The sequence below is a fragment of the Rhipicephalus microplus genome, chromosome 1 (assembly GCF_043290135.1).
Source record: "Rhipicephalus microplus isolate Deutch F79 chromosome 1, USDA_Rmic, whole genome shotgun sequence".
In the NCBI taxonomy this organism is placed as follows: Eukaryota; Metazoa; Arthropoda; class Arachnida; order Ixodida; family Ixodidae; genus Rhipicephalus; species Rhipicephalus microplus.
Genome location: NC_134700.1, coordinates 160190034 through 160299234, shown reverse-complemented (window position 1 = coordinate 160299234; position 109201 = coordinate 160190034). Strand labels below are relative to the sequence as shown.

The 109201-nt window shown below is 44.6% G+C and overlaps 2 protein-coding genes across 4 annotated transcripts; one reads left to right on the top strand and one right to left on the bottom strand.

The window, feature by feature from the left end:
• Nucleotides 1-17114: 17114 nt before the first annotated feature.
• LOC142801806 (nuclear pore glycoprotein p62-like) lies at nucleotides 17115-40439 on the top strand. Of its 3 annotated transcripts, none has more exons than XM_075887562.1 (9): nucleotides 17115-17165; nucleotides 17835-17900; nucleotides 26365-26493; nucleotides 29193-29244; nucleotides 32714-32804; nucleotides 34264-34490; nucleotides 35533-35644; nucleotides 38823-38889; nucleotides 40304-40439. In XM_075887562.1, exons 2-9 carry the CDS (start codon nucleotides 17840-17842, stop codon nucleotides 40378-40380), a joined length of 816 nt encoding a protein of 271 aa, XP_075743677.1. In that variant the 5' UTR covers nucleotides 17115-17165; nucleotides 17835-17839; the 3' UTR covers nucleotides 40381-40439. The 3 variants fall into 3 exon arrangements, with proteins under 3 accessions (XP_075743677.1, XP_075743675.1, XP_075743676.1); XM_075887560.1 differs by lacking the exon at nucleotides 17115-17165 and adding an exon at nucleotides 17172-17312; XM_075887561.1 differs by lacking the exon at nucleotides 17115-17165 and adding an exon at nucleotides 17172-17349.
• Nucleotides 40440-47329: 6890 nt separating this feature from the next.
• Nucleotides 47330-99590, bottom strand: LOC142801790 (DNA-directed RNA polymerase II subunit RPB1-like). Its single transcript, XM_075887559.1, has 24 exons — nucleotides 99383-99590; nucleotides 93861-94130; nucleotides 92854-93024; nucleotides 91801-92082; nucleotides 87780-87941; nucleotides 83200-83420; nucleotides 82429-82561; nucleotides 77629-77753; nucleotides 76673-76883; nucleotides 75869-76078; nucleotides 74751-75089; nucleotides 73927-74055; nucleotides 71989-72211; nucleotides 71041-71251; nucleotides 68686-68830; nucleotides 67734-67839; nucleotides 64079-64284; nucleotides 63063-63287; nucleotides 62115-62462; nucleotides 58997-59101; nucleotides 56338-56520; nucleotides 51959-52162; nucleotides 50788-50971; nucleotides 47330-48881 (listed from the first exon to the last, which is right to left on the bottom strand). Exons 1-24 carry the CDS (start codon nucleotides 99467-99469, stop codon nucleotides 47536-47538), a joined length of 5826 nt encoding a protein of 1941 aa, XP_075743674.1. The 5' UTR covers nucleotides 99470-99590; the 3' UTR covers nucleotides 47330-47535.
• Nucleotides 99591-109201: the final 9611 nt, after the last annotated feature.

Sequence of the window (109201 nt, the reverse complement as noted above, 5' to 3'; positions counted from 1 at the left end):
ATTTAGGTCTGCATGTGCTTGTCGATAATACAAGCTGAAGCTCAGTAAAAATGTGGAAAATTGGCTAACAAGGGATAATGCATGAAGCATAAAGCATTGGCAACGATCAGAGAGAGATATAGAGATAAACAACACTGCATCTGTTCTGCAAGCAGCGAGCACCAAACATTTTTTCCACTTGCTCTCGTTGGACAACGAGGCCGCAATTAAAGGTCGCTTACAGAAATGACGAGCACACCTTTCCTTTGCTAGCTATTTTCCATTTCTTTATTTTTACAAATACATCTGTAGTGGTTTTCAGGGCTAAAAGCTGCAGTCAGCTGATTGGCAACTCTTTGAAACACGTACGTGACTTGCATATCTAACGGTTAAAAATAAAAGTTAGCAAAAAGTGGACTTTTGCTCCTGAATAACCCCTTCGGGCGGCATGGCCTGGAGGATTGGCGTGCATTATCAAGGTGTTAACGCCACCTGTAAACATTAATTCTGGAGACCCCGACCTCTGATGCATTCCTTCGTACCGCAAGCCACATCCATGAATAATGTGAAGGATGCAGCTGCTTATACGCTCGCAAGCCGCTTGCTTTCGAACTAAATTCTCTAGTGCAAATCATTTCTGCGCTATACTTCGTGTTCGTGGAAGAACATGCTTATGAAGAGAAACTGACATCCCAACTTTTCGTCAAGTAAACAGCTTTTTTTTAATTCTCTTGTGGCTCTACAAACAGGTTGTTGCCGATTTCTTTTTCCCTCTAGTGAGACTTGCTTTATTCTGGTATTTGCCCACCGCGGCTGCATTTTGTTCTGAGCTTTCTCAGTGTTTAGTCTGCAGTGATTTTTCAACTCTGCAAAACGGTTTTACAGCCTTCAGTACGAACAGTAAGTATAGATATATTATTTAGATGTGCGATGGTGTGTTGTTGCGTTCCGTATTGCAAGTCCTGTTCGGGGAAAACACCCGGTGTTTGCTTCACCAATTCCTAAGCAATGCTGAATTGTGCGCTGAATGGCAAAAGAATATTGCGAGAGAGCACCTCATCACCAATGAGAAGTCTGCATTGACTGTCGTATGCAGCAGACACTTGATTCCACGATGTACACTATGTGCCTGCGTGCCGAATCAGAAAACTTCTTCCCAACTCCGCGCCCACCCTCTTGGAGGACTATCCTTTCTACATGAAACCAAGTGCAAAAAAGCCCCGCAAAGATCGTGCTTCACGAGCTTCGCCCCCATGCCAGACATCAAGGAAGCGAAAAGCGGAGACCAATGAACCAGACCTGAATGTTGCGAATTCACAAGATGCTTTCACTGAACAAGAAGCAGTCAAGAAGCAGTAAGTAATTGTACGCAAACAATTAACAACAATGCTCATCGCGTGGGTCGATACCTGGCTATGATAGGAAGATTACGCTCCCAAGTGTCGTACCATCGTTCGAAATGTGAGAAGGTGCAGCAGTTGTTGAAAGAAGAGGAAAAGGCGTCCGCATATTATTGCGAAAGCAAGCACCACGTGTGTTAAGAAAATCGCAACAGATGCACAGAAAGGAGGGGAAAAGGCCATGTTTCTTTTGCATCAAATAGAATGTTACGGAGATAAGCATTGAGCGTACCCAGAAGAAGTTGTTAGGGAGTGTGTGATATGGCGCTTCCTGTCTCCAAAAATGCTACAATTACGCTCACACTTCGGGGATTCTGATACTGCCAGCAAAGTGCACTCTTGAGAGGTATATAGGTCCAAGCCCAACATCCTCGGGCATGAGAAATGCTATGAAGGACCAGGACCATCTGGTTCACGAGGCCTCGCTACTGAGCAGCAAACAACATATGGTCTCATTAATAATAGATGAAGCTAGCATCAAACAAAAGTGCATCTATGATAGGAAGGCTGATGCAGTCTTTGGCCTCAAGGATCCAGAGAGTAGCATGACGAATACAGCGAAAGAAGCCTTTGCGAACAGAGTCCTCTGCTTTGTGCTGCATGGTACCACTTGTCGGTACAAAATTCCATGCTCGTACTACTTCACGAAGCAACTGAGCGGCAGAGACCTCTTTGCATGGACAAAGGAGGTCACTGCTGCTGCGGAATCATGTGGCTTTCTCACCACTCGCATTGTCACGGACAATTATACAGCAAACGTGACGATGTTTAGGCACATGGGTAGCGGAAACCTCAACACAGTTGTACATCATCCACACTCTGCCAACCGCGTTATCTTTTTGAGTTTTGACCCGTGCCGCGTACTCAAAAACGTTAAAAACCAGTTCCTCGAACGTGAACTTACAGATGGCACACAAGTGATTAGTGGTGCATTTGTGCAGAAATTATACGAGCATCAAAAACACAAGACTGTGAAGCTGGCCTGAAATTTGACGAGAAAACTGGCCTACCCTTCCAATTTGTAAAAATTGAATATGCTGCGAGCAGTTCAAGTTTTCGCCCCTCAAGTCTCTGCAGCCATAGAGCACCTTCATCAAAATTCCACGGGTGCTGCCAGAGATTTCAAGGGTGCAAGTTCAACCGTTTTCTTCATGACGTCCGCGAATAAATGGTTCTACATCCATGACACTTCATCCAAAACAAAACTTCCCATTTTTAGGAGCGATGAAAATCGCCTACTGTGGCTGAAGGATGAGTTTATCTCATATGAGAAAAAAATACACAAGAGTTCCATCGGATCAGTGAGTGCTGGCTTCACCAACGAGACCTACGAATCCCTTGCGTTTTACAACAAGGTCGGCGGTGGAAACAGCAAAATTCCTCCTGGAGCAAGGCGTCAGTTATGTCCTGACAAAGAAATTGAACAGTGACCCAATCGAAGCAATCTACGGAAGGGTGCGGTCAATGTGCGGCGGGAATGACATGCTGGATGCTAGAGCCATCACCGCTGCTCTGGACCACATCGTTAAGTTGCACATCCCAAGACCGAAAAAAAAACTAAGTTATCAAATGTGGAAGTTGAGGAAGAGGCGGCGATGATATCGAATATACTTGATAAGGACCTGAGGCCTTTGTTGGAGTACGAGGCTTGTCCGTCTCCATCTGTCACCTTCGCCGACTTAGCATACCTCGGCGGTTACATCGCCAAGCTTATTACAGACCTCGGATGCGACTCTTGCGCTGCGCTGCTGACGACCAACAGCAAGCAGCATCAACTGTACAACCTGCTGCGAGCACAAGAGAGGGGTGAACCACACTACCCGAAGTCTGAGTTTCTAGCTCTTCTGGACAAGATGGTGGTCTTTTTAATAAGGTCTCTGGACACCTGCCACGCAGAAATGTGATAGAAGTTTTGCAAACAGCAGTCCAGCCCTATACTTGCAACGCATTCCATTTTAAGCTGCCCTGAAAGCGTTGACGACCGCCACACCCGACGATCCGCAGATCTCATAGCCGAAAAATTCCAAAGAATTCTCCTCGTCAACCACAAACAAACTGACTGACGCAAACGACAAGCATTTCACCTACACACACTAGCCGACTAGGAAGCATTTTAGGCTGTGAGCAAGACATTTGTGAAGAACGGCAAACTTTTTCACTTGAAAGTTTTCAACTATTGCCAGTGCTTATGACCAATAAATATTTATTTTCAGACCTCAGAATGTCTACACATTTGATGGCGGAGAGCTGTACTTCGGACTCCTACATTTACACATTTTTCAATAAACCTAAGGTCGATGCACCTAGCACAACTAACAAGTCAAAACAAACCATTTCTGTGCCTTTAACAATTATGCAGCTTGTTTTTCAAAGTGTGGTGAGTGGAGAAGCACGCCCGAACTCATGTGTTCGCGCGCTGTACGGAGCGGTGGAAGATGGATGGATGGATTGGATGGATCGATATGGCTGTACCCTTTAGATCTGGCGGTGGCTCACGCCACCAAGCCATAACACTTAGTGAATCAAAGACTAGATTTTTTTTCCTTTAAATAGAGAGGTTGAAGACTCACACTTTGCAGCGAAGGGTTTAATTTTCACTCGTGCCTTGACTTTAGTAACTAATCAGATAACCTCCTTCTAGTTAATTCTACCCGCTTAAAGTCTACTTTGCCCTCCATGTCCCTAAAGCCCAGTGCTTTGAAAAACTCTGCGTCATCATCCTAAACTATAGGGTGAAGCCCTTCACGGAACATTATCAGATGTTCGGAAGTTTCATCCTCCTCTCCAGACGCACTGTATACCGTGTCTACTCATTCGTAGGTGGCCCGATATGTCTTGGTTCGCAATACTCCCGTCCTGGCCTCAAACAGTAGAGAACTACCTCGAGTATCATCATAGATCCTTTCCTTGGCAATTTCCTGCTTAAAAGTTCAATAGATATATAGTGCGGGCTTCTTAATCATGCCAATTCTTCACATATCGATCTCAGCTTCCTTCACCTTTTTCTTAACCGATAATTCTTTTTGGTTTAACCCACTGATTTTTTCTAAATATTTACCAGTCAATTTTATGGTACGCCCCCTCCATTTTGTATCGAAATTCTTCATGTACAAGTAGCTGAATACCTGCCTAGCCCAACGCTCCTACCCCATTTCTCTCAATCACTCTCAAACTTTATATTGCTGCTAGCTTCCCTGCTCTCACATGATGTCCATCCCATATCACCTTGTACTTCCTCATTTGGCGTATTCCCGTGAGCTCCTAAGGCAAGCCTACCTATTCCACGTTACTTAATTTATAATCTTGCTTGAACTTCTGATCTCATGCACAAGACCCCATTCCTGAACGTCAGACAAGAAACCATGACCCCTTTCCATTTTCCTCTCACAACCTCATAACTATTGCAATTCCACAGTGCCCCGTTTTTAAATACTGCTGCATTCCTGTTACCTTTAGTCGTCACGTATATTTTGTGTTCCCTTAGGCACTCGGCCCCATTGCCTATCCATACGCCCAGATATTTGTTTTATTTGTTATCTCTAGCGTGACCTCCTGTGTTCTAAGCTCACTACCTTCATTATCATTAAAAATCATGACTGCTGATTTTTCCTTACTGAATCTGAAATCTAACCTCTCTCCCTCATTACCGCAGATGTCCATCAATCTCTGCAAATCTTCCTTGTTGTCGGCCATCAGCATTATATCATCTGCGTACATCAATGCTGGTAGTGGCTGTTCAATGAGTTTTCCTTGTTTGACGAAAGAGAGGTTGAATCCCAGTCCACTTCCCTCTAATTTGGCCTCTAATTCTTGTAGGTACATCATTAATAACAAGGATGACAGAGGACACCCCTGCCTAAGCCCCCGTTTCACCTCTCCAGGCTTGGATACCTGTTTTTCCCTCTTTATGACTGCCTTGTTACCTTTATAGATATCCTTTAAAAGATTAGTGACTCCATCTTCCACACCTAGTGTGTACAGTATTCCCCACAAGTCCTCTTGAACCACGCTATCGTACGCTCCCTTGATATCCGAAAATGCTAGCCACAGGGGCCTGTGTTCCTTTTCTGCTATTTCGATGCACTGCGTCAGGGAGAACAGATTTTCTTCCAACCTCCCGTGTTTCCGAAACCCATTCTGCAGTTCCCCCAGCACCCCCTCATCCTCTTTCCCGGCCTGCAGTCTTTTCATTATAATCTGCATCGCCAGCCTGTAGACCACTGATGTCACTGTTATAGGACGGTGGTTGTTTATGTCAGCTTTGTCCCCCTTTCCTTTATAGATCATGCTCATCGTGCTAAGTTTCAATCCCTTGGGGACTTCACCATCGATTATTATTTTGCTCACTGCTTCTCTCAAAGCCTGCTTAGACTTCGGACCTAATGTCTTTATCAGCATAATTGGAATGTCATCTGGGCCTGTTTATGTGCTACTAGAAACCCCCTTCTCAGCCCTTTCCCACTCTCGTTGTAAAAATGGAGCCATTGCGCCACTTGATTCACCCTTGTCTATTGTGGTGCGTAAAGCACTTCTTTGTTTAAATTTTTTGTCACCCTTGTTCTTAAATATTCAATAGTTTCGTCCCCTTCTAGCCAAGCACCTTGAGTTGTAGTTATAAACCTCTGCTCTAGGCTCGTCTCATTTCTTAGGGAGTTTAGATGGTTCAAAAATTTCGCAGCTGTCTTTCTATCTTTTTATGTACTTCTGCCAGCCACTGAGCTCCCTTTCTTCTAATCTTTTCATTGATCAGAAGGGATGCATGCCTTCTACAGCTTACAAAAATTTCCCATTTTCTATCAACATCATCTGTCGGTTCACCCCGCTGCTTTGCATGTCTGTGTTCCCTAAAAGCTTCCTGGTGCTTTGCTATTGCTCTCTTAACTTCCTCATCACACCAACTCTTGAGTTTGTGTCTTCTTTTCTCGGGTGACTTGTCACGTGCCTTAGCAAGCTCTAGCTCAAACAGTCTAATGAGGCTCGCGCATGTCCACACTGTTTTATTATCCTCAGGGATTACTTTCTCAATTTGTTTAGTAGCTATTTCTATTTGCCCTTCTGAATAAAAATTTTCCTGTAGTTGCTCATCTTGTCTCCTTCCCACTTTCACTCCCTTCCAAAACTTAGCTTGATACATTTGTGATCACTACCTAGACTTCTGGAGCAACCTCCATCTATGTGCACTCCCCTGAGCTTATCATACATTATATGTGACATCAGTGCGTAATCTATCGTCCACTGCAGCCTTCCTACCTCCCATGTTATTTGTCCTTCACACTTCTTGGTAGTGTTGCAAATGATCAAATCATACCTTTCACACATATCCATGACCATTTTGAATGTTGGGTCGGTATACCCATCTATATCTTCAATGTGCACATTCATGTCTCCTAGTATATATATCTCGCACTCGCCTCCTAACTCCTGTTGTGCCACAGACATGTTCCTCGTTCGGGAGCCCGTCTCACGAGATCGAGCACTGTTCCGACGAACTGACTCCCCCCCCCCCCTCCCAGCGCCGCCTTCCGCGCAGAAGTACCGTGCAGTTCCGGGGATAACGTCGCTTCCTCCGCCGAACCACCTCGCAGTTCCGGGTATGGCTGCGTCTCCTCAGCCGAGCCACTGTGCCGTTCCGGGGAACTGGTCTCGGAGAAGAGTCCCAAAACGCTATTTAAGGCCGTGCCGGCCCCATGTTAGAGGATTTTTTTTTTGCCCCAGCCGACGTTGTCGTGCTGGCCGGCTCTGTACAAACGACAACCTGCTACAGTAAACGCTACTTTTGTTGCTGTTTTCAAAACGGATTGCCTCCCTGTTTCGCCTTCGGGCTAAGGCTTCAGCGAAGTCTGCTCGACGGCTCGCCGCTCTTCGCCACCGCTACCATCGCGACAGAGCAAAAGTCCTAACAGTGGTTGGCAGCTTCGGGATACGATATCCTACGTTTTGCACGCCGGATCAGACCCCTGGAAGCTCGAGCTCGACTGACCTGATATCAGCGTTTGGATACGCTGGTATACGCTACCCTGTTCTCATCATTCGGCAAGCTGGGACAAGCAACCCCGGATCTCAACATTGGCAAGTTGGACCGGATCCCTGAAGGCCTGACACAGTTCGACGGCAGCCACGAGTTGGACCATCGTCGGCTACTTTGGTTGGGTGAGTGCCCAACGTTCCCTGTTCATTTCGCCAGACCTCTCTAGCACAGGCAGACGTTAGGAAAGTGTTTTCTTTTGTTTTGTTTTGGTGGTGATAATTTAATATTCACGTACTTTAAATCACGAGATTAGTTTTAGAGTACGGTGAATATCGGTAGTAGAGCATCACGAGGGACGAGATCGCGATGGAGCAGTACCTGGTGCAGGACCTCCTTGAAATTTGTGGAGCCATGGGGATTTCCGCCGGGTCCGCTGAAACAAAGGAAGCTATTCTCGAGGTGATGCGGGCAGAAAATGTGACTGCCGATGAGGCTGACGAGTTTTGGGAGCTGATTTGTGAGCAAAAGCAGAAGGCCGAGGAGTGCCGAAAAAGGAGAGAGCATGCTCTCAGAATAAAAGAGCTTGATCTTCAAATTCATGCACTTAAATGGGAGCTAGCTAAACACCAGCTCCACAACTTTCAGACAGGCGAGAACATCGTGCATTTTCTTGATGATTTTGAAGTTGTCTGCTGTAATGTTGGTGTTAGCCGCGACCTTTGGGTGGAGAAGCTCGCCACGCTGTTGCCGCGCAAGATCGCGCACGTTTTGAATTGCTTACCCTTCGAGGAAGAAGGAGACTTCAGTCATGCTAGATATGCCTTGATAAGATATTTTTTTTCTTTCGAGTCCTGCTGACTGGGAAAGTCGGAGCGATAGAGACAGCGCTGAAGCGCGTCGAAGGGCGCTAAAGGTAGACGCCTGCCGAGAAGAGCGTGAGGATGAGGCGCGACGTGAAGCGATGGAGGCTGAGGCCCGCCACGTGGCGCTTGATGATGTCGCTCACTGGAAAGTATTAGATGATAAGGACAGAAGCAAAGCGCAAGACGCCGAGGCCCGTTGCTATGCGCAAGCCGCTGAAGTGCGTCAGAGAAAGCGCGCGGGCACTGGGGAAAGTCGAAAGGTATCTGACGTTGAGGCCGGTCACAAGGTGCAAAACGCCGAAGTGCGTTGGATAGAGCCAGGCGCTGAGGTGTATCGCGAGGAGTTAGGGGTCGAGGCCCATCGCGTAGCTAAGGACGCCGAGGTGCACCATAAAGCGCCAGAGATGGAGCCGCTGCGCAGCGCACGCGATCAGGATGAATCGCGTCAAAGTGAGCATGAGGCCGACTACGAAGGCCTGGGAACAAGAGCTATCTTGGAAAGGGAGAGACCCTTACAAACTGAAGAGAAACCTTCGGGCGAGATAGTTAGCTTAAAAGGCATCGGGACTCCCGTTCTGTCACAGGCAGAGACAGCTAGCAACGGGCCCGAGGAAAACCTAGCTAATCAGTCTGGAACTTTGACTCCACAAAGTGAAGGCAGTGTACTTGCGAGTATGAATACCAGTGCTCTGAGCACGGCGATCAGTTTCATTAGGCAGAATCGCCGGCGAAAACATAAGGCAAAGTCGAATAACGCCGAGCCTGCCAAAGCAGCTAAACGCCATGGCTCTCTAGAGGCCATACTCAATATCAGGGCTGGGGCCGGGACAAAGCTCAGTAAGAAACAGTTGAAATTGAGGTCGCTGCTGAGATCTAGATTAAACGCGAAGCGCGTCACGAAGAAAGGAACTTCAAGAAAAAGCCGACGCCGAAATCTTCGCTTGGTCTCATCCTTTTCACTGCCACGTAGATGCAAGCATGGGGCGAAACGTTGCAAGCGCTTGAGCTGTAATACAAGCGGTTGTTCCCCACCGTGTCGAATGGGTCACTGGTCGAACGGGCGGGCTAAACGATGCAGTGCAGATGCCCTCTTGTTCGAGTTAAGCAGTTCAGTTGTACGTCAAAAGTTGCTGCTACCGAGTTTGGCAAACAGCCTTGTTCGTTGTGCCTCTGTCAAAACCGGATCCCTCGAAAGCTATGGAGTGCGCGACTCCCCAGAGTTCGTCTGAGTTCGTCTGAGAGGGCCCTCGTCTTGCCATTACTAAGAATGAATATTGTAATCAGCTTTGAAAAATATTTTTCTAGTTTTGTCGTCAGCCGTTGAGCAAGGAATGCGTCTGAATTTTTGCAAGTTTGACTTTCCTTCTCATCGAAGAAGCTGGCATTGATATGTTTGTTTGATTAATTTTGTTTTCATATTTTTCGATAGGTAACATTTAGTGTGTTTTCTTTTGCGTAGAACGTTGCGTAAAAGCTCATGATTAAAATACCATCTGCGTTTGGCATTACGTGTTAGTGCGCACGTCAGTGTAGGTTAACTTTTAACTTTGTTCTGTCTAATGCGCGCAAGTTTGATTTTCATTGTCATTTACTTACTTTTTCAAGCGCGCTTTATCTTGTTGTAATGATCATTGGCGGCGCCTATTGAAGTGACTTGTAGGAGGGCGAACATTGTCAAGTTTGACAATCTTATGCTTGCAAGCGACGCCAATGTGCGTGATTCAGAATTGCTTGGTATTCTAAATTGTAGTTTCGGGGCCAAATTGGGTTAACCTCAGCAGCTTCGATCGTCCATAATCTGCCAAAATCACAATTGAGAATCGCTCAAAAAAAATTCTGTTTGGTTCAACAGTGTCATGCACTGACACTTGGCTAAAGGTGTGTCCACATTATGTATTGCTCCTCAGGTACATTGCTCGTGATGCTATTTTTTTTTTAGCTCAGCTTAGTTTCGAGGAAATATTTTCGTTTCTGCTGGTCTGGCGATTTGATCAGCATTTGGAGGGTGCTTGCTTTGGCCAGAGTGGTTAGGCTTTGTGTTCGACTCCGTCGTTCCAGTGAACCTCCGCAGGCCTATGGAAGTCTTAACGGGCGGAGAGAGCGGAACGGCTACCGACGGTCAACCAGCATCCCTCCTTCCGAGCCGCGCTGACGGCTCAAAACTCCGGATGCATTGTCTGGCGGCGGGGGTGCTGTTGTGCCACAGACATGTTCCTCGTTCGGGGGCCCGTCTCACGAGATCGAGCACTGTTCCGACGAACTGACTCCCCCCTCCCAGCGCTGCCTTCCGCGCAGAAGTACCGTGCAGTTCCGGGGATAACGTCGCTTCCTCCGCCGAACCACCTCGCAGTAACGGGTATGGCTGCGTCTCCTCAGCCGAGCCACTGTGCCGTTCCGGGGAACTGGTCTCGGAGAAGAGTCCCAAAACGCTATTTAAGGCCGTGCCGGCCCCATGTTAGAGGATTTTTTTTTTGCCCCAGCCGACGTTGTCGTGCTGGCCGGCTCTATACAAATGACAACCTGCTACAGTAAACGCTACTTTTGTTGCTGTTTTCAAAACGGATTGCCTCCCTGTTTCGCCTTCGGGCTAAGGCTTCAGCGAAGTCTGCTCGACGGCTCGCCGCTCTTCGCCACCGCTACCATCACGACAGAGCAAAAGTCCTAACACTCCATATACACTCTACCATTGCCTGGTTTTCCTCTCTGGCCTTTGCTCCCGTCCACAAGTACACCATACCAAGGAGTGTCATTTGCCCTGCCACTTCACCTTTTAGCCATAAATGTTCCTTGCACTCCTGCTTGACTATTTGCCATTCTGTACTTTTATGAATGAATGCCCCAATACCAACCCCCTTTCTGCTGCCATCTGTTATAATACAATATTCCCACGCGTAGTCCGGATTGTTAGGAGGTTGTTCCATGTCCTTAAGATGTGTTTCTACAAAACGGTATACCATCGGCCTCTCCTCCATTAGCTGTTTTTCTATCTCTTCCCATTTCAGCCTGTTCTGCCGCCCTGCCTGTTAATATACCGTATGTCTCAATCGGCTCGGTGCTCATGGCTACGTCTATATCTGCTACGGACTCTACCTACCTTAGATACTGGTGCCACTTTGGAATCGTATCTGTCCATACCCCCTGTCAAAGAGTCTCCCTGATTGTTTTCCCCGTTACTAGCTATCCTGCACCCCGAAGGGCCCGCGTGTCCCCCAAAAAAGCTACTGCACGTCCTGCAAGTCACCAACCCACCTCATGACCTTGCCGCCCATCGAAGTGAATTCTGTTTCGTTGGAAACCACCCTACCTATGCACCTCTCTGTTTATTTCCACCACCTCAAAGCCTTTCTCTCGACTCATCCGCCATATCTCTTGGTTTGCGTTTACAATCGCTCTTTGCAGGCCGCCATCACGCACCGGTACCTCCGGTATCGTGCATATCGCTACCTGTACCTGAGGAGAAGTGGCGTGCATGTTATGGGCCCCTTTCGCCAGTGTAGTCGCTAGTCCTGTTGTATCTTCATTTAAGACATCGTTTAAACCACCTGAAATTATCGCGAGGTTTTGTATATCAGCTGTAGTTTTGAGTTTTGCGCTCCCTCGCGCTCGCAAGCTTCCGGCTTGCGTCCTGGGAACGTCCCTACTGCAACCCACTTGTCACCTCTTACCCTCTTTTTGATTGCTTCTGCGCATCGATTTGAATTTGAGTCCCCGGCGATTATCACATGCTGTGACTTTTCAACTGAAGCGTCCTGCACCTGGGGGTTACTTGCACCTGTAACGCCGGCTCCTTTGTCCGCTCCCTGCACCACCACTACTTCGCTGAAGCCGGGCCTTGCGGCAATTGAACTGACTGAACCTATTTTTTCTAAACTTGCTTGCTCTTTCTTCTACGCCGTTCTGGTTGCTGCCGTGCCTTACTGCTCTCTCCGTCAGCCGCTCCTTTGTTCACCTTGGCTAGTGCTTCCTCGGCGGACTTCAGCATTTCTCCCATTGCCCTCGTTTTTTCTTGCTCTGTCGCCAACGCAGTCTCCAGCTCGGTTATTCTCAACAGCAGTTCACTCTGGGCAACCATCGTTTTCTCTATATTTTTTTTTCTCGACCTCACATTGCCTACACTTCGCGTCAGCTTCCTCTCCATTTGCTTCTGCACTTGGCTGCATTTTCGGACTCACCCCGCATCCTGAACACTCTACAGCCTTTTTAACCTTGTCTTTATGACACCAATTGTCCTTATGACTTGTCTCACTCGATAATTACAAAACACGATCCCTGCCCTACGAAAAAGAGAGAGTCTAAGCTCTACTACCAAAAATTTGCGTGGTCAATGTACGTGCATCTACCCCACGGGGTGACAAGAGAGAATAACATGAAGAAACAAACACACACGCACAAACTAGTAAATACCAGGTGACTGACCCCCGTAAAAGCCGTACAATGTAATAAGTGCTACAAAAAATTTTAACTACCGCCTTATTAATTATAAAGGCAAGCTCAAAGCATGCAAAACCACTTATCTGTGTAGTCGATCGGGAGCGCTAAAAAAACACGTCCATCCACCGTGCCAGTCCGAACTGAACAGGTAGTGAAAGATGGATGGATGGATGGATGGATGGATGGATGGATGGATGGATGGATGGATGGATGGATGGATGGATGGATGGATGGATGGATGGATGGATGGATGGATGGATATGGCTGTACCCTTTAGATCGGGCGGTGGCCAGCGCCACCAAGCCGTAATACTTAATGAACCAAAAACTAGATTTATTTTTTTCTTTAAAAAGTGAGTTTGAGGATTCGTACTTTGCAGTGATGGGTTTAATTTTCACTCGTGCCTTGACTTTAGCCACCAATCAGATAACCTTCTTCTAGTTAAGTCTACCCGCTAAAGGTCTATTTTTCCCTCCCGGTCCCTAAACCCCAGTGCTTTGAAAAACTCAGCGCCATCTTCCTGAACTATAGGGTGAAGCCCTTTACAGAACATTATCAAGTGTTCGGCAGTTTCTTCTTCCTCTCCACACGCACTGCATACTGTGTCTACCTCTTCGTATTTGGCCCGATATGTCTTGGTTCGCAGTAATCCCGTCCTGGCCTCAAACAGTAGAGAACTACCCCGAGTATTATCATAGATCCTTTCCTTGGCGATTTCCTGCTTAAAGGTTCTATAGGTTTCTAGTGCGGACGTCTTAATCATGCCCATTCTCCACATGTCAGTCTCAGTTTCCTTCACTTTCTTCTTAACCGATAGTTCTTTTTGGTTTGGCCACCTGCTGTTTTCTAAGTATTTACCAGTCAACTTCCTGGTTCGCTTTCTCCATTTTGTATCGACATTCTTCATGTACAAGTAGCTGAAAGATGGCAGGGTCACAGCGCCCCCCTCAAAAGAGTGGCAAGAGGCATGTACTACACCCGTTGCGAAGACTGTAAGAAGGGAGCGCCGAGGTGCAGTCTAACCTGGCCGTGAAGCGAAAAAGCCCGTTAGAGATCGCCACGGCAGGCCACTACTTGTCCACGCATGCGCGCGCGATCACACAGAAAAAGTCGCGTATTCGAAGGAAAAAAGATAAAAGTGCTCAAGGTCACAAGGCGCGGGTGACGTAGTTTTTTTGCCCCTGCCACCCCTCCCTGCTTAGCTTCCAGTGCTTTCGTCGGGACGAGAAAAGAAAGAATGCAATTGCAGCATGCGACAAACTTTTGTAACTTTCCTCGCCCTAGACGGATTCTTAATATTTTTTGCGGCATTGAATCCGTGAGGCGATAAACTCTCCCAGTGAATTCGTTCCATGGTTACTTGAAAAGGTGTTTCAGGGCCCCTTTAACGCATTTTGTTCGACTGGTGTCACGAAGAAAACGAGCCCATTCGGCGATTTGTATGTGCATTTGGGAGGCCTCAAACTACGTAGAAAAAGGCCGGGATAGTGCAGCTATCGCCGCTAAAAACACACAGGAACTTTCAAAGAGCTTTAAAAATAGACAATTATGTCCATATAGTGGAAAACATATCGTGTCTTTCCAGAGATGTCGATCAAGTAAACATCAAACGCTAGTTGGTATTTCTGAGGCATTGTGAGACTCTTTATGGCCCCGAGATGGCAAGCGCACGGCGTGTATCTTTTTTGTTGTGGTCGCATCTGTTTAGTGTTCAATGGAAAAGCACAGAGACAAAAATGAAACAGATTAGCGTCTTCATCAGTTTTCATCCAACACCACGATCACTTCTAACGTTACGTTTATCTATCATGTGGTGGCAACTTTCCGGCGTCATTTCTGCCTGCAAAGTTGTGATGAGTGCCACTAAGTAGTAATGTGGTCGGCAGCGATGTAATGAGTTTATTTTTCGATTAAAATACTAAATCATATGATGTCCGCACTTTGACCAATGCTAAAAGTACCTCCAACTATCGGTCTACGCAAACCACAAATAAAAAACGGGTGCTTCAGTAGTGTTAGAGGGCCCCTTTAAGCCGCATGTCTTGCCCAAGGAGGATACATAAAACTTGCTGGAGTGGAAGGGGCGCTGTGCGAGTGAAGCCAGCTGCCGCCATCTTGCCAGTGGCAAAAAGCGTGCTCAGTGCCATGGCGAGCTGCTGATTTCGTCCGTTATTGTTTCACATTGTCGGCATGCAAAGACAAATGGGTTACAATGGTTGCCTCTTGCGTCGTTTACGGATGTGCCAACAGGTTGAAAAAATGTTGTGGCCTCACATTCCACCTGTACGTACACGAAAACCTCTTCGACATAGCCATTCCGCGCTCGTTACTGAAGGGAGCTATAGCTGACGTGATCTAAGCGTGCAAAACATAATAGTCCGGATTTGTTTTACAGGTTTCCTAAAGATCCCGTAACGCGGAGCCTCTGGGAGTGGGGCGTTCACCGTGAGAAGTAGAATGCGAAAGACTGAGATAACTTCGCTCTGTGCAGTTCGCGCCAGAGTGCTTTAACCAGCTCTTTGACATTGAAGGGAAGCATGTGAAAGGGGGTTATGAAGTGGAATTGAAGGCACTTCAACGTGAAGAAGGGTTGTGGCTTGGAAACAAACTTACGAAAGCCCACGTCCAATGGGAAAAGCAAGAAAATGAAGGTATGATATGATGTACAACTGATAGAGTGCCTTAGTTGCCGACGCTTTGGACTTCTGCGAACAAAAGCTAAAGCTGCCGCAATTGAAGGGTGCCAGCACAATATCTACGTTTGTTAGAACTTTTGATCTCTTGTTTGACATCTTAAACTCCAGGAACCCGCTGGCAAAGTCGTACAAAGCGCCCCTTCGGCAGGGGAACGAAACATTCTGGAAGTCGTTTTTTGCGGAGACTCCAGCGTACATAAAGGGGCTGAGAGATCCGGCAGTGACCGAAGGGCTGACAAAAAAAATGGATTCATTGCTTTTTGGATACGCATGGCAAGCACGGAAAGAATGTTTGACAGACTTGTCAGCCAGGGTCAGCTGAAATACTTACTGACACACAAACTCAGTCAAGACTATGCCGAAAACTTCTTTGAATCAATACGTGGATGAGGCGGCCATAACAACAACCCAACAGCTTCGCAGTTTATGGCTGCATACAAGTGTCTATTGGTTCAGACGGAAGTCACGTCTTCAAGTTCTGGACACTGCTCCCAAGATTTTCTCTCCGTATTGAATGCAACGACTCTTGCGGCCATGGTAGATCCAAGAAGCAATCTCACTGACATGCGCAAGGCCCCAGTCCTGCAGCCCGATTACCACGACAATACGCATCGCATTGACTAGCCCGAAAGCTTTTCTGTTTTTGTCGGTTCCGTGGTGCCATACATAGCAGGCTTCATTGTTCGAAAGGTCTAACTGCAACTACCTGTGAAGAGTGCATAGCAGCCATGCACTCAGATGAGCTGACACCTTTAATTAAATGTAAGAGGCGATGTGGTCTTGTTTCACCGTCATGAGATGACATTAGCCTCTGTAAAGAAGTCGAGGACTGAGGCGGCTGCAGGCTGAATGTGATTCCATTACAACGGTGAAGTCAAGAGCTAAACACCTCATCCTGAAAGTTCTATGAGCTTCCTCCGAGAAAAACTGGTTTCATAAACTAGAGCAGAACGTCCTAGACTTTGATACGCTTGATAATCAGGTTTACAGTTTGTGCAGGCAAATCGCCGAACAATACGTAAAAGTGAGGATACAAGACATGACGAAGGAAAAAAAACCGAGAATCGGTCAAAAGTAAGGTGGGACCTCTTTTGACAAATGCAATAATTTTCAACCACCAGTAGGGCACCTATGTTTTCGATGATGTGTTTGCTTTTGGCATCGCTATTTGATGCATATACGCTTTAATTGACTTCTCTACATGCCACTTGCTGCGTACAAGTCGCAATAAACATTTACAACCAGAATTATTTGTTTTCGTTGCTTTATAAACACATGAGTCACTTCACCCGCAGCACCATGAAGCATAAATTCGCAGCAGGCTCTTTTCTGCCACTGGCAACATGGCCGCCGCACTCTCGGCGCGGCTTCACTCTCTCCCGTAGCGACGCCGCTGACGCATAGGCAGCTTTCACTCCAGCAAGTTTTATGTATTCTCTTTGGTCTTGCCTACTTTGATTTTTAAAAAAAAAACGAGTTCACAGCCCCATTTTCTGCCTTTTACGTCAAAATATATTTCTTTTTCTAACTATTTAGTTTTACATTTTTCTTTGGTTTCCAATCGCCAAAACGTTAACTGTTTCTTATCTATTTCTATTCTAGCTCACTATACTTGTTTCTGACGCAGGCGTGTTCAGATTTGTATTGCTGTTCCGCAAACCCAAGACTCCATAGAGTTTTGTAATGTTAATTTTAGTAAATTTTATGCAAGATTCCTCTAAGTTATGTATGGCTACTTACTCTAGCGGCCCTTCATTCAAAAAGTTCCCAATGAAGCAACAGCAGCTTAGCAAATAATGAGCGATCCAATCCAAGACGAGTCAATCTGGTTTGTGTTTAGTTCGCCGAGTTTGAGTTTGAAGTTTTAGGTTTTAGTAGTCGTGGTTACAGTGAATTACTATCGTGTAAACCCAAAATTTTAGAAAGCACGCGGTGACTTTGAGGCTTTAACAAGTAGCCTTCCTACGCACCGAAGGTATTTTCTACGTGTAGCAGTACTTATCCTTATTTAGGTGCGCCCTGTTTCAGCGTGTGTACATTACATGTTGACAATGGCCAATTTTCAGGACCAGTCATCTGTGGTCACGTTTTCGGATGCTGTTTCAATTGTGCTGGCTAAAATTACGTGTTATATAATCCGGTGAAGGGCGCGCGAAACTTTGCGTTAGCGTTTCTCATGCGTCGTACGCTAGCACTTTGCGGACCTCTGTTCAGTTGACGTAAATAGGTCTGCAGTTCTGCTGGTACGAAAGGTCATAATATTGTAGACAGGCCCACAGAGACACCAACCACATCCCACCCTGTCACCATTGCCGTTCGATCGATCGATCGCGCGCGTGTGTGTGAGTGCGTGCGCGCGCACATGCATGTGTAACACACTGCTCTATAGGGAGATCTCATATTTCATACGAACAGCTTGCAAACTTGTGTGTAACTGTCCCTTGCAAAGTGCCTGGTCTCACTGCCTCACCAGTTCATTGATATTTTCTTTATACAGGCAAAATGTTGGGCAGCAGCACAACGACTTCCTTCACCTTCGGCACCCCTGCCGCTGCCACGACATGTGCGTTTCCTAAGTTTGTCTCCTTAGCATGCATCGTACTTGTTTTAGGAGCAGAGGTTCAGTGAAATGCAGAGCCTGTCAAGCAGCGACGTTTCTTCTACGATTGATCGGGGCTATTTTTCGGACAGGTTGAAAAATAATGAAGTGAGAATTTGACACTAAATGATGCACCTTCGTCAGTACTGACTGCAGACTGAGCGCGAGCCCACACCTCATGCGTGGATGACCAGAGCACTCTCAGAAAGGTTGCTGACTGATGTGCAGTCTCGCGCGACTTCTTGCTCATAGCAGCGAATCCTACGTTTTCAATTTTTCGCACTTCAGTCTCTTAATGCAGTTGGGAGCACATGCAATACATATACTCAGTTCGCCTGTTTACCAGCTTTTCTGAGCAACATTGAAGTACAAAACGAAAGTAACTAAGAAATATGTTAATTAAAGCCAACAGACATGGAAGCCAAGGAAATTTATAGGTGATGTCAATTGCAGTAACTGTAAGGTAAATATAAAAAAAGGTAAAGTAAATGAAAAGATAACTTGCCACAGGCAGGGGCTGAACCTGCCACCTTCAAATAATGCGTCTGATGCTCTATTAATGGAGCTACAGTGGTGGACATCCCCCGGTCCACTTTATTGGGTATATATGTGCATTTAATGTGAGACTGTTAAATCAGGGGTGCTAGTAACCATAATGACGAGTGAACACTTTTTCTGCTTATTGGCTTCGCAAGGCACGTCATGCTTTTACGAGCTTGCAGCTGACCTATATTCCTCGTATACTGCCATAAGGCATCTAGTCTGCCAGAACGAGAACCTCTCTGTGAATGAACAAAAAAAAGAGGAACTTTGAGGGCTCATTTATCTTCGTTAGACATAACATAAATTAGAACTAGCAGATAAAGCAACCAAGAAAAGTATGGGGGATGTTGATTGTAGTGGCTAAAATGTCATGAAAGAAAAGTGGGCAAAAAGATAACTTGCCACTGGATGTAGGAAGCTCGAATGGATGAAATAGGAATGTAAGCAGCTCAAAACAGTTCTGACACGATGTTTTGATTGTGATGCACTAAGTGCTTTGTGAAATTCGTGATCTTTATAGATAGTAACAAGACACCTAATTTCTATTTATCAGCAACGAAAAATTCATTAGTGGGTATGAGGCAGTGGTTAACAAAACACCATTGGTTTCATTATTGTACATCTTTGCCCACTATAAAAAGAATGACCAAGACTCGAGTTAGCTCGACACTGTGAATGTGTGCACTGATTCTTTTATTTTTTTAATGGAACTGCACGAAATGTCCCAATTAACTTAATACTGATTTATCAAAAGTATCAAGCAAACAATAAACAAACTCTGTTACAATAATATAGTTTTTGTGTGTGTGTGTGTGTGTGTGTGTGTGTGTGTGTGTGTGTGTGTGTGTGTGTGTGCAAGAGCAGTGTAAAAGTCGCCATTTGCGTCATCCCGCAGCTTCATTCTTAATGCGACACTTGTGCTATACTCTCTTATTTAATTGGCCCAAATCCATCTCTGCACTACCACTATGCACACATAAGAATAGTTGTTCTTCAGGTAGAATGGCCTGCAACTGATATTTCATGTATCGTGATGTAGCAAATGAGTTTTATGTCAGCATGCCAACCGTGGCTGAAAGCCCTTCATATTCAACAGCTTCCGCCATGTTTGAGTTTGCAACATTGTGCACGCATTACATCCAAGTTAAAACCAAGCTGCTGAGTTCTGCTCAGCGGTTGATGAAGTTGTGGTCACTAACTGATTAGGATGGCTATTCAGGGAACACTGCCTCATTTCACTTGTCTGCAAATGCGGTTTACACTCTCTTGCGCTCCGTGGATAGTCCGTGCTACTGGATTGTGGCTGAATGGGACTGTATGAACGCAAGTTTTACGCCATCAAACAGTGCATATGCTGGCCAGCACCAGGGAACACATCTGAAATATCTGATTCTTCAAGTTGACGGGGGTCTGATTAGCGAGCATTTACTGTTTTGTTTCAGAATTCAAGAGTAGACGAGTCTCCTAATGTTACTTTTCTTAAGCAGCGCGAAAGACAAAGGTTCGGTGGTTAAGATGCTCGAATGCTGAGCTGATGGTTGTGAGATCGAATCCTGGCTGCTGTGGCTGCATATTGATGGAAGTGAAATGCTAAGAACCTTGTGTACAGGTGCATTTTAAGGAACCTCAGTTCCCCGCAGGGGCGCCTGCGCAAGTAGGCGTTTGGTGTGTAGCGACACCATGGACCCGAGCTAACGGGGGAGTTTCGGCTCCCTCCCACGCCTAGCCGTGCGTGGCTTTGCCGTGTCCGGGGAAAAGGGGATCCTGGGGGTTGAGCTGACGCTGGGTGATTGGACCTTTAAGGCCCCCCGGCAGAGGCAACACACCCCTTTGGCCCCGGCTTCACGTAGACGGCACCCCTGGGCTGACCCACCCAGGGGAAATCGGCAGTCGCCTTTTCCTATCTCTCTCTTCCTACATCTTAGTCTTTTCTCATCTTTAAATCGGTCCTGTCTTCTTCTCTCTTCCATTTACTTCCGTTTTTTCCTGGCGGCAAGGGTTAACCTTGTGTAATTACTCAACCTTGAGTAGTTATATTTGGTTATAGTGGCAATGTACGGCTGGCGTCTGCAGCCATATGTTATTAAGTGCTTCAGCGTCCCCTGGTTGGACTCCATGGTGGGTGGTCGCCATTGCTGCCGAAAAAAAGTACACTGCTATGGGAACACCTGCATTTCCCCATCTCCTTGATCGTCTTCCGCTTAAGAGGGGACGCACCGATGAATCAATAATTTTCAACCAACCCAGACAATGCTATCCGAAATTTCATGTAGTGCACAGCGAAAAGCCAACAAAACAAGCCAGAGCCATATCTCCATTTCTCGTTGCTAAATCTCTGACTGAGCTTTTTGGCCCAGGATACAAGGTTACAAAGATGGCTAGCGGAGACCTTCTCCTTGAGCTGACAGAAAAACACCACTACGAAAAACTTGGCAGTCTCAAAGCATTTGGTAATATCCCAGTATCTGTCTCACCTCATAGATCAATGAACACCTCACGCGGAGTTGTTTCAGACACAGACCTTCTTGAAATGTCTGAACAGGAACTGCTTGAAGGGTGGAAAGAGCAAAATGTCACGGATGTGAAACGAATCGTCATCAGACGCGAAAACAAAGAAATACCTACCAAACATATAATACTCACTTTTGCATCTAGCACACTGCCTTCATCTATAGACACAGGATACATCAAACTCTCTGTCCGTCCCTACATTCCCAATCCAAGACGGTGTTATAAATGTCAACGATTTGGTCATGGCTCGCAGAACTGCCGGGGTCAGGAAACTTGTGCAAGATGTGGTAGCCACGGCCACCCATCTGATAACTGTGTTACTACGCCTCACTGCGTGAATTGTGACGGAGAACACGCCGCGTATTCGGGTTCGTGTCCTAACTGGAAGAAAGAAAAAGAAATAATCACTCTTAAAGTGAAAGAAAACATCACATTCAAAGAAGCAAGACGAAGAGTGTCGCCATTTTACGGCGCAACATATGCTGATGCGGCGCGTCAGGGGGCAACGCCGCACCAGCCCTCGCCACCCCTTCGGCCTGCGCAGAGCGAGCCGTCGGCTGTGGCACCTGCCCCCAAGGCGGCTGTAGCCCAGGCTACACCGCCTACTCCCAAACAGAGACCGGAGACTCCAGAGTCTTCGGGTCTCAAGGCCTCCCCTCACCAGGCGAGGCCCAAAATCCAAACTAACAGCCCGCACGTGCGGGCACCCAGTGCCTCCGAGGAGGCAATGGATACGTCGGCACCCTTGGTGCCGAAAGAGCGGCGTGGCTCCTTGGAGCGCGCCAAGAAAACAAAAAAACAAATAACAGGGCCTGGTGACGGCCCTGTTAAGTGAACTCAAACTCCCAGTCTAAACAGCCACTCCCTTTTCGTACACACAGCATTATTTTACATTCACCATGAACACTCAAATTATACAATGGAACGTCAGGGGCCTTCTCAGAAACCTTGACGACATCCAAGAACTTCTACACGAACACTCACCAAAAGTGCTGTGTGTACAAGAAACACACCTTAATTCAAAACACACAAATTTTCTTCGCAAATACGTTATTTTTCGAAAGGACCGTGATGATGCCATGACATCATCCGGAGGTGTTGCCATCATAGTGAATCAAGGAATTGCATGCACACACTTGCAACTCCAAACATCCCTTGAGGCAGTGGCTGTTCGAGCGGTTCTTTTTGATAAACTGATCACAGTCTGCACCATTTACATTCCTCCTAGCTATCAGCTGCAAAAACGTGATTTACACTCTTTAATTGATGAACTTCCGGAACCTTATGTTCTCCTTGGAGACTTTAATGCGCATAGCAGGCTATGGGGAGACTCTCGGTATGACGCGCGAGGTCGACTGATCGAACAGTTCCTTCTCTCGTCGAGCGCGTGTCTCCTAAACCGAAAAGAACCAACCTATTATAATCTCGCCAATAACACCTACTCCTCCATAGACCTGAGCATAGTATCTCCATCTCTTGTGCCTCTACTCCAGTGGAAAGTCGTCAGTAATCCGTACGGAAGTGACCACTTCCCCGTAGTTTTGAGCACAACGACAGTAACTGAGTGTCCATCACGTGTTCCCAAGTGGCTCATAAACAGAGCCGACTGGGAACAGTTTTATACTATTGCTAGTCTAGGTTGGAATGACATCTGTACTTTGAACATTGATGTTGCTGTGAACTACTTCACAGCGTTTTTGATCGATGCTGCAACAAAATGCATCCCACAAACAAATGGACACCCTGGAAAACGACGTGTGCCATGGTGGAACTCTGAATGCCGAAACGCGCGCAAACAGCAAAACAGAGCTTGGAGGCTGCTTCGGAACTCGCCGACAGCCGAAAATCTTGAAACCTTCAAGAAAATAAAGTCTCAAGGCAGGAGAACGCGTCGGCAGGCCAGAAGAGAAAGCTGGCAGAAGTTTTTATCAGGGGTTAATTCATACACACAGGAGGCTAAAGTCTGGGACATGGTCCGTAGGATAGCAGGAAAACAAGTACACACACTTCCACTCGTAAACACTCAGGGTGATACCTTGGAAGATCAGGCAAACTTCCTCGGTGCGCACTTCGAACAGGTATCCAGCTCCTCCCACTATACTGACACTTTCCAAAAATACAGAACAAGAATAGAAAAGCAGAAACTTGAACACAAATCCACTAGATACGAGGGATATAACCAAGCTTTCAGTCTTGCTGAGCTCCGAACATCTCTGAACTCCCTCAGTACTTCTGCCCCAGGTTCTGACCGTGTGATGTATGAAATGTTAAAAAACCTACCAAACGAAACCCAAAAAACCTTACTTTGTTTGTACAATCAATGACATTTGGTCTTCTGGCACTATTCCTACCTCCTGGAAAGAGGCTATTGTTATTCCCATTTTGAAAGAGGGCAGGGACCCTTCTTTAGCTTCGAGTTATAGGCCTATTGCACTTACAAGCTGCTTGTGCAAAGTCTTCGAAAAAATGATAAACTGCCGACTTGTACACTTTCTTGAAACAAACAATTTGCTCGACCCATTTCAGTGCGGGTTTCGAGAGAGTAGATCCACGACAGACCACCTTGTTCGTATCGAGGCACAGATCAGAGACGCCTTCGTCCATAAACAATATTTTCTCTCTGTGTTCCTCGATATCGAAAAGGCTTATGATACAACATGGCGTTTTGGAATTCTAAGAGATCTATCCCACCTTGGCGTGCGCGGAACAATGTTTCACATAATCAAAAGTTACCTGTCAAACCGGACATTCCGTGTCCGAGTGGGCACGGTTCATTCCCAAACATTTGTCCAGGAAACAGGCGTTCCACAAGGTGGTGTACTTAGTTGCACACTTTTTCTCATAAAAATGAATTCTTTGCGCTTGACCATCCCTCGCAATATGTTTTATTGTACATATGTCGATGACGTCCAGCTTGGCTTCAGGTCTTGCAATCTGGCAATGTGTGAGCGGCAGGTTCAGTTAGGTTTAAACAAGCTCTCAAAATGGGCAGAGGAAAACGGATTCCGACTGAACCCACAAAAAAGCACGTGTGTCCTGTTCTCCAGAAAGAGAGGCATGCACTCAGAACCCGACATTGAACTGAACGGTCAGCGTCTGTCTGTTAATACGGAGCATAAATTCTTAGGATTAATCTTGGACAACAAGTTGACCTTCGTACCGCACATCAAGTATCTAAAAACAAAATGTTTAAAAGCCATGAATGTTTTAAAAGTGTTGTCACGTACTAGGTGGGGTAGTGACAGGCAATGTCTCATGAACCTATATAGAAGCCTCATTCGCACCCGCTTAGATTATGGGGCCGTTGTTTATCAGTCTGCAACACAAAGTGCTTTGAAGATGCTGGACCCCGTGCATCATTTGGGCATCCGCCTTTCTACGGGGGCTTTTCGCACCAGCCCCGTGGAAAGCCTTTATGTTGAGTCAAATGAGTGGTCGCTTCATCTGCAGAGAACTTACATGTCCTTTGTTTATTACCTTAAGGTGAAAGCAGACAAGAAGCACCCCTCATACTCTACTATTCATGATTTGTCGAGCTCAATTTTGTTTCAAAACAGGCCTTCGATGAGGCAGCCCTTCTCTATTCGCCTGAAGAGTCTAGCTGAGGAAACTGGAATCTCACTAGAGCACAGTTTAATGGCTCCTATAGCATATCTGCCACCGTGGCAATGGCAGACTATAGACTGCGATGTGTCTTTCCTAGAAGTTACAAAACATGCACCTGTTGCCCATATCCGAACATACTTTTTGGAACTTCAACACAAATACACATGTCCTGAGTTCTTCACAGATGCCTCCAAGACTAACTCCTCTGTGTCCTACGCTGCTGTAGGCCCATCCTTTTCGGATGCTGGTCCACTACATCCACGCACAAGTATCTTCACAGCGGAAGCGTACGCGATACTTGTGGCAGCTAAACACATCAAACAATTACAAATACAAAAAGCAGTAATTTATACAGACTCCCTAAGTGTGGTAACGGCTCTGCACAGTCTTAAAAAACAAAAAAACCCAGTCCTTGTCTCATTTTACTCCATTTTATGCACACTTTACACACTCAAACAACATGTTGTAGTGTGCTGGGTGCCGGGGCACCGTGAGATTCAAGGCAACGTGAGGGCGGATCAGCTCGCTGCATCCGTGCACAAAAGCACTGCCCCTACACCCATATCAATCCCGGCCCTCGATCTTAAACCATCCCTCAAACGAAACCTCAGAGTATACTGGCAGAGCAAGTGGGATACACACGCACAAAACAAACTACACGTTATTAAGCCACACCTTGGTCATTGGCTGCCAGTATCGAAATCGCGTTATACAGAGGTAATACTAACGAGACTCAGGATAGGACACACATACACGACACACACACACCTTTTGTCCGGTGGCGATCCACCATTGTGTGACAGATGTGGTGAAGCATTGACAGTCCTTCACATTTTAATTGAGTGCAAACAATTGGACACTGTAAGAAAACAACACTTTCCATTACTCTACCGACAACATATACCTTTACACCCTGCAATGTTCATCGGTAGGGAACCGCTTTTCAGTCACAAATCATTGTTAGCGTTTTTTAAAGAAATTCATAGTTTTCATGTTATATACCCGGGCATCCCGTAGCATGACCTCTCCAGAGAGGTTTTTGCTACGGTGGTTACACAAGAAAGCACTTGCCTCACGGCCCTTGGACGCAAGGGTATTAACGAGTGAGGCACTTATGCTAAAGTCATACATATCCACCATCGTCTTTTATTATCACCAACTTTTGTCATCTATTCACACCACACACATCTTTCACGGCATGGTCATGATTTTATTACTTGTATGTTTTTACCCGCCTTACCGCGAGGAATTTTATGGCCCTCATACAGCCGCTTATCGCAATCATTGTCCATTTTTTCAGTAAGATGAACTGGCGCTCTTTGGCCGTGAAATGGCCCTTGCGCCATAAAACATCAAACATCATCAAGGAACCTCAGTTGGTCTAAATTTCTGGAGCCTGCCACTACGGCACCCCCCATATTCGCGGTTTTAGAATAGGAAGCCCCAACAGTTATTGTGAACATGAGATAAAATAGGCCACAGGGGAGGGTGCTGACATGTCGTCTGTGCTGTCCCAAGCGAAGTGTACCCATTCAGCATGTTAGCAATGATATTTTAGAAGTGGTTTTCTTCAGTTAGTGTTACAAATGACACGCTGTGTAAAGTGGCTGCGAATCTTACGTCTACTCATCACAATCAACACACAAAAAAAGAACACGAAAACACAAGAAAGTGCACGACACAGTGCCTTCAGGTTTATTTTTTTGTGTGCTGATCATGATGAGTATGTTCGAACTAGCCCAATTAGCTACTTTGCTCGGGCTTCCAGCATTTTCCTTTGGGACAAACAAGCCATCCACTACGTTCAACTTTGGCACGCCACAGCCATTGACGGGCTTGACATCTGCACCGGCCGCTGCCACTGCAGTGCCAGCCACCACCACCACTGCCACAGCTGGTAAGACTACAGCATTTTGCTCTTTTTAAAAACAGTGATTGAAGGATAGCAAAGTGGGCTTGCTGACCTTCTATAGTTACTAAGTGGTACTGTGCAAATAAACACAGAAGAAAGAACAAAGCTCCTGTTCTTGCCTTTTTTCTATCCTTATTTTACTTTGCACTGTACCGCTCAGTATTTTTGTAATTGTAGGAAGCCTGCGACACGCATGTTGCACATGAAAAGGTGTCAGACTTGTAATGTCCCAACGTTTTTGAGCTATTTAAGGCTCGGTGTTTAAATTTTGTCTACAAATGGCAAACCTGGTCTTATTGGTGCTTACATGGCATCACTACGCACACCAAGACTTACGTATGTCTTCTATTCATAAGGCTAGTTGTGGATGAAGGAAACACAGCACTGGCCAAAATAAAAATATATTCTCAAAAAGGCGTTCTTAATGAGACGTTTTGGCTCTCATAATGGAGCTGAAACAACTTTTTAAGAATCTATTTTCACTAGAGTCGGCGTTGTGTTTCCTTCGTCTATGTGTTTCCACAGTCAGGTGGGTGTCCGGCAAACCCTAGACTTTAAGGCTAGTTGTGATGATGTCAGTATAAAAATTAAGCAAGGGGGGCGGGGAGACATCTTTAACAGCTAATGACCCGAATTGAGCTCAAGTCATGCAGGGTACATATCATTTTTTTTTATTTATTTAAGAATTCCTCATAGGCACCAAAAGAGGCGTGATGTTGAGGAAAACTGCCAGTTAGCAACAACGTGCCAAGTGGAAATGGAAAGTATAGGAATTCTAATGACAGAATCGTGCTTTCTTTTCACAATTTGAACAGGGTTCTTATTTTGAATTTGCCATTGGAAGCAACAAACTCTAGCGTGTGTAGTTGCTCGGTGGACAAGCCTTGCTACTGCCCAAAGGAGTAGTACGGATCGCTGTTTGTAGTCTGCTATTGCTGAGGTGCACCACAACTTGTGCTAAAGTCTTATATGCTATTAGATACCCTTGCTTTATTCTATGCATCATCCGCCGTGGTGGTGCAGTGGTCACGATACTCGACTGCTTACTCGATCGTGGGATCAGGTCTCGGCCTTGGCGGCTGCATTTTGGCGGAGACAAAATGCTAAAGGTCGCTTGCAATTTGATTTAGCTACACTATGAACAATTGCCAGGTATTAAAGATTTCTGGAGCCCCCCCACTAAGCAACCCTCATATTCGTATTGTGGTTGTAAAATGTAAAACCCTAACAATTATGCTACGCTTGTTACGAGAAGAAAGGGCGAGTGTTGAGAAGCGGTAGCGCCTTCACAGTAACTGGTGGGACGAAAAGCCATGTTAAGTGGTAGTGCGTGCGTGATCATGGAAACACAAACCAGTGCAACACTACCTTGATTGATAGGGTCTCACTCATTTCCTACAGTATAATTGCTATCATGTTGGGTATCACATCTTGCTGCGTATGTTACGTGTACAACCTCATTTGCACTGCAGATCAGAAAATTATGGCAACGAATGTTTTGTGAAAATTGTTTGTTTTCATTTCATAAATAGACTTAGTGATTAGCAAGCTTCTTGCTGCACACAGGTGCTACGAAAACCTTGTTTCAGTGCCTTCAAATTTCTATAGTTTTCTATGTTCTCACCCTAGCAATCTTTAAAATAACAAGGTACTTTTTTTTTAGTCATTGGCATTTTGTTGGGAATTGTAAGTGAAACATTGTGTTATCAGGAACATGCATTTTTATGCCTTCGCACTAGTACTCATTTGAATTTCTTTGCTTGTGAAAGCTGCATTCTCTCCAAAAGTTATGTCTCATACATTTTATAGCGTCAAGCATTCGCATCAACTTGTTGGGGTCATTTGATTGGTAACAACACTTTAATTAGTAGCAAATTTGGTTGTCGGTGAGTAGTACCGACACCATGCTGAAATGGCGTTTCTGTAGATTCCTAAGTTTCAAAATTTATGGACATGTTAAGGGGTTATTACCTAATAATAAGTGCAACTATACTGTCACATAAACTAAACAAGAATTATCTAAGAGAATGAAATTTTGGCAGCCTACAGCCAAAACCTTGTGGTCAATAGTTCAGTTTGGTTGTTGGCATCTTCCTCCAAAGTTAATCTAAACAAAGTATCAAACAAAAAAAATTACACATTTTTCAATTTATGGTCAGTGTCTTCTGTCATGAGTGTATTAACTGAGAATCTGCAGGTTTTCAAGAAGAGATTTCAAACGCCATGGATTACTCTATCAAGCCCCGTCGCGGTGGTCTAGTGGCTAAGGTACTCGGCTGCTGACCCGCATGTCGCGGGATCGAATCCCGGCTGCGGCAGCTGCATTTCCGATGGAGGTGGAAATGTTGTAGGCCTTTTTGCTCAGATTTGGGTGCACGTTAAAGAACCCCAGGTGGTCGAAATTTCCGGAGCCCTCCACTACGGCGTCTCTCATAATCATATGGTGGTTTTGGGACGTTAAACCCCACATATCAATCAATCAATGAATTAAGCTATCATGTTCTATTCTTGAAGGCGAAGCTCAAGTCAAGTTTTTGTTTTGGCTTTCGAGCACCTTCTCATAGCAAAAGTACTGTTTTTGGTATGAAAGGGTAGTTTTCCGTTGAGCCATTGCCGCATGCTTATTAGCTGCTGCACTACAGGAGAAATTTCAGTTTGATGATTCGCGATTCGCTCTTTGGCAGTTACTACTCAAGCACCAGCACAGACAGCTGGCACTGCGGCATCATCTTCGACGTGAGTAGACTGTTGCAACATTCTGTGCCAACATTCTGTGCCAACATTCTGTGCCAACATTAGCGGCACCAAACGGTGTCTCTTTTTTGAGGCTGTTGCATCTGTATATTTAGCTTCTTCTAAAAAGGCCTTGTCAGAAAAGTACCACATTTGGTCTATGCGTTGCATGTTATATGTGTGCATATCAGAGTGGTCATGTAAACTTCGAGGCACATTTTATCTAACAGGAAATTTGTGTTGAAATTTGTTAGCTGCAGAACCCTGCAACCAAATTTAATATGTCTGTTCACGAATTTCTTTTGAATTTAACAAGTGCTTTATTAAAGTTTTCCATACTTCTGTCGTTTGCCTCCATTTTGCGACATGCATTGTCTTTTCTGGATTTCCACATGTGCTTAGTTTTTCACGCACAGTCTTAGTTGCCGTTAGGCATGTGTGGGTTCTCATCGTTTTTAGAGGATCGGTGCAGAGTTGTGGGGTCTGCCCAATTTGTGTGACACACATGTTTTTGTTGGTGCACAGACAAAATTAATGGCACCCTGGTGATATACTGCTAATAAATTAAAGTAATATTATTTAAAGAGTCTCGTTATTTGTGGGTCGCACCACCACTGCGAAGTCACAGAAAGACACGGGATGTCATGTCCAGTTAAGATCTCTACTTGCAACCTCATGTCTCGCTTTTCTACATTCTGTCAACTACCACTGAAAATTAGGATACATGTATATAGAACAATCCACTTTTGAAGGGAGTACACGAGTGCGTGGCTGGTAGTCAGTTGTGCACTGACCACTGGCAAGATTTGGGGGCACAAAGCATGCGCAAAGTCGTAAGCAGTGTATAGGAACGGAACAAAAATTGAAAACAAAAACTTTTTTTTTTGACCGGAGCAAAAACATAACCAAAACATTATCTATTATTTTATTGCGGGGTGAAGCCGAAATTTTTTAAATCCTTATTCTGTTTATAAATGTACTTGGACATCCGTAGTTACCGAGGTTGTGCAATGTGAGCAGTAGTAAATATCTCAGACAACAGTGCTAGCATGTATCTCAGGCAGGAATTCCAAGGTAAACATGTGTTAAAATTGTGTGAATAGCGAAAACAGTGGCAATCATATATCTGCCGTAAGTGGACTTTCGTGTGCCTGTGACGCATGCCAGAGTGTAGAAGGCATTCTCGACACGGAAGTTTGTTACATATATGTCTCGCATATGGAGAGCTATGTGCTCAATGACAGGCTGCTTCTTAAATCATGCTCACTTCCTTGATGCAAAGCATTGAGCCTGCTAAAAAAGTTCCTAATTTATTTTTGAGAAAGTCTGCTAGCTTAGAAAAGCACTGATATTTAGTGATTTGTAGGAATTCGTGGTACAGTTAGCTGTGCTGCCCTTAAGTAAACTTTCCATAAACTGGGTGTGCTAAGTCCCTTGCTCCATAAGAATACTCTGCAACAAATTTTCACCAGTAAAAAATTGTGTAGGATTTAGGAGAAGGAGAAGCCATCCAGATATGTCGTCTGAGCCATTTGGTGCAAAAATGAGCTTTTAACACGAGAGCACTAAAAAGCTCATTTCGTAGAAATTTCGTCGACGTCATTTGTGAGTGAAAAATAATCATTTTGTCTGTGACCCAAAAATCAAGAAACATGCAAATAAAATAAGTAATAAAAATCTTTGGTTCGAACGAGAATCAAACCCAGAACATGCGCGGATCAGCAGATGTTTTACTGCAGAGCCACAGCATTGAGTGAAACTGTTTTTTTTTTTTGGGGGGGGGGGGGACATTACTACTATACGAACCTCAGGTAGCGGGAGAGGTCTCCTTGACACATGTAATATCGCATGACAGAAGCATAGAATCGTTCCAGGTGTGAGAACATGTTAATTGCACATTGAGTGGGTGTTTTTAAAGACCCACCGACTGCAAAGCGCTCACTTGTATTTAATCATCATCAGCAGCAAAAGCATAATAACGTAAGCAGCTGCATATAGGTTCAAGTGTTTCTTTACAAACATGCATTGTGCCCTTGACTGATTCACAAAAGGAAGAGTTAGGGCGTAGCGGGCACTGAACAACTACATATACTCGCAGTGTGCATTTTAGGATTGTTTATAACAACCGATGCATTGTCGGGTTTTTTTTACGGCGTGATTGAGACATGCACCGAGAACTGAAGCTAGGCCAGCAATTGAGAAAGCGATGTGTATAGGGCCGGTTACGCTGTCGTATTCTACTATTCGAGTCTGAGCTCAAGCATCCTCGCAAGTTTTTTTTCTTCTTCTTTCTTTGTTTCTTTTCCCAAACACCTCCCCGGACCTAGAGCGCAGGGTTTTTGGTCTGAAGGGGTAGTTCACTCTTAACCTCTTGCAGCACGCATTATGATTGGCTGTTTGCAAATTTGTTGTATTTACAGAATTTAACACCAAGCTTCTGTAGACTGAATTAAAAGAAAATGGAAGTGTTATAATAAACTATGGTGTATTTTTCAGTAGTTAATTGTAATAGCAACGTGACCAATTATCCAGATACTTATCCTACTGTCAGTCATGCTATATTTCTTCATAAACCGAATTTAGCGACCCCCTTGAATGGCATGCAGTAGGTATTGGCTGGCAGCAAGCATTTTTTATGAAAAGGTATACTTTGAAATTCGTGCTGAAATGCCCCTCATGCAACGTGTCATTCAGCACAGGATTGTTTTCATCTAAACGGTCACGTGTAGCAGAATATTTCAACCAGGTGTACTGTAAAGTAACGTCTAGCAACAAGAATGCTTAAGGTATCATTAGCTCAGTGTTAATAGTCTCTTCCTTGCCAAAAATGCACAGAAATGAGCAAAAAATGGGTCGAGTCTCTTAACGAAGATGCTGTGTCACAAAGGGATGATATAGTGAAATTGCCTTTCTCTTTAGCGTTCCTTTAAATCATTCAGGCCACATGAAATATAACTAGCTCTGCATTAGCTTTTAGCTCCTTCGCTTTTTACTTCAGGTTATTATGCAATGGAATGGGCTGCCGAATACTATTGTTTCAGGCACTCATTGCAACAGTCCTTCAAGCAGTGCTAAATGATTTTTCATAACATGAACTAGCTGTTTCTTTCATAGCTCCACATTAAAGCTTTAATCGCACATTGTGCAGTTTTGATATGTACTGTTTATATTAATTCACTGCTGCATTGTCTGTTCATACTAGATAACAATGAATATCTGTTGGAAGGTTTTGAAAGTTTTGCCTAGTCTTCTATAATGTTTTCTTATCTTTTCTGTTGTTTGTTTTTTGCACGTTTAACTGGAGCGGTTAATTTTAACTCGTGAAATAGCCCTCCCTCCCCTCTTTTCATTCATTGTACTGAGTCTTTGGGCCCAGTTAAATAAACAGAGTGAGGCGAAGCAATAAGGCGATGGAACGTAGCCGGAAGCTTCATAGTGCACTGGTGTGCATTTGGATGGATTGGCTTTCCAGAATGCACTACCGGCTTCTGGAGGAGTCGGTCAACCAATGGAAACTAGAGCTGGAAGAGCTTGAGAGGAACTTCATCGACCAGGCCACACAGGTGAGTGTGGAAACGAGCGACATGATGCGTGATGCAGCTGGGGAAAGCTGAGTATTTTTGCGCACCTGTATCTTTTTCTCATTTTATATCATAGCTTTCCCTGTGATCCGCCCTGATTGCATTAGCTGCAAAATTTTCAGATATAGTTGGACAAGGTGCATTGGCACAGCTGTGACAAAGAACACAGACTAAGATGCGCCACCGCGCTGCTGCCGCAGTGAAAAGGCTAGGCCAAAGCATGGGAAACGATAGCGAGTCTCCTTGGAGTTGGCAGCGTGAGGCAACTTACTTCTGCTGCGGTGGGTCCGCCGGGGACGACACCACAGTTTGTTTCCCGTGAATCCCTCAGGGCGATTCGAACGTCAGAAACGCTGCATTTGCGGCACATTCTGTTTGTTATGTTGTTTATGTATTGTATTGGCATTGTGCATACAAGGTTTTTCAGCCTGTCGCTAGTGGTGTATACAACTCGGATGGTGATACCATCGTTTTAAAAGCAGGTCAATAAATGTGAATGTTTTGGTTTGATCGATCGCGTCTGCTACATCTGCTTGTTCCGAGAGCGGGGATGCCAGAGATCCCACATGCTATGTTTGCTTTGTGCAGAGTAGCATAGATTTTTTATGTTTTTTTTTTTACTTTTTGTCATATTTTTTTTTAATTTTCGCAAATTTTTTATAATGGTGTATAATGTTTTATAGTGTCATGCGAGACAGCGTCTTATGATCGGGAAGAGACTACAAGTCGCGGAACACAACGCATGTTGTCCCTTATTTACACTTGTGTGCACACATTGTTCATAATGAGTGTTGGTCTAATTGCTCATTTCTAAAGATGTTACTGCCAATCATGCAGAGCTGTGTGTGATGTTCGTACAGTGCTGGGAAACAATAAACCTCACAACTCTAGTCATAGGCAATAGGCATGCACAAAGTTCACCTTCGGAAGGTGTCATTGCAGCGCCTGCCCCCTGTTAAATCAATCCAAGAGAGCACAGCTCAGCCCCCCCCCCCTCTCCCATGTTCGCCCCTGTGACTCTAGTTGTGAGTCATACTTATGAGAACATATGATAATTCAAACAAAATCCTGAGGCCCTTTACATTTCAATAGTCTAGAGAGTCTACTGCGAATGTAAGGAAATTGAAAAGGATGAAAAGACTGCTTGCCCAGCCGGTGGCAAGCTGTCTTTTTGTCCACTTCAATTTCCACATTTGTATTGCATTAAATGTACTGCAGTTAGATTACTGCAAATGAAGTCCTCTACACTTTCCTTAGCTTCATTGTTCGTTTGTTCGATTAGCTTGCGTCGGGCAAAGAAACCCAGCTTCGATTCATTTGCCTTCTTTCAACCTATATTACGTGCCCTGTTAACTGTGCTAAAAAAAATAGATTTATCAGTACTTTATGACGTCACGGATGTGTTTGTTCAACGGCCTACTATGCACATGCATGTGTGTAGGTGAATGCTTGGGACCGTTCCCTGCTGTCGAGTGCCGAGCGAGTGGGCCAGCTCAGCTCGTTGGTAGAGCATGCACAGCTGGACCAGCAGCGGCTGGAACACGAGCTGGACTACGTGGCTGCCCAGCAAGGGGAGCTCGAGAGGCTTCTGGCACCTCTCGAGGCCGCAATGAAGCAGGCGCCTGCCCTGTCTGTGCAGCAGCACGCTGACCTAGAGCGCGAACACACGTGAGTGTTGGGCTGGTTTTGTGCGATCACAGCCAGTGCATACCTGCCAAGTAGAACCACTGAACATAGAAATGGAGGTGGGAGAGTGTTGTTTGCAGCTGTCAAGGATTTGGAATTTTCAATAAACTTTTCTTTTTCAACATACCTCCAGATGTGTTTTCATGCTGGACATTCCTGGTAGCTATGATACACAGCTGTCATGTTCAGTGCATAAAGTGTTTAAGCATTATGATATTCGCTCGTGTTGCTGTTCACAATCCTTGAAGCCTGAAAGCCTCAGACTGTGTTTTGGGTCTACCGGGTGGTGGGAGCAATGGCCTGTTGGTATAGAGCTAATATAAGACTACCTCACTGTAATATGAGTGAGTCCCTTATCTAACCTCTGGTGTTAGGTACCCACAACTGCCATTTTTGGTTTCACGGGCATGCATTTTCACGAGATCAGTTGTAGTCGTAGGCAGTCTATCGAAAAAGGCAAACTAGAACAGTAGGTAGGTGGAAGTGCCGGCCACAATAGAGATAAATAACCTTGGCACAGAGTCGTCCCGCAGAGTTAGATTCGACGCAAAAGTGTTTAGCAATGTATTAGTGTTATCTCTGTTGAACTCTACCATTACCTTCATTGTTCTATCCTACAATCAAAAACACAGAGGTGAACATTTGACTGTAGGTTTCTACTTTCTTTCTGAAAGTGTTGCCACAGTGACAGCCATGTGAACTAGGCCTTTCTTACTGTTTTGGGCCCTCGAGTGCTCGCAATGAATTCTTCCTAAACAAATCTGTTGCAACAATGTTTCGGGTTGGGATGAGCATTTTCTTGGACTTTCCATGCTGCCATGTGTACTGCCCTGTCTCTGCATAATCTTGAAGTAATTACAGTCTTAAAGAACTTGTAACCTTTGAACTTTGCTGGCCCCTGTCATCATGTGGTGCCTGATTTTGATACTTTTGGTCAAATACCACAATTTCTGTAGTAGCATCAGCATTCACTTTAACTGAATGTTCTACAGTACACAGCATGCTGCCTCGCTGTTTGTCGCAGGTACCACATGGCCGAGAACATCAACTCCCAGCTCAACTCCGTGTCTCGAGACATTAAGGACATCGTAGAGCAGCTGAATGCAGCCAATGCATTTACTGCGCAGGACAAACCGGTCGGTCCAGTTTGAGTTCTCGGAATGTGATCGTGTTCACTCGTTCTAGTTTGAAGCTGTATTTGGTGGAATTTTGGTGTCTGCTATTCGTATAGTATTTGTAGCTAATGCATCTTGAGTAATGGACTGGATAAGGCACCTTGTCCTGTTGTTTCTTGTGACCTGCCTTTTGTTCTACTCAGTGATGTTTAAATATCAATGTTCTTTTTTTATACTTATATAGTGTAATCTCATTATTGCTTTTATTAAGGAGAAGAGGAAAAAGATGTATGATTTGAGGAAACGTAACGTGATGACTTCTCAAAACTGGTCAATTTCATTAGTGCGCAAAACATGGAGGAACAGCAGGTGACAGGACAGAGTACTATCATGTCGACCAATTAGTTAATTAGCCAAATGGTAAAGTAAGTACATTGATAATGTTAGTAGCGCCAGATGCAAATAGACCAAGAGCTTGGTTGATTTTATTATAAAATTTAACCGCACAAGGAAGTGTACAAGAACAGTTGACATCTTAGATAGAATGCTAAGTACTTTTTGCTGATCATTGTTGTAACTGCTTTCAGTGGGAACATGTCACACTTGACGTAAGTCAACGTTTCTAGACTAGGTAAGTTGCAAAACTCCCCGCGTCAGACTACTCGGCACACGGCCTCGGGACAGCTTCCGGTTTGGTGGCGCTGGCGCCGCAACAAGCTTCCGCTAGCAGACGAAAACGCGTAGTCGTCACGGCAAGACGCCGTGGCGGCCGTTCTGAAAGAGCTTACCAACAGTATATTATCGAGATTTGCTGTGCTGCCGCAGAAACTTAACACTGCGTCATATTTAGTGGTGTAAGGCAAATACAGTATAATTATGGTTTTCTGAACTGCCCTCAATAAACAATGCTTGATATATATAGCATAACATACGAGTCTGTCAGTTAGTTGCTAGTTGGTGTACGTTCGCAATGAATTTTTAGACGCGAAAAACCCAATTACAATGTCTGGCATCCTCTTTTGTGGCTGCGTTTTTCGGGCTTGAAAATAAATTACCATAATGTGGCGCAATCTTGTGGCTTTTGTCTGGTTATGTAGTCAGCTTTCTTTTTTTTCATGTCTGTCACATTCTTTAGCAACCTAGCCCATCAAAAAGCTACGCATGCGGACATTTTCTTGAGCATGTCTTCCCTCTGCTTCTTCTGAAGTTCCTCTAATGAAACCTGTTAACACAGCTGCAGCCAAAGCTTCGAGCAGAGACCGCACATTGGGGTATCGGTGAGCACTTCGTAGTAATTACTCACGAGTCTGCCTGCTGGCGCATTGGGACAACGTGCCCCGCCGCGGTGGTCTAGTGGCTAAGGTACTCGGCTGCTGACCCGCAGGTCCCGGATCGAATCCTGTCTGCAGCCGCTGCATTTCCGATGGAGGTGGAAATGCTGTAGGCCCGTTTGCTCAGATTTGGGTGCACGTTGAAGAACCCCAGGTGGTCAAAATTTTCGGAGCTCTCCACTATGGTGTCTCTCATAATCATATGGTGGTTTTGGGACGTTAAACCCCACATATCAATCAATTGGGACAGCATGAACACACTTGCAGCTTTTCTATGTCCTCCAGAAGTTCGGCCCATTGGGTGATGATATCTGCATTACCAGGTGACTTGGCTAAGTGATGCCCCGCCGCGGTGGTCTAGTGGCTAAGGTACTCGGCTGCTGACCCGCAGGGCGCGGGTTCGAATCCCGGCTGCGGCGGCTGCATTTTCGATGGAGGCGGAAATGTTGTAGGCCCATGTGCTCATATTTGGGTGCACGTTAAAGAACCCCAGGTGGTCTAAATTTCCAGAGCCCTCCACTACGGCGTCTCTCATAATCATATAGTGGTTTTGGGACGTTAAACCCCACATATCAATCAATCATCAATCAATTGGCTAAGTGATGGTGACGGCTGCTAATGGTGACTGTCATGTCTTCTGCAACGACAACGCATTTCTCCACGAATAGCGCTCTTTTTTTTCTTTGAGCCCTAGAAACACCACAAGACGTCTTGTCTCGCCATTCTCAACAACTTTCCGCCAGCATTCAAAATAACGTTTTCTATGTCTTGAAGTGAAATGACGCCACTAGATGACGGCATGTTGAGACTTATTTCACTGTATTCGAGCTCAGTGCTTGGAGATAGTCTATTCTTTTTTGCCGATGCTATTCCGGAAAATACCCCACTACTATCGGGCAGCTTTCGCTTCTTTGTCGCGGGCCCCGCGACAAAAGTAAGCGGGCAAATTCGGGAATATTTGTGGAACGCATCCTTCGACGAGGTCCCACTTTTCTCTTGCGATTTGTACCGTTTTACCATATGACGTGAGTGAAAGTCTTCAGGATGTCCTTCTCATGAAAGTGCATATCACACACACGTGAGGTGCTGAGGCAGTTTCTTATCTGCACGAGGAATAGCGTGGTCTCATACCTCTCGCTGCTCAGGTACACGTGGGCACAAAAGAAATGTCGTGGTGTCTCTTATTTCCTGTAGCTACTCTACAGCTGAGAACGCAACATCCGGGCATGATGAAAACATGCAACACATACAAAGCAGAACAGGGTGCTCTGAAGCACAAAAATTTTAACGCAGAAAGAAGCCTCCACAGATATCGACGCACTGCAACATGCACAGCGATGGAGGTTACGGGAGTGACACGAGCGAGCTAGGTGTTCTGTGAGCGAGCATGCAGTGAGTGAATCTGGATGCGACAGCAGCGCCATATTTGTCGCTGGCAGCGGCGGCGCCGCGCAACATTGCTCAGTTTTGCAACTTACTTAGTCTAGAAACGTTGACGTAGGTACTACCGTGGCAGTGTTTAGGCTTAACAGCTTGAAAAGAAAATGTGACAAACATAAAGCTGGTAAAGGAAAGCATACAGGACCCTGAGGTGAGTGGTACTCATTCCAAGTGTAACAACTGAAAAAAAAAAAATACTGAGCAAAAGCTTGTCGACATGGTTTTATCGTAAAGCACATTTTTATACAAACGAGATGTACTGGCGCAACGATTTCACACTTACCCTTTGAAAAACCTGGACCGAAACCAGGTACAGATTAATGCTGGTGTGCTCCATCAACTTCTGAAAGACTGTGCTTTGTATGTCCCAACTGATTTACTATAGCTCGTGACGTGCCATCAACTTTTGTGCCTTTCCTCGCTTGCAGCTGCAGCAAATCTCAAAAGTGCTGAACTCTCACATGGACGCACTTATGTGGGTGCAGCACAACTCAGGTGAGACATGGAAGCATGAATGTCCCATCTGTCACAACACGAAGCACCATTTTTTTTTCCTATGCTGCAGTGCCGTTGGTTTTAACGTTAGCTTACACTATTTTTCGTGTCCAGAAAGGGTAAAGATTTTTTTCTCATTCGTGTGTCATTTGTGCGTGTGTGTAAATGTGCCCAGACAGTTTGGCTTACTTGTGGAAAGTATGTTCTTTTGCATGAGTCTTCTGATGCATGGCACTGTTGTTTTTTTTTCCACATCAGTCTTATTTATTGGCATTGCTTCAATAAAACACTAAAGAAATTAATGTGTTTTAGTATATGTGAAAGGTTCTAGCGAAACCAGGGGGGAAAAACCGAATTCATGTGCTGTGATGGGAGCATTTTGATACGGGTGAAATCCAAAAAGGCCTTGTACTCAGTTACAGGAGCACTTTTAAGAACCCCAGGAAGTTTACTTTACTTTGCAGTCCCGCACTGAGGCATGCCTTATGATCATATTGTAGTTTTGATGCACACAACTTCGTAATTTTAATAATGCATACAAAGCTTATAAGAAAATTGCATTTGATGTGCTCGGGTGAATTGCGCAAAGCCCGGGTTAAGAGAAAACTAAATAGATCATACCGAATTTATTGTTTAACCATCTCTCTTCAGTAACATACTACATCTCAGTCACTCTAATCCAATCCTGGGTCTGCCACAAGTTTGACTACTGTGACAGGGCTGCTATACTGACTAGCAATTAGTTTTAAGATTTGAGATTTGGTTTATTGCATCGCATTAGTTTGCTTATAACAAACAAAAAATTACTGTGCCAATTATGGTGAGTACAGTTGCGTAAGAGCTACAATATCTACAACTCGACTCACCCCGTCGTGTTGGCTGCAATGGGCTGTACAAAAAGAGCTTTGGTTGTAGGCATAAATTTGAACTTGCAATGCCAATTCCAGAAACATGAAAAGCACTCAAGATGCCGTTTTTACAGGGGAAAACAGAACGTTCAAGGAAGCCATACATGAAATTAAATTTTTAGGCATTGTGAGTAAACTGCTGTCTCTCAGTTCGAGTTCGTTTAGAAGGGTAGGCAGCACTGTAGTTGCTGTGGTCTATGGGGGTTTCTTAGGGGCCTGCACCCTTTCCGGAATTCTAACAGGGAGCATTGTTTCACCGAAAATAAGTAATGAAAAGGTGTGTTTCTCTAAAATAGTCAAGGTCTTCAGCAAGTGGGCCTCTACCAGGAAAAATTCCTGGCTACTGGCCTGCTTTGTACGCAGCTGTAGAGTGCGTCTTACTGAATGTATCGATGGATTTAGAGTTGTCTTGAAGTTCATTTGAGAAATTAATTTATGGGTCTTGATCGATGACTACTCCACTTGACATGAGCACAGTAATCTTAAAGCTGTTCTTCGTGCTGCAGGTGTGTTGCAGCAGAAGTTGCAAGAGTTGGAGCGTGCCTGCCAGCAGCAGAGAGCTGACCCGCTGCTGAAGCGCTGACACCCAGGCAACCCACTAGCCTCTTCATTTCTGTGTTAATAAACTGTTTTCATCATTGATGTCAGTGTGAACTCTAACACACATTCAAGTTTATCGCACTTTGATGTAACACCGCAAAACATGAATACAGTCATCATCATCAGCCTGACTACGCCCACTGCAGGGCAAAGGCCTTCCCCATAATCTGCCAACCAACCCGGTCTTATACTTTCTACTGGCACATTATAGCTGCAAACTTTTTAGTCTCATCGGCCCACCTGACTTTCTGTCTCCCCTTCATCACTTTGCCTTCTCTGGGAATCCAGTCAGTTACCCTTAATGACCAGCAATTATCTTACCTACGTGCTACATGCCCGGCCCATGTCCATTTCTTCTTCTTGATTTCAACCCGGGTTTGTTCCCTAATCCACTCGGCTCTCTTCTTGTCTTTTAAGGTTACACCTATCGTTTTGATTTCCATCGCGCGCTGTGTTATCCTCAATTTAAGCTGAACCCTCTTTGCAAGCCTCCAGGTTTCTGCTCTGTAGGTAACTACCGGCAAGGTGCAGTGTAGCTGTTATATAGGTACTTTCCTCTTGAGGGTTAGTCCAGGGGCTCCGGAAGTATATCTGAAGTGTGGGGGCAACGGTTTGTCAGCAGGATATATATATATATATATATATATATGTGTGTGTGTGTGTGTGTGTGCAGCCGAAAAAAAGAAGACAAAGCTACGAAAAGCAGTTTTTTTTTTACCGACGTTTCAGCTGGAGGGCCTGCCTTCCTCAGAGTGAGTGTGTTTGTGTGCATATATATATATATATATATATATATATATATATATATATTATATATATATATATATATATATATATATATATATATATATATATATATATAGGGGCATTAATACATACCTTTGTTTTCACTAAGGCGAGGAGAGAAGGGGAAGGGGTGGTACCAGCTATTAGTGGGGGGGGCGTGCCCCCTCCCCCTCGTTTCTAACCTATGGAAGTGACGGCCCCCACTGCCCCCCCTCCCAGTTCTGGAGCCCCTGTTAGTAGCAGATTACTATTCATGATTTGAGAATGTTTGCTGAATGTGATCCACCCCATCCTTATTCTTCTAGTTATTTCACTCTCATAGTTTGGCTCTGTGGTTACTACCTTTCCTAAGTAGACATATTCCTTTACAACTTCCAGCGTCTCCACCTATCACAAAGTGCGGTTTTCTGCCAAGACTGCTGCACATACTTAGTTTTGTGCATATCAATTTTCAGACCTACTCTTTTGCATTCCGTGGCCAGTTCAGTAATCATGTGCTGCAATTCATCTCCCGAGTCACGATCTAGAATTCTAGAGAGCGGCAAAAGGCAAGAAACTTCCTACAAAAGTAATGAAGTGTTTGCATCACTCACCGCATAGCGTCAGCTTGATTGATAGACCCCAACCACTCTCGGCACCACACATATACACAACAATAAGTCTACGTGGCATGTCCAGCTTGCTTCTAGGAGTCCTCATACTCATACGCTTGGTGAACGCAACTGGTGCGAGTCGACAGCTATGCTTTAGGATAAATATTTTAAATTTGCCTCTTTGTTTAGATAGTGTACAGTAATATTAGGTGCTGGAGGTAACATAGCATAGGACTTTTAATTAACTATTAATAAAAATTATGTTATGTCGACTCTGCAGTCTAAAGCTGTCCATATTTGTGTGCACATCATACAGATATTTATAACTTAATTTTTGTAAAAGTTGATAGTATTACAACATGCCCAGGACATTTCAATTTTTTCTGTGCTTATTTTAATGCTGAAAAATAAACCAATAGCATTATGGCACAGTATGGGCCTTTGTAAACATTCTCATGTCTAATTAATTGATAATAGATACAGTAGACTCCTATTAAGGGTAGACGTGGCAATGAAAGCTTTTTTTATATATGGAGATAAAGTGATGAAATTTGACATGCAGATGTTATATCTTATGCTTATATCACAACTGAATTCGTTTTTGAGCTATCTAATATATAGTTTTTGAGTTGCAACACTTGATAGACTCTCATTGACATCCCAAAATTAATTAGACATAAGTTTGTCAATATTTTTATATAAGGATATTTGCAAGGGCCTATTATGTGCCGTAATGCTATTGGTTTCTTATTTAGTATTAAAATAAGCGCAGGAAAAATTTTTAAGATGACCTGGGCATGTTGTCTTACTGTCAGCTTTAACAAATATCTGTTTTTAAAAATCTGTATGATGTGCACACAAATATGGAGAGCTTTACAGCAGTGCCAATGTCTCAGGATCTAAGTGCAGGAAGCAGAATGGCTATATCCTTATTTGTTGTGAAATGGCTTAGGGATGCCCGACAGCCACTGCTAAAAAAAAATGAACGCTGAGAAAATTGAGCTTGAAGAAATTGGAGCTAGAATCTGAAAAAAAAAAAAAGGAAACCCAGAAGGGAGCTGGTTTTATTTTTTATTTCAGAAATACAGCTTTATGGCTATCTTGAGCTCCCATCTGTCCCCTTTACGATGATGCCAATATTGTGGCTCTGTGCCAAAGGAAAGCTGCAAATTTGCATTTTTTCAAGCCTGATTTTATCATAGCTTCTGACGACAGCCCACCAGTAAAATGCCTTTTTTCTGAACTTCTACTACTTATCTTGGTCTACTGTTTCACCATGATATAAAACATGGTCTCAGAATGGCAGAAAAAAAGGTAAATGGATAAATTGAACATTTTGACCAAATTTACAATTCCCGTTGCCAGGTCCCCCCTTAAACGCAATCCGAAGATACCAGTACAATATGTTACATTACGAGGAGCTCCATTTACAGAGAGTTGAATAGGAGAGCCAAACTAAAGCACAAGACCAGTCATACTCGGGGCTGTTGTTACATTACGGCAGCGGTTCCACTGAGGAGATCTCCGTTTACCGAGTCTACTGTACTATGTTCAACTTGAAGTTGATCACGAGGCTGTTAAATGAATAGTACCAGGGCCGTGGCAGTACTAATAACCTAACACACTAACGCTACTTGAAGCTGATGCAAAAGTTTTACATTTTGTAGAGCGTTTAAGTGGGAAATTACTGATATATTTCTCTAAGAATGCGTGCGATGCATAAAAGCTTACCTATAATATTTATTTTTCGTCATTGTTGTGTATAAAGCGCGTTTTCAACTGAGAGACCCTAGTGGAGGTTCTCTTTTTGATAAGGAACGGGCACCAATTGAATGCTTCACCACATAACGAAGTCTTCTTTTTTTTTTCGCAAGTTTTCACCATTTTGCACAACTGCATTGCAGTGAAGCTTACTTGCACAAATTTATCGTTACTGGGCACAAGCAAATAATATTGCCGTTGGCCCGAACCGCATTGCCCAACAGTTTCAGCATTCAACAAAATAATGCACAAGGTAAAATGCTATATGCTTATAACTTTTTAGTGTCTGCTACAGTTACTTGATGTCTCAAATAATTATATACTATTATTTCCAAAGAATTGCTTGTTAGAAGCGTGCCACCCCGTTTTTTTTTTGTGCTTCTCTTCTTGCGACTCTCCAAGGATGAATTCGAATCAAGACATCCACCTTTTGGTATTGTTCTATAAATGTATATAGAACACATGCTGGATCTGTTGTTACTAATTGACGATGCTGAAGATCTTTTAAGACGAGCTTCATGGATAAGCATTGGAAAATGTGAAAAAATTCACTTAGTTCCGCATGTGCCGCCTGAACTGTGGTTGGTGCTATTCAGATGAACCACGACAGACTCGATTTTCAGATATGATCAACCAGTACGTGTAGATGATAGATCACTTTTCATCAACAAAAAAACAAGAAATCCATCCGTGGCACAGTGTGTATTCAGTTAAACCTAACATTGGCAGCTGCCACCGATGCCTCCAGCTGGGCTAGGTGCAACAAGTCGTGGACTAAGCAGTTCCTGGTATTGTAGGAGAGAAATTTATTAATGAGCTCATTTTCTCGAAATTCACTTGTAATTAATCATAATCCTGGGTGTTTAGCATTTCATACCATGATACACGTAATTATGAAAGATGCCATAGTGGAGAGCTTCAGAAATGGCAACCACCTGAGGTTCTTTTAACATCCACCTATATTTATTTACACAGGCTTCATGCATTTTTGTCTTTATCGATAATGTGGCTACCGCATCTGGGATTTGACCCCGCGGCACGTGTTTCGGTAGTCAAGCAACATAGCGACTCGACTAATGTGACAAGTAAATTTCAAAGATGATAATCTTGCAAGTGGTGGTGGTGATGGTGGTCAGGTTTGTGATGTCAGTATCTTGCAGCCCATCTGAAAAAAGTATTTTGCGTGCATGTCCTTAGTGGGTGCACATCGATGATATTCTATGGAGCAAAGAATAAAGGTATCACAACCGGCTCATCATTGGAGGTGATTTCTGGCTGTTATGGCACCATATTTTGACAAGGATCCCTCATTTACTTGAAGGAGCTCCTCAAAGAACCCTATTACATTTAAGAATGTTGACTTCTGAAGCCCAGATTGCTGTGGCAGAAACGCGAGTACAAAAGAACACTACTGTTTTTTTTTCATCGATCATTCAATGTCCATCAGTGTCCTACAACAGAAACCACAAATAAGTTAGCGATATCTGTTGTAAGACACCAACAGACATCACATCATTTGAGAGACCATAAAGGCTTTCCATTTTACTCTAGCTGCCAATCGACATGATGAATAGCAAGCGAATTTGAATAACACACCTTATGTGAAGTTCAGAGTGCATGCTTGCCACTAATAACACTAGTTGGGAACTAAGTGCTGTGTTCCTTCCTTCCAGGCATGCTACAACTGTTTGCAGAGTAATGGGAAAAGGAAAATGAGACATGGTGTTGAAAATGGAAGGGTGGTAAGCAAGTGCTTCTGCACTTAATGCAGGATGCCACCACATTACAGAGGGTAGCTTGCAGGACATTTATAAGAAGGCTGAACGAAAGCTGGAAACATAAGATAGTTAAGCACATCCAGTATTCCTGTACACACAATTCCTTTACAGTAAGACCAGCTGACCCAACGAGGGTTGCGACTAGGCTTGTGCAAATAGTAAATTTTAGGTTTGAAGCGAATAGTGATTTTTATGGAATAATTTCGAATCAAATTCGAATAGTATGTATGACTTATAAAAAAAGGGAACATTTATCATGACCTAACTAACCTGCACAATATTTCTTTTGAATTGAAACAAAAGCTCAATGCCAATGCCTTTCTTTTCCGTTGAAGGAAGTCGAAACAACCTTGAGTAGTAGTTTGGATAGGATGTGAGCGATAACCTGTAAGATACTTAACATTTTAAAATTTATTATACTTGGAGCATATAAGCCATCATAACAAGCTTAATAAAATGAAATGATTTGAGGGTAACATGTTCCTATAAAGGGGCCCTGCAACACTTTTTCAAGTAGCCACGGAGCCAGTAAACATGCTTGTTGCCTCACAAATTTACTGCCGCAAAGTTTCTAGAATCAGTCCAGTACAAGCGGAGATCCAAAAATTTGTCGCAGGCTGCAATTGCATTCTCTCTTCTCGTGCCAACGAAACAGCTGGAAGCCAAGCAGGGAGCAATGGCATGGCGAAAGAAAATACCTCACACACGCCTTGTGACCTTGAGCACCTCTACTTTTTTTTCTTCTAATACGCGACTTTTCAGTGCGATCGCGCACATACTCATGAACAAGGGGTGACCTCCAGCTGCGACCCCGATAATGACGAGCACGCCATGCTCGATTCAGCCGATAGCTGTGACCAGAGCCGTATATTTCTTTTCGGCTGGGACAACTGACTTTTGAGCTTGCAGTGTCATTTGCCGAGGAAGGAAAGCAATTTTTAGTTTTAAAAATTTATTGTGAATTACAGGCCATGAGCTGCACTATAATATTTGCCTCGCGTCTTTTTGGTAGCCTCGACTATCGATCGGCAGCGTTTTCTGACCATGCTCAGTAAGTGTTGCAGGGTCCCTTTAAATTTGAAAGGTGGCTTCGCGGCAAAGCGAAATTTTTTTAGATAGGTGCTTTCGCGGTTTAGCGGACCTACATTGCAGTGAAACCACCTTTACAAGCAGTTACTTGCGGATTATTATGTAACTATTCGTTCATTGTGAATACTTCGATTGATTGATTGACTTGTAGGGTTTAACGTCCCAATACCACCATATGATTATGAGAGACGCCGTAGTGGAGGGCTCCGGAAATTTCGACCACCTGGGGTTCTCTAACGTGCACCCAAATCTGAGCACACGGGCCTACATTTCCGCCTCCATCGGAAATGCAGCCGCCGCAGCCGCGATTTGAACCCGCGACCTGTGGGTCAGCAGCCGAGTACCTCAGCCACTAGACCACCACGGCGGGGCATTGTGAATACTTCGAAAATATTCAATAATTTAAATTCGAATTGAAGCAAATTTGAATACTCAACTATTCGTTTGAATATTTGCACAAGCCTAGTTGCGACATTCTGATATGTTTTAGACATTTTTCGTGCTTCCATGAATGCTCACGTAAAAAAGCAAAAAAGCCCTTTGAAATGAAAACTTTTGCAACTACGTCAATGCTGATTGTTCAAACCAATAAGAAAGTTGAATACACTTGGTAACAGCAGCATTAATTTTGCACTTGTCTGGTTGATCACTGCTGCACCGGGCGATGCCACTGATTTGAATGCTGACATTTTTATACGTCTACAAACTCTGTCATCAACAAACTTTGCAGAAACACAAAAGATGTCTAATGCACCGGATTTGAGTGCCATTTCTACCCACTGCCACAATCAAGGTGCCCGTGGGCCAGCAGGAACCACAGCAGTACGAGATTTCTTGGTTTAGCAAACCAGAGTGATGTGCATTTGCATGTCATCGGAAATAAATGACAACAATGCACATATACATAAACATAAAATGCAAGCAGTTCCGAAAACAATATTTATTTAAAACTTTAGTGAGTACACTTTCCATGAATTCATTTGCAGTGGAAAGGCACTGGCATTTCCCTTGCCCAGTCAAGCACCTAGACATTACTTAGCAAGAAAAAACATAGAAAAATGGAATAAGGCCGTGAGCCGATTTATTGTATGTACAGATGCCACGATACACTTGGCGCAATTGCAATTCAGATTAATCATTGTCGCTATCCTCTTCCATGTTGGGGCTGGTGGGACTATAAGTTGGCGAGGATGGGGAATAGCCTGGACTGGTTGGGGAGTAGCTTGAGCCCTTGGGACTTGTGGGGGAGTAAGTAGGGGAAGTAGGCGAGTACTTCGGTGAAGTAGGGGAATATGTTGGCGACGTTGGAGAATACTTGGGTGACGTCGGAGAGTACTTTGGTGATGTGGGGCTGTACTGCGGCGACGTTGGACTGTACTGAGGTGAGGTCGGGCTGTACTTGGGCGACGAAGGCGTGTAAGTTGGACTCGTTGGCGAGTACTTCGGACTTGTCGGGGAATACTTCGGACTCGACGGAGAGTACGACGGAGACGTCGGTGAATAGGTTGGCGAGGTCGGAGAGTACTTGGGTGACGACGGTGTGTACTGGGGCGATCCGGGAGAATAGCTTGGACTTGTTGGAGAATACGATGGAGAGGTCGGAGAGTACTTGGGGCTGCTTGGCGAATAGCTGGGGCTACCTGGAGAGTAGCTAGGACTCTGAGGAGAATAATTGGGAGAGCTGGGTGAGTAGGATGGGCTGGTAGGGGAGTAGGATGGAGAGGTGGGAGAGTAGGATGGTGAGGTTGGGGAATAAGATGGCGATGTCGGCGAGTAGGAGGGCGACGCAGGGGTGTAGTTGGGAGAGCTTGGGGAATAGCTAGGACTGGTTGGCGAGTAAGATGGCGAAGTCGGGGAGTAGGAAGGAGACGTAGGAGAATACGATGGGGAGGTTGGCGAGTAGGAAGGGGATGTGGGCGAGTAGCTCGGGCTTGTCGGAGAATAAGACGGCGATGTTGGGGAGTAGGACGGCGACGTTGGAGAGTAGCTGGGGCTTGTCGGGGAGTAGGAAGGAGATGTCGGCGAGTAACTCGGCGACGTGGGAGAGTAGTTGGGGGAAGTGGGAGAGTATGTGGGCGATGTCGGCGAATAGGACGGGGATGTGGGAGAGTATGATGGAGATGTCGGGGAATAGGTTGGGGAAGCAGGAGTGAGAGAAGGGGAGGAAGGTGCATAAGCAGGTGACGAAGGCGAGTAGTTCGGGGAGCTGGGGCTGGGTATGTAAGGTGAGGCAGGTGACGAGGCTGGCGAGCCCGGCTGCGGTGACCATGCAGGGCTGCAGGCACCCGGGCTGAAGCCACTAGCATCACTTGATGCAGAGGGTGAGAAGCCAGCGCCTCCTGGTGTCATGCCACTTCCCACGTTAGGCGACCAACCGCTGCCATAAGCTGGAGTGGCACCTGTAGCCCACGGTGTCATCTGAGGAGACATTCCGGCCATTGGTGTGGCTGCGCTGCCAAAGAACACTCCAGGGCCACCTGCGGGATGTAAATGTGTCTTTTGAGCACGCAAAGTGCAGGGGCATGTGTGCTATGAATGATGTTAGTAACCACACCTATAAAATATGCAACAAAAAGGATGCATTTTGAGCATGCGCATGGAACAAAGAGTGTACTGTTCAACAACGGGGCAAACACAGAACTGCACTTTTAGCATTGCACATTGTGAAATCTAACCAAGTCAACGAGCAAAAAACTTAAGACATAGATGTAATTAGGTGCCCAAAGCCATATATTAATGCAAACAGAAGTGATAAATGGATGGCCAACAAAATATACAATATTCAAAATTAGTGGTGTCAAAATGATTAGCCTTTATTGTAACATTTAATTGAGCATGGCTTAGTATGCATCACACATGTTACTTCAGATGATGAAGGCTTGCAAGAAAATGCTACAATGAGGTCCTTACAGATTAAAATATTATGATGCATGGGCAGAAAGTTATTATGCACACTGCAGGAAAACAATATGGCTGAAGACCAACTCCACCGATTCATACAATCACGTACATCAAGTTCATGTAAAAGAGAACACAAAGAAGCAAAATAGTAGTTGACCAAGTAGCACTGAATCTTTGATATTTACTAGGCTTGTGCGAATAGTGAATTTTAGGTTCGAAGCGAATTCGAAGTGAATAGTGATTTTGATCGAATAATTTCATATAGAATTCAAATGATATGCATGATATAGAAAAAAAGAGGGGAATATTTATCATGACCTAACTAACCCACACACTATTTCTTTTGAATTGAAATAAGGGATGTATGCGAATGCCTTTTTTTTCGTTCAAAGAAAGTAGAAACAACCTTGAGTAGTAGTTCGGTAGGATACGAGTGATAACCTGTAAGATACATAATTTTCTAAATTTATTATACATAGAGCATATAAGCCGTCATAACAAGCTTAATAAACTGAACAGTTGATCTGAGGGTAACATGTTCCTTTAGAGGGGCCCTGCAACACTTCTTTATGTAGCTACGGAGCCAGTAAACATGCTTGTTGCCTCACATATTTACCGCCGCAAAGTTTCTATGATCAGTCCAGTACGAGCGGAGTTCCAAAAATTTGTCACATGCTGCAATTGCATTCTCTCTTCTCGTCCCGACAAAATAGCTGGAAGCTAAGTATTGAGGAACGGCACAGCGAAAGAAAATACGCCACACGCACCTTGTGACCTTGAGCACCTTTATTTTTTTCTTCTTCGAATACACGAATTTTCAGTGCGACCGCGCATGTACTCGTGGACAAGCGGCGGCCTTCTGTGGTGGCCCCGGTAACAACGAGCGCGCCATACTCGAATCAACCAATGGCTGTGACCAAAGCCCTATATTCCTTCTTGGCTGTGACAAGTGATTCTTGGCTGTGACAAGTGTCATTTGCCAGGGGAAGAAAGCGATTTTTAGCTTTGAAATTTTATTGTGAAATACAGGCTGCAGGCTGCACAATATTATTTGCCTTGCGTCTTTTAGGTAGCCTCGACTACCGATCGGCAGCATTTTCTGACCATGCTCAGTAAGTGTTGCAGGGCCCCTTTAAACTTGAAGGTGGGTTTCGTGGCAAAGCTAATTTCCCCTGGATAGGTGCTTTCACGGCTTAGCACTTCTACATTGCAGCGAAACCACCTTTACGAGCAGCGACATGCGGATTAGTATACATACACCTATTCGTTTATTGCGAATACTTTGAAAATATTCGATAATTTAAACCAAAATCGAAACGAATTTGAATACTCAACTGTTCGTTCAAAAATTCGAAGCATTCGAATATTCGCACAAGCCTAATATTTACAGAAGCACGAAGTATTGCAAAACACGAAGCTACAGTAAGAATAAGATCTCAACATGGTCAATGGACAAAGGCTCAAATTTGAAGGCACACTCACAGAGGGATCCCATCATTGGCAGGTTCATGGGGATCTCGATGCCATACTTGCACTTCTCGGCATCAAGCATCAGGTCGAAGGCACCTGTGCCCATACGTGCCAGCTGTCCCATGATAATGTTCTCGGAGACACCTTTCAGGTAGTCAACCTCAGCGTGTGAAGCAGCATCCAGGAGCACATCAACCTGCGCATGAAAGAAACGAGCGACAATGTCACAAAGGCACTTAAAGACAAGGAAGGGCTTAAAACAATAGCTTGCAGGTGTTATCTAGAAAACTGGTGTCCATCACAGGACATTCATATATACTTCACTGTATTGTGAAGACTTCTGCAGGGCTGTGTGTGTGAGTATTCTCTCAGCTATCGTGAGTATTCTCTCAGCTATCGGGTGGCAGCAACTGCCACCAAGCCCAAGCACAACTCAAGAACATTCTCGCAGAGTTGCAATATCAATCTTGGCAATACACTTCAGCGACCACCTCAGCACCTTGACAAGACAGCTTCTTTTGTGAGGTGTTACGTGATACACACTGCAATTCTGCTTTTGAAAAGTTAAAAAACAGAACTATGCAAAATGTGGTAAATGCTGCTGCTGTTATAATAGCCTCCTCAATACCTCAATAATGCTGCCACCTTCTCTATGACATTGTTTAAATGACAATGACATGATTTTTAAATTATTGACACTATTACCAAGGCCTGACAGCAGTAACAGTGCAAAATAAATCTATGAATATGATGTACTGCTTGCATTTCTAGTGCCAGTTTATGAAAGATAAAGGTACAGATGAATTAACCTTTACAATATGCAACCACACTGTTAACATTACTACTCGACACCTCTATCCAGAGCAAATAGTAGCCGTACTTTCATTCGATTGCTACATTAGTTATATAAAGTAACATAAGTTCCATACACTGTGTAAAGCTTATAATAAGGTAGCATTTTACTCTCTTCTGTACTTGACGAATGTACATCTGTCAATGTAGCCAGAAATAGAAACTGGACTACTTTTCGCCACAAGACACTATTGTTGGAAATGCATTTTTACTAAAGGCTTTACAGACTGGCTTTGCAGTCCCAGTCTCGGGTGTCACAAAACTATGGCCACAAAAACAATCACGAGAATGCTGCTGCATTGAAAATGCCACAGCCAAGATGTTAACTTACAGTCTCTTCGAAGGAACACCTCATGAGGGCCCCTGTGTCTTGACGGTTGATTCCGTGACGGGTGATAGCCATCAGATGTCCCTTGGCGGTCATCACGTCACACAAGAGGGCCAAGTGGCGGTAGTTGACATACGAGCCGTCGAACGAGATGACGTGGTTCATTTCCTTCTCCACAGCTTTTCGGACTGCTTCTATTCCCAGGACCTGCAGAATCACGCTGACATTAAGCATACTAGCCACCCCAAGAAGAAAAGAATGCATTTTTATTAACCATAGCATGTTTGTATTTTAAATGTCCATGACTGCAGACACTAGACCTGAAAGTGGTTAAAAGTATGTGAATGTGCACTCTTTTAGCTCCATTATGTTACAGAACCTGCTAACTTGGAAAAAAAAACAATGAGTACACAAAGTGTGCCAACACCATCAGTAGTATGGCAATTTTGTCTCGGGGCAGAAAATTAGCCTTGAAATCTATGCAATCTGATGATGTGACAGTTGAAGTGAATAGGCACCCCACGAAATATTTAACGCGTGCAGCCAAAATGGTAGCTTTATGCTACAGTCGAACTCCGCTACAACAAACGCCGCTACAACGAAATTTATGCTACAACGAAAAATTCATGATTCCCCGCCAGCAGTCCATAGGAGTCAATACACAAATATTGTGGCCACAACGAACACTTTTTCTTTTGTCATCCTATTTCAACAAAATTGCAGAAGACAATTCCAGGCTCAAATACTTATTGTTATGCAGTATACCCAATCTTTAACATCTCAATGCATTTTCAGAGCCTGAAAATGCGTCAACGAAGTTAAAACACGCGTTGGCACTACCAGAAACCGCCGCTGTTCAGCAAGCATGGGTGCCGCCATTGCTCGATAGCGGTGGCAATGAGACTCAGGGGCAAATCCAGCCACTCATTTGGGGGGGGGGGGGGGGGGTCAGCTAAAGTAACACCGTAGAGGGGGGCATGGTCATGACTTTTTTGTTTTTACTAGCAGAAAAACCACTTCATAGCACAAATGCTGTTAATGTGTGCTCACAGTGGTTTAATCACTCATTTGTCCTAATTAATTGGTGATAGGTGATGGACTACGAGCACGGAATTGAGGGGGAGGGGCACTGAGAGATTTGGAAGGGGGGCGACTGCCCCTACCGCCCCCCCCCCTCTGGATCCGCCAATGATGAGACTGCCCTGCTTTTACCACTGGCTTGCTTTTGAGCCACAGAGGATCCGAAGCTGAAGCTCAGTTGCCCAGTTCATGGTTTCTTTCACACAGCTGCTGGGTGCAACCGCGGAACGATGCCTTTTCCGATTGCGATACTTACCATTATGTTCGCGCTTGGCCAGTGTGGTAACTACCGTAATTACTCGAATCTAACGTGCACCTTTTTTTCGGTTAAGCGAGTTCATAAATCGCATGCGCGTTAGAATCGAGTACGAACGAAAAAATTACGGTAAATCTATTGCCATCGGCAAATCCAAAATGGCCGCCCCCTATCTGCGTCGGCATGGCGTGTCGGCCATTCCTGCCTATGTGTTTCCCATGTGCGGCACTTCGTACGTGTGCTGAGGAGTTCGTCATCTAGTAGTGCATTAGCATCGACGGCGTGGAAGGGCCGACTCCAAAAACTCGAGTGCACCATGATGCCGCTTTTAAAAGAAAAGTCATCGCGTTGTGCAGAAACGGACGGAAATCGGGCCGCATCGCGGTCGTTCGGAGTTCCCGAAACGTGCGTGCGGGACCGGCGGAAACAAAAGCAGAAGATTGTCGACAGCAAAGCTCCACGCAAAGGTTTCAGTGGACCACAGCAGGGTCGGTTTCCGCAAATTAAAGAGCTGCTCGGGGAGTATGCGCTTGAGCAGCGAGCGGCACAGCGGCCCGTGACGACAGAACTTCTTCAAGTGCGGGCTATGCAATTAGTCTTAGAAAAAGGTCTGATGCGGAGCCAGTTTAAAGCGAGCAGGTGCTGGCTAACTAGCTTTATGAAGAGGAAAGGCTTTTCCCTTCGAAGGGGAACATGCATATGCGAAAAGCTTTGCGGAGGAGTACGATGAAAAGCTTCACAGTTTTCGTGCTTACATCGGTCCACGGTAAAACTACAGTGACGGCAATGCTCTGTTACACGTCAGATCGGCACAAGCTTCACCCGTACCTCATATTTAAATGGAAGACGCTCCCGAAAGGAGTCGTTTTTTCGAGTGGTGTGATCATGCGGGCCAGCGAGAAAAATGGGTGCGCGTTGCAATCGATGTCTTGCGTTTTTTTTTTTTTTTTTCCGCTGTGGAAATCGGGTGCGCGTTACAACCGAGGGCGCGGTAGAATCGAGTAAATACGGTAATCAGAGCAGCTGTTCGTCCACATTATCAACAAAATCAGCTAGCTGCGAGTGATGGATGAGAAGAATGCCATAAAATAAGGCAAAAGTCGCCGCTCCAAGATACCCTGCCTCAATCTCAGCGTTGTCGGATACACTTCGACAGTGGACAGCTGCTGATGTTAACGTGTTAATGCAACTGTTTGGTTCATTCACGAAGGCAGTTTTAGGCGTTGTTTCTGCGTGCTTTTTATCATGGCACCACTATGCATGGGTGAAAATCATATTGTGACGCTGCTGGGAAAGAATAGAAAGCAGCGGACATTTTTTGAAATTTGAGAATAAAGGTTTCTTTGTTTTGCTAGCTCACATCAGCTATATTTTTTAGATTTCACTACAACGAAATTTTCGCTTCAAGGAAATTTTTTTCGCGCCCCATCAGTTTTAGTTTTGTTGTAGCGGGGTTCAACTGTAGTAGTATGAAGGCATTGGGCCTGTTTACCTTTCATGTTTTTTGCTATGCATTACAGGCCCTCAAAGCTCATTTGTGCAAGCTGAAACCCATATATATCAACACTCATACTGATGCTAAACCATACTCTTATCATCACTTGTCATTAGCTCAGTAAAAATAGCTTTGAAAGGAATTTACTTAAAAAGATTAATTGAATCTCACTAGGCCTGTGCAAATATTTTTGCACATTGAAAATTCGAACAAATATTACAGTATTCAAATTGACTTCAGCACCAACTTAAATATTTCAAAGTATTCAAAATGAATTGATAGACATATTTTACTGACAGTAGTTTACCAGAAAAAATGGTTTCACTGTAGCATGAAGTCGTTATGCTGTGAAACTGCCCATTCAGAAGGAACGCAGACTATTAGAAAGGCACATTTGAAGGTTAAAGGGACCGACAATTGCCCATAACATGAAATGAGATGACTGCATGAATGGAAAGATTGTCCCTTGTAGTGACTCAAACCAACCCTGTTTTCCTGATGAGAAGTGGATTTTTATTTTTATTTCTTTACTGAAAATCGCGAAAAATGACTTGTAGCATCTCTGGGGGGGAAACCGTAAACTATCATGAATGCCCTGTCACGTGACCATGCGTTAATGTACATAGTCAACAATTTATTGATTAGTACTAAAATATTGTTTTATTCTTTATAGCAAAAGATAATATTTTATAAAAAGATAACATTTTATAGAAGTATACGTACAAGCTTGCGTTAGTAGTATGCATTAAAGTGGCGCTGCCTTTGCGTGACATATGCGCAGCTCTGTTTTCGATTACTTGGCTTGGCGACACGGTACAAATGCAGGGAAGCTCTATGGAGCCAGACCGTCTCATTGTAACGACTTGTTATTTTCAAAAATAGTTGTAAAGCAAAGAATAAACGTGGGTAAGCATAGTTCCAGGAAATCCTGCGAAATAAGAACAACGACAGCATGCATAAGCCACCAGAAAGGCTACAGGCATCGCTATCAATACTCAGCGTCACCAGATGAAAGGGCACTACAGTGTTCAGAGCTTTTCAGATCTAAAAATACTGCTTATAAAATTACTACGAGGTCTTGGGAATAACTACTGCAGCTATGATCACTACGAAGGGAAACTTTCCGTCACACAAAAAAAAAACGGGAACGAAAAAAGTCAGCTGTCGATTCCTTTAAGTGTGCATATTACCAGCAGCCCAATCGACATTTTCTTTAAAGCACGTCATATTGCTTTATATGGGGCAAAAGTATGTTACATTTAAAACATTATTTCATATGCAGCTTACAACATTGCATACTGCTATTATTCGAGTAGGCTTCTAAACTCAACCTAAAATACGATACTTCCGCATTATATACACAACAAACTCAGCAGGCTCTGCTGCATAACTTTTTGTTTCCACTAAAAATGCCGGTTAGGCATGTGGTCAGGTTGTGTGCACCAAAATGCAGCCGTACCAGACCACCTGTCTATTTCCGTGACAGTCAAGCCACGACGACAGTAGAGTAACAAAAACGGTCTGTGCACTTTGTAGAGCCGCACGACTTACCGCGAAGATCTCACAAATGTCGTTGGAGTACGTCCGGACGGGGTCTACGTCTCGTTCACTCAGCACTCGCATGAGGCTGGTGCCGTCCGTTTCCAGAAGCCACTCAGCGATGGCCTTGAATTCTCCTGTCTCTGTGAGGACGATGCGCTTCTTGTTGTCAGTGGTAGGCAGGTGCATGTACACCTACAAAACATACGAATCACAAGACGATGTGAACAAGGGACAGGCAGCATTACATTATGGGAGAAGAAATCTGGGCTAATCAAAGTGTACCGCAGAGTTTAGACACATTTGATAAGTGCTAAAGGGACATAAAAGCATGAGAAGCATAGATGTTGTGACAGTAGCTAAGCATAATTAGTTAATTTCAGTTCTGAACAAAATTCACGGCTTCATGGTACTGAGGCATCATCGTAAACACTTTGACCATCAGCACTTGTTCTAATGTTCCAAGTTTTCTTTGACTATCGTATATTTAGTGCAATGTGACTATATATGTAAGTTAATTAAAGTGAAGTTTATGAGTAGTAAAATACCAACAAGCTTTGGCAACAAGGAAATGATTGTAGAGCTAACTATGCAATGTTTTAAATACCGTATAAACCGGACTATTGGTCTAGTGCGAATATAGGTTGATTCCCCAAGTTCAAGTTACCGAAAAAGAAAGAAAAAAAATTATTTGCGAATTGGGCGCACCACGCCCCGATCGTCGAAGCTCCTCTCAAGCAACATCACAACTGTTCCTATTCGTCAGACGAAGCACCACTGCCTTCTGAAGATGAAAGTTTGTCGCTGGCCGCCTCCTACAGTGCGTCATCTTCCATGCCATCCAGCAAGTTTCTGATGCAACATTTATTGAAAGCATGAAATGTGGCAAGGAACGCCAGGCAGAAAGCACCCAGCTACAAACAGTCGCAAGTGGAGGCCTCTGTAGGCGGCCCGTCGGTGTTTTTGGGTTGTCGCCGAACATCCACTCTTGGTACTCCAGCTGCACTTGGTCCATGAACGGCTCGTTCAGCACAACGTCGAGTGGTTGGAGGGTGGACGTCATACCACCTGGTATCAAGGCGAGGTCCGCTTTCTCATCGCAGAGTGCGCGTTTCACAGCATTGGTTAAGTGACCACGAAACGCATCTAACACCAGCACGCTGCGAAGACGCAACACTGCACCTGGTCAACGGTTTCAGACTACTCGTATCCATTCGAGCATCATGGCCTCGTCCATGTATCCCTTTTTGTTGACGCGAACGACAACACAAGCAGGAACACTTCCTTCGGCATTGTTTTACGTTTGAAAATGATGAAGGACGGACGCTTTCTACTATCTGCCGTGCATGCCAGCACAACGGTGAGGCGCGAGTGCTCGTTGCCAGTGGACAACAGCTTCACATCCTTGGCGCCGTGCCGCGTGATCGTGGTCGACAAAGGCACGTCAAACCATACGGGTGTCTCATCGGCATTGTCAATCTGCCCCATCATGTAGTCGTTCTGCTCCCGAAGCCGGTTCACCAAGCGCTGACAATTTATAAGCTTGTAGCCAAACACCTGCGGCAACATCTGACAGATGGATGTGCGCCGCCGGAGAAAAAATCCTTTGCGTCTCATGAATCGACGCACCCAAAAGTTAGGTCAGAACAGATCGGAAGCAAATCACGAATACAAAGAAAACAGACAGAGAGAGAGAGAGAGAGAGAAAAAAAAAACTACCTGCTATTGAATTTGGATGCAAATATGGCCACGTCCGGCTTATCACACACATGCAAGCCACATGTTGTCAGACAGTGGCGCAGTCGGCTAACACCGCTATATAAAACGAGGGGCGACTTTAGCTTGTTGTTTTATTGAAAATATCTCGACTTATATTCCGGTTTATACGGTAGACGCTGAACCAACGCTCATTCTTGATGAAGAAAAAACATTCCACAAAGGACGAACGCTGCTGTAAACAGCTCAACCAAATTTTGTAGTTATGCACAGCATGTACATTTCAAAAGTGGAGTGCAAAGTTGCCTCTTCATTTATTTATTTAGTTTTGGATACACATAAAACAGACACTGCAGAAGTAAGGAGGAGACAGGCTGACAGGTGCCACCTACAGAGACACAAAGCCTGGCTGCACTTTTGGGAAAAGAAGATGGGACGAAAGAACTAGCCTTCTTTTCATACACAGGCCCATCCTCATTCTCTTCAAAGCTGCCTTCCGAAGCTTTAGTTTGTCATCGAAGCAGATTGATGTTATCGGTGAACAACTGACAAATGTAGGGCGGTTTGTGGATCACATGCTCTTTTTGCCACGAGCTGCCACCCCGAGCTGACACTGCACTCTGTAGTGTGCTAAAGTTACACAGTAGCGACAGTGGCGTCCATCGGAATTACATCAGAAGTGAATGAACACGATGCACACTCAATAACTTAGACTCTCGCCTTTTAGTCTTCAACCCATGTAGGTTCCATAGCTGCAGTTGAGACGAAAGAAAGGGGGCCAGAAGCGTGCAACAATTACCTGGAATTCGATTCGTATTTGACAGATTCGAAAAATCAAGGTTCCACTGCGACATAATAAAGCACGTACTGTTACTGCTCCTGCTAATGCTAGTGCATGCTACGCACTTCCAGCTTCTGAATCTCGGCATCAGTCTTGTACCTCGAGTGTACTGACCTTTGTGATAGCTTCGATGCCCTGCAGTGTCATGTCACTCAGCATGTTGGCCTCAATGCAGCGAAGGAAAACATCGTCCTCCATCTTGTCCACTTGTTCCTCCTCCTAAAATCCATGACAGAAAAAAAGAAAGCCCACAACCATTAACACAGCTTGTTTGCTACCTTTCTGACGTCTTTCTTTACATACCTACAAGTAGAATTCTCATTACTCGCTTCCTGGTCACCTAAGGTTACCAACACAGGAACTTTTTCCCAATGCGCACATCCAACGCATACCGTATTTACTCGATTCTACCGCGCCCTCGATTGTAACGCGCACCCGATTTCCACCGCGAAAAAAAAAAAAAAGTAGGACATCGATTGCAACGCGCACCCATTTTTCTCGCTGGCCCGCACGATCACACCACTCGAAAAAACGACTCCTTTCGGGAGCGCCTTCCATTTAAATATGAGGTACGGGCGAAGCTTGTGCCCATCTGACGTGTAACGGAGCATTGCCGTCACTGTAGTTTTACCGTGGACCGATGCCAGCACGCGAACTTGCTTCGCCCCCTTCTCGACGGCTGTGGTGCCAGGCATGTCGAAGTAAAGAGGCGTCTGATCGGCATTCCCAATTTGCCCAAGCAGGTAGCCGTTGTTGCGCCGCAAGTTTAGGACGAACCTCTTAAAAACTGTGAAGCTTTTCATCGTACTCCTCCGCAAAACTTTTCGCATATGCATGTTCCCCTTCGGAGGGAAAAGCCTTTCCTCTTCATGAAGTTAGTTAGCCAGCACCTGCTCGCTTTAAACTGGCTCCGCATTAGACCTTTTTCTAAGACTAATTGCATAGCCCGCACTTGGAGCAGTTCTGTCGTCACGGGCCGCTCTGCCGCTCGCTGCTCAAGCACATACTCGCCGAGCAGCTCTTTAATTTGCGGAAACCGACCCTTCTGTGGTCCACTGAAGCCTTTGCGTGAAGCTTTGCTGTCGACAACCTTCTGCTTTTGTTTCCGCTGATCCCGCACGCACGTTTCGGGAACTCCGAACGACCGCGATGCGGCCCGATTTCTGTCCGCTTCTGCACACGCGATGACTTTTCTTTTAAAAGCGGCATCGTGGTGCACTCAAGTTTTTGGAGTCGGCCCTTCCACGCCGTCGATGCTAATGCACTACTAGATGACGAACTCCTCAGCACACGTACGAAGTGCCGCACATGGGAAACACATAGGCAGAAATGGCTGACGCGCCATGCCGACGCACGTAGGGGGCGGTCATTTTGGATTTGCCGATGGCAATAGATTGACCGTATTTTTTTTTTGTTCGTACTCGATTCTAACGCGCATGCGATTTATGAACTTGCTTAACGGGAAAAAAGGTGCGCGTTAGATTCGAGTAATTACGGTAGACTTTTGGCCAAAGGTTTGTTTTTTTAACTTATGACTTCCCGTATCAGCTTGACCCAAACACATCCTCAGTTGTACTGCGGACGCAGCGTGTCAAGACATAAAGTGAAAATTCAACTGCCCTTGCTGTGATCAACATCCCACAGACAACTGAACTCCTACAGTGGCAGCCGCATCTTGTCTTGGCTGTTTCAATCAGCTATTTTTCAACACCCGCAGCAAAAACCCAATGTCCACAGTATAAAACAAACATGCGTGTGACAAAAAAATTCATTTTTTTAAATTGACATATTTGGTTTCTACAAGCATTTTTCTATCTCTGCAAATTTTCACACACCAAGAAGTGGTAATTTTTTTGTAATGTCATTCTGATTGATATGTGAGGTTTAACGTCCCAAAACCACTATATGATTATGAGAGACGCCGTAGTGGAGGACTCCGGAAATTTCAACCACCTGGGGTTCTTTAACGTGCACCCAAATCTGAGCACACGGGCCTACAACATTTCCGCCTCCATCGGAAATGCAGCCGCCGCAGCCGGGATTCGAACCCGCGACCTGCGGGTCAGCAGCCGAGTACCTTAGCCACTAGACCACCGCGGCGGGGCAAGAGGGAACCGACTTCGAGGCTTCTTTATAATTGGCTGGCACCTTTCTTGGAGGCTCTGCTACGAACTTATGAGCACTTTTATGAGGATTGCAAAACATGCGCACCACGATTGTCGCTTTTCGAAGAAGCTGTGTGTTTTCAGTTTTTTCCATTTTTCTCAAGAAAGTAAATTTACAACTGTTCAATTTTGAGGCCTCAATACCTCTGCAGTTAGGGCACATACAACAATAATTCTTTTTGCCATAAAAACCTGTATGTGTGTAGAATGCAAGTATGGGAGCAGAATTTAGAGCACGAGCCTTTTTAATTGATTACTCTTAAAAATTGTAATACGATTCCTCCCAAATGGGCAGTTAATTTTGCCGTAAAATAACCAAGAAAGGCCTAAAAACAAAAACTCTTGCATACTTTCACTCTACAGTCATTAGTCTATGTTGGCATATATTAAATATCACTTTTAATTAAGCACTTTTTTTATGGAGGCCTTAAATCATAGGGGGTGAACTTACGTTATCACAGGAACGAGACTAGTTACAAGAAAACTAATTCAATATTTGAAATCAGCAGAAAAAACTGCATAATCCTGTGCAGTTTGATCTAAATCACTGAATAAATAAAAAAAAAATATGTAGGACCAGTCTGGCCTCTTAATAAAATGTTTAAGGAAAATTAACACACATTTGTGCTTCTAAGTAGATTTATACTAATCTAGCTGATGGTGACGTGAAAAAGAAAATAAATATTTGCAGTGCTACACATAATCATTGAGAAATGCCTAAACCACTCAACAGCTGCTCGAGACTGTTGTGTAGCGGCACTGTAACTCCAATAAACTGATGAGAATCGTGGCGTTTCTGAATGGCTGGCTTTTTAGGAGCACCCTTGTGACACAGCTTTAAGAACCCATGCATGAAGAGGCTTGTCATAAGGAGAAAAGCAAAAACAGCTCATTCAACAAAGAAACAGTCAATGGCAGAGGCCTGGGAGCATTGGTAATGCATGATAGCACAGCCCATTGTTCTAAAGATGCACTGGGCACTGTGTAACAAGTACTCACATCCCCATGAGTAATGCTCATTCGGCCCAGATAACATAAGCGAGAAACAAAGAAACTGCAAAACTCACATCTTGGAACTTGCCATCGTCGCTGTTCATGATTCGTATCCGAAGCACCAGCTTCTCGGCATTGTCGTCGTTGAAGATGCAGTTCAGGTCGTCGCCAAAACCGGCATTGATTTTCTCAGCAATCTGCTCCATGGTGAGCTTCTTGTCTGTCATACGCTTGCGGTCCAGTTCGACACGGAGCAGCCAGGGTGATATGCGAGTTGGGTCGAAGTCGGGCATCTCATAGTAGACGTTCACAAACTCCTGGTCCTCGGCAATGACAGTGTTTTGAGGGTCGGGGTCGTAGTAGATGGCCGTGTTTGCGGTCACCTTGCGTAGAGTGGTGTGCTCCAACCGGCACAAAACGTCCTGGAGAAAAAGATCAACGAGATATCTGTCACACTGAAAGCTGCCTCTCAACAAGGGTCTCACACCAGATTCACATTAAAAATTCTGGCTATGCACCAGATGTCATGATCAGTCATGTAGTGTTGACGCTACAATGTCTCAAGTCAGTTTGGTGTTACACAAAATTGCATCGAACAAAAGACCTACAAAAATATAGTCTCTGAACTCTACCACCTTTTCCAACACAACCGTGTCAACTTCCATAAGAGCTTATCACACACTGCAGATATGTCTCTGCAGCCATAAGGCAAATCTAGCTTCTGGTACAATGCACAAAAACCTCAGTTTCTAAAACAAATTACTAGGCTTGTGCAAATATTCAAATGTTTGAAATATTCAAATGAATATTACAGTATTCGAATTCACTTTGATTCGAATTTGAAAATTTCCAAGTATTTGAAATGAATGAATAGCATATTAGACCACATGTAACCCCCCGCAAAGGTGGTTTATCAACTTCACTTGTCTCATATACAGATGCTACTAATCAAATACTACTCATAGATGCTACTCATCAAATGACCACACAAAGTAATGTGAGCGATCAAGTGGACACGTTACCTTGGCCTTTTCAGCATCTCGTGCAGCAGCGCCTGTCAGGAAGACGGTGAGTGATGGTGTCTTGGGCTTCTTGGAGATGTTGATGATCTCTTTCAGACGGGGCACACCCAGTGTGACGTTCTTGGCCGACACACCGGCGTAGTGGAAAGTGTTCAGGGTCATCTGGGTGGCCGGCTCACCCAGCGACTGGGCGGCCAAAGCACCGACCATTTCACCAGGCTGGCCCTACAACACGATAAAGAAAGAAACCAAACATCACCATTTTCCAGTCACCATTTCAGTATGAAATTGAGTACTGAGCATTTCACATGGTGCTATTTTTTGTGAAACGACAATTCAGTGGCAAGAGATATTCATGTATCTGCTTGAGTCAGACAAGAATTGTGGAAAGCATTTTGGAGATTACGAAAACCCCAGCCAGTGTTTATGCATGTGTGCAAAATTTGTCCAACTTAGAGTACACTTCATGATGCATCCTACGTGAGAAGTCCCCGATGCAATGTAACAGCAAGGTTCTAATACACTTCATGCCCCGATCAGCAAAAACATTTTTTTTAAATCCTCCAGCAAAATACAGCACTGCGGAATGTAACAACAGAGCTCTGCAGTAACAAAGGCCGTACTGCTAGTTGGGTTTGTTGGTAATACATTTCTTATTGATGCTCAAACGGTTGAGATGTAGCGGAGCAAACACAATGCAGGTGCAGCCCTTCAAGACATCTAAACAAGATGACTGCTCCGGCGAAGATGAATGCTTGAAATTATGAGAAATCATTAAACAGGGAATGACACCGAAGCCAATGTTTTAACAAGTGCACATGCCTTCATCAAAGAAGCAAAATAAGATGTGCGGCCTCGTCGAAAACAAGGCCGTTGCTGTCTTGAAGAAGACCATTCTACTAGTCGTATGTTGGCTCCAGTGACATTTCCTGTTCAATGGTTTCTCATCACCAGAACGTTCATCTTGCAGAAAAACCATGAAAGACACTTGTGCTACTATTGCATGAATGCGGTACCTGTGACTGGTGGAACCTGGTTTCGATCTCGCCCAGAAGCCACTCGAAAGACTCCGTGGAGAGTCGGAACTCTTCGGCCACGCGCTTGGAGCACAGAGTGGCCCGCAACAGAGCACGAAACAGGAAGGTAGCATTCTCGTTTGCCTGGATACTTAGGTGGTCTTCGCCAGGCACAATCACAAGCTTCTTCACCAACTCCTCGACACCTGCGTCATAGCAATGTGGCACATTCCTGAAGCCTCAAGGTATGAAAATAAACCACGGAGAAGGATCAGAAAATGAAGAACATGTTTCACTTAAACATACCACATTGGTGGCTTGCAACAACTAAGTTGAATCTTGACACAATGAAACAGAAAATATGAGAAGACTAGGCTTGTGCAAATATTTGAATGGTTCAAATTTGCTTCTATTCAAATTTAAATTATTGAAAATTTCGAAGTATTCGCAATGAGCTTATAACCTCCCTGTAAAGGTGGTTTCGCTGCAGTGTAAGAATGCGAAGCCATGAAAGCACCTAACCAAGGAAAATCCGCATTGCCGCAAAGCCCAGTCTACCTAAGGTCAAAGGGCCCGTAAACCACCTTTTCAAACACTTTAAGTAAACACGCGCATCATGTGCAGAATGTCGTCGCTGTCAACGATTCTACACGTCGCAGCGCTATAAGCCACCGGCGCACCACAAATTCCGAGAAACAATCCCACCTCCTTTCCGTCCCTTTCGGGACTCCGCGTGACGCGCCGAGCCATATCTCTGACATGCCAAGCCAAATATGCTGATTGGTCGAGTAAGAGCCTACGACTTCCGGCCTGTCTGCAAGCAGCAATCTGCACTGCTTGTTGTTGTTCGTCGTGTTGCCTGCGTGCATGCGCCCGCTCACGAATCAGCAACTGACGGAGTCAACGGCTGGAGTCGCAGCAATCAGAAGTAGACGGTTTTCAAGCAGTGCGTCAGCGATGACGTATGCCACCCGAGATTAGGAGGGGCGCTCGGCGAGAGGCAAAGCGTTTTGGGAGAGGATACCAGCGGAGGGAAGCGCAGGAGAGAGCGAAATGAGTGATCATCACCGTTTCAATAACCAAACGCGCCTGACTCCGGTATTACTGCACCGTTTCGAAAAATTATTATGGCTCCGTGTTCGTCGTACACCCGTGCACAATTTCTCCACCACAACGGAATTTCGACCTCTGGGTGGTTTACGGGCCCTTTAAAGGTCCCTGCAACACTTTTTGAGCAAGGTGAGAAAACGCTGCTGATCGGCAGTCGAGGCTACCGAGATTGATTGATATGTGGGGTTTAACGTCCCAAAACCACGATATGATTATGAGGTTACCGAGAACGCGCGAGTCAAATATTATAGCGCAGCCCACCGCCTGGAATTCCCAATAAATCTTCAAAGCCATCTAGAAATTGCTTTCTCTTTTTTAGACGAATGACATTACAAGCTCAAAAATCACTCATCACAACCATTGTATCAGTCATTGACTTATTTGAGAATGGTACGCTTGGTTGTTACTGGGGCTGCCCCACTAGGCCGCGACTTGTCCACGCATATGTGTGCGGTGGCACTACAAAGCCGTATATTTGATGGAAAAGAAAGAGAGAGAGAGAAAAAGTGCTCAAGGTGACGAAGCGCACGTGATGTAATTTCTTACCTTCACGCCAACCCTTTCTGCTTACCTTCCAGCACTTACAACGGGACGAGAGAAAAGAGAGCAATTGCAGCGTGCAACATATTTTTGTAACTCTGTTCGTACAGGACAGATTCTAAAGATTTTTGCAGCGATGATTTCGTGAGGCAATAAGCTACTCTAGTGAATCCATTGTATGGCTACTTAAAACTGTGTTGCAGGGCCCCTTCAAATGAACATATTACCCTCATTCAATTGATCATGTTTTAAGTTTAACAGTTTATTATGCTGGCTTATATGCTCCAAGTATAGTAAATATTAAAATGTTTCATATTTTAAAAGTTATCACTTGCATTGTACCGAAAGTCAAATCCTGCTACTACTCAAAGTTGTTTTGACTTCCTTTGAACGCAAGAAATAAAATTTGCATGGAAGCAATTTCAATTTTTGAAAAATGTTGTGCAGGTTAGGTCATAATAAATATGCCCATTCTCCTTTATAGTCATATATACAATTCGAATTTCATTTGAAATTATTCGAACAAAATCACTGTTCCACTTCAAATTTGCTTCAAACCTAAAACTCACTATTCGCACAAGCCTAGATAAAATGTAACAAAGCATATCTCTAGTGTACCACACAAATATTTATGCGTAACGAACAAATGCGTATCATGAATCATTGATATAACAAAGGTACAGGCAAATCTTGTTAGATTAACTGCACACAGGTCCTTGGGTGCATTACATAAGACAATTATAAGATAATACAATTAAGTACCACTCAGATAAGCACCATTCAAACAAACAAATAGTTGTACATACTTTTTTAAAATTCCCCACTGAACCCAATGCAAACACCTTTCAGTTTATCAACATTTAGCACAGCGTGCATTTTGGTTCTACGAACAGATTCCATAGCACCTTCCCATGTTTCTCAGGTCGTATTGATCACATTTAACAAGTATCATACGTACTTTTTCTAGCCCATTTTTACACGAGAAAACGCAGAACGAATCAGAGGCCCAATTTAGATTTGAACTGAGTTGGCTAATTAGATGAACTCCTAGCTAGCCAAAGCCTTCGAGAAATTAATATCCTCTGCTGCCCAGCAGACTATTAGGCCAAAGCATCTTTACGACAGCTTGCAGGCTGTAACTGAAATCACGGCCACTGCAGTTGTAAGTGTGCAAGACGAGCAAAAGATCACTGCCATTTTACACAAGGAGCTAAACAGTGAAGACCAAATTGAAAATGAGCAGCGTGGCAATTAGATACTAATGTTGAAATACATTTGAACACTGCATGTTTCTTTTAGCTTGATACATCATGTGGTTGTATTCTTTTAATATCATTGTTAAAAAATAGCTTAGGTCTACTACTGTTCTGCCCTTGTTCAAATTATGTAGCAAACGACCACTTTATGGGATGAATCGTTCGATACAGTGCTTGGCCCTGTCACTGGAAAATGTTTGTCAAGAACAGAACTGTGGATTAGCCTTGGTGTGCCCCTCACTAAACACCATGTTTAAAACGTCGCAACTTCCATATTCTAAAACTGCTGCTTGGGCGAGCTTTGTTCATGACTCAAGATAATTTAATTTTCTGCTGTTGTGCAACATGGCTTTAAAATAATGTTACATTGTTAGACGACGGTATTCTGAACACACCTAAGAAAAATAAATTAACAGGTTGACAGTTTTTTTTTTGTTTTTTTTTTCGTGACAAACCAGGCAAGAAGTAATGCTAAACAGTTCTGCCACAGGATTCTTAACTTAAAGATGTTAGCAAAAGCAAAGTAGAATTAGGTGTGGCATTTTTTTTCTTTTTTTACTTTATAATTTGGAAATATTTGCAGCACTGTGCGAACTAATCTTGGGATGACTGACTTAAATGTAGAAAATATCTACACAGATGCTGTACCATCATCATAATTACTTTTTTCGTTTTTACATCGTTCAAAGGGCCGCTGAACTAACGATTCTCTTGAACCGACCAAACAGCACTCGACTGTGGGCTCTCACCTTGTACCACCCTAAGAGGAGACAGGTCGGTGGGTGCACGCAGGTTCACCCGGAAAATCTTCTGGGCATTCCAGAGCATCCTCTGGAGGTTGCATGGCAGCACAACCTGCAGTTATCAATATCGGAAGCATGCATTACGAAAACATGGCACAGCCTTGAAAGCCAAAGTGAGCGCTAGTGGCTTGCCAGATTTTGCATGTTAAGCCAACAGTGCACCCGTTCAAAAACTAAAAACCAAGCTATCGGCTTAAAGAAATACTAACGAGTAAGAAACGTTACATTACTATCACATTTTGCTTCAACGATACTAAAAAAAAAATACGGATTTCGCAGTTTCCTACCAAAGTGAATGCCAAGAATACTAAAATGACGAATATCCCTGTTGATAGAGGAGGATTGATAAGCCACCTTATGCACAAAAACAATAATGAAGGCAATGCCACATTCAGCTCTTCGTAAATTTCGACATCTGCCCTGGCCTCATAAACCGTACAATACTAAAGGAGACAAGGACTGCACATAATGGGTCAGGAGAGCCAAAATACCAGAGAATAAAAAATGTTGTCATTCTGGGGGACGGTCATTGCAGTTTCCATGCAAAATTCGAAAATTTCGCACATCAACCTGCTCACCTGCAAGAAATCGATTAGAGTAGCAGACTGGTAAAACTTAGATTAGTTCACTATCACTGTACTAAACGTCTCTGTTAGCACTTTCCACTGGGGAACTAATAGTGCCCAAGACGGTAGGATTGTAAGGGATGGAAAAGCACCTCAGTTCGTTACATCTGTCTTGTCTCATGCACCATTTGCTAGAGAGAGAAAAAAAATCCTGTGATACGGCCAAGCCAATTGCCTCGCATGCCCCAAGTGCAGTCGACAGTGCAATATTGCACAAGAGGTGTTGTCTCACAAACCAGTCTCCCGGTTCCTCGTTTTCCGAGAAAGCTCACCTTGCTGTCGCCTGTCGGAAAGATGGTTCTCAGTATATCTCTGTCCTTCTTGAGCCGTTCCCACTCCTTTTCCAGCTCAGCGACAGCTGTGGCGCTACCCATGAGTTCGCGCACCACATCTTCGGTGAACACCTTACGCAGGTATCTGCACCACAGGAAAGATGGAAACAACAGCCATCTTCAGAAACCCGACAAAGGTCTTTCGAGGCTACCACATGAGCTTATAGACACTAAATAGCACATTGTGTTCCAACTAATAATCGGAGCATTACTGATAATGTCCCTTCATTGCACAACGGTATCTGCCCGCAATCGCTCCATCAAAGAAATTCGATCATTTAGTGAGCATCCATCAGAGCGTCTGGTTACACCATTGACTTAAGGGGAGACGCAGCCCTTAAAAATCGAAAAATGGCGAAAAAGTGTTTCTGAAAAACCATATTTTTGTGTTGTGTGTCTCATAAACTACCTATTCTGCAAATATCATCGCCTAATTTAACCCCCAAGTGCAAGAGAGATGCTATTTTCGAAGCCGTTGCAGCACCCAAAATGCGCAAAACCAAAACCGAACCAAACTTTGCGCGCACGTGCGCCATTCCAAGACCATGCGGCTGTCCCACACCATCTTGGTCTTGTTTTGACCGTGAATTATTTTCTCTCTCATTTGCAGCCTTTCAAATTGACGTCAACGGCACGGTTGAGATGCTATCCGCATTTCTATAAGATGCGATGCGGAGCGCTGATAGGCCAGAGCAGCTCATTCATATCTTGCGGGCGAAAGCACGCCCGCCATTGGCTGCTGCGCTAGAAGCGGGGGCAGTCCCTCCTGGCGATGGCACGTTAGGCGCGCTCGTCTCGCTGTTGTTGCTCTTTGCTCCGTCCGCTTCGATAGACGTTTTCTTAGGGGCCCTTTTTTGCCTTGCGCTGTATTTTAGATCGTTTTCTCTTCTTTTTTTTCTTTTCATACAAATTCTGTGCCCTTTATTTTTGTTGCTGTGCGTGATGCCGGCAACGAAGCCGAAGACGGTGCACTAGTTCGTAGCGCGGAACACCGTTACGTGGTTTGCTTTTCTGCTGCAAAAGCACAGCCCGTAGATGCTTGTGCCGGCGAGACTGTGCTGTTGGCTGCCACCAGCCCAGAATCTGACAAACCAAGTGTACCTGGAGCTGTGAAAGCATCGAGTGTGTCCGAGATCGCCGGATTCAGCACGTGCTCTGAATCGGTACCGTCGAGCGCGACACCGAGTGTTGCTAAAATCGCCAGACCCAGCACTTCGTCTGCATTGGGGCCGATAGCATGTATGGGTCGTCGACCCTTCATCTGAGGACACATTTCCTAACTAAGGAAGAAATCGATGCGAATGTGAGACGTCGAAACTCCATTTGTGCTGAACTCAAATCTACGCTAGGGACGCAAAAAAAATTTGAACTGATGCAGCCGGCTCTTGAAAAAGATGTCCTACGTCTGAAAAAAAAAATCTAAACGGCACTTAGAGAAGATGGAGGGAAGACAAATGAAGGAAAAATTGCACAAGGACACGTCAAGCTACTCTGCTGGAGCTTTTTGAGGAAAACACATATGCTGAACTTTCAAAGCCTGTTTTCTCAAAATGGATTTTTTGACTAGTTGTGGTACTGAGGAAAGTGATTTCTCAAGAACTGCTTATCCAATTTGTGTGCAGTTTCTTTTATTCTGCTCCTGGATGATTTTACCAGGGTGTAACAAGTTTTTTTTTTGAAATTGGTGCCATTAATTATTGATAATTAAATATTTTTGATAAATGTCATACCTACTGGCTACATCAAATTCAAAGTTGCATAACATTTTTTTGGGGGGGGGAAATTGAAAAAGAAAAAAAAAAACGGTCTTTAGCACCCTACGATATCTATCCAGGGATGCCCACAAAAAATTTCAGCTTTCTGGTATGTCCTGGGATTTCTCCCGGCTCTTCCTCAGGCCCACAAGTGAACCACCCAGTTAGACCTCAGTAACTCTAGAACCACTGAACACCATTTCATGAAACTTTGCAGTTAGTCTAGTTTTAATGTTGTGAACATACCCTGAAAGTTTCATGAAAATATCGTAAAAAATAAAAAAGTTAGGTTTCCGGGGTAGCCTCCCCCCCTTAAATCAAAACTCTTCAAGCTGTACATTTTAGGCACATCTCGTGGCAGGATTAGATGGTGCCCGTATTATACAAAGTTCTTGCGCAGTCACGCGAAAACAGCATAGTAGTGTGGTTACCTTCTCGAAGACACAAACAACGGCCATACGATTAACTTAGCTGTCGACACAGGTGATGCCACACACTCGATAAAACACGTGTACAAAAAACATGAGTGCCAAGAACTTACCGCTCATTGCAAGCATCAAAACGGAACTTCTTTTCAAAGGATTTGTTGGAAGGTTTCAGGGTGGGCATACTCTGAAACTCAACGGTGCCTCCGTCGAGGCCGTCCTCTCCGTAACGCAGCTGGATCACCTGGCCATTGCTGTTTCGCACCGTGCCATCATAGGCAATCATTACACTTTCCATAGCTTTGATCAGACGACGCTGGATGTAACCTGCAGACAAAGCACACAGTCACAAACTAACTTCGGCCATTGTTCCGGAATAAATAATACCAACCTACTGTTTTTATACAACACGGCATAAAGCTCGGCATCAGATCATTAAGACGAATGTTTGTGCCACTTTTATTTCTTCACTGGGTACCTCTCAACCCAGTAATAAAAAAGAGGGCGACGATACCTCAATTTTAAGATTATACCATAAATAATTACCCGTCTGACCCTTCATGCTGACCAGCAACATGTATGCCAGACAATTCAAGTAGACTGCACAAAAGGTAGTGTAATTAATTATATCTATTTGTCATACTCTCAATGATATGAGGCTCTGCACAGTAATTAACGAGCCCAAAGCTATCTAAATCTATAACACCAATGAAGACGACAATGATAGTGTCGGTGAAGTTGTCCTTTTTAGGTTTCCCAGTACACAGACCCACGAATTACCCTGTTTATGATCTACAAATCTACATCCTGTACTTCCGTTGTAAGATAGGTGTCAAAACGTCAGCAGACAAAACAACTCAGTTTTATAATGATATCTACCAACGTCCCACAGATATTGAGCATGGAAATGCAGGCACATGCTGCAAATTGCTTTTCGCTAGTTCTCACAGCAATTTACATTAGCATGACAATAGTGTCATGTTTATGACAAGATTTAGAAGAGAGTGTCATGCTGTGACACTCTCTTTCAGGATGCTCTTGTAGTCGAGCACGACATGACGAACCTGTTTCGGCCGTCTTGACAGCAGTATCAATGAGACCCTCTCTTCCTCCCATGGCGTGGAAGAAAAACTCTGAAGGGGTCAGACCGGCCAGGTAGGAGTTCTCGACGAAGCCACGGCTCTCGGGACCGTAGTCGTCCTTGATAAAGTGGGGCAGCGTACGCTTGCGGAAGCCGAACGGGATCCGCTTGCCTTCTACGTTCTGCTGACCCACACAGGCAATAACCTGTGCAGATATGAATAGGTGTTATCAAGATAAAGAACAAATGTAGGTTGCAAGGAATGTACTCTAACGCTGACCTAGCTTTACTGTTATGGCTGCTCTGTTTTTCCAGAATGATTAAATTCAAAACCAGAAATGCGACGAGTGCTCAAATCCACTGCCCTTATTACTGCGAAAGTGTACGTGACTCCCATGCCGAGATTTCTACGTGTGTGTAAACAGAAAACCATTCCATGAACTAAAGTGAGAAGTACCTATCTCTACTCGAATTACACATGCAAGATCTTGCTCAGTTTTTTCAAATGCTTTGTTGATTACAGAATAAGGACTGTTTATTTCCAATGCAGGTGTCAACTTCAGCTTTGTATTTTTAATACTTCTGTCCAAATCAGCAATGGAAATCGAGGTTTCATCCTGGGACCAGGAAGACAAAACTGAGTGCCAAAACTACAACAGAAGATAAGGCCTGTTGATAAGGCAATGTGGAGCATGTGGCATTTCGCCACAAGCGTTTCACATGAAGAAAAGAACCCACCAAGCAACTGACTTCATTTGTGTAGTGACAGCACTTTGGAAAAGTCACACATGGGCTGGGGCTTCGAAAGAGCAGTGCCACGTTAATAGAGTTTATTCAATTGTCCTGCTGTCATTTATTCTGTGCAATGCACTGCTAGACAAGGCCAGATCTGATTGGTTTATCGGATCAGGGGATATCCCAACATTCACAGCATGAATTGCTGTGACCAACATTCACAGCATGAATTGAAGCCCATGTTTGCTGAAGTCTATGATTTGCGACAACGCTGGGGTGGTAGTACTCCAGTGAAGCTTATCATTACTGGCAGCACAATGCCTACTCTTGTCGAAAATATTCCTCTTTTTCTTTTAGAGCAAAACAACTGCCATTTACCTCCCTTACCATAAAAATCCACCAAGAAAACAGCCAATTTCTATGGCTTCAATTAAAATAAACACTCGGCAATAAAAAAACAAAATGTGATAAAACTTTGTGTTTCATTTTTAATTGGCGGGTGTGTCCATTTGATTTCAGTTACGTTTCTTCCTTGTCCAACAGACCCCATTGAAGCAGTATCATTTGTTGAATTATGAAAACCACAAGGCATATAACAGTCGAGAAAGTGCATAGCTATTTTAATAGTAGCCAGTCATTCAGTCAAGCATTACAGTACAGTTAAAAGGATGACAATAGCGCTTACATACATTACAAGCATGCCTAACATGTGAAGAGGAACTACATACAAGTAAAAACAAACACTAATGTGCATTTCCCCACACATGTGGGTGTAAAACTGCTTCTCTTAATTAAGCAACCTATACTAGCTTTATAAATCAATACTACGACTTCTTACACTCAAACCTCAATAGAGCGAAATATGAGTTATAACCAAGTAAATGAAGAATAGTTTCGCAATAGGTATAGTGTAAGGAATACACCTTTATAACAAATTTCAGCGATAACGAACTTATTTTTGTGCCGGACACAACTTTGTTATAATGAGGTCTGAGTGTATTTTGCCTGTGTAAGCTATGATTAAACTAAAAATGGTTTGGAAAGAAGGTTCAAATGTGTGAAAACTCAAGCTTGAGAATGCAAACAGAAACAAAAGTAGTCCCAACAGCATGTACACAGGATTGCATAATGAAGGGCGAAAGCAAATCCCTTTCTAAGAGAGAGAAAGAGAGAGAGTCTTTTTTACCTGAGAAATGTTAATTTTTGAGCCTTTGGCACCAGAGACCACCATGGCTTTGAAGTTGTTGAATTCGGACAGAGACTTCTGGGCGCTGGCACCAGTCTTGTCACGTGCATCGTTCAGGATGCGGTTGACCTGGACAAACGCAACTGCAGCTATAGCACTGCACCAGTGAAATCGTAGGTTTTCAGTGACAGTACTATATTGAACATGTTTATTTAGAAAGCATAGCAATGTGCATCACTACTGGCCAAGCAAAACTTTCTACCTCTTGAGAAGAAGTGTTTACTTGCACATCTAACGGTTAGACCATAATTCGCAGCTGATGTAGGTGACAGCCATATCCTGCAGGGCACCATGCAAACCGTCGGAATAGACTGACACAATAACACTCGGGAAGATTATATGTTGCAGGCTCGTCACCAATGTTCGTGCTTTTCGTTGCTTTATCGTCGATTATCATGTCACCGCTCCGCAGCCTTCCCTGCGCTGATTGGATGATTGTGGAGGCACCGTGATAACAAAAATTTTGCCTTTACATTATAGCTCATGGAACAGAGTTACCGAAGGAACACTTACAACTGTATGTATAGTAATAAAACAACTACGTTGGACTACTCAAACTGTTCCTGAATTTAAGTACAGTGGCAGTTTACTCATGCTTTCTATTCACCAAAGTTATCACAAAAAACGTCTCTGTTTTTCTTTAGTTTCATTTGCTGTTGGTAAAATTGCACTCCAGAGGAAAAGAAAAAAGGTATAAATTTAAAACACAACTGTATAAGTTAACTGCCTTGCAGCCACACCACTCCCATCAACCGGCCTCTCACCTGGTTCTCGAAGGTCTGCCTGAGGGTGTTTCCTGGTGATGGCTCCAGCTCGTCGTTGTGGGCCTTCTCAATGACGTCTATCACGTCGTGCTTGGCCTTCTCGATGGTGTTCTTGATGTCGATGAAAGTCTGCTTGTCGGCGATGGTGTCACCAATACCGATGGTGTGGCCCTCCAGGAGGAGCCAGGCGTTGACCACCGTCTGGATGTGGCCGTAGAAGGCACCCGCCACTTCGTGGCCCAGCTCGGCAAACACCACGTGCATAAGCGAGCCTGACGAGGCACCTACTGTCTTCTTGCACACTATGCCACTGATCAGCTCCCCGTGCTCAATGAGCACCTGCACACAAGTAATGCGGAAGGACTTTGTCAAACACCATCATGATCGTGCCTTAAAACAAACACATTACCTGCTGACATAGAACTTAACATGAACATGAAATGACAAACAGCGTCTTTCTCTAGTTCCATGCAAACTTGGCACTAACCAAAGATTACAAACTACCGAATCAACCTATTTACCGTTTTGAGCAAACAAGGTTAATGCACAGACACACCACAAGGTGATGCTCTTCAAGCAGTACACTAACTGCCTGGCAGTACTGCTGCTAAAGACAGGCGATCAAAACCACCGCCAAATGGTCCAGCAGAAAAAAAGCAAAAAAAGATCAGATGACTTCACCTCAGATGCCTCGGTGGCAATATCCATGTTCCTGTTGTGTTGTTGTTCATCTCCTCAATCAGCTGCAATGTCCCCCCTCCCAACCTCTTTTTACAACTGGCATGGTTGTGCACTGCCTCTGGGATAGGCCCACCTTTGACTGACCAAGCGGTGACACCATGTGCTGACGATCTGACGGCGTTGCAAACTTGAGCAATACGTGATATGATAAGATCACGCCATATGAGGCTGTGTGACTTTTGGTACGATAACACTATACATACCAACCGTAAAGTATTATGTGACATTCATCCAACTTTTATACCTCTGTTCTCTCCTGTTCTTTTTACCACTCCTGAAGCCTTACACGGTATCGTCAGGTTTTGTAAAATCTCACACTGATGAGATATGTAAGGCATTCTCCATAATAAAGAAAGAAAGTAAGTGGGTAAGCTTGCCTTGGTGTCACCCGGCGAAATCCACTTGTAGGGTCCATCATCCTCCTCGTCCGGGTGAGTGCTGTGTGTTCGGATGAGGTTTACGTTGCCGGGGATAATGAGGGAAAATATCTGCTTGCCCGTCCACAGGGGCTTGGGCTTGAGCACAGCCGGCATGGGCATTTTGCCATCCCAGATGGGCAAGAACATCAGGATCGTCATCATCTGGTCCTGTGCATGCAAAAACAGCAAAAGACACGTTGCACATCACACTACTGCATCGAGTTGTTAGCGGTGGTGAAAGTAGAGTGATACTAAACGGACGCTAAATAAAAACACTAAATAAGGTTAGACTGGTTAGGCCATTTCATTGAAACACCATTTTCGTTGAAATTTTGCACAATAAGATCGCTGGTGTCAGTACCAGTTCATGTTGCCTATTTCTGTGCCCATGCGCTTTTGCGGATACCTTTTCAAATCATGAATAACCAACAGACCTATACCCAAACCATTTAACGATGCATTCTATCAATCTCAGTTAGTATCAATTCTCTATAGTTTTGTAGAGCTTGCCACCTGCTTAGATCTGAAACATTTCCTTATGACGCACTTATCCTGCCATATTTATCTAATCCTTTGCCACGACACATTTATCTCGGTTGTTGCTGTAACCCCTATCCTGTATACATCTCCACATAATAAAGTTTAGTTAGACATTACCGCCTGTCCCCTTCTTCCACACCCTAACCATCAACCGTCTAAACCATACCGCACAATACGAGTTTCAACGAGCACTTTCTTGCACACAACTTCCCAGAATCGCACCTTTTCAAGGAAGATGTCCCGCTTGGTCATCTTTCGGACAGCAGTGAGTGTGTCTTGCACAATACCCATGACGGGCTTGTTGGACTGAGGGGTGATGATCTGTCGGGGCACCATAGCCAGCTGCTCCACCTCCGCACGTGTCTCCAAAGACTGTGGCACGTGCAGGTTCATCTCATCTCCATCAAAATCGGCATTGTATGGAGTTGTCACACTGCAGAGTGCCCAAAGACAAAGGAAGAAAATCAAGACCAGTCTTGGGTTTCAGATGAAGTGTACATTCAACATGCACAGTGCTGTATAAAGTAAGGCAGCGAAAGCTAACCTTACTGTTTAAAATTGGGCTGAGATAATAACAGCAATTCTATTCGCCGAATAAGGCAGAGCTTGTGATCTCCATATGAGTGCAAAAGGTAACTATGTGCAGCTAAGTTCTCTACCCTCAAGGAAATATATTGTCTGCATGCGCCTGCACAACTTCACTTCACGACTCCACTTGTAAAGTTGAAGCTGTAGTTAAAAACTATAAACACAAAAGGTGTTTTTAGAGTCAAAACAGTCTCACCTAATGAGTAGAATACTGCAGTGAAAGCATATGATAAATTCTGTCGACATCTGAGGCACTTTATTATCTTGCCTGCATTAATGAATTGAACAGGTCAGGATGAAAGCACACAGGGTGTACGCCTGCAGTTTAACATTTTACCATGTGCGGCGCGCAATGGCAATGAGCTTCAGGCTCAGACATCCCGTTTTTTTGGTCGCAGCACTCTTAGCAACTACCAAAGAAAAATATAGCACGTCACATTTTCAAATAATTTCATGGTGCACATTAAGTTTCTATCGACTCACATTTCAATTCAAGTTTAAAGGAACAAAGGCTCTGTTGAGTGAATGATGGGCCACGACAAAACAGTCCTGTAAAAACGAGCGAATGCAGCCACTGCATTGAGTCTCACCTGAGGTTCATTCGGAATGTAGACCATGGAAGCACCTTGATCTTGTGCCCCATCATGGACATTTTGTGTAATGTTGGCTGACGGTTAAACACGATGATGTCACCGTCCCGGACATGACGCTCCACCTGTCTCAAGAACAAGTGAAACGGCCACATGGAAAAATGAGACGTCAAGCACGACAGAAAAGAAGAGGTGTGAATGTGAAATCTCAGAATAAAAGCCAAGACAATGCTAGAAACTGCCAGAGGAACAGCTGTTCTCTATTTTTCAAAAACTGACACTGTAGCCATTTTTTGCTTTAGGGGTTCCAAGGTTACCGCCCCTGACGGATGATGGCATGGTACCTTATTTGATATCACATTTATCATATTTACTCGCATAATTTGCACCCGCACATAATTTTGTGCAACACTAATATTTTGCCAGATTTACTAAAAAATATTTACGCTCCCCAACCTGCCCGAACCAGCTCGCCGGCACACACACAAAGAGACTTCGTATCTTCAGACAACAGGCTTTGGGAGGGCGGTGACAGCGGCCACGACAATGATTCCCAATTGGACCTCCCAATTCGGACTAGACCGTGCATGACGAATCTGGCTGATAAATACGTGCTGATTCTAATAAATAAACAACTAAGTACATGTTTGCGCTCCAAATTATATTTATTTTTGTGGGGTACCATGCATGTTAGGACTACATACCATTGCACATTATTTCAAATGCGTCTGCGAAATCTCTGTGTGACTTGCGCACTCCCTTTTCATAGCTTGAAAATTGCAAAAAAAAATATTCAATAAATTATACGAGTAAATACGGTAGCGGATAGTTCAAAAGCTATGCAAGTAATGCAGCCACAGAAGTGTTACTCTGCACATTTGACAGCACAGCCAGAACCAACCTGCAATGCTTTTATACAGAATAACTACACGGTCGAACCACTTTATCAGAGACAATGATATAAGAGAGGCCTTTGTCCTCCAGTGGACAAAGTCAAGCTGATGATGATGATGATATAAGAGACGAATGGATATAACAGACACCAGTGTGCCACCCAACAGTAAAATACGACGAGTTGCGGCGGTGGGAATACCTTCCATCGTTTTGCAGCAGCCATTGGAGCAGGCAAAATTGGCTTCTCGAGGTGCAGGGGGTGCGAAGGTTCGCCGCAGTCATCATGTCATGTCAATGTATGGAACTGGTTCGCCCCGCTTCCAGGCGCACGCTTATGAACAAGTACCAATTTGCGTTTCTTTATGTGCGCCATCCCCTCTAACGAAGGAATAAATAAAATGCCACAACGAATATTGCCTAAAGTAACCGCCGCAAAGCCACTTCTTTTTGTTTTCGATGTTCAGAAATGATTGCCATTTTCGAACAACCATCTGATGGCAGGCGATGGCGAAACCAAAGAGCATTTAAAAACTACCACGCGGTCCAGGATACCCAGTCGACGCAGGCACAGCAACTGACATAGCGATGAAATGGATATAATCGGCTTTTCGCGATAAATGTGTACTCCGATCTGCTACTTGGAGGAAACTGACACAGTTTTGTTTTATTTAGACACAGTACTGCCCCAGCGAGCAGATTGTCTACAGGCTAGTTGCATGCAGAACTTTGCCTACTTGGCTTATACACCGTGCAGAGCCACTTGCACACGCTTTGCTTCACGACAGTGCACAGATGGGTGAGAAGCCTGTTGCGTCAATGCGATGATGCGAGCTTTCTACAAGTGATGCTCTAGCAGTCCTGGCAGCGAACAGACACGTGTTTGGGCTGCCACTTCATGAAAACATGTGCTACAGTTGCTCTCTCGGTGCTCGCAATTCACAACACTGAACTGCGCATCAACGAGCTGCTTTCATACCTGCAAGGCAGTGCACGATGAACAGGGTCGCGCACAATTATTGAGGTGGCAACGATCCGCACCCCAGCGCTCTCAGGTAGTCGCCAGCTGTTGAAAGCATGCAGTAGGCTTAAAGCAGCGCTATGTCACACATGTAGGCTTTTTGTCGGCGATAAGTCATACTGGCGTGCTTTTTTGTAGTCGCCATATTGTGTTCTTAGCCAATGGTTACCAGAAATGGCACCGTTGCAATCGTGTGGAAGTCAGAATAATTGATTGGTTGATTCCGTGACAAGTGCACGCAAATGCAGCAGTGCAAATGCACAAGATGGCAACCATCACGTAATATCCGCTCACGATGCCTGCAGTCAACATTACTTTCAGTTCCGAAACCACCTTGTGACCCAGCATTGGCACAAATTAGACAAAAAAGGCCTTTTTGGAGCAGTATGACGCAGTCATTTCCAGTTGGTGCAGGTTTGCCCAATCGGTGCAGGTTTCCCACCATTAGGGTTTATAAGAAAATCCATATGAGGTACCCTCCTTATCACAGACGTCTCGTGTAAAAGACGGGAATCGCTGCCTGGAGCATGCTTTTCGTAAAGGGGTTTAAAAAGTGCACTTCTTTTACAGTTGCACCTAGATATATAAATATAGAGCCCATGGCATCTATCCCTTCCGAGAGCAATGGAACTACTTTAAGTGACAGAAAAAACCCAATGTGATACTGCTGAGCCCCTTTATAGGAGGCACTGATGTAAGAGAGAATGAGGTATGAGAGACACCAGTGTGTCTGTATTAAAATAGGGGTCGATCAAAAAACGAGAACATCTTTCCCTGGAAATACCGTATATACTCGTGTAAGGGCCGCCCTCGTGTAAGGGCCGCACCCCAACTTTGAAAGCGGATATTTCGAAAAAAAAAAAAACAAAAGTTCAAAATGTCCCGCCAGAAAAGTGTAGTTAGTTCATTTACAGCCAGATGGCGCTGCACGCTTTTCCGCTTTTATTCTACTTCCGCCGACGCGCCGACCACGCTGTTGACAGCGCGCCGCCATATTTGCCTTGTGCGGCCTCTTTGTTGGCATCGTTCCTAGCATCGTGTCGATACGTTGGCAGCGCGACTTCAGATCGGTGTCGTCGGTGTCACTTTGTTGGTTGTAGTGAACCCTGCAGAAGCCAGCGCACGTGACGGACGATGGGCCGGCATCTGAGATCATTCACTGCAGCATTTAAGCTGCAAGTGATTGACTATGCCGAGGAGCACGGGAAGCGGGAAGCTGGACGAAAGTACGACGTCGATGAGAAGCGCGTGCGTTACTGGATGAATCAGAAAGATGCCCTCGCCGCTACTAACAGGAGCCGAAAGGCGTTTCGCGGGAAAAAGTGCAAGTACCCGCAACTCGAAAGCGAGCTCGTCAACTACGTCGTCGACACACGAAGGGACGGCTACGCCGTATCGACTGACATGATACGCGTCAAAGCCCTCAGCATCGCTCGCCACATGGAAATACCCCCGGCACAATTCAAGGCAAGTCGGGGCTGGGCTACGCGGTTTATGAACCGTAACCAGCTTTCTATTCGGCGCCGAACGACGATTTGCCAAAAACTGCCGCGCGAGTACGAAGACCACGTCATTAAGTTTCATCGCTTCGTGAATGCTCTCAGGAGGGAGCATGAATACGACCTGTCCCAAATTGGGAATGCGGACCAGACACCTGTGTGGTTCGATGCACCGGAAAGCACCACAGTGGATTTAAAAGGTGCGAAAAGTGTGTCTGTGCGCACGACTGGTGCAGAACGCCAAAGGTGCACTGTGATGTTGTGCATCACGGCAGACGGCAGGAGGCTTCCGCCGTACGTCGTATTTAAAAGGAAGACTCTCCCAAAAGAGAAGTTCCCTCAGGGAATCGTCGTACGTGCGCAAGAGAAGGGCTGGATGTCCGAGGAACTGGTCGTTGACTGGATTAAGACCGTCTGGGCAAACAGACCTGGAGGGCTGTTACAACGGAAAGCCCTCCTTGTTTTGGACAGCTTTAGGGGCCACTTGACCGACCGCGTCAAGAACCGAGTTGCCGCAACTCGTACGGACTTGGCCGTCATTCCCGGTGGCCTGACGAGTGTGCTGCAGCCGCTCGACGTATGCGTCAACAGACCATTCAAAGTGGAATTTCGCCGATGTTACTCTGAATGGATGGCTGGAGGCGTCCACGAGAAGACCCCTACAGGACGGCTGAAGCGGGCGTCGCTCCAACAGGTGTGTGAATGGATTTTGAATGCGTGGCGTGCCATGTCAGTAGAAGTAGTTGCTAAAAGCTTCAAGGTAACGGGAATTTCGAACTCCATGAACGGCACCGAAGATGACCGTCTCTGGGAAGACGCGGACGCCGAGGCGAGCTCCTCCGAGAACGAGGACAGCGAAATGGAATCCGAATAAAAACATTTCTGGCATGTCATTTGTGACTCTTGCACTCTGCTACTGTTGCATAAACAGTACAGACCTTTGGCCTGTACTGCCTGTACTAAATCGGCCTGATTCGTGTAAGGGCCGCACCTAGCAAAATTTTCGAAAAAAAAGTGCGGCCCTTACACGAGTATATACGGTAATAGGCAGCTCATGTAGACAAAAATGCTCTCCAATGTGCGTCTTTCATAAAGAGGTTCAACTGTATATGCGAGCTGTGAGCATGCGCTTAACTTCCAATGTGATCTCACTTAAACTCCTTTTCATTTTACGCCACTTCTCTCTACAAACAATAGCCAGTGAAATATTTAACTTCAGCTTAGCATATGAGTGTCACTGGCACAAGAGCATTTTTGTGTCTGCACATCCCTTTACTATTGCAAAAGCAACTGGGACGCTCAATACGCAAAACGTGTTCTGAACACACGCTTTTTTTTTTTTAGAGACTTGGAATAAGAAATATTAAACAGTGAAGAAACAAGACCAACCCGATAGCCACACTGAAGATGAAGGTCGCTGGCCTTGGGGTGAAACCGGAGATCAATTCTTTCACCGTTGTCTCGGATGATGTATTTGGCACCGGGGTACTGATTGTTACCTCTCCTCACCAAGTCGTGCATCCTGAAATGAACAAAGAATCGAGATCGAGAAATTTTAAGCACAGGCTGGCATGCGAAACATTTTAGGTTGTGCGGCTTGGACACAGAAAACTGGTTCAGCTGCAAAACAAACGAGTATACTATCTGTCCTTTATTCAGCATGTGCCGGGAAAAAAAAAGTGGCATGAAATGTTGAGTAGTCTTTTTGCGCTTGATACTATGCCATCATAAGGCTTATAGCGCAAGGAAAGCCGAGGACGTGTCACATCTCTCTTCGTCCTTGCCTTTCCATGTGCTATAAGCCTCACAGCATTTTTAACTCGTGCCTTCGTCTTCATCCAATTAAATGCAAATGTGATAATGCCTCCCACTTCGTTACGTTATGCTATGCAGGAGTGTAGAACTTCTTAGGGTATCATTATTTGAGCCAGACAGTGAGTAAGCAAGAAATACGCACAAGGCAATGTGAGTGATGCCATATCTGGAGTGTAATCAGCCAGCTAGCAAACGTGCAGTTTACATGGCTTGCGAAACTTTAGATTCACTGCCAATGAAACAGACAGAGAAGCAGGCCAAAATGTATGGTTAATGTGAACGATGCCAATAAAACAACCCTGTGCTGGAACTCAACATTTTCGAGTGACGCAGCGCAGCACTCACTTGTCGATGTTGAACGGAGTGACGATCTCGGGAAAGGTGAGGTTCTGGGCGATGGAGCGGGGTACCCCGACTTCGTTGATACGCAGGTTTGGGTCTGGGGTGATGACCGTACGGGCGGAAAAGTCGACTCGCTTGCCCATGAGGTTGCCTCGAATTCGCCCTTCTTTGCTTTTCAGCCGCTGCTTGATTGACTTGAGCGGACGGCCGGACTTTTGCATGGCCTGAAAAGCAGATGTGCCACTCAAAACTGAGCCTGATAAATGGTATAATGGTAGAAAGTAGTGTGAGCGACAAGGAGTGTGCCAGTAAAACTTGTCCGGCCGATGGGCCCTTATCTGCAGCATCGAAAAAACCACAGGGGGGCAAAAACGCAACTGGCAGATAAGAAGGGGGTGAGACGAGCCCGAGGGCTTTTCGGTGGTGGGCGAGCGATGCGATGTCAGTCCCGCTAGACGCAAGGGCTGTTTCCTCTGTGCGTGCTACAGAGGCAAAGCCTCGCGGGTTTTGGGGGCATCGGCTATAAGGCGAGTCGGTGGCCCATATTCTTCGGCGAGTTGCGTGTAAGTTTTATTTCTAGCTGTTATGTTTCGAGCTGGCTTTCCTGCCGTTGTTTCCCTGCGTATGTTTGATTAACCGCCAGTCTGTGGGGATTGTTCTGTTCCATATTTTCATTCCTCTGACTCTACGCAAGTTTTTTCCCATACTTTCGGACACACGCCTCGCTGGTCACAGTGACGGCAAGAGAACTTTTGAAAAGTCGTGTCGCATTGCCACATGAGAAAAGACGTCGCATCATACGTTCGCACTTGCCCTACCTGCCAGACCGCAAAACCGAGGGGAGGCAAACCACTGGACCTCATGCAATCCGTGGAAAGCAGGTACCCATGATAATCGTTGCCTGTGACGCAATAGGCCCGTACCCCAGATCAGCTAAGGGGTGTCAATACTTGTTAGTAGCCACTGACTCCTCCGTGCGTGAATACACTCCTCCATGCGTGAATAAGAAGGGGGTGAAGCGAGCGATGGGATGCGGCGTCGGTCGCGCTAGGCCTGAGGAGTGTTTCCTCCGTGCGTGCTACAGAAGCGAGGCCTCGTAAGTTTTGGGGGCGTCCTACAAGGCGAGCCGATGACCCGTATTCTACGGCGAGTTGCGTGCGAGTTTTATTTCTTGCTGTTATGTTTCGTGCTGGCTTTTCTGTCGTTGTTTTACTGCGTATGTTTGATTGACCGCCAGTCTGTGGGGATTGTTCCCTCCGGGTTTTTGGTCCTCCTGTATGCGTTAGTGCAGTGTTAAGCCGGTCCGGAAGGCTGTTCATGACTATTTTGAGTCACGTATTAAAGGCAGTTCTTGTTCTCCGCATTGCTGGCTCAATCCTGCAAATTTTGGCTCACTGAACCCCTGAGCGAAGCAACAAGCTAAATTTTTCTTTTTCCTAGCCGACTTTGGGCACACTGTAAAAGCACGTTGTTCATCGCAACAAATGCTGGCCCCTCGAGGCTTGCTATCAAACACGAAAACTTAGCTGCTTTACAGTAATACGTTAACATAAAAATAAGGACCTAGAACTTTCATTGAAATGCTTCCTTAGTGACTGGTAGCCTACATTACCTCACCCTGACTAACGTGTTTCATTTAAGGAAGGACACGGCCCTTCAAAACCGAAAAATCACTAATAAGTCGACTTTCAAAAAACCACACATTTGCATTTTATGTCTCACATAAACTAACTATTTTTTAATTATCAACACCTAATTCAACTGCAAACTGAAAATGAAATGCTATTTTCAAGGCCACAGAAGCGTCCAAAACATGCGAAAAATAAAAACATGCGAAAAATTCTGAAACCAAACCAAACTTCGCATGCGCGCCATTCCCACACCATGCAGTTGACCCACCTCATCTTGGTGTTGTTTTGAGTGTGAATTCTTTCTCTATAGTTTGCATCTTACTAAATGGCATTGATAGCACAATTAAGGTTCTATTGGTGTTTTCCCGTGAAGCGTTGCGGAGCACTGATTGGCTAGAGCAACACATTCATATCTCACGGGAGAAAGTGCGCCCGCCATTGGCTTTTGTGGAGCAGCGGTCGCTCCCTCCGATGGTGCGCGCCCGCACCGTTGTTGCTCTGCTACATTCGCCTCGGCCAGCGCCTGCTACGCCGCTGTTTGTCTGTCGCACTATCTTTTTGATCATTTTCTCTTCTGAGTTCCGTTTCGCATCAGTTCTCTGTTGTCTATATCAGCCGTTGCGCGCGATGCCGGTAACGAAGCCGGCTTTGTGCGCAGGTCCTGTGCGTCAAGGCACGCTATGCGGCTTGTACAAGCATTGAGACTCTGCTATTCTGCTGCAAGTGCCGGCTGCATAGACGCTTGCAGCGGCAAGTGTGCTGTCAGCGGTCGCCAGTCGAGAACCCGACACATCGAGTGTGGCTGGAACTGCGAATGCACTGAGTGTTTCCGAGATCGTGGTACTCGGTACGTGCTCCGAATCAGTGCTATGAAGCATGACATCAAGTGTTTCTGAGGTTACGCCTAAATTTAAATTACGAATAACACCAAAAGAAGATGTAAATGAGGCGAAAGAAAAAAAGAGTGTGTCTATACATGGGTGACCTAGGTCCGGCCACCTAAACCTGCTGGTTTCTTATAATGAAGTTTATTCCTCCACCTATACACTTTTAGCTATTCTGCTGAAGCTTTCTGAAGAAAACACAAGTGTTGAACTTCCTATATCCGTTTTCTCTAGGCTTGTGCGAATAGTGAATTTTAGGTTCGAAGCAAAGTCGAAGCAAATAGCGATTTTGATCAAATAATTTCGAATCGAATTCGAATGGTATGTATGACTTAAAAAAAATGGGAATATTTATCATGACCTCACTAACCTGCACAATATTTCTCTTGAATTGAAACAAAGGCTCTATAAAAATGCCTTTTTTTTCCGTTAAATGGAAGTAGAGACAACCTTGATTAGAAGTTTGGGTAGGATGTAAGTGATAACCTGTAAGACACTTAACATTTTAAAGTTTATTATACTTGGAGCATATAAGTCATCATAACAAGCTTAATAAAATGAATTGATTTGAGGGTAACATGTTCCTTTAAAGGGACCCTGCAACACTTTTTCAAGTAGTCACGGAGCCAGTAAACATGCTTGTTGCCTCACAAATTTTAGTGCCACAAAGTTTCTAGAATCAGTCCAGCACGAGCGGAGTTCCAAAAATTTGTCGCATGCTGCAACTGCATTCTCTTTTCTCGTGCCAACGAAATAGCTGGAAGCTAAGCAGGGAGCAATGACACGGCAAAAAAAATATGTCACACGCACCTTGTGACCTTGAGCACCTCTTTATTTTTTTATTTTTCTTCGAATACGCGGCTTTTCAGTGCGGTCGCGCACATACTCATGGACAAGGGGCAGCCTCCCACGGCGACCCCAATAATGACGAGCGCGCCATGCTCAATTCAGCCGATAGCGGTGATTAGAGCTGTATATTCCTTCTCGGCTGTGACAAGTGATTTTTGAGCTTGCAGTGTCATTTGCCGAGGGAGGAAAGCAATTTTTAGCTTTAAAAATTTATTGTGAATTACAGGCTGCGAGCTGCGCTATAACATTTGCCTTGCGTGTTTTCGGTAGCCTCGACTATCGCTCGCCAACGTTTTTTGACCGTGCTCAGTAAGTGTTGCAGGACCCCTTTAAATTTGAAGGGTGGCTTCGCGGCAAAGCGAAGTTTCCCTGGATAAGTGCTTTCATGGCTTAGCAGACCTACGTTGCAGTGAAACCACCTTTACAAGCAGTTACTTGCGGATTATTATACATCTATTCGTTCATTGTGAATACTTCGAAAATATTCAATAATTTAAATTCGAGTCGAAGCGAATTCCAATACTCAACTATTCGTTCGAATATTCGAAGCATTCCAATATTCGCACAAGCCTAGTTTTCTCAGAATGAATTTTTTTGCTAATTGTGGTGCTGAGGAAAGCTTAAACTCTGAGACTGCTCATCAGATTTGCACACCGTTTTCTTTTTACACTGTTTCTGAATGACTTTTCAGGGGTGCAACAGGCTTCTTTCTTTTGAAAATTGGCGTTGACAATTAAGTTTTGATGAATCTGGTAATTAGTAGCTACATCAAATTCATAGTTGTGTTAACGTTCTTTGGAAGGAAAACTTCAAAAAGTGGTTTTGCAGCATCCTGGGATATCTATCAAAGAGTTACCACAATGAATTTCAGCTTTCTACTGTGTCCTAAGATTTCTCATGACTCTTCCTCAGACCCATGTGAACAACTTGGTTAAACCCAGTTAAACCTCAATAACTCTCTGAAACTAAAAAAACAGCTTCATGAAACTTTGCAGTTCCACTAGTTTTAGTGAAGCAAACACGCCTTGAAAGATGCATCCAGGTAATTGTAAAAAAAGTTCGGTTTCCAGGGTAGCCTCCCCCCTTAAAAGCCTGCAGATAAGAAAGCATATCAATGACACTTGCAGATTCATGGACATTGCTACAGCCAACATAGAACGCGAAGTAGCAGTGGAGTAATGAGAACAGGCCTTTTTAAGAAGAATAGAAGACAGCTTACCCTTGGCAAACCGGGCATTTCGTTGTCGACCAGGGTCGCAACATGGAATTGAAGCATCTTGATGTTCTCTGCAATGATGTGGGCAGCTGCTCCACTTTGCTCATTACGGATCAACTCGTTGTTCGCCTTGACGATGTCGGCCAGTTTATGCGTCAAGTCGTCCTGAACGCCAGCAGCAACAAGTTCATATTATTAATTTAATTAGGCACAGTTACAATCATGGATATCCTACTTACTCGTGTAACACTTGCATAATTTTTGCACACCCACATTGCAAAACAAAAATACTTTTTTCCGCTAGTAATTATCACACCTCTGAAAATTTCAACCATAATGTGGTCTCAGGGTGTCTACCAATGTGCTCTTTCAAAATTCCCTGACTTCTTCAGGTTTTCCATGATGACTTAAAGCAAATTCCATGATCGTTACGTCTGCTTAGAAAACTCTGTGCACTGGAAACAGACCCACGAGTGGTAAGAAAACTAACGCAAATTTATAGAATAAGTAAATAAATGCACAGATGTGTTCAAAATGTTCTGAGCACGTGTGGTAAAAATGAAAAAAAAAAGTATATCTGGTCATAATGACACCTCCGAGCCCAAGAATCAGCAAGTTGGCTGGTTGGCAGAATGCCAACACACAAGTTAAAATTACCTGCAGCTGAAAGTGCGAAGGAGCCCACGATAGTCCAACAACTCAGCCGTAGCTACTAGGAAATGTAGAAGTGGCACCATCTCGTGGCATGTGTGCAAAAAGGAGGACGCCTGACCCCAGCGGGTTCCGCCACTGAGTATATTCTTGTCCACTACAATGGCTACAGCCCAGGCCACTTAGGATGCGAATTGCATATAGCGTGGCGCTACATAACAATGTAGCACCACGCTATATTTGGCCAGCTGGCCACGCCGAAAAAGAAGCGAGCCGTGTGGCTCGAGCCACGAGAAATTTCAGAACGGCTGAGCTCCTGGCCTGGCTGAACGCGGCAGCTGGAAACTCGTCGACGATGACAACGTGCTTGATGTGACATAATGCGGCACCTTTTGAGCCGCCCTGCTACGCAGCCACGAGTTGCAGTCATGGCCCTCAAGATGACGCAAGCGCCTACTCGGCCTGCCTGACACAATGGATCACCACTTTTTGTGTACCCGACTACCCGCAGTGCATGTGGCGCCGTAGTTCGGACACGTTCCCGAGTCCGTCCACACCAGCACACCTGTGCGGCACGACTTTGAGGTCTGTGTTGCGTCGATCCCGACGTCAAAACCCACACTGCCGACCTTCAGCTAACTTTAGCCGTATAACCTCGCGACACATGGCCCACTCTCGATCTGTACGACCAGGTCATCGTGAGACCCACTTGTCTACGACCACAGTGACCGAGCGCTTTCTTCTTCGTCCTAAGTCGCCCAGAGTCGCCTGCCGGAGGCTCACTGCTTACCGATGGCCTCTCCACGTTGACAACCTGGACTTCCAAAATGGACACTGTACGGATTGTCGTTCATGTACATAGTATGTGTTCACCTCTTTCTTTTCTACATATGTTTTAGATCACGCAAAGAGCTAGGGGGCAGCCTATGTAGCGCCACGCTATATTTGGCCAGCTCACGTTCAACAACAAAATAGAGCACGCCCGCTTTTTGTTTGCCAAGCTTCAACATGTAGGTATGCTTCCTGGGTTTGTTCCTTCGTTACGCTAGAATGAAATATTGTAGCTTAATTATTTTTGCTTCAGTTTGACTGTTGAAGAAAAAATAGTAGTTTTCTGGGGGCTATTATAAACCATTATTTGCTATGAGAGAAAGCAGGAGCGCTGCAATGAACCTTTGCTTCTCCCCCCTCCCTTCTGGAGGGAAACCCTGAACACCCTTATGATTGTCCATGTGAAGTTTCCGATCTCTTCCTCTAAAGAACAGTTCTCTTTTGTGTCGACTTTTTACTTTAAGGTAGGATGGCTGATTGGGAAGAATCACGGCACAGCATCGCCGTGAAGAAGGGGTCTTCCACGAGGTACATCCACACTTATTTTCTATTGATAATGTGCACATAGCCTCTGAGCATACGATGCAGCTCAAAGTGGAGCTTGTGCACTGCGCCAGTGTCTTCCAGGGGCTTGTCCTTTCTGACAAGCTCTTTTCGCAGTCTTCACGCCTGTTTTGATTTTTCGGGACGACAAACAACGACAGCTTCGACTTGCCCTTCACGTACATGTAGTCTGTTTGGCACTTAGATGCATGGCACTGTTTTTTCTGATATTGTGGCATAAATCAGGCACAAAAAGGCACATTAGGTTAATGCATGCTGCATATGGCTAAATGCTGCTGATAAAAAAAAAGAAAGAAACTTGGCGCTACGATGTCTACTGCAATAAAACGTGGCTTGAGGACTGCTGTTCTAGAAAAGCTGGCCAGCTATTTCAACGGCAATACTCCCAAGTTCTATTGATGGATGGATGGATGAATGCTATGAGCATCTCCTTTATAATGGGGCAGTGACATGTGTACCACCAGGCTCGCAAGAAAGAAATCTTTCTTTTTATGTTGGCCTAGTGACTTATCTATTTCGATTATATCTTATTATTACAAAGAAAAATATGAATTTGTGTTCCATCTCTCTGCCTCTTCAGGCAGAATGACTTCATTTTTTCACTACTTCTATCCTTTATCTCTACTTTTCTGCCATCAGTACGCTAACCCTCTCTTACTTGCTTCTACCGTGGTTGTGTTCAGCTTTCAATGTTTGTCCCTGAAATCCAGAGCCTCATTGATGATCATGCCAGCACCACCGCCAGGGTGAAGAGAAAAGCCTGAATTGGCAGCATTTGAAGAGCCACCCCACCATATAGCTACCACCGGAGAATGAGCCCACTGCCCTCTTCTAGTCCGCTGTTATCATGCACTAAACCACAGCAGCACGGGCAGCTGAAAGCAACCAAGACGTGCTGGGCCTTCCATGTGTGCAAGACCGGGATGGGTGGTAAAACTTCATTTCGACAGAAGGTAACTGTGAACAATTGTGTGTTAGATGGCCATCAGCCAAGGGTTTACGTCGTACGCTAACCTTTTGTGGGCTCCCATTGAGTTACGAACGCGAACGCTTTGCCCGCAAGCTTTGTGTACAGCATTCGAAAATTCGCTAGCAGCTTTTGAGCCTCAAATAAATCTTGCCTTGTGTTCAACCTGTGGGTTTATTGTTGAGGTAAGCCTTGATTAGTACTTCTCAAAGCTTGTAGCTAGTTGCTAGCGTGAGGATCCCGACTTACGGCCACTGTATTTACTTATTTTCTTTTTTTGGCCTTTTGTTTTGTTTTTCCACACCGTACTTTTTCGCGGAAAATTTTTCTCATGTAATTCTTGCACCCGCCTAACTTTTCATCACAATTCACGAAAAAAGTGTGAGGATTAGGCGAGTAAATATGGCATTCTACGAAATTTGGTGTCAAGGGGCAGAGTATTAGGCAAGCGAGCAAACATCTAATGGCTAACACAAAGAAACCATAAAGCTTCAATTACGGTTGAGCACTGCATATTCAGCCTGAGAGTTCCTCAATGAGGAACTCGAGATATTACTCCATAAAGTGACTTTTTAGCTGCTCTACGTACCATTATTCTGCAGCGAAAGCAGCCCCAAAAGGAGTGGAGGGTCTTTTAAAATTTCAGCGATGGCAAACAGCCCCTGTTTTAAGCCATATGTTTTTCGTTCTGAAACACAGAGCAGCTACCGCGCCATCAGTAAAAAAGAAAACAAAAAGAAAGGCCAGGAAGCCAAAGCCAAGGTGCACTCTCAAAAATAACAATGCTCCAGGTGCTAAGACTATCTGTACTGCTCGACAGACTAGTGCATTTTGACTAGGCCATGTTGCTAGAACCTCTCCACATGTTCCTCTGAAGAGCAATTCTATATCTATGGCTCGCACGTTTCATCTCCTATCAAATATGAGAGGACTCCTATTTATGCACAAGTGACCAAGTTGTCAAGTAAACTTGGAACAGAGTAATCATGAGAGAAGTTGAACAGGAAACACCTGGTTTCGGGCAGAGCCAAACATGACGACCGCTGGCCGCACGGCGAGCGGGGGCACTGGCAGGACTGTGACCAGCATCCAGTCAGGTTTGGCATAGCGGGGGTCCATGCCCAGGATCATGCACTCCTCCTCAGAGACGTGCTTGAGTATCTCCCAGACGCGCTCGGCCGTCAGGGCTATCTTCTTCTCCTGGGAGTCCTCGTTGACGTGCTTCCACTCCGCAGTCAGGTCCAGGCCACTCCTGCGAATGCTCGGCTGGTAGCGGCCACAACCGCCATGGCCCTGCGCAGACCACAAAAGGATACAACTATCGCTGAAAACTTGTAAAAAAAAGCTCCCGGTAAGCCGGAAGGCCATTGGAACACACAAAAAAGCCTCAACCTCATGCACAGGCCAAGCATCATAGCCAATCCTTGATGACTACATATTCTTGCAAGCATTCAAGAAGTGGACCTCCTGTGAAGTTCCATTCAAAGGGAAATTAATAAAAGCAAGGTATTTGTTACCTAAGGCTAGACTGATACAGCATGACAAGCTGCGCCATTCAATGACTATGTGAACCTAGACTATGTGGGAGCCTGGGCAAAAGGAGGATGATCCTTATAGAATTTCGTGAACAGCAGGCTGTCCTTTTGTAATTTTCATGCGCTGGTTCACAAAACAGGTTCTTTCAGTGGTTTCCATTCTCTGTCAGAGGATGTACACAGCTTTGAAGTGGTTAGGAAACAGAAAATTTGTTAAAGCAGAGCCTCTCAATGTGTGCTTTTCAAGTACAGCAATTAAAGCACTTCTGAAGTGCTCCATCTAGTTGCAATACCCCTAAAATGAAGCCAGCACCTTTCCAGCTGCATCTGGTTCAGCTGCGAATCTCGCAACTACACACTTGTTTGTTGTTTTTTTTACCACTTTGGTTTGAATGTTACAAGAAGAAGAGTGATGGATGAGTGGAAAACAATGCCCTTGCAGCACATGCTAACAACACAATACAACAAATACGGCACACATTTCAGCTTTGATACGTCGCAAAGCAACACCATGTTGCGAGTTGCGTACCTGCTTCTTATTGGTGTCCTCTTGAACCTGGCTGTCAGGGCCAAGCTTAGTGTCGATTTCATCGCCGCCCTCGCAAATGTTCTTGCCTTTGCAGAGGTCGTACACGTGCGCCAGGCGCTTGCGCGGCTGCCCCTTTGTCTTGCCCACAATTTCCTTTATCTTGGGATTGTTCTATAGGGAAAGCAGACAAGATACCGACACGCATGTTCAACTTGGACTAGTTTATGAGCAGCCCAGTCGGCCATAGCAGCACAAATTGCTGGTCAACCCGCAATCACAATTTTATTGTGTCTGGTGCACCTGCTTCGTTCAGAGCCAGAAAATTGACATGATTACCTAGTATAGCACACCAGAACTTATGCAAGCAACTTGTATTCCTTCTTCCGTAGAAAGGGAAAGTCAATTTGCAGACAGGTCTATTAAGGGACTGCAATTGAAATAATCAATTTTAGGGTTACTGTAAGTCAAAGCACAAGCCTGGAGAGCAGTTTTAACAGGCATTAACTGTCTAAGCCAATGAGCAGAATGCCCAAGGGTTCCAGTGAGGATCTGCACCGCAACGCATGTTACAAATTTGCTAACATCTCCTTGAGAGTGAACCGACTGACCTTTCAATTTTTACTGCCGCATAAAAAGGTTTTAAAAGGAGTGTAACAAGTGCCAAAGTGCAAAAATACACTTCAGTCAGTATTTAAGAAAAGGTCAGTATTTAAACATAAGCTTGCACACATAATAAAGAAAAAAATTCATGTGTATAAACACTTTAACATGACTAAATTTATCTTACTAAACCTGCAAATAGAGCCTGCTGCATGTCAACAGCCCTGATAAAAAACTTACAACAGTGCTTTAACAGCTGAACACAAAGCCAAGTTTTAACAAAAGGCTACAACACACCAGGACAAGGTGTTGCTTATCACCGCATTTGTCCTTGTATGTTGCCTCTGCTAGTTTCACAGCATGCGTAAAAGAAGGGGAAGTAAGCGCAGTGAAACATGTGGACGAACCGGATTGACAAGTAACTTGGAGCAGTAGAAGCACACGCATCGCAGTATCTTGATTGTCTTTGTGAGGAAGCCACAGTGGAACACCGGCTTGGCCAGGTCAATGTGGCCAAAGTGGCCCGGGCACTCGGTCATGTTGCCCGCGCATGTCTGGCATCGCGAGGTTCGGTCGATGACTCCTTGCCGGGGGTCCATGAGGCCCCCCAGCTTGGGCCTGCCGCCCTCATAGATTTCGGGGTACTTGATGCCCCCTTCAGTCACAGACATGCGCCGCTGCAAGAAGAAAAACAGGGTAAGTGCCGCTGCAAAACAAAGACGTAGGGCGAACCAATCACCATGCATGAACGAAAGCATCGAACCACAAGTCTATTCAATACGACAAAGTTTCTCTGTACCTAGGTTCTCCATTCTACAACCCACGTCTTACTTAGTGTGTGAGGTAGAGTGCATAAAGCTCACTTTAAGGAGCCCGTAAGCCACCCAGAAGTCAAAATTCAGTTGTAGTAGGTAAATATTGCACGAGTGTACGACGAACACGAAGCCGTGAAAATTTTTTAAAACGGCGCAGTAACAGCGGAGTTGGACGCGTTTGAGTATAGAAACCGCGACGATCACTCCTTTTGCTCTCTCCTCCGCTGGTATCCTTTCCCGAGCCGCTTTGCCCTCTCACTGAGCGCCCCCTCACGTAGCATACGTATCACTGAAGCGCTGCTTGAAACACCATCTACTTCTGGTTTCCGCGACTCCGTCAGTTGCGTTGGAGCTGCATGCTTGTTGGCGAATCGTGGCGGCCGTGATCGTACCAATATGGAACCTGCGTTGTGCGCTCCCCTTCAAAGGATTGCCAACGTGATCGACATTTACGGGAACACGCCGTGCCCCATACGTGTTGCACGCACGCGAGCAACACGACAAATAACAAGCAGCGCTGACAGCTGCTTGCAGACTGACCAGAAGTCATAGGTTCTGGCTCGACCATTCACAGCATATTTGGCTCGGCGCGTTAGAGATATGGAACGGCGCGTTACACGGAGGCCTGAAAAGCTTGGACAAGGCGAGGGATTGTTTTCTCGAATTTGTGGCGTACCGCTGCTCGTAGTGCTGTCACGTGTCGAACTGTTGATCGTGACGGTATTCTGCACACAATGCATGCGTTTACTTTAAATATTTTAAAAAATATCTGAGGTGGTTTACGGGCCCTTTAAATATAAAACATCACGTGGATGCAAGAGTGAACATACTTCTTGAGAGCACAAAGCCACCCAAAAGGCTAAGAGATAGAAAGAAGACAGGATCTAACAAGGAGTTCAGTTGCCTCTTCAGAGATTACAAAACCCCCAAAATGTAATTGTGCAAAGCCTTAGCAAGCAGCTATGATTGAGGTGTGCCACCGAGAGAAACTCGCAAACATAGAACACAGAAAAAAAAGAAATAACTTTACTAAATTTCACCTCCCAAAACATCCTATACCCGGCCCTAAGAGTACCCATTTGCCTTTAAAAATCAGCCTGCATTATCACAGTCAATTCTCTTAAGTAGGCACAGAAATTCATTGTAGAAGTAGTGTATCAGCACAGTAATCCATAGAGCCATCCCATTAGGCACATTTCCCAGTTGTATTTGACAGCACACTTGAGGCGCATAATTCCGGCCTTTCCAACAATGACCAAAAAGACGTACATCCTTTCATGAGATTGAGATCAGATGAGAAGCATGTCAAGCTGCAAATTTATAATTAGTTGTGTGATACTGAAAATGAGATCTGTAACCATATATGTGATTCTAGCCTCCGAAGGCTCATTCTCATCGGTGACTTTTGGAGTTCGAAACACACTTAAGTGGAGATGCGAGTGGAAAAACGGAAGTTTTTTTTTTTCTTTCAAGAGTACAAAATTTTTGTTTTTATTTGCTTTTATAGGCTTAATTTCTCTACTTTCGTGACAAAAAAAAACAAGGATGTAATTAAACTCGAAACAAGTTTAAGATGCTTTTAAAGAGCACTAGGTGGCTAATAAAAAACAACAAAGTGTTCATCGGCTGCAGTCCCCTGGAAATTGTCACCTGGCTGCTTCCCATTGCATTTCGCACGAGGGATTCACTAAAGTTGCATGCTCAAAATAACCACGATTCCCAAACTCTCATGATGGAAGAAATGACCTTGAAGAACATATCTCTTCTGCATATATGAGCTTTCACGTATACCTTTATCATGTGTTTCAATATCCATTTTTGGGCAATTTCTTGAAGTTTGGGTATCATGTTATTGGCCTTTCTGATAGTCCGATCAGGATGAAATTTCGCCCACATATTCGTTAACATGTCAAGAGTGCAAGTATTTCCTTTAAAACTTAATATTGACTATACAATTATTATAAACCTCAATTAAAAATTTAGTAGAGGCTGAGGATTCTAAGAATTCTCACATTAGAACTTATGATGACTATCAAAATGTTTTATGCGCAGTTTCTTGATAGTTATTTGCATTATGCAGATAAAGTGGAGCAATATTAGCCACTACTGGCTCAGAGACAAAATTTAGCGGCATGAAAGTTTTGTGCAAAACAAACTATACTTTACACACTGTCATGAAACAAAACAAAAGCTGTGTGACTTAATATAAAACTAATTACATATTTGAAGTCAGCATCAATGCCTATAAATACAGCGAAAATTTCATAGCACTAGGCTACAGAGTAACGAAACTTTTTTCTGAATTGCATGTTCTCTTAAAGAGACCCACAACCAATAATCATGGTACCTGTCTTCTTGAGAGCAACGAAAACCTTACCGGTCAGAGCTTGTAATCACGGTATAGTAACAGGGAAAACACCACAGAACATTTATAATCACAATGTTTCGATTTGCGGTGAATATGCTGTCTTAAGGATACATGCTGCAAACAGTGGATGTGATAGCGATTATACGCCTCTGTAACGCCAGCAGTGATAAAACGCGAACCATAAGTACAAACATGTACCATTGTGTTTGTCAAGCCAGCTGTTCCACGACCACTGCTATCTAGTGTGCTTAACTATTTTGCAAGAGTTGCAGCACTTTTCGGGGCTTCTTACACAAGTACTTTTGGCCGTGCACAGGTCGCTTTTTTTTACTTTAGCCAAGTCGAGCTAAGCTATGTCTTCAAGAACAAACGTGTTTACACATCATCGACAATTCATGCACAGTAGTCCACGAGCGGCCATAGTTGAAATGCTTTAATATGTCATCTCGACAACTTCAGCGAGTAGGAGGACTGAATTTCGGCTTGCATAAGAGTGCAGAATTTGGAACCCTATCAAGCAGCGCCAGAGCAACATGCTTCGACGGACAACAGCGGTAGCGACTACTCCAACGGACTGCCACCGTCGCCACCACCAGTAGCACGCATGAAGTGGTGGCAATTCTCCACCGTGCAGTAGGCTGACGAAATTTTGGCCGCCGCGGCAATCCCATTCACAAGCTCGCGCATTTTCGAACGCGCCTGAAGCGACGCGAATCAAGCTTATTTGGAAACACCGTGCAGCCGCAAGCATGTGCAACTGCACTCGTTTCCCTGCAGATGCCACGAAATCAGCGCGACTTTTAATGCTCTACTTCTTTTACCTTGTAAGCCACATAGAAACAAACAAAAATGAACCATAACATACATATTTGAAATTTAAACCCTTATTCCAGTTCACTTTAAATAATCACAGCAAAGCTATTACGACTTCATATTTGTGCTTCACAGCTCTTGCACTAGGGAAGTGACATGCTGGTTTTGGTTACTTTTAAATGCGATTTAAAAATGTAAACCCTACTCAGATCGCAAAATGTATGCTGTCAGCTGCTACCATAATTCACGCTCTTTTCCACCAGAATGTAATCACCCGCTCTGGCCAGTTGTGGGTCCCTTTAAGCTACAAAGTGAGTGGCTGAATATAGGCGCTTTCAATTGACAAGCGATTAATTTCCCTAACAGCTCAATATTGAAGACGTGCAAGGAGTGAATTGATCAAAAACGACTACTTTTTTAAACTTTTCTGAAGACTACTTGTGACCAACTCGGCCACATGACTTCCATCAATTTAACATGTGAATGAGACCTCGGTCCTTACTGTATCACAGAAAAGCCAGTCACGTGTCCCATGCTAAGCAACTCGAAGCAGCAATACGCTAATAAAAGGCAACTGAAAGGTATAGGTTCATTACGCATTTGATTGTCATAACAGGACATTATTACCATTTACACACCGTTTCAAATAGCTCAAAACAGCTGGTCAAAGTAGCAGTATGGTTAGAACTATCAATAACACATCAAGGAAATGACATATCAATGGCCTTACTTCAATGAATCAAGAAAGACAGTTTCATTTACCTTTACCTTACAATTGCAACCCTTCAATAAAAGCTACAGAAGTAACCCTCAGTGCGTTGCTTGGTTTCACATGTTTAAATAACACAAACAAGCCGCTTAATCACTACACCTTGTTTAATTTACTGCCTTTATTTTTTTTATCACAATAGGTGAATTTTTGCTTGAACATATTCTGCAGGAGTGGGTACAGGAATACATTAGTAGATGTAGGCACATAATACATAAATAAGCACAAAAAAACCTGATGGTGAAGATTTAACACTGAATAAAGTTCACGAAATCGCACCACACAATGCTGTTAGCTTTACAACGCATGTTCACATCAGGTACATCAATTAATGTGGCATACAAATGCCAGAAAGCAGTAGTTCACATTCTTGACAGCGACGCGGCCGCTATCCGAAAACGAGGCGTGTAATCGAAAGGAGTGGTCACACGAAAAGTTGTGAGGAGAGAAACGGAGAAATGTAACCAAGTAGCACAGATTACAGTGCGAAAGCGTACACACACCCAGGTCGATTACTGTGAGCACTGCGACTTGTGATGGGTTAATGAACTAGGTCACTGCAAATCGAATTGCCAGGCGATGTCATTTTTTCGACGCAGGCATTCAAGGTCACTGGCGGCCGGCGTTCACATCGAATGACGGAAAATGTGTTCGCAGAAACGACGAGTAAACGTTTCACTTTTCCCCAAGCATACGAGTTTACAAAACCATGCGAGATCATCTAGGAAACACTTTATTGCAGACCGCAAGCAATCGGTTCCGTGTGCCCCCCTACTGCTACGAACTCGCTTCAGCAGCTGTTGATGGGAAAAGTGCGTAGTTGACGCAGTGCCGGGTGACAACCGGTGTTCACTTTCCCTACTTCACACATCCCACAAACAGCACTGTGGGATGTACATTACACGAACAGAAAATGTGAAACAAATTGGGGCAGCGTCTCGTGCGGCAACTGCTCGTGTCGTTCGGAACGAGCCACGGAGACGCGCTGATTAGGCAACTCCGCAGTAACAGCAACTTCAACGACCCCCCAGCAGTATCTTTATTTTGATTGTTGTTTCGTGCAAGCTAATTAGTCACCGCGAAGACAATCAACACTTCGTTGACAGCAGTGACAACATTTTATATGCAATCCGCTGCTAGATAAAAAGTCACGCAACTACGTACTATTTCATCGGGGCTGAGAATGCCAAACTGCACCCTCTTCACCTCCCGCAAGGGAGCCTTTGAGTCGGAGGTCACGATCTGCGACATTGTTGTTTGTTGTCCACAATGTGTACTCGCAGACGCCGACAGACTAGCACGCGCACAGCAAAATTAAGCCCAATCGAGGCTTATTCGCCAAACACCGCCATATTGGACCATTTCGGCAACGCTGAACGCGCACGGCGAAGGTCCTTTATATAGTGCCGAGGCCGACAGGGTTCGAAAATGTCACCGCACGGTCCAATCAAATTCCTTCGTTCATAAAAGTTGCACCGTAGTTGAGCAGATTAAAGCAACAATCTATAACTTTTTACTAAACCAAAATAGTTACTTACTTGCACATAAGTAGTGTTTTTTAATTATAAAAAGTTTGTGTTGAATATTAGAAGTTTTTTTTATTGCAATAACAAAACTAATCGTCATCGGTATTACATAGCGCAATATTCGAACTTATAAAAAAAAAACTTTTTAGTTAGTTTGTTAAATGTTGCAGGTGTATATGTACCCGCTCTAAAGATTCCGGGTCACTCGTAAACTGTCATTGGTGAGAACCACGGCTCCGTGGTGAGAACAGAGGGAGCATAATTTGATGAGAGCCTCGCCACGTTTTCTCACAATCCCGTGAGCGCAGCTCGTGCGTTGCAAGTGCGCGCTGTGCGTGGAACAAACTTGTACTGCTCGCGTTTCTAGGAGCCACTCATTCCGTTGAAACACGTAGCCGTACGACTTCATTTTTTTCATTCTAAGTGGCGCATTCGTGATGACCACGGCGCAGAGGAAGATCCGTTTCGAAAATTGTGCATCTGGGTTCTGCCGAATCGGCGTATGTCCTACGTATATTTTCCTTCGAAGCGCGCTCGATAACGTTGCAAGTACGCTTCTCACTGTCTCTTAAAAAAAAAATCCTCCACACGACTCGGCCACAGAGAGCTTTAGAATACCGTACGCAAAGCTTGCGAGCTCAGCGTGGCGGTCGTCACTTACACGCTTCGGGAGCCCGCGAGAGGTTGGCGCACGCGCAGTTCTAAAACTCTTTTATGTTGAGGAGAAATATGGAGCAATATGCGGTACATTTTTCATATATGGATTCGCTCGCAGGATTTCAAGCTGGACTGTTGTACCCTCGCGATCTCCGACTTCAGCGTAGCTCCCGCCGACTGGTTCGCCCTCCGCGGTCTCCTGAAGCCGTGCAGCTCTCGCGTTGTGGCGCCCCGCCCTTGGACTGCTTCGACCGGATCCCCACTTTCCTATCTCCTTCTATTTTCCGTCGCTTGCCTCTCTATTTCTTCCTCTATTTTCCTTCTATTCTTTTTATCCCTCCTTCCCCCCACCCCTATAAGGCACTGCGCCGTGTCGCCTGAAGGCAGACAGAAATTAGGTGCCTTTTTCCTCTTCATTGTAACCACTACCACCACCACCACCATATATGCCAGGTATATTTGACATGTAAAACTCCTCGATGCAAGAACATATACATCCTTATTGAAGGGCAACGCAAAAACGTGTTTAAATAGCAAGTTAACTATAGCGCTTAAAGAATCCTCCTAAGTTCCACGCAGAGTGCTGCGCCTCTTCGCTAAAGGCTGCCAGCAATTGTCAGGGTACACACAGTGACCTTCGATCGCTTAACTCGTTGCTGGGTTAGCACGTACAAGCGATATCTGTTAATAATCATTCGTCTAAATTTTCTATCTTCTGGTACGTTGTAGGACCTCTGTACATTCGAATTCACACTTATTATTGCCAGAGAGTTCGTTGGATTTTATCAGATGTCTAAAAGATATAAAGCAACTGTATCATTCACATGTATATACAGTCGCCCAAATGTTACGTACACTTTTCGGCGTGTCAGTTAGAACCACATGACTCCACCGTGGTGGTCTAAGGTACTCGGCTGCCGACGCGCAGGTCGCTGGATCGAATCCCGGCTGCGGCGGCTGCATTTCCGATGGAGGCGGAAATGTTGTAGGGCCGTGTGCTCAGGTTTGGGTGCACGTTAAAGAACCCCAGGTGGTCAAAATTTCCGGAGACCTCCACTACGGCGTCTCTCGTAATCATATGGCGGTTTTGGGACGTTAAACCCCGCAAATCAATCAATCAGTCAGCTAGAACCACAATGGAACGAAGTTCCACAAAATTGTTTTGTGGGCATGTGGAATGTGGACATGCACTTGCCGCCACTCAGGGGCGGTGCCAGCTAGGCATGCACGGGGCGGCTGGAGCTCCCCCAAAATTTTCTTCTGCGCCCCCATTGCCCTTCCCCCAATAAAGAACTCTCTTATCGTAAGGGCCTCCACACCCCCCCCCCCCCCCCTATAAATTAATCCTGGCGCCGCCTTTCTGGAACTTCAATCATACGGCGAAGATAAGCGCAGGAAAGATTGCCTCTCATCGCGCACGGTTTGCGGGCGACATCTGTAGGTATGTTGTACTGCTCAGCAAAGAAAAATTGTTCTTAAAAAAGCGCGCCTGTGTATGCGCGTATAGGGAAGCTCTTATTATAATTGCACGCGAGTAGCGCTTGTATATGTGTTCTCTCTCTGTCGCGAGTCGAATGACGTGCTATATATGTTCGGTATTTCAGAATCTCCTGTTGGTTGAGATGCATGAGGTTGCGTTGCCATCGACCTGGTCTGTCGCCCAGGGGCAGGTTTAAAAGGCGCCTCGTCCCAATTTGCTCGTTTTTATACTTGGTATGGAGAAAGGGGATAAAGAGAAGTCGGAATCCCCCCCCCCTTTTTTTTCGAAAGAAATTTCTGGCGTCATTAGGCATGTGCGAAAAAAATGGCGACTATCTTACTTACCGCGGCGCACAAGGCACCATCAGCCCGCAACTTTGACGGCGAGTTTGCATCTTCCGAAAGTAGATCCCAGCTGGTCACAACAATGATTATATTGGGGAAACATTGAGTGCTTATAACAGCTCGACGTCTGGAGTATTTATTTATTCATTCATTTATCCACTTGAAAGACCGTAAATAAGCTTCGTTCACAGCTTGTAGAGTGTACCTCTATAGAGACACTGAACTGAAACAATGACTCAGTATAGCACTTTGAAGCAGGGGCATTGACAGAAATTTTTGCGGGGGGTGGGGCACTACTTTTGTCTGAACTGGTGAACAGGCTGGCAAATGTACGTGATCGACTGTCATTTTGTGTTTCTATAAACCACGGTAAAAAACCAAAAAAAATGGGGGGAGGGGAGGTTCACGGGTCCGGTATGCCACCCCCTGGCTACACAATGTGTCTTTAAAAACTCTACCGTTGTTAATTTCACAATTCATAGGAGAGAATATCAAGGTCAAATTTTTGATTTTCAATTTTGCACTGACACCTACGCAGGTGGAGAATGAAAATAAGTTGGATATTCGTATCTTCACCCCACTGGCTCCACAAGAATTAACTTAAACTTGGGTATGCAAAGTAATCTACAACTCCCTTAGAGGTTATATGCACTACCTCCTTATAACTGATTAAAAGCTACGCAGGTCATTCAGATATGGCAATCAGATACACCTTGTGGCCTCTGTGATATACTGCGACACGTTCGGTGATCATCTTTGACACATTTAGGGCCAAGGCCAAACCCAGGCGGGATCAATACACGTGGTTCGTTGCTGTGGATCACTCTTGTTCCCAATAGCTCAGGAATACCACAGTACTTTTGGTGTGCTTGTGTCATTGCAATGCAGCGAAAATTCTCGAAGCTTGCCAAGTTCACTTTTCTGGCTCCTGTACATACCAACGACATCTTGTCTACGCTAGCAGATGCTGTCCAAGTACACAGAGGGAAGAGAATGGTTCCAGGAAGTTCAAAGCAGTGTCAGCGCTTGGCTTTCGTTATTTACTTTCTTGCGACCTTATAAATCTCTGCTCACGGCGAGTCATGTGCAAGTTATGAAGTAGGAAGATATTTATTAGCAGGGAAAGTTCGGCGATCGAGTTGGCGGAAATTCGCATTTGAAAAAAAAGTGCGAAAAAAACCATCACAAGCACGCAGCAGAGAGGAAAATGTATCATTCTGTCTTTTTCGCTATTATATGCTTTCTTTAGCTTGTTTCAATAATAAAGTTAATTATTGTTTTGCTTAGTTTTGTTTGTTACTGCACTTCTCCAGCATATCTATGATCACGCATCTTCGTCTTCTTACTTGCTTTACATCTGTTTAAGTTAATTTTTCCTTCTCTATTCTTGATACTTTACCATGCCTTTTTTTTCATGGCCACGGGGCAGTTTGTTGTTTACTGCAAAATTAAGACATCTACAACATTTTCGATCAATCATTTCCACTCTTTTCAACCCACTGTCAACTCCTCAGTTACTAGTACTACAGCAGGTCCGTTTTGGTTCAATCACCTTGCGTTAATGATGGTTGCCTTCTGAGATTACCTTCTGAGATTCAGAGAATTAACTTAATTCTTGTGCATGCAAATGTATGAGCAATCAATGCTTCTGTCATTATTAATACTCTAATTTTCACTAGTTTATGGATGCCCCCAAAAATTGTGACAAAGGCTGCATTTGCACGTCATTTTTTTACACATTCTGAGAGAAAAAGAAGACACATAAAGAACACTAGCGACTTGAATACAGAGCCCCCTACAAATTTTTAGAGCCTATTTAAAAAGTTATCAGATTAAAGAAAGTTTTCATCCTGAAGAACCGGAAAAACGTATCACTTGTTGCAACGAGAGAATAAAATGCAAAACAACTTGCTTTTATTTACAATTGTGGGTGTGCTGGCACCCTCTGTAAAGTTGTTTGCGCCGCATAGCGCACGTGTCTCACACATAGGCCGCATTTAGGCTATCACAACTATTCAGTACAGGTACTCGTCTCTTATCGAGGAAAACAGCCTTAGCGTTGACGCAATGAATGATAATTTGACGAGTATCATTGCGGAGTGTGCAGTGGAAGTTGGAGGTACTGTAGTTAGACAGGACACTGGCAAGCTGTCCTAGGAAACGAAGAATCTCATTGAGATGGATCAAAGCATGAAAGCCTCAAGTACAGCAGACAAAATAGAGTTGGTAGAGCTTTCGAAGTTGATTAATAAGCGTAAGGTATTCTATGTAAGAAGGTTTAACATGGATAGAATTGAAAACACCCTGAAGAACGGAGGAAGCAACAAAAGCAGTGAAAACTTGGGATAGGCAAAAACCAGATGTACGCACTAAGAGACAAGGAAGGCAAAGTAACTACCATATGGGTAGGATAGTAAAATTAGCGGAGGAGTTTTACAGAAATATGTACAGTAGCTAGCACAACCACAACTTTAATATGAGAACTAGCAGTAACCCAGATGACAACCCACCAGTAATGATAGAAGTCAGAAAAGCCTTGGAGAGCATGCAAAGAGGGAAAGCTTCTGGAGAGTATCAGGTAACATCTGATCTGCTGAAAGGTGGAGGACAGAATGTGTTAGAAAAATTAGCAACCCTGTTTACGAGGCGTCTCTTGACGGGAAGAGTACCAGGATCTTGGAAGAATGGTAACATTATCCTAATACATAAGGAAGGAGATGACAAGGACTTGAGAAATTACAGGCCGATCAGCTTGCTCTCCGTAGTATACAAGCTATTTACAAAGGTAATTGCTAACACAATTAAGACAACATTAGAATTCAATCAACCAAAGAAACAAGTAGGATTTCAAACAGGCTACTTAACAATCGACCACATTCATACTATCAATCAAGTAATAGAGAAATGCTCAGAATATAGCCAACCACTATACATAGCCTTCACAGATTAGGAGAAGGCGTTTGGTTCAGTAGAAATATCAGCAGTCATGCAGACACCGCAGAATGAGGGCGTCGACGAAGCATATGTAAACATCCTGGAAAAAATCTACAGGGAATCACCAGCTACCATAGTGCTTCATAAAGAAAGCAACAGAATACCAATCAAGAGGGGTGTCAGGCCGGGGGATACAATTTCCCCAATGCTATTTACCCCGTGCTTACAAGAGGTTTTAAGAGGCCTAGAATGGGAACAGTTAGGCATAAGAGTTAATGGAGAGTACCTTAGTAACCTGCGCTTTGCCGATGACATTGCATTGCTGAGTAACTCAGGGGATGAAGTACGACTCATGATTACGGAGTTAGACAAGGAGAGCAGAAAAGGTCTTCAAATTAATCTACAGAAAACGAAAGTAATGTACAGCAACCTCAAAAGAGATCAGCGCTTCGAGGTAGGTAATAGTGCACTTGAAGTTGTAAAAGACTATGTCTACTTAGGACAGGTGATAACCGCGGAGTAGAAGCACGAGATTGAAGCAACTAGAAGAATAGGAATGGGGTGGAGCACATTTGGCAAGCACTCTCAAATTATGACTGGTAAATTGACACTATCCCTAAAGAGGAAGGTATATAACAGCTGCATCTTGCCGGTACTTAGCTACGATGCAGAAACCTGGAGACTTACAAAGATGGTTTAGCTTAAATTGTGGATGACGCAGCGAGCAATGGAAAGGAAAATGGTAGGTGTAACCTCAAGAGACAAGAAGAGAGCAGAGTGGATTAGCGAACAAACCAGGGTTAAGGATATCATAGTTGAAATCGAGAAAATGGACATGGGCCGGGCATGTAACACGTAGACAGGATAACCGCTGGTCATTAAGAATAACTAACTGAATTCCCAGAGAAGGCAAGTGGGTTAGGGGAAGACAGAAGGTTAGGTGGGCAGATCAGATTAAGAAGTTTGCGGGTATAAATTGGCAGCAGCAAGCACAGGACCGAGTTGACTGGCGGAACATGGGAGAGGCCTTTGTCCTGAAGTAAACGTAGTCAGGCTGATGAACTATTGAGCGGTAGGTGGCGCAGTGCTCGCGAGCGATTATCACCATCATCATCATGATTGTTTAAAACGTAGCGCCAGCGGCGACGTCTAGCGGCAAGCCTTGGTGGCGGCACGGGAGAGATGAGCGGGCCTCTTTGGTGGGTGGCGGTAGGCAGGAACGGTTGAACGGTAGGCAGGAACGGTAGACAGGAACGGTAGACAGGAACGGTAGCGGTGAGTCCCCGCTGCACGGCACCGCGGGTTGTGCGCCGGTGGCCCTCGTGGTAAGTCAAGCGTGGGAGAATCCACCTTGAGTGTGTACTTGTGTTTTGTTTGTCGATTTGTTGAGTGTTGTGTAATACTGTGTAAGGTTGTTTAGCGTGTGGATCACAATATGTAATAATTCGGCTGACAATATCGTCGTTCTTAAGGCAGTTAAATAAATGTGTGTTGTTTGGCTTGATTTGTTCCGACCGCGTCTGCTATGTCTGTTAACTCCAAGAACCTGGCGTTTTCTCCACATCGAGACACCACACAATGCATGCTGCTTCCTTTGGTGCAATAAAGAACATATAGGTATGCAGCATTTCTTGAAGCACAAACACAGGAAAAATGCGACAAACACCCTCAGTGAAGCATCTAGCCAGCAATGATAATGTGCCATTATTTACATTAAAATAAAAGATTGCTTAACAAGGCTCAAAATATTTCCGAGTTAACAATATCTTCATAATTTGTGAGAGTGCAGTCTTGCTTACATAACTTATTCCGCTTTGTGCTCGTGTGTAAAAAAAAATAGTGCAACATTGCCTAGCAAGACTATGACACACACTTTCCTGTGACTGTAATATCTAAAGAATGTTAGCGCAGCCGACGAAAAGCCGCCTTCGTTTGGTCGCTAGTACTTCTAAACGAGGTATAGCACTTGAAGGCAACGGCTTTCCTTACGCCTCTCATAAAGCAGTCAAAACCATGCTGCTGCCAATGCAGCAATGTTTGTTAATTGCTCATTGCCACCATCTTAGTGGGCTAATGACATAAATGACTGACTACACATGTTAACTCATTAGTATCAAGCCAGTCGTCTTCACAACCTAATGCCCTGACCGTGCTGGTTTTGATGCGCGCCTTTTACTTTGTTTCCTCGGTGAAGACATGGACTGTTTATGTGACATGTGACACCATGATACTGATCGCATAGCTTGTACACATGTGCTGGAGCAACGGAAAGTGTCCAGACTTCTACTTGCGAATACCTCGATGCATGCCGTCACCAGTGAAAAATTTAGTCACATTGCAATCCACTGCTGTCACACCACCAGTAGAAAAACTCGCACCTTGCTTCCCACCATGCACTGTTAGTTTTTTCAGCACGTAGAATGCAGCGATGGCCCCCTTGAATGCAGCTGTAAACCAGCATCGAGAGTTTTTTGGGCCAGGTCAATTATGTTGATAAAGCAGGACGATTAAGCACAATAGTTGCATGTGACCAGAAGGGGGGCGGGGGAGGCTGGTAAATCTTCGCATCGGTGCCTGGTCAATGGCTGCTTTTGCAAGGTAGTTAACAAAACTTTTACAAATGGTTCCAGCGACTGTCAGCACGCCAAGCAGGCCGTGCGGAACAGCCGAAGGCGAGAAAATACAGGGCCATGCATGGGTTGGTGAACTTATTCACAAGTCTTCTCACTCAGGCTTCGATCCAGTTGCGAGTTTAAGTCCGAATGAGTGATATTTTGGCGAGTATAAGTCAGGCAAAATATATTTCACGAATGAGTGTGAGTGAACTCGGTATTTTTCGCCGACCTATGGGGCCAAGACATGTAGATTTCAATTTACGTTTGGCAAATGCAACCACCTTCAAAACGAAGAAAAAATAAAGACGATGTGCCAAAAATGAAGCTCTTCAATTAGTTTCTGGCTCACCTGAGCAAATTAGTCGAATCACCAGGAGTGCTGTTGCTCACTCGCACTTCTGACGGTGAACAGCAGCTTTGCTATACGACAAAAAAAATACTCGAAATTCTTCAAAACGTGTGCATAATAATTACGATATTTTGTTGCGCGTAACGCTCACACGAAATACAGTCTGGACAACAAACGTAAATACTCGGTGTGCAAAGGTGGCTTCAGGGCGGTGCTTCACAGCTACGCAGAGAAACTAGCTTTACAACAATAAGCGGGGATTAATTTTTGAAAATTTTCTGTGGATCATTGCTGAGGGTGGACGTTATACACGAGAAAATACGTTGTACTTTACAGGTAGAACCAGGATACAAATGTACTGCTGCAGCAATGCTACAGCCTCCCTGATTTGTTGTTTGCCCTACTGTAATTGGTGGTACACTCAAGCCTCGTTAAAAAATAACTGGATATAACAAAGTAAATGAAATTCCCCCTAAAAGCTCCATTCAGAACCATGCATTTTAAACCTCACTGTAACAAAGTAAAATTAACCGGTAAATGGATATAACAAACTAAATTATTTTATCAAATAGTCTACAAAAAAAAAACGACCGCAGTGTGTTACGCATATCGTTTTCTGCGGAGTTTGAAGCTCGTTTGGCGTGGCTTTTTCATAACTACTGTGCCGACCTTACAGACACGCCAAGCGCGGCAGAGAGAGCTGTCCTCCTCACACAGCCAGCGGAAAGGATTGAGATAGCGCTCAGCGGGTCACATGACCGAGAAGCGGCGCAGCGGTGCAAAGCGATTTCCCTCTCCGCGCCTTAAAGACGACGGCTAAGACTGCGTTGCGCCTTGTCACCCCAGAGGCAGACAGAAATTAAGTGCTTTCTTCCCTCCTTTCCAAAATCACTGGATCAATGCTACCCTCTGCGACAAAAAAGGGGGACGCTCCGCAACAGCTTTCTTTTTTTTTTCGCTCTCTCCGCGCCCGGCCTTGAAAGGAGAAGGGTCTCTACGTGCAGAAACGGAAAAGGGAGAAGCGTGGCACAGACGCATTGCAGAGTGGAATTTGAGAGAGAGCAAACAATGCGTGGGT

What these genes read in the sequence shown, in the direction of transcription:
- LOC142801806 (XM_075887562.1), top strand. Translation starts at nt 17,840, where the DNA reads ATGTTGGGCAGCAGCACAACGACTTCCTTCACCTTCGGCACCCCTGCC. An exon ending in CCCTGCCGCTGCCACGACAT is followed by an intron (nt 17,901 to 26,364) that starts GTGCGTTTCCTA and finishes TCGGGCTTCCAG; the next exon opens with CATTTTCCTTTGGGACAAAC. An exon ending in GACCTAGAGCGCGAACACAC is followed by an intron (nt 34,491 to 35,532) that starts GTGAGTGTTGGG and finishes TGTTTGTCGCAG; the next exon opens with GTACCACATGGCCGAGAACA.
- LOC142801790 (XM_075887559.1), bottom strand. Translation starts at nt 99,469, where the DNA reads ATGTCGCAGATCGTGACCTCCGACTCAAAGGCTCCCTTGCGGGAGGTG. An exon ending in AGGACACCAATAAGAAGCAG is followed by an intron (nt 92,083 to 92,853) that starts GTACGCAACTCG and finishes TGGTCTGCGCAG; the next exon opens with GGCCATGGCGGTTGTGGCCG. An exon ending in TTCCGACAGGCGACAGCAAG is followed by an intron (nt 67,840 to 68,685) that starts GTGAGCTTTCTC and finishes TGATAACTGCAG; the next exon opens with GTTGTGCTGCCATGCAACCT.